The sequence below is a fragment of the Ascaphus truei genome, chromosome 2 (genome assembly GCF_040206685.1).
Source record: "Ascaphus truei isolate aAscTru1 chromosome 2, aAscTru1.hap1, whole genome shotgun sequence".
NCBI lineage: Eukaryota > Metazoa > Chordata > Amphibia > Anura > Ascaphidae > Ascaphus > Ascaphus truei.
In genome coordinates this window covers 463527460-463671638 of record NC_134484.1, presented here as the reverse complement: position 1 = coordinate 463671638, position 144179 = coordinate 463527460, and the positions used below count along the sequence as shown (strand labels likewise).

The 144179-nt window shown below is 43.6% G+C and overlaps 1 protein-coding gene and 1 pseudogene across 1 annotated transcript; both read right to left on the bottom strand.

Moving 5' to 3' along the window:
- Window positions 1-58324: 58324 nt before the first annotated feature.
- On the bottom strand, window positions 58325-70384 carry LOC142488862 (uncharacterized; annotated as a pseudogene).
- A 14016-nt stretch (window positions 70385-84400) lies between these two features.
- LOC142488291 (uncharacterized) lies at window positions 84401-114244 on the bottom strand. The gene is made up of 6 exons (XM_075588662.1): window positions 114043-114244; window positions 88160-88255; window positions 87524-87677; window positions 85431-85494; window positions 84501-84637; window positions 84401-84410 (listed from the first exon to the last, which is right to left on the bottom strand). The coding sequence occupies exons 1-6, from the start codon at window positions 114242-114244 to the stop codon at window positions 84401-84403; spliced, it is 663 nt and encodes a 220-aa protein (XP_075444777.1).
- Between the last annotated feature and the right edge of the window lie 29935 nt (window positions 114245-144179).

Here is a 144179-nt window from a genome sequence, read left to right as displayed (position 1 = left end):
ACCAATTTAACTCTTGGCAACTCTTCGTGTTGTTATTCACACCTGTATTTAACAGGGATATGTCAGACGGAATTAGGATGTGTTTGTTTGAATTTCGTCGCCTGTCCGGCAGATGGCAAAATGTTTTTTTTTTGCCTATGGGTGGAGAGGGGGGGGGGGGGGAGGGGAGTTCAGTGCTCTGAAATTTACAATTCACAGAACATGTGACTGTCTGATGCTACAGAACCGTATGTCTTACATGAGCCCATTGTTATTTAGCCTTGAGCACTCTAACCGTTATCAAAATTGAGTTGTTGCGGTTTTTGTTGCAGTATTCTTGTACAAAATTGAAAATGTACACTTTTTTTCCCTTTGCTTTTCGGGCACACACATACAGTACAGAGGCATTTTACAGGACAGTAGGGCAATTTTTGCAATATGTATAGTGCTTCCAAGAGACACAAAGGCATTTTTACATATCTGATCTTTATTGCAATTAATGATCGAGCAAATAAGAAAGTCACCATGTCAGAAATATGACTATATAAATCACAATTATGAATACTACAAAAATTCACCTGGCCATGGATGGAAGAACACGGATCGATGTATTTTGTCAAGTAATTATTGCTTTGTCCGCACAACGCTATGCCCAGGGATTAAATATGGTTATTTGTCATTTCTACCAGTATGTGCTGATATGTTTGATCATGACAAAAGGAGAAGGGTACGAGCAAGAAGCGGGTCTGGGGTGAGATGAAATACTGAATAATTGCACTTCCCAATCTTGCAATGAGCCACTATCTGAAGAGCCACAATCTGAGTTTCAAGAGTATCAACAGGAACAGCCCCTTTCCCCCCAATCTGAATATACATTTTGGGATATAACTGATTGCTATCAGCAACAATCTTAACCTTATTTTACCTCTATCGCTGATTCTGGCTGCCTGTTCCAGTATCATCTTTAAAGTTGACGTGGTTTTTAATGAAGGTAAAAATAATATACAGTGATATTAACTTTTGTTATGACACGAATAGCCAGCCCGTAAATGCATACAGTAGATACATGCGCATTACAGTGTAAGTACACACACCCCCCACACACCCGGCTGCTGACATATGCGGCGCGCCGCCGCTCCTAACGGCCCAACTGTTCCACGACCGCTGCCATGCCACGCATGCGCAGTTGTGATGGCGCCGCTGACGGACGCCACACATGCGCAGAAGCGGCTGGCAGCGGCGTCGTTCCACCCACACGCTCCTCACGCCCATTGGCAGTGGCGCCATTCAGCCCTCCACTGCCGCGGGCATTCGCGGGCCCCTTGCGCCCGTAGGAAGCGGTGGCACACGGCGCAAACCCGGGTGCAACCCGCGCGGCACAGGGCCTCGGTCACTCATGCCCGTGCCGGGCGCATGTACCCCGCGGGGGGTGTGTGTGCGCAGATTGCGTGCGGGGTGTGTGTGCAGATTGCGTGCGGGGTGTGTGTGTGTGTGTGTGTGTGCGCGCGCGCTCAGAATTTGCGTAAGGGGGGGGAGAGAGGTGGTGCGCAATGTTACACCCCGCCCCTGGCTGCAGCTGGTCACATACACACTGACTGACCCCCCCACACACTGACTCACCCCCCCACACACTGACTGACCCACCCACACCCCCCCACACACTGACTCACCCCCCACACCCCCCACACACTGACTGACCCCCCCACACCCCCCCACACACTGACTGACACCCCCACACCCCCCCACACACTGACTGACCCACCCACACCCCCCACACACTGACTGACCGACCCACACCCCCCCACACACTGACTGACCCCCCATACCCCCCCACACACTGACTGACCCACCCACACACTGACTGACCCACTCACACCCCCACGCCCCCCCACACCCCCCCGCACACTGACTGACCCCCCCCCCGCACACTGACTGACCCACCCACACCTCCCCGCACACTGACTGACCCACCCAAACCCCCCCGCACACTGACTGACCCACCCACCCCCCCCCGCACACTGACTGACCCACCGACACCCCCCCCGCACACTGACTGAACACACACTGACTGACCCACCCACACCCCCCCCACACACTGACTGACCCACCCACAGCCCCCCCGCACACTGACTGACCCACCCACAGCCCCCCGCACACTGACTGACCCACCCACACCCCCCCTCACACTGACTGACCCACCCACACCCCCCGCACACTGATTGACCCACCCCACACCCGCACACTGACTGACCCACCCACACCCCCCGACACACTGACTGACCCACCCACACCCCCCCGCACACTGACTGACCCACCCACACCCCCCCACAAACTGACTGACCCACCCACACCCCCCGCACACTGACTGACCCCCCCACACTCCCCACACACTGACGCACCCACCCACAACCTCCCGCACACTGACTCATCCCCCCACAGCCCCCCACACACTGACTGACCCACCCACAGCCCGCCGCACACTGACTGGCCCACCCACACACCCCCGCACACTGACTGACCCACCCACACCAACCCGCACACTGACTGACCCACCCACACCCCCCCGCACACTGACTGACCCACCCACACCCCCCGACACACTGATTGACCCACCCATACCCCCGACACATTGAATGACCCACCCACACACCCCCGCACACTGACTGACCCACCCACACCCCCCCCACACTGACTGACCCACCCACACCCCCCGCACACTGACTGACCCCCCCACACCCCCCCACACACTGACTGACCCCCCCACCCCCCCCACACACTGACTGACCCCCCCACACACCCCCACACACTGACTGACCCCCCCACACCCCCCCGCACACTGACTGACCCACCCACACCCCCACGCACACTGACTGACCCACCCACACCCCCACGCACACTGACTGACCCACCCACACCCCCCCGCACACTGACTGACCCACCCCCACCCCCATGCACAGTGACTGAGCCACACCCACACCTCCACCCCCACCCACACCCCCCCACACCTCCACCCCCACCCACACACCCACACACTTCCCACACACATTCCCCCCCCCACACACACACACTGACTCACATACACACACACTGACCCACCCTGACTGACACACACACACACACGCACTGACTGACACACACACACACACACACACACACACACACACACACACACACACACACACACACACACACACACACACACACTGACACACATACACACACTGACTCCCATATACACACTGACTGACACACATACACTCACACTGACTGACACACATACATACACACACACACTGACTGACACACACACACACACACACTGACTGACACACATACACACACATACACACACTGACTGACAGACACACACACACACACACACACACACACACACACACACACACACACACACACACACACACACACACACACACACTGACTGAGACACATACACACAAGGAATTCACACTTAGTGCAAATAACTAATACAGGAGATGTGTGCCGAGCACGCGCATTATAAGTCAAATTTATTTGCGTTTTGTCACTGAAATTGTATTTTGATTTTTAGTTAAAACATTACCAATACAAATACAATTTCTGTGACAAAAGTCAAAGAAGTTTCACTTACTATGCGCGTGCACAGCACACACAGCTTTTTTTTTTCTTCTGCTGTTACTTAGGCTTGGCAAGGAGGCTAGAATAATGTGGAGACGTCTCAAAGTAATGAATGTACATTAAATGTACAGGGACATCTTATGTCTGTAAATAATTATTCCAGAAAGAAAGAACCAATGAAGGAGCAAAAAGCGGAGCACAGCGTACAGTATGTACATACTGGGGCTAAGCAAACCAAGATGTGGTTAAAAATAAAATTTATTGAAGGGGTTACAGCATTGGAAGGTAGCATGAGTACTCTGACCCGTTTTGAGCTTTAATTGCGCTTTGTCAAAGAGTGTTTGTCACTTGTCAGTTCAGTAGTACAGTATATATGGGTTCCTCCCGAAACCGGAAGTGACTGAACGCACGTGGCGCGGCAGCTGCAACAAAACCGGAAGTAGCTCCGGCAGCCAACACTCTCTCCAGCCCTTACAGCGTCTCCCTCTGGATGGAGGAGTCAATTACATGTGTCACCAGACTCCTCTATCCAGAAGGAGACGCTGCAAGGGCTGGATTGAGTGTCGACCGCCGGATCTACTTCTGGTTTCATTGCAGACGCCACGTGCGTTTCGTCACTTGCAGTTTCAGGGGAAACACATATATACTGTACTACTGAACTGACAAGTGACAAACACTTTTTGACAAAGCGCTATTGCAGCGTGAAATGCATCAGAGAACTCCTGCCACCTTCCAATGTTGTTTTCCCATCAATAAATTTTATTTTTAACCACATCTTGTTTTGTTTAGCCACAGTTTGTGCATACGCTGTGCTCCGCTTTTTGCTCCTTCATCGGATCTTTCTCTGCTGATACTGCCTGGCTGAACGCATACAATGGAGGACATATTACACCTTAAATTGTTCATAAAACATTTCTCATGGATGAAGATGATATATTGTACATGAAACTTCATGCTCTAGGGTATATAGCCTGTTAGAATAGGAGGAGATAAGAGCCATAACTGTTCTCATAGGCAGCGGTTGGTTCTATTTTTCTCCAGATCCAGGCATATACATACCCCTCAATATATGAGCTAATTGATTATAGTTAATAGACTCAAAGGTGTACAACATGTATGAAAAAAGGAAAAAAGCGCACAACTAAAATTAACTCACAAAAGTGAAAGAGAGCACTCAGTCTATTCAAATTCCCCCACACATATAGGTAAATAAATATGTATATAACAAATATATATATACAACCTCAACCCCTAAGCACTGGAGAAAAAAGAAAAAACACCGTGCACAACGCTCATCGTGAAGAGTGAAACACAAATGTGTATTAATAACAGTTAAAGGTTCTGCGTACAACAAGTTAAAACAAACAGGCATGGCATGTGGCATGGCATGTGGCATGGCAAAGATTACCGCACACTGGAACTGGAACCACATATCGAGATGTTAGCGTCTGGGCCTCTCCTTGTCAGCGGCGAGATGATTCAGTCCTCCTGATGGTAAATGGAGGAAAGTCTTTCACACCATGACACAACCAGTCCCCCGTGTAGACAGTGATATAGAGAGAAAAGGGGGAGCACAGGTTGAAGAATTTGGGGTATGTATAGTATCTAATTAGATATTGGTGGGTGTGCTTGAAAGATATATTAAATCACTTACATGGCCTTGTGTAAATGCTCTCACAGCAAGGTTTCGTTGCGATTTACTTGTCTTTATGTTCCCTTGGTTGGTTTCTTTCTTCTTTTCAGGTCTTGGCTTTCTTCCTGGATTTCTTCAACAGTCCTCAGCTTACAGTGAGGATGTCCCCCTCGGAGTGAACAGATTTAAAGACAATTGTTAAAGGGGAATACAGACGGTATTTTATAATGTCCAATGCTTTCAACTCTAAAAATATACAAAAGCAGTAAATGCTGCCAGCACTCACACGGGCAAGTGTGAGTACAATCCTAGGGGAAGGTATCTTTTTATCCAATCCGGTCTTCACACGTGGTGACCTATAGGGGTAATTAGGGTCTGGTATGTAATAATAGATGTAGATCAAATGATACTCACACGGCCTTGTGTGAGTAAATGCACATCAAGTTGTCTTTAACTTGGATATTTTCTTTCTTCTTTTCAGGTTTTAATCTTCTTCCTGGTTTTCTTCAGCGGTCTTCAACTCCCAGTGAGGAAATCCCCCTCGGTGTGAACAAATTTGAAAACAATTGTTAGTGGGAAAATATCGACATAATTCTGTGGTACCCCACTAGAAAGCCAAGACCTGAAAAGAAGAAAGAAACCAACCAAGGGAACATAAAGACAAGTAAATTGCAACGAAACCTTGCTGTGAGAGCATTTACACAAGGCCGTGTAAGTGATTTAATATATCTTTCAAGCACACCCACCAATATCTATTTAGATACTATACATACCCCAAATTCTTCAACCTGTGCTCCCCCTTTTCTCTCTATATCCCTGTACAAATAAGGATCCTGGATAAGGATCCTATTGGGGTCAGAGCAATAGGACGAGAAGACGAACCAGAGGGGACCTTTGTTTATAAGGTTGTAACACTCATTGCTATATTTCCCCTGTTCTAGAATTCCACCAGGGAGCGCCCGGGTTTTTCCTTGCCCCGTGTAGACAGTGTTGGATCCAAACAGTTCTGCGCAGGCCAATGTGTTGTGTGTATCGGCACCAATTAATCCAGTCCCACAGTCAGGTTCAGCACACTGGCCGCCTTCCGCTCTACGAACAGCATCGTGGGAAAACAGGATCACGTGACTCAGAAATGCTGGTCAACCAATGATGACGTCACTCAAGCATACAGTCTCCTGGAGTAACAATGGCACGATAATATGCCGAACGGAGTGGGGGCAATACAGTAAAGCTCCCAATAGTAGAAAAATCCAATTTTATAAAGCTCTTTTGGCACAATCCAACGCGTTTCGTAGTGGAACGCTACTTCATCAGGGGAAGGAAAGACTATTTTTACACCCTATATAAATACCCATCATTCCAGAGTGATTGGTCAGGCACCCATAATGCCAGGCCAATCCACAACTCGCAGAAAAATGCCAATCAGCTGTGTGCATAATCAACAATGAGTAATACATTAAAATAGACACATTAAAACATATATATATATATATATATATATATATATATATATATATATATATATGTGGCAAAAAAAAAGAGAAACCCGCTTAAGAGCACTCAGGTATACCGTATAGAAAATAACAATGTATTGATTGACAGAAAGAGAAATAGATACAGTACAAAAAAATATATTAAAAAATAGGCTAGGACACCTGACACGAATACTACCCAAAAGAAATACTGTTGCATGAAATAGGGATAAACTATCAATATACTGTAAACCCTAATGCCTAGTATAGACAAAAATAGTGAGAATCACTTAGATATGCAAAAAACTCTTAGACAGGCTATTTCAAATTCCAAGTACATGAGAAATGCATCTGATGTAATAAGTCCCCAAGGGCATAGAGTGATTAGCCAGTATCTACAATACTTCCTCATCAAGCATAAATTCCGCCTCTTAAAAGCAGATGTGTAATCCAAACCCACAGCAATTGAATCATGTGGGAAATTGGATGCTGTGCTCTGAGGGTCGGGTACATCAGCTAGTATATTAATAATCAAAAAATAAATAGATGATACCGTTCTGTGGCTAACGAAATGCTTTTATTTGTGCGAGCTTTCGAGATACACTGATCTCTTCTTCCGGTGATGTTACAATGAATGAAGCCGACACCACATTGCAGTCTCTTTTGTCCCAAATGAGGCAGGAAACACTGTATTTCTCTATACTTGGGGTTTATTTACAGGGATAAATAATACAAATAGGCCCACCGTCCCTTTAAGAAAACCAAATAAAATAAAATCCTATCCCTATTCAGGGAACTAACTGACTTCTCAGGCCCTTACTATCAGGGCCGCCAGCTAAGCTGGTTGTCAGCCCAAAACATGCCCTGGCATATTCAATAAAGTAACAGTACAGTCTTTGTAAACAATAGAAAGGGCTTTGCTTATCTTAGTTCATCTGGCGATGTCCCTGCTTCAGCACAGTCTATCGTCCTTCCTTCTTCTCTTTGGGATTCAACCCCACGGGAGCACAGGGAAACTCCTGTGTTCCTCTGTATCCAGCTGTCACTGCTTCAGCACAGCTCTCTCAGCAGTGTCTCTCACGCTTCTTTAGCCAGCCTCCGTTAGCTGGGGAGCTCCTCTGTCTCTCCCCCTTCTCTGGGGAAAACTGTCTCTAGGTGCCTTGCTGCTTCCATACTCTTAAGGCACTTCCTGATCATTCAGAGTAGGCAGATTAGCTTCAGATGCTGTTTTTCTCTAGGGAGGACTAAATTAACTCTCTGTGGTGCAAAAAGTCCAATAGCTGCCCTATTCTGCCCCTGGAGGACAGCGATGGCACCACTATATATATATATATATATATATATATATATATATATATATATATATATAATCAAAAAATAAATAGATGATACCGTTCTGTGGCTAACGAAATGCTTTTATTTGTGCGAGCTTTCGAGATACACTGATCTCTTCTTCCGGCGATGTTACAATGAATGAAGCAAGGATAACTTAAAAACAGTGTCTCTTGGAATGTTATCTGTGCTTCTCCTTCCCCCGGTGTGGATGTGTTTTAAGGCTAGAGGTGTCAAAGGGTAACTGAAAGCAAGTGAAGAAAGAGTGTGTATGTGTAACAGTGTGAATAAAAATGAATGGAGAGCCCACAGTATATATATATATATATATATATATATATATATATATATATATATATATATATATATATATATATATATATATAACTAAAAAGAGAATGCCAATGTAGATGGAAACTGAAAAAAGAAAACATCAAATTAGAATTGCAGACATGAAGGAAAAAATCATCACAGAGGGAACAATAAACTTAAACCCTACATAAAAAGAATCATAGAGAGAGGGAATATCAAGTAAAGCACTTCCACCTTACAGATACAGGTATAGGGAACAGTAATAATAAATACGCTTCTTAAAGGGACCAGATATCAATGTCCTCATTTTGCCCTTTAGGGGAGAGAGAGTTAAGTTTATATATCCAGAATGACTCCTGGTAGGAAAGATTCTTCACTCCCCACCTCTTCTTTCTCTGGAGACAATTTTGATACCTTTAAACATCAATGTAGAGGGATCCTTATTGTGATGTAATGCAAAATGATGAGATAAACAATATCTCATTAGTGCTGCCAACAGCAGGGGTTTGCCGGGGTTGGCGTCCCAGGCCCCGTGAGTCAGGGGGCCCGGTCGCCCAGGGCCCCTGCACAGCCGTACCCCTTGACAAATACCGTCGCCCGGTCACCATGGGGTGACAGGATTTTGTGCTGGTGCTTTCTCTCACCCCCCTCCTGATTGGCTGTCCCGTGCTGGCACGCCCCCTCCTGATTGGCTGGCTCATGTTGGCACGCTGCCAGGATTTTTTTTTGGCCTGCAGCAAGCTCTATCCGAGCTTGCAAAGTGAGCCCGCCTTTTCCTGCATGGAGCAAGTAAGGTAAGTACTGTTCCATGCCACCCCCCTTACCTCCCATGCCTGTATGCCCTCCTTGCTCTGTTTCCCCTCCATTGCTCTGTTTGCCCCCCACCTTGCTCCGTTTGCCCCCCCTGCTCCATTTGCCCCTCCTTGCTCCATTTGCCTTCCCTTGCTCTGTTTGCCCCCCCCTTGCTCCGTTTGCCCCTGCTCCTTTTGCCCCCTCCCCTGCTCCATTTGCCCCCTCCCTTGCTCCGTTTGCCCCTTCCCTTGCTCCGTTTGCACCCTCTTGCTATGTTTGCCCCCCTTGTTCCGTTTGCCCCCCCTTGCTCCATTTGCCCCCTGCTCTGTTTGCCCCTCCCCTGCTCCATTTGCCCCCTCCCTTGCTCTGCTTGCCCATTCCCTTGCTTCGTTTGCACCCCCCTTGCTACGTTTGCCCCCCCTTGTTCCGTTTTCCCCCCCTTGTTCCGTTTGCCAGACCTTGCTCTGTTTGCCCCCCTTGCTCCATTGCCCTCCCCCCCATGCTCCATTGGCCCCCTTGTGTCTGTATCAGTGTGTGAGTGTCAGTGTGTGAGTGTCATTGTGTGAGCCTGTGAGTGTCAGTGTGTGTCTGTGAGTGTCAGTGCCAGAGTGTTGTGTGGGTGGCAGGGTGTGTGAGTGTCAGTGTGTGAGTGTCAGTGCCCCCTCCCCTGCTCCATTTGCCCCCTCCATTGCTCTGTTTGCCCATTCCCTTGCTCCGTTTGCATCCCCCTTGCTACGTTTGCCCCCCCTTGTTCCGTTTGCCCCCCCCTTGTTCCATTTGCCCCCCCTTGCTCCATTGCCCTCCCCCCATGCTCCGTTGGCCCCCATTTGTCTGTGTCAGTGTGTGAGTGTCAGTGTGTGAGTGTCATTGTGTGAGCCTGTGAGTCAGTGTGTGAGTCTGTGAGTGTCAGTGCCAGAGTGTTGTGTAGGTGTCAGGGTGTGTGTGAGTGTCAGAGGTTGTTAGTGTGTGAGTTTTAGAGGTTGACAGTGTGTCAGAGTGTTGTGTGAGTGTCTGGGTGTGTGAGTGTCAGTGTGTGAGTGTCAGTGTGTGTGTGTGTCAGAGTCTGAGAGTGTCAGTGTCAGTCTGAGATTGAGAGTGTCAGAGTGTCAGAGTCTGTGTGTGAATGAATACAGACACCCACCCACCCAAGTGTCAGTCACCCACTGATGCACTGACGCACTGACGCACTGAATGAGGTCGAACCAGCTCCGTGACGTTGTGGCTGCGCACCCTGACGGTAAACCAATTTCAATAGTTATTACACTACTGACTATATTCTTCCACTGCACAGAGAGAAGAGGAAAAACAAGTGCTGCAGCAAACAGCATGGCGAGCGTGACATATACAGTATGTGCTGCGCTGTATTCACAAGCCATTCGCCAAACATTAAGTCAGCGTGCATTGAAATTTCCTTTAATATATTGTAATTTGCGTAATGTTCAGACTGTAAATAGGTCACACACCACGTGTTACTTACTACCTGGCCGGAATTGGCTGAAAGTTTACTAATTTGGCCACATTATTATTACATTTTTGAGGCTTTGCTAAACGCTTCACGGAAAATCAAATTTGGGCGTGAAACACTTAATATTTCACAATTGCATGTTGTACAGTTTCTCACATCACTAACGGCAACTACTCTATTTTCAAAGGAATACTGTACATTTGTCGGCCCAACACAGAACAGGAAGACAATAAAAACAAATACTACTTTATTTGCACTTAATTATTGTTTTAATTAATGGCAATAAAATATTCAACAGCATAACGAGATTAGCCCCTGTTGAAAAACCACCATGGATAATTGGGATTTTTAGGAAGCTTGTTGTCAATTAATACAGCATGCATAAAATGTAAACGTTCTTTAGGTATCTTAGGAGTCAAAGGGCTGCCGGTTTCAGCTTCTCCGGTATGTCCACTCTGTGGTTTTCCTGTTGCGGTGTCAGAAGCGATTTCAATTTCAGGCAGCTGCCGCCTTGTTCTCAAATGCTGGGGTGGAAGAAGAGTGTACAATTATAGAGCAAGTTAATAATGTACAGCCTGCTGTGAACAGCTCAGATACGAGTCACAGGCGCATTACCTGTGCTATTACTGTACCTTTCTTGAATTTGTCATTTCTTCCAGTTCAAATGTTTACTCAATCTCCATATCGAAACACTTACTGGATTCTAACTGTAGTTACGTGTTCCATAACAGTCTTTGTTACCGCGCGACCATGTTAAAGTATTGAACTTTTAGAACTGTATTAATATTTACCAGTACAAAAAAAAAAACCTTGGGTTCGTGCATCTATTTTCAAAAATGCTAAATTATGTTTTAACGTTGAAAAAAAAAAAGAGAGGTGTTATACCGGACGTGTCTTGCTCACTTGTGTGATTGTTGAGTTAGTGGCGAAAACTGGGTGTTGCTTCAGATCTTGTAGTAAGAGTCTGTAGAGGGAAGGAATCCGTGGCGTTGAGCCCGCCATGAAGTGGTTAGAGTAATACAAAATAATTACATTCGTAATGTACCTTTAAAAAGATGGGAGACCTACAACTGTACTCACGTAATTCTAGTGATATAATCAAAAACAAGGAACATATACAGGCATACCCCGCATTAACGTACGCAATGGGACCGGAGCATGTATGTAAAGCGAAAATGTACTTAAAGTGAAGCACTACCTTTTTCCACTTATCGATGCATGTCCTGTACTGCAATCGTTATATACGTGCATAACTGATGTAAATAACGCATGTGTAACAGGCTCAATAGTCTCCCCGCTTGCACACAGCTTCGGTACAGGTAGGGAGACAGTATTGCTGTTCAGGACATGATGACAGGCGCATGCGTGAGCTGCCGTTTGCCTATTGGGCGATATGTACTTACTCGCGAGTGTACTTAAAGTGAGTGTACTTAAAGCGGGGTATGCCTGTATAACACTGTGTTATGTCCCCTGGAAGGAATCTATCTGCCTTACAAAGACTAATATTACCACTCCACTCACAGGCTGCTCCAGATATATATTTTTAGCCTGTTCCTTTTTAAAGTGCAACTTGTGTGCTAGCACCTGCACTTACTAACATTTCATGGCACAAATCTCCATCATGGAGATGCAAGTGTGTAGTGGAAGTGACATCATTGTAGTTTGTAGCCTGCTGGGAGTTGTAGTTCGGGGGCCAGATGTCAAGCAACCAAGGGAAATCAGAAGAGGAGGCACGAGGGACTACAAGTCCCAGCAACCCCTGCTATACATGACAGGCACTATACTTCAGTCTCTGTAAACTGTACAGTCCTAGAAGTAACAGACTCTGCACGCCGCTATGTAAGCTCTCTTAAAGACTGTAGTCTTCATATTGAAAGCTGTCCAGTTTTAGTTGTGTCATGTTATGCATCTCTGCACCCCTGATATGCCAGGCTCCCTGTCTATGCATCCTCTCACACACCCTAGAAGAGCAGTGGCCACAGAAGGAAGCTAATACTATGGCCAGGTCCATAGTGCCTTCGCCAGTGCGGAGGCGTGCATGGCTGTGACGTCACCTGCTTAAAGCGGGTGTGTTTTTTGGCCATGGTACGCGCGCCATCCATGGGCATTTCTGGGGGTGTGCCAGTGACGTTACGGAGCTGGTTCGCCCTCATTGGGCGAACCACTCACCTGACGTGTCTGTCATGCTGAGAAATCAGTTTAACTGATATCTCGCTCAACGCGCCCCCCTCCGGCTTCTGCGCGGACACAGTCTGTTTGCTCAGCGTGCGGACGCCTCTGCATGGTCTGCAGTACCATTGCCCCAGCCTAATGTGTTTCAGTGCTATATAAATCTGCACTGCATTTGTGTGTGTACAGTATATACACATAGCAGTTTACATCTGCAATGTGTTACTTCACTGCTACATTGTGTATACATAACATTGTAATGTAGTGCTATGTGCAGTGCAGTGTGTACCTGCATGCAGAGAGATACACAGTGTGAATGTATGCTGTATGTTGAGCATTGTATATGTTGCCAGGTCTTCCCCCGTGTCCCTTTACCTCCTGGTTGGCAACGGGAGTATGCGCTGCAGCGGGAGCCGCCCCGGTATGCGCCTGTGTGGGGAGCATTTTGGTGGGGGCTGCGGCCCATAGATGGGGTGACCTGGTTGCCGGGACTCTGGTGGCACCTATTACAGGGCGCCGCCATCTTGTGTACATCTGAACATGCACGATAAAGCGCGCATGCGCAGAGAGCTCTCCACAGTTGCGGTGGCCATTACAGTCTTGCGCATGTGCAGTATAGCTTGAGTTGAGGCGGCCATCTTGGGGGAAGGCTCCGTGTAGGACTATATGTTCTAGGTGCCTCAGGGAGATTTCGGGTCATGTGGACAGCACAGCCAATAGGGCTGCGGCAGCGTGTGCCGAGCACGCGTTTTCTAAGTGAAACGTGTTTGTGTTTTTTCACTGAAATTGTAGTTTGATTGTTATGATTTTGATTGAATGAAAGACATTTGAGATTATTCATTTATTAATTTTTTCAGCAGAAATTTCCATAGTATCACTTGGAAGAGATGATACAATTGACTTATGATAACTAAAGTAAGATACATATATTTAGGATTTTAAAGTAACTAAATGCTGTTATTTGGAAAAGTCTTTAATTCAATCAAAATCATAACAATAAAAATATGTCAGTGACGAAACGCAAAGACGTTTCATTTAGAACGCGTGTGCTCGGCACCCCCCCCCCTCTTTTTTATGTTAGCTATCTTTACTAGCTGATCACCTGTCGGCCCACGTCACACAGTGTTATCTATGTCCCTTGTTTTTGATTCCATCACTAGAATCACGTGAGTACAGCTGTACAGATGCAGCCACGAGTATTAGAACTCTTGCCTTTTAAATTCTGGGGCAGTCTCACAGTAAATGCCTCAACATTGCCTCAGCATTTCTGTGAGATTTTTAATGGCCCATCGGATTAACACAGCAGGGGGGGGTCCCCGTAGTCCCATTCAGTTTGACTATACTAGAATGCACCTTGCAGCCAAATCAAGTCAATGAGCTATACAGTGTCTTCCGGTGCCAGAAGGTGTCTTATTTTGGTAGAACACTGTTTAGTAAATATGGGCCTGTATCAATTATAAATTTGAGGAATGGTCAAGTGTGAAAACTTTAATTTAATTGCAACAACTGCAAACTAATACACTTTCTAGTATAATTTCCATTACCTCGTAATTTGTTCCAGTTAGGAGATTTTCATATACTGTACAACCCTCATAATTCTTGCAATTAGACAGTGTTGGCCATAATTAATAGGAAATCTGCTGCCATTAGGGACCTTTTGATTCTAGTCGAAAAAGTAGACTAGAATCAAAAGAAGTTGACTTCTTCGACTAGAATCAAAAGTTGGCAAATGGCAGCAGATTTCCTACAGTATATGAAAATCTCCTAACTGGAACAAATTACGAGGTAATGGAAATTATACTAGAAAGTGTATTAGTTTGCAGTTGTTGCAATTAAATTAAAGTTTTCACACTTGACCATTCCTTAAATTTATAATGTATCGAATAAATAATAAATAAACCAAATGTAGGGTTTTGTTTCTGTATAACACCGAAGAAATATCACCAAATTCAGATAGAGTTTGTAATTTAATACAGGGGGTGTTTTGGCTGCAAAATTGGAGCATCAAAACGATATCAGACTTATCACAGAAAAAAATCCAAATGCATTTTATGGAACCTTATTTGTTTATAAAAATAGTGCACATTTTTTTTGCTCATGTTTGCAGCTGGAAAACTTTGATACTGTACATGGCCCCATAGTTAAGTAGGTACTTACCTTCAACTCATCCTTAACATGAGGAAAGCCTTGATATGCCCCTTTTGTACTGGAGTCTGCAGGCTCTGGAACATGTGCCTTGCTTTCCACAATCCCATGATTTGAGTAAAGTGATGCAGACCTGACTGCTGTGACCACACCAAGCACCAGGAACCCTTTCAAAAAGTTCATTGTGGGACGTCTTCAATTCAAGTTAAATCCAACTGCTGTCTTTCTGTAAATCTTCTATGCAATGTTTCTAATTACGTTATATGATATTGTTTTATAACACACACCCGCTATTAGCAAAGACTTGCTGTATGTACAGTACATGTCCAAACTTGTCTAAACGTAATCAACTTAAAAGTTGTGGGTGTGTATGTAATTAGATGAAAGAGACAATATTTGGTAACTGATTTCATACAGTACACGTACATTTTAACCAATTGTCCATTCTTTTTTCCACCAGAATGAATGAAGTTACAGTATGTGTGCCAAAAGGAGGTGAGAAGAAGACAGTCAATTATGGTTTATTTTAGAGCCTCATCAAAAGACTGTAGTAATAACCAGTTTATAAACCAGTAATAAATCATTTATAGCCTGTAAGAAGATCATCGCTGTCTTCAAATGGTATAGCAGAAATTTAGTTTGAAAATAGATGAGCTACTCTACCATAATATTTCAGGACCTACCATTGGAGTAAATGGATAAATTCATATTTAATCAACTTAAACTAAATGATGAAGGAAATTACTGATTACACATCCACAGTATAAACCCAAATGATGAGTACTGTAAATAGCCAGATGTGGGTGATCTCATAAGAGAGGAGAAATAAAGGCACAATAGCATCGACGGTATAAAAATTATATTACATTTTATAGTAGTAAAACACTCAAGAATGTGCACTAACAATAACGACATGCTTTTAGACATGTAAAACAGAGATAAAGCAGGATCTCCTGGGAGTGGGGTGAGTAAGAATCTCACTATTTCCGTAGTGCTGGTGCCTGATACGATTGGCCATCCTATAATGTGTCCCTTCGAGGTTATGGCCACCCAGAAAAAGATGATGGATCAATCTCAGCACTCTCAATTCTCTCTCCAATTCTTTGAACTCAATGGGCCTCATGCAGTAAGCGGCGCAAAGTCACTTTTCGCCCGTTTTGCTCCAAAAATGCATCCCACGATTCAGTAAGCCCCGAAAACTTGGCGATAAGCAAAAAAACTGCCAAGTTTTTTGGCGGTTTATTTTTTTCCGCCATCAGCTCGGCGAAAAGGCACTTTGCGCCGCAACTAGACACGTTTTGAAACCAGCTCAATTCTAGTAGTGGCGAGTAGCTTTGCGCTCTCTAGAATTGAGATTTTCACGGCAATCCGTCTCGCCCCAAAAAGTAGGCAAGTTGCTGGGGAGAGGCTGCGGATGAGCGGCGGAACGGCACTTAAAAAAAATCAGGCCTTTTTCCTGCCTGGGATTGATGCCGGGGGCTCCGGAGCTGATACAATTAATACCAGCACCGGAGCCCCTCGGCATACATCCGAGGCAGGAAAAATGCATTTAAATCCCACTTCATTACCTTAGCGGCTAACCGCTAAAGCAATGAAGGGATTCACCAGCAGTGCCAGGTTTATTGTGGGTAGCGGGAGTGGGTAAAGGGGGTATTTGCCCCTTGGTGGCTGTTTAGGGCTTGCGGGGGGGTGGGGGGTGGCGGGTGGACTTAACCCCAAGGGATTCTGGGAAATGACATGCAAATGAGCACACAGTGCCCAGGCAACAGATTTATCATGATAACCTATGTTCAATAACAACTAACAATACTAGCCACAGGTTGTGTAGTTTTATAATTATATATATGTGATCAATTTGTTTATAACTGCAAGGAGAATTATTTAAATGATCTATTTGTTGTGTTAATTATGTGATTTACCATCTTGTGGCCGTTTTATATGTGTGTATTTTTCAATTACTGTCTTTTCAATTACTGTCCTTTTTTATATATTTTTTTATATATGTTCTATTCATTTATTAACATCTAGCACAGATGACCTATTTGAATCTAATTGATTTGAACCAATTGACATGCTCTATTGGACTAGAGGACTAGAGGAATATAAATAGCAAGTCATTTCAACTAGAGTTCATCCCCTGATGAAATCCGCTGAGACGGATGAAACGTGTAGGGTCACGTGGCATAGGAACTACGGTGGTCGAGCAGTCCAGACGCCAGAGTGAAGACGTCAGTGCAGGATTTCCCTGTTCCCCGATTGGTGAGAGTTCGGTTGCAGCCATACTGACCAGAAACCTTAGGAATCCCATCCGGGCTGACGGAGAGAGATTCAAACGGTGACACCGGCAACAGCAACACCTATCTGAGGATAAAGAGTCGGTTGTCCCGCCTGCTGTGGGCCCGTGTGCCCTACTACGGGCAGTCCGGCCTAAGATGATGGTACCGTCGGTCCTAGGCTTGGGATCAGTACGTAACAACGACAAGTGTGAGTTGACTGCCCCAGGGGTGTTGGGTGTGAGCCTCCAGGTGACCACGAAGCACGGTAGCTCCTTAAGTCTGGCCACCAGGGCGAATGGCTCCACTCGGCATCGCGTCCTGGCGGAGGTGTCCCCCTTAGAAGATAGCTGTCCAGTGGTGCAAGTGGACCAGTACCTACCGCCTATCGTCCAGGCGAAGAGAAAAGTCAGCCCCATCGTGATGTCCAGTGGAGCACAGATGGTACCTGACAGTGTTCCAGATGAACCGGAACCCATCGCAAGACAGCGGAGTGGTGAGGAACATCCTTACTCCCCACAGGCTCCGATGGAGGCAGCCGTGGAAAAGGCTCCTGACCTGAGTGTGAGCCCGTGCGCTCCGGCCCAAATGGTCCCAGGACTGGGATCCAACGCTCCCGAGTTTCAAGACAGTGAGTGGACTGCCCCAGAGGTGCCAAGGGCAGGTCCCAAGACAGCCGAGGTGGGAACTTACAGTGTTCCCGAGGACCTGTTGGCCACCGTGCATCCATGCAGTGGTAAGGTATAAACCCTTTACCCCCTGCAGGATGTAACAAAGACTCTGAGTGAAGAGACATTGCCACTTGCTCGCTTCCCAGTGGAAGCCTCCCAAGTTCTTAGGGACAAGGACTGTGTGGTTAGTGATCCAGTGAACTTTGCCTCTCTTACGCGCAAAAAGGAGTGCTCCATTCACCATGTGGTGGACCGCGGAAAAGGTCAAGACCTCCTCACCTACCGCATCCCTGCCACGGATGGCCGATTAAAGGTCTGGCTAAGAGACATTGTACTATTCCTTCCACCAGGGGGAGGAAGTAGTACGGAACCGGTGACTGTTATCCCAGAGCGTGCTCGGCGAGAGATTCTCCCGGGGGAGGCTCACCAACGTAAAAGTGAGGTACCCCCAAATGATCAGTTAGGGGCACCCCACAAATGGTCTCAGCAAGCAGCTAACACTCATCTGGCCTCGGGTATTACTGTGTGTGATATGCCATGTATCATTAATGTTACAGTCAATATGTTACGTTGTACCATTTATGCAATGCATTTTTATTGTGTAACTTTCTGTAATGTGACGCTGTTCTCCAAGCGGGGTCATTGGTATTTTCACCAGGGGGAGAGTGTAAGGGGGTCACCCCCGGTTCCTATGATCTTCCTTTGCCCCTTGCCTTACCCCTGTGGCAGTGGGGGAAGGGGACGGCGACTTCTCCCGGCGGGCACCGCCCTCTTGGTTGTGGCGCGAGCTCCGCCCATGCGCAGTTAAGATCGTGCACGCAGTCCCCATAGAAAAGAGCTGTACCAAGAACTACAATTCCCAGCAGCTTCTGGGGACTGCACTTTCACCCTGGTCACAGGCAGCATTGAAGCCAATAGAGCTGGCAGATTCTCATGCTGCAGAGTTGCAACAATGTTGTGTGCAGACAGGGTTTTTGTCAGTTGGAGCTGGGAGCAGGAAGGGGAAGGAAGGGTGTAGGGAGCAATTGGCTCCTACACCCGGTAAGGTCCCCCATATCCCAGGCAGGCCCCAACTCCCCACCAGGCTAGTGGGTAATTAATAAGGGACGGCCCCAGGTTAGGGACCCTGCCCTTAGGTGCGTGTGATGTGCTGTCTTGTCAGGGTCACGGCTGTCAGTGCTGTGAGGTCTGACCAGAAGGCATCGTGTGTTTGTGCAGCACGTTTGCTGCAAGTACCCAGCAGGTTGCAGTGCGTTGCTGCAGGCGCTGGGAGTACTAGGTAGGAATTAGTAGTCAGGACCGGGAATAGCTAAGGGAACGGAGTAGGCCAGTTAACCCCTAGGCACCAGATAAATCTCACTCCCCAGCTTGTGGTGCTACAGGGACAGGCCCTAGGTTAGGGACCCTGTCACAGTAGTACTAGTGATAGATAGGGACACAGCGGACGCTGCGCTTCCCGTGAAGAGACTTGGGCTCAAGTCTGTGCCCGCAGAGACTATCTCCAGGGTGGGATCGCCCGTGGCGGACCCCGTGCAAGGAACCACAGGATCAGATGGAATCACCGAGCGGCAGATCCTTTTTGAAGTGCTTGCAGGCCCGAGTGCAGGAGCGCTCGGCAGGTATTTTCCTATGTGCACCAACGTATCCTAACATTACAACTACACATATTGGCAGCGCTGACCATGGGACAAGGGGTTGGGTTGTGGGAACAGTGTGGGGATACACGGTGACTGTGGAGTTACTCCCTAGGGTGGGGGAATGTTATAAGTGTGATGTTATTGTGTTATTTGCTCGTTCAGTAAACCTTTTAGCCATAACCCTGGTGTATGTGGTTTCTGGGTGGATTCCTATGTTAGGGCCATTCTACATTCCTATAGAATCCTACATAGGTGGAGGCGCTGAAACCGAGAACGTTCCAGAGGATTCACCCTAGGCTCTCACTGGCGGAGGCTCAGACCTCCTGTGAGCCTGCAGGTATACGCACCACACCTGGTAACATATAGGTTCCTCCTCACTCACCCTATATATGCGATTGGGTGGGGGGGAATACCCGTTACACAGATATGGCCTGTTTGTTTTTCTGGCTTTCAACAAAAGTGCAGACATCTCTCGTTTTTGTTTGGAACATATAATCAATATACAACCAATTTAACTCTTGGCAACTCTTCGTGTTGTTATTCACACCTGTATTTAACAGGGATATGTCAGACGGAATTAGCATGTGTTTGTTTGAATTTCGTCGCCTGTCCGGCAGATGGCAAAATGATTTTTTTTTGCCTATGGGTGAAGAGGGGGGGGGGTGTTCAGTGCTCTGCAATTTACAATTCACAGAACATGTGCCTGTCTGATGCTACAGAACCATATGTCTTACATGAGCCCATTGTTTTTTAGCCTTGAGCACTCTAACCGTTATCAAAATTGAGTTGTTGTACAGAGGCATTTTACGGGACAGTAGGGCAATTTTTGCAATATGTATAGTGCTTCCAAGAGACACAAAGGCATTTTTACATATCTGATCTTTATTGCAATTAATGATCGAGCAAATAAGAAAGTCACCATGTCAGAAATATGACTATATAAATCACAATTATGAATACTACAAAAATTCACCTGGCCATGGATGGAAGAACACGGATCGATGTATTTTGTCAAGTAATTATTGCTTTGTCCGCACAACGCTATGCCCAGGGATTAAATATGGTTATTGGTCATTTCTACCAGCATGTGCTGGTATGTTTGATCATGACAAAAGGAGAAGGGTACGAGCAAGAAGCGGGTCCGGGGTGAGATGAAACACTGAATAATTGTACTTCCCAATCGTGCAATGAGCCACTATCTGAAGAGCCACAATCTGAGTTTCAAGAGTATCAACAGGAACAGCCCCTTTCCCCCCAACCTGAATATACATTTTGGGATCTAACTGATTGCTATCAGTAACAATCTCAACCTTATTTTACCTCTATCGCTAATTCTGGCTGCCTGTTCCAGTATCATCTTTAAAGTTGACGTGGTTTTTAATGAAGGTAAAAATAATATAAAGTGATATTAACTTTTGTTATGACACGAATAGCCAGCCCGTAAATGCATACAGTAGATACATGCGCATTACAGTGTAAATACACACATGCGCAGTCTGTTATTCACTAGGTGTATACAGTATGTAGAGTATTTAAAGCATTGCTTTTATTTTTTCAGAAATCATCAATGAAGTTTGGCAAGGTTTCTAATGAAGGCAAATATAATGTAAAATATTGTAATAATTTTTGTTCTCATTGACACGGACAGCCAGCCTCAATTGTTAAAAAAAAACACAACCTGTAGACGATCGTTAAATTAGTGTCTTTTTTCTTCCCCTTCAAAACTGAACACATCAATAGTGAAAACCATGTGATTTTCTTCTACTTTTTTTTTTTTTGGTGACGTCATTTATAGGGAATGATGTTACTGATAAGTGGCTTATCGGTGCATAGGGGTATAGGACCCTCAGTCTTTTTTCTGTTCCAAGGATAGTGCTTTGTTTTTTTCTTCTGCTGTTACTTAGGCTTGGCAAAGAGGCTAGATTAATGTGGAGAGGTCTCAAAGTACTGAATGTACTTTAAATGTACAGGGACATCTTATGTCTGTAAATAATTATTTCAGAAAGAAAGAACCAATGAAGGAGCAAAAAGCGGAGCACAGCGTACAGTATGTACATACTGGGGCTAAGCAAACCAAGATGTGTTTAAAAATAAAATTTATTGAAGGGGTTACAGCATTGGAAGGTAGCATGAGTACTCTGACCCGTTTTGAGCTTCAATTGCGCTTTGTCAAAGAGTGTTTGTCACTTGTCAGTTCAGTAGTACAGTATATATGGGTTCCTCCCGAAACCGGAAGTGACTGAACGCACGTGGCGCGGCAGCTGCAACAAAACCGGAAGTAGCTCCGGCAGCCAACACTCTCTCCAGCCCTTACAGCGTCTCCCTCTTGATGGAGGAGTCAATTACATGTGTCACCAGACTCCTCCATCCAGAAGGAGACGCTGCAAGGGCTGGATTGAGTGTCGACCGCCGGATTTACTTCTGGTTTCATTGCAGACGCCACGCCACGTGCGTTTCGTCACTACCAGTTTCAGGGGAAACACATATATACTGTACTACTGAACTGACAAGTGACAAACACTTTTTGACAAAGCGCTATTGCAGCGTGAAATGCATCAGAGAACTCCTGCCTCCTTCCAAAGTTGTCTTCCCATCAATAAATTTTATTTTTAACCACATCTTGGTTTGCTTAGCCACAGTTTGTGCATACAGTATGCTGTGCTCCGCTTTTTGCTCCATCAATGGATCTTTCTCTGCTGATACTGCCTGACTGAACGCATACAATGGAGGACATATTACACCTTAAATTGTTCATAAAACATTTCTCATGGATGAAGATGATATATTGTACATAAAACTTCATGCTCTAGGATATATAGCCTGTTAGAATAGGAGGAGATAAGAGCCATAACTGTTCTCATAGGCAGCGGTTGGTTCTATTTTCCTCCAGATCCAGGCATATACATACCCCTCAATATATGAGCTAATTGATTATAGTTAATAGACTCAAAGGTGTACAACATGTATGAAAAAAGGAAAAAAGTGCACAACTAAAATTAACTCACAAAAGTGAAAGAGAGCACTCAGTCTATTCAAATGCCCCCACACATATAGGTAAATAAATATGTATATAACAAAATTATATATACATCCTCAACCCATACAACATAAGGAGCGTCTGCAGCCGTCACAGGGGGTGTCTCATCACCCCTAAGCACTGGAGAAAAAGAAAAAACACAGCGCACAACGCTCATCGTGAAGAGTGAAACACAAATGTGTATTAATAACAGTTAAAGGTTCTGCGTACAACAAGTTAAAACAAACAGGCATGGCATGTGGCATGGTAAAGATTACCGCACACTGGAACTGGAACCACATATCGAGATGTTAGCGTCTGTGTCACTCCTTGTCAGCGGCGAGATGATTCAGTCCTCCTGATGGTAAATGGAGGAAAGTCTTTCACACCATGACACAACCAGTCCCCGGTGTAGACAGTGTTGGATCCAAACAGTTCTGCGCAGGCCAATGTGTTGTGTGTATCGGCACCAATTAATCCAGTCCCACAGTCAGGTTCAGCACACTGGCCGCCTTCCGCTCTGTGCACAGCACTCTGGGAAAACAGGATCACGTGACTCAGAAATGCCGGTCAACCGATGATGGCGTCACTCAAGCATAGTCTCCTGGAGTAACAATGGCACGATAATATGCCGAATGGAGAGGGGGCAATACAGTAAAGCTCCCAATAGTAGAAAAATACAACTTTATAAAGCTCCTTTGGCACAATCCAACGCGTTTCGTAGCGGAACGCTACTTCATCAGGGAATGGGAAGACTATTTTTACACCCTATATAAATACCCATCATCCCTTTGAGAAAGTCACCCGTTGAGTGACGAAACGCGTCAGGGAGCGTCATTACGTCAGACGCATGACACTGACGTCATCACCGCGCGCTGGGACTTACTGACCCGCGCGATTGTTGCAGAGGCTTCCCAGCTCGGAGCTACTTTACAGGACTCCTTAACAGACAGAGAGGAGATCATCTACCCTGGACATTGACTGGGACGTCATCCTAGGACTGCAAAGATAAAGATGCTGCAGTTTTAAACTGGATGGTGGTGATTATATATCACAGATTGCTTGTTTATATTGCACCTTTGTAAGTGCAATTCTTATCCCCCCCCCTCTCCCCCCCCCTCATTACATTTTACAATTTTACGCTATGGGTGTGCGCTCTCTCTTCCCCCTTTTCTTATATATATATATATATATATATATATATATATATATATATATGTGGCAAGAATAAAGAGAAACCCGCTTAAGAGCACTCAGGTATACCGTATAGAAAATAACAATGTATTGATTGACACAAAGAGAAATAGATAACAGTACAAAAAAATATATTAGAAAATAGGCTAGGACCCCTGACACGAATACTACCCAAAAGAAACACTGTTTCATGAAATAGGGATAAACTATCAATATAAACCCTAATGCCTAGTATAGACAAAAATAGTAAGAATCACTTAGATATGCAAAAAAACTCTTAGACAGGCTATTTCAAATTCCAAGTACATGAGACATGCATCTGATGTAATAAGTCCCCAAGGGCATAGAGTGATTAGCCAGTATCTACAATACTTCCTCATCAAGCATAAATTCCGCCTCTTAAAAGCAGATGTGTAATCCAAACTCACAGCAATTGAATCATGTGGGAAATTGGATGCTATGCTCTGAGGGTCGGGTACATTAGCTAGTATATATATAATCAAAAAATAAATAGATGATACCGTTATGTGGCTAATTAAATGCTTTTATTTGTGCAAGGTTTCGAGATACACTGATCTCTTCTTCCGGTGATGTTACAATGAATGAAGCCGACACCACATTGCAGTCTCTTTTGTCCCAAATGAGGCAGGAAACACTGTATATCTCTATACTTGGGGTTTATTTACAGGATAAATAATACGAATAGGCCCACCGTCCCTTTAAGAAAACCAAATAAAATAAAATCTTATCCCTATTCAGGGAACTAACTGACTTCTCAGGCCCTTACTATCAGAGCCGCCAGCTAAGCCAGTTGTTAGCCCAGAACATGCCCTGGCATATTCAATAAAGTAACAGCACGTTCTTTGTAGACAATAGAAAGGGTTTTGCTTATCTTAGTCCATCTGGCGATGTCCCTGCTTCAGCACAGTCTATCGTCCTTCCTTCTTCTCTTTGGGATTCAACCCCACGGGAGCACAGGGAAACTCCTGTGTTCCTCTGTATCCAGCTGTCACTGCTTCAGCACAGCTCTCTCAGCAGTGTCTCTCACGCTTCTTTAGCCAGCCTCCGTTAGCTGGGGAGCTCCTCTGTCTCTCCCCCTTCTCTGGGGAAAACTGTCTCTAGGTGCCTTGCTGCTTCCATACTCTTAAGGCACTTCCTGATCATTCAGAGTAGGCAGATTAGCTTCAGATGCTGTTTTTGTCTAGGGTCGATTAAATTAACTCTCTGTGGTGCAAAAAGTCCAATAGCTGCCCTATTCTGCCCCTAGAGGACAGCGATGGCACCACTATATATATATATACATACATAATATATATATATATACACAACTAAAAAGAGAATGCCAATGTAGATGGAAACTGAAAAAAGAAAACATCAAATTAGAATTGCAGACATGAAGGAAAAAATCATCACAGAGGGAACAATAAACTTAAACCCTACATAAAAAGAATCATAGAGAGAGGGAATATCAAGTAAAGCACTTCCACCTTACAGATACAGGTATAGGGAACAGTAATAACAAATAAGCTTAATAAAGGGACCAGATATCAATGTCTTCATTTTGCCCTTTAGGGGATAGAGAGTTAAGTTTATATATCCAGAATGACTCCTGGTAGGAAAGATTCTTCACTCTATCCCCACCTCTTCTTTCTCTGGAGACAATTTTGCTACCTTTAAACATCAATGTAGAGGGATCCTTATGTGATGTAATGCAAAATGACGAGATAAACAATGTCTCATCAGGGCTGCCAACAGCGGGGGTCTGCCGGGGTTGGCGTCCCAGGCCCCGTGAGTCAGGGGGCCCAGCCGCCCGGGGCCCCTGCACAGCCATGCCCCTTGACAAATACCGTCGCCCGGTCACCATGGGGTGACAAGATTTTGCACTGGTGCTTTCTCTCACCCCCCTCCTGATTGGCTGTCCCATGCTGGCACGCCCCCCTCCTGATTGGCTGGCTCATGTTGGCACGCTGCCAGGATTTTTTTTTGGCCTGCAGCAAGCTCTATCTGAGCTTGCAAAGTGAGCCCGCCTTTTCCTGCATGGAGCAAGTAAGGTAAGTACTGCTCCATGCCTCCCCCTTACCTCCCATGCCTGTATGCCCCCTTTGCTCCATTTCCCCTCCATTGCTCCGTTTTCCCCCCACCTTGCTGTTTGCCCCCCTGCTCCATTTGCCCCTCCTTGCTCCATTTGCCTTGCTCCATTTGCCCCCCCTTGCTCCGTTTGCCCCTGCTCCATTTGCCCCCTCCCCTGCTCCATTTTCCCCCTCCCTTGCTCCATTTGCCCCTTCCCTTGCTCCGTTTGCACCCCCCTTGCTACGTTTGCCCCCCTTGCTCTGTTTGCCCCCCTGTTCCGTTTGCCCCCCCTTGCTCCATTTGCCCCCTGCTCTGTTTGCCCCCTCCCCTGCTCCATTTGCCCCCTCCCTTGCTCTGTTTGCCCATTCCCTTGCTCCGTTTGCACCCCCCTTGCTACGTTTGCCCCCCATTGTTCCGTTTTCCCCCCATTGTTCCGTTTGCCCCCCCTTGCTCTGTTTGCCCTCCTTGCTCCATTGCCCTCCCCCCCACGCTCCGTTGGCCCCCTTGTGTCTGTGTCAGTGTGTGAGTGTCAGTGTGTGAGTGTCATTGTGTGCGCCTGTGTCAGTGTGTGTCTGTGAGTGTCAGTGCCAGAGTGTTGTGTGGGTGTCAGGGTGTGTGAGTGACAGTGTGTGAGTGTCAGTGCCCCCTCCCCTGCTCCATTTGCCCCTCCCTTGCTCTGTTTGCCCATTCCCTTGCTCCGTTTGCATCCCCCTTGCTACGTTTGCTCCCCCTTGTTCCGTTTGCCCCCCTTGTTCCGTTTGCCCCCCCCCCATGCTCCGTTGGCCCCCTTGTGTCTGTGTCAGTGTGTGAGTGTCATTGTGTGAGCCTGTGAGTGTCAGTGTGTGACTCTGTGAGTGTCAGTGCCAGAGTGTTGTGTGGATGTCAGGGTGTGTGTGAGTTTTAGAGGTTGACAGTGTGTCAGAGTGTTGTGTGAGTGTCTGGGTATGTGTGTCAGTGTGTGAGTGTCAGTGTGTGTGTGTGTCAGAGTCTGAGAGTGTCAGTGTCAGTCTGAGATTGAGAGTGTCAGTGTCAGAGTCTGTGTGTGAATGAATACAGACACCCACCCACCCAAGTGTCAGTCACCCACTGATGCACTGACGCACTGACGCACTGAATGAGGGCGAACCAGCTCCGTGACGTTGTGGCTGCGCCTCCTGATGGTAAATCAATTTCAATAGTTATTACACTATTGACTATATTCTTCCACTGCACAGAGAAGAGGAAAAACAAGTGCTGCAGCAAACAGCATGGCGAGCGTGACATATACAGTATGTGCTGCGCTGTATTCACAAGCCATTCGCCAAACATTAAGTCAGCGTGCATTGAAATTTCCTTTAATATATTGTAATTTGCGTAATGTTCAGACTGTAAATAGGTCACACACCACGTGTCACTTACTACCTGGCCGGAATTGGCTGAAAGTTTACTAATTTGGCCACATTATTATTAAAGTTTTGAGGCTTTGCTAAACGCTTCACGGAAAATCAAATTTGGGCGTGAAACACTTAATATTTCACAATTGCATGTTGTACAGTTTCTCACATCACTAACGGCAACTACTCTATTTTCAAAGGAATATTGTACATTTGTCGGCCCAACACAGAACAGGAAGACCATAAAAACAAATACTACTTTATTTGCACTTAATTATTGTTTTAATTAATGGCAATAAAATATTCAACAGCATAACGAGATTAGCCCCTGTTGAAAAACCATCATGGATAAATGGGATTTATAGGATAATTGGGATTTTTAGGAAGCTTGTCGTCAATTAATACAACATGCATTTTATTAGGATTCAAAGGGTTGCCGGTTTCAGCTTCTCCGGTATGTCCACTCTGTGGTTTTCCTGTTGCGGTGTCAGAAGTGATTTCAATTTCAGGCAGCTGCCGCCTTGTTCTCAAATGCTGGGGTGGAAGAAGAGTGTACAATTATAGAGCAAGTTAATAATGTACAGCCTGCTGTGAACAGCTCAGATACGAGTCACAGGCGCATTACCTGTGCTATTACTGTACCTTTCTTGAATTTGTAATTTCTTCCAGTTCAAATGTTTACTCAATCTCCATATCGAAATACTTACTGGATTCTAACTGTAGTTACGTGTTCCATAACAGTCTTTGTTACTGCGCGACCATGTTAAAGTATTGAACTTTTAGAACTGTATAAATATTTACCAGTACAAAAAAAAACCTTGGGTTTGTGCATCTATTTTAAAAAATGCCAAATTATGTTTTAATGTTGAAAAAAAAAAAGAGAGGTGTTATACCGGACGTGTCTTGCTCACTTGTGTGATTGTTGAGTTAGTGGCGAAAACTGGGTGTTGCTTCAGATCTTGTAGTAAGAGTCTGTAGAGGGAAGGAGTCCGTGGGGTTGAGCCCGCCATGAAGTGGTTAGAGTAATACAAAATAATTACATTCGTAATGTACCTTTAAAAAGATGGGAGACTTACAACTGTACTCACGTAGTTCTAGTGATATAATCAAAAACAGGGAACATATATAACACTGTGTTATGTCCCCTGGAAGGAATCTACCTGCCCTACAAAGACTAATATTACCACTCCACTCACAGGCTACTCCAGATATATATTTTTAGCCTGTTTCTTTTTAAAGTGCATCTTGTTTGCTAGCACCTGCACTTACTAACATTTCATGGCACAAATCTCCATCATGGAGATGCAAGTGTGTTGTGGAAGTGACGTCATTGTAGTTTGTAGCCTGCTGGGAGTTGTAGTTCGGGGGCCAGATGTCAAGCAACCAGGGGAAATCAGAAGAGGAGGCACGAGGGACTACAAGTCCCAGCAACCCCTGCTATACATGACAGGCACTATACTTCAGTCTCTGTAAACTGTACAGTCCTAGAAGTAACAGACTCTGCACTCCGCTCTGTAAGCTCTCTTAAAGACTGTAGTCTTCATATTGAAAGCTGTCCAGTCTTAGTTGTGTCATGTTATGCATCTCTGCACCCCCGATATGCCAGGCTCCCTGTCTATGCATCCTCTCACACACCCTAGAAGAGCAGTGGCCACAGAAGGAAGCTAATACTATGGCCAGGTCCATAGTGCCTTCGCCAGTGCGGAGGCGTGCGTGGCTGTGACGTCACCTGCTTAAAGCGGGTGTGTTTTTTGGCCATGGACGTGCGCCGTCCGTGGCCATTTCTAGGGTCGTGTCAGTGACGTTACGGAGATGGTTCGCCCTCAATGGGCGAACCACTCACCTGACGTGTCTGTCGTGCTGAGAAATCAGTTTAACTGATATCTCACGCAACGCGCCCCCTCCTGCTTCTGCGTGGACACAGTCTGTTCGCTCAGCGTGCGGACGCCTCTGCATGGTCTGCAGTACCATTGCCCCAGCCCTGTTGTGTTTCAGTGCTATATAAATCTGCACTGCATTTGTGTGTGTATATACACATAGCAGTTTACATCTGCAATGTGTTACTTCACTGCTACTGTACATTGTGTATACATAACATTGTAATGTAGTGCTATGTGCAGTGCAGTGTGTACCTGCATGCAGAGAGATACACAGTGTGAATGTATGCTGTATGTTGAGCATTGTATATGTTGCCAGGTCTTCCCCCGTGTCCCTTTACCTCCTGGTTGGCAACGGGAGTATGCGCTGCAGCGGGAGCCGCCCCGGTATGCGCCTGTGTGGGGAGCATTTTGGTGGGGGCTGCGGCCCATAGATGGGGTGACCTGGTTGCCGGGACTCTGGTGGCACCTATTACAGGGCGCCGCCATCTTGTGTACATCTGAACATGCACGATAAAGCGCGCATGCGCAGAGAGCTCTCCACAGTTGCGGTGGCCATTACAGTCTTGCGCATGTGCAGTATAGCTTGAGTTGAGGCGGCCATCTTGGGGGAAGGCTCCGTGTAGGACTATATGTTCTAGGTGCCTCAGGGAGATTTCGGGTCATGTGGACAGCACAGCCAATAGGGCTGCGGCAGCGTGTGCCGAGCACGCGTTTTCTAAGTGAAACGTGTTTGTGTTTTTTCACTGAAATTGTAGTTTGATTGTTATGATTTTGATTGAATGAAAGACATTTGAGATTATTCATTTATTAATTTTTTCAGCAGAAATTTCCATAGTATCACTTGGAATAGATGATACAATTGACTTATGATAACTAAAGTACGATACATATATTTAGGATTTTAACGTAACTAAATGCTGTTATTTGCAAAAGTATTTAATTCAATCAAAATCATAACAATAAAAATATGTCAGTGACGAAACGCAAAGACGTTTCATTTAGAACGCGTGTGCTCGGCACACCCCCCTCCCCCCTTTTTTATGTTAGCTATCTTTACTAGCTGATCACCTGTCGGCCCACGTCACACAGTGTTATCTATGTCCCTTGTTTTTGATTCTATCACTAGAATCACGTGAGTACAGCTGTACAGATGCAGCCACGAGTATTAGAACTCTTGCCTTTTAAATTCTAGGGCAGTCTCACAGTAAATGCCTCAACATTGCCTCAACATTTCTGTGAGCTTCTTAATGGCCCATCGGATTAACACAGCGGGGGGTCCCTGTAGTCCCATTCAGTTTGACTATACTAGAATGCACCTTGCAGCCAAATCAAGTCAATGAGCCATACAGTGTCTTCCGGTGCCAGAAGGTGTCTTATTTTGGTAGAACACTGTTTAGTAAATATGGGCCTGTAACAGGGACTAGTAGACTTCTTCGACTACAATCAAAAGGTGCCTAATGGCAGCAGATTTCCTATTAATTATGGCCAACACTGTCTAATTGCAAGAATTATGAGGGTTGTACAGTATATGAAAATCTCCTAACTGGAACAAATTACGAGGTAATGGAAATTATACTAGAAAGTGCATTAGTTTGCAGTTGTTGCAATTAAATTAAAGTTTTCACACTTGACCATTCCTCAAATTGATAATGTATCAAATAAATAATAAATAAACCAAATGTAGTGTTTTGTTTCTGTATAACACTGAAGAAATATCACCAAATTCAGATAGAGTTTGTAATTTAATACAGGGGGTGTTTTGGCTGCAAAATTGGAGCAGCAAAACTATATCAGACTTATCACAGAAAAAAATCCAAATGCATTTTATGGAACCTTATTTGTTCATAAAAATAGTGCACATTTTTTTTGCTCATGTTTGCAGCTAGAACACATTGATACTGTACATGGGACCATAGTTAAGTAGGTACTTACCTTCAACTCATCCTTAACATGAGGAAAGCCTTGATATGCCCCTTTTGTATTGGAGTCTGCAGACTCTGGAACATGTGCCTTGCTTTCCACAATCCCATGATTTGAGTAAAGTGATGCAGACCTGACTGCTGTGACCACACCAAGCACCAGGAACCCTTTCAACAAGTTCATTGTGGGACGTCTTCAATTCAAGTTAAATCCAACTGCTGTCTTTCTGTAAATCTTCTATTCAATTATTCTAATTACTGTATATGATATTGTTTTATAACACACACCCGCTATTAACAAAGACTTGCTAAACTTGTCTAAACTTACTCAACTTAAAAGTTGTAGGTGTGTATGTAATTAGATGAATGAGACAATGGGGCCTATGCAGAGAGCAGCGAATTTTCGAAATTCGCCATTTTTTGGAGATAATCGCGCAGAAAACAGCAGAAAATGGAGATTTCCGAAAATCGCGCCAATTTTTCATTTCTGTTTGTAAAACTCGCCTCGCGGCTGGCGAGAACCGCAATCTCGCCAGTTTAAAATATATCCGTATGCAGAGAGGCGCGAACGGCATCTAGCGGCTGTTCGCGCCAATAAAATGGCGCGATTGTCTCCGTTTTGCCTCGCCAAAAAAAACTGGCGCTCGCGGCCATTGCAAAGGGAAAAAAAAAGGCGCGAATTTGTTTTTACATGTTTCCGAAGCGCGCATCTCGCCAATTTAAACTCGCCAGACGCATCCATGTTAAACATAGCAGAATTCGCACTTTTCTGCATATGGAGATTAAAACTCTCCAAAAAAGCTCCTTTTTATGAAATTCGCCATTTTTAAAATTCGCTGCTCTCTGCATGAGGCCCAATATTTGGTAACTGATTTCATACAGTACACGTACATTTTAACCAATTATCCATTCTTTTTTCCACCAGAATGAATGAAATTACAGTATGTGTGCCAAAAGGAAGTGAGAAGAAGAAGTTATTTTAGAGCCTCATCAAAAGACTGTAGTAATAACCAGTTTATAAACCAGTAATAAATCATTTATATATATTTGTATATAATGTACACCCTGTTCATTTATGTAACTGTATTTGTAACCATGTATTATTTGTTTTACTCTGTGCCCAGGACATACTTGAAAACGAGAGGTAACTCTCAATGTATTACTTCCTGGTAAAATATTTTATAAATAAATAAATAAATAAATGTATAGCCTTTAAGAAGATCATAGCTGTCTTCAAATGGTATAGCAGAAATTTAGTTTGAAAATAGATGAGCTATTCTACCATAATATTTCAGGACCTACAGTACCATTGGAGTAAATGGATGAATTCATATTTAATCAACTTAAACTAAATGATGAAGGAAATTACTGATTACACATCCACAGTATAAACTCAATTGATGAGTAAATAGCCAGATAGATGTGGGTGATCTCATAAGAGAGGAGAAAAAAAGGCACAATAGCATCGACGGTATAAAAATTATATTACACTTTATAGTAGTAAAACACTCAAGAATGTGCACTTACAATAACGACATGCTTTCAGACTAAAACAGAGATAAAGCAGGATCTCCTGGGAGTAGGGTGAGTAAGAATCTCACTATTTCCGTAGTGCTGGTGCCTGATACGATTGGCCATCCTATAATGTGTCCCTTCGAGGTTATGGCCACCCAGAAAAAGATGATGGATCAATCTCAGCACTCTCAATTCTCTCTCCAATTCTTTGAACTCAATGGGCCTCATGCAGTAAGCGGCGCAAAGTCACTTTTCGCCCGTTTTGCTCCAAAAATGCATCCCACGATTCAGTAAGCCCCGAAAACTTGGCGATAAGCAAAAAAACTGCCAAGTTTTTTGGCGGTTTATTTTTTTCCGCCATCAGCTCGGCGAAAAGGCACTTTGCGCCGCAACTAGACACGTTTTGAAACCAGCTCAATTCTAGTAGTGGCGAGTAGCTTTGCGCTCTCTAGAATTGAGATTTTCACGGCAATCCGTCTCGCCCCAAAAAGTAGGCAAGTTGCTGGGGAGAGGCTGCGGATGAGCGGCGGAACGGCACTTAAAAAAAATCAGGCCTTTTTCCTGCCTGGGATTGATGCCGGGGGCTCCGGAGCTGATACAATTAATACCAGCACCGGAGCCCCTCGGCATACATCCGAGGCAGGAAAAATGCATTTAAAGCCCACCTCATTACCTTAGCGGCTAACCGCTAAAGCAATGAAGGGGTTCACCAGCCGTGCCAGGTTTATTGTGGGGAGTGGGGGTGGGTAAAGGGGGTATTTGGCCCTTGGTGGCTGTTTAGGGCTTGCGGGGGGGGGGTTGCGGGTGGACTTAACCCCCTTCATTACCTTAGCGGTTAACACCGCTATGGTCATAAAGGGGTTAAGCCCTCCCGCTACCCACCCGCAAGCCCAAAACAGCCACCGTTGGGGCTAATACCCCCTTCACCCACCCCCGCTACCCACAATAAAAAAAATACACACAACAGCCCCACAATAAATATATGTATATAAATATTACACCAACAACCCCTATACCCCCCTAACATACAGTACATACAGTATATGCACAGCAATGATACTATAAGCCGGCGGTGGCCCTCGGGTGTTACCCGCAGGTGTCCCCGCGGGCCTGCAGTGCCAATTTAGTGCCCCCCCCAAAATAATTAAAAACACAAATACTTGTAAAAAATACACCCCCCCCCCTAACACATACAGTATAGTAACGTGCAAAGTTACTATTATCCACAAATGGATAATAGTGCATTTGCCCATGTAAAATACATAAAGAACAATAAATACATTCAATACATATAGCACTCACCCATGTCCGGCTGCCACGATGAAGGCCATCCTCATCTTCATCACCGTCCATGCCCCCTCCGATGCTGCAAAACATAAACAAGAATGAAAACAGCCAATGTAATGTCCTCTAACCCCTTAATCATCATAGCGGTTATTAAGGGGTTAACCCACCCTCACCCACCACTTGGGAGGCCTAAATACCCTCCCCACTACCCACCCCATGAGGCCTAACCACCCTCAGCCACTACCCAGGCTGAAGCAAAGCCTCTGTCACATGGTCTACCAGAGCCAATCAGAGTTGGGATTTCATTCCTACGTCCTGATTGGCTACCGTAACATGTGTCGCCGGCCATCTTTGTTTTGATGACGTCATCTTAAAGGCAATTGAAGCTCAGCCATTCTGATTGGCTGGCGTCATTGCCTTTTAATGACGTCATCATTTTTTTTATTTCCCCCCCAAATCACATGGTTTTCACGGCCCAATCAGGGCCGTGGGAACCATTTGACGAAAATGTGACATCATAGGCCTATAAAAGCCTATGTCATCTCATTTTGAAGCCAGACGCCGAGGAGGACGGACCTCCTACAGATAGAAGAGGACCAGGGCATGGCACTAGATGAGAAGAAAACCCGGAAGAAGACAGAAGAAAGAAGAATACAGAATACAGATGAAGCCCCCTTTGACGAAATGGATTACAAATAGAAGACAGACGACACACGTGGATTGTAAGGGTTTATTAATTGATGGTTACCTTTGGATTGGTTGGAGAGCTTCCGGTTCCACTGGATTTCGGTGAGTGGGCATCTAATGGTAAGTAAACAAAAGAAAAGTTTATTATTTTAACTTTTACAGGGTTTTTTTTTTTTTTTTCAATTTTTTTATTGTTTTGGAGAGACACAACAAATATTCAACATTGGTACACATATTGTTCAAGCATTACCAGTTGTGCTTAAAACAAAAAAAACCTCTGAAGATCGTTATCAGTGCTTAAATAAAATATTCGCTTTAACATAGTCTTTGTGTTAATATGACAGTGGCGACACTGTTTATTTGAGCACGGCCGTAGCCGCGGTGTGTGGGAGCCGACGGCAAGCCGGCGGCTCATTTGAGGATTTCCGTGGCGCGTGCCGCGCGTCACTCTGGCAGCAGGGGTAAGGGGGACGAGTGGGACACTGCGCGCAGCTTTGCGCAAGCCAGGGGGAGCAGCCAGGGGTTCGGGGAAGGGGAGGGGGGCATTTTAACTAAACGCACGGGAAGGGGAAGATGCGGCAAGATGCGGCTCGCTCGCGGCTCCGTTTTGGCGCCAGCCGGAATAAGCCCCGTTCATAAGGGGCACAAAACGGGCAAATGCTCGAATAAACTATTAATTTTAAGGATTACTGTTTTTTGCACTTAGGCTTCAGCCAACGCATGAGAGTTTTTAACAAGATATTAATAAATAATTTTTTATTTTTTCAATACTATTATATTGGTTTGTTGCCATGGAAGATATTGATGTTGAATTAGAGGATACAAATGTGGATACATATGTCAATGCATGCGGGGACAATGCCAAACGTTCAAAAAAAGCTGCCCACTTGTTTAATGAAAGTACTGAGGTTATATGTGAGGAGCCTTCAGACCTCACACATTATTTTGTAAAGCTAGAAAGACTGTTGGTGTTGAATATACGCCTATGGTGGGACATCACCTCATTGAACAACTATATTAGATGTAAAAGAATACCACGAGGTTTGCGAATAAAAAAGACACCAACATTTGGCTTTACCAATATGCAATTTGAGCAGGACTGGACTGATACTTTAAACCAATGTTCCCTAAAGCTAATGGAACTAATCATTCAGCAGAAGTCAAAAGAAAAGGAGCAATTAATGTTGGAAATAAACCTTTTGAGGAATAACTTGAGGAATAACTTGAGGAATAACTTGAAGCCATTTACTAAAATGGATCAATTTATAAAAAACGACAAAACCCTGCTGACTAATATTGAGACCATAGAGGACACAATAAGTGACAAAAAACACAGCAAGTTCGAACGAGACCGTGTAGATTACATAAAAGGACAAATTTATTGTTGGCAGAAACCTCAAACAAGAGAGAATGTGGGATCTAATACAGCAAGGGGGTTTAAACCTCAATCCAAAGGATGGTCTAAAAGCAACCCTAATAAGTCTATCTTAAAGGGAAGATCAGCTGACAACTCAGGTGCAGAGTCAGACTACTCAGAGTGTGAATTGAGATCTCACTCTGTATCTTTTGAAGGTTCTACTGAGAGTATACGGGATAACCATGGGAGATCTAGGAGCGACAGCAGGTCATCTATCACATCTAATGGGGCCAGATCAAAAAATCAGGAACAGGCTCCCTCTTCGTCTTCTTTTTTATCCACAGGAACACGATCACGCCGCGAACCAGACGATCGCGGAGAAAACGTGGAAACTCGCGGGAGACCAAAAAGAAAGAAGTACACATAGATGAGTGTGATAATAACATCATTAATCTCTCAGGAGTGGAACTCTCCCATGCACAATTATCTCTACTAAATAAGGGACTGGGTTTTGCCCCGGTTCAGGACTTCCACTTGTTTCAGACAGTGATTGACCTCCAAAGGTTCACCCGCAAATTATCCTTAAAAAAGTTTTTTATATCAAGAGGACATTTTCAAACCAATAACTTGTCTGACTCTGATAATGATGTTGTATTACCCAATACTGATGATGTACTACCTAATATTGTTACTAACGATGTATTAACTAATATTTCTCTTGATACCTTTCAGGAAACCTGTGTATTATCAGACTTGGACGCATTACTTGAGCAGCAAGGTGAAGAAATCAATGCTTTCTCCCAACCTTTCTTTGGCACCCACTCCTCAGGATTTAAAAAGAAGTCTATCTTCTGCCCCAATGCCAATAGGGGGCCTTTCATTACGGCATTTGAAAGGTTGGTAGAAAGAGACCTTCAAATTTTATCTAAAGGTTTCTCCTGCTCATCTATGCATGCCAATAACCTGACATACACAGAGATTCATGAACTAGACACTTTGAAGCATAACAAAGACATCATGTTTAGAAATGCTGATAAAGGTGGAGCCCTTGTGGTTCTATCCACCCTACAATACAAACAGGAGGCATTACGGCAGCTAGGGAATCCGGATCAGTATAAACTTCTTAAAAAGGATCCAACACAGGACTTTATTAGTCAACTAGATGAAATTATTGAATTTGGAAAGATACTTTGTACATTAGACAAACATGAGATTGAATTTTTGAGAAGTCCACATCCCGTGATTCCGGTATTCCACCATCTCCCAAAGATCCATAAGTCACTGGTCGACCCTCCTGGTCGTCCTATAGTGGCAGGTATTGGATCTTTGGGAGATGGGTTATCGCGGTATGTGGACTCTTATCTCAAACCATTGGTACTGGCATTACCGTCATTCATTAAGGATTCCACGGACCTCATGGTAGATGTAAAGGATCTGGTCTGGAAAAAGGAATACAGATGGGTCACCCTTGACGTGATCTCTCTGTATTCCATCATTAATCACGATCACGGGTTATTAGCTATCACGCACTTTTTACAATTATCACATCTGTCCACTTCACTTTGCACTTTTCTATTAGAATCTATTAAATTTTTATTAACTCACAATTATTTCTTATTTGATTCACGTTTTTATTTACAATTATTAGGCACTGCAATGGGCACAAGTTTTGCACCATCATATGCAAACTTATTCATGGGGTTATGGGAAGCACAATACATATATCACAGTAATAATTCTTATCGCTCACAAATTATTTACTATAAAAGATTCATCGACGATCTCATTATTATATGGGACGGCGATGAATCATCACTTGTAGCATTTATAAATACACTTAATATCAATAATGTTAATATTAAATTCACTTATGAACAAAATATAAATTGCATTAACTATCTGGACCTGCTCCTTTACATAGACCATGACATGCTAATCCAAACTGACATATTTCGCAAGCCAAACTCCCGGAACACACTACTGTCAGCCAAAAGTTGTCATCCACAATCTTTAATCAAAAGTATTCCGAGAGCCCAATTTGTAAGGTTGAGACGGATATGTTCTGATGATGAGAATTTCTCTTTGCAGTCACAAGCATTATTTGAGAGATTCCAAGCCAGGGGTTACAAATATACAGATATCCAGACAGCATACGAGTACGCTATGACTTTGGATCGCCCTGGAATCCTTGATCAAAAGAAAAAAGACAAACATCATAAAGGGTACATACAATCTAAGAGCAAGTATAGTGATATGAGTCCATTATTCATCACCACTTATAGTCGCCAATCCAAGCTTATATGCGACATTGTGCATAAACATTGGCACACCCTGTCCCTTGATAAGGATATTGCTGAGTTTACCTTGAAGGGACCAAAATTTTCATTCCGTAGGGCTAAGACACTAGCATCGCACCTCTCGCCAAGTCACTTTCAAACTAAAACTGATCTTAAAAGAATTGGTAGTATTCCTAAAGGCTTTTTTGCATGTGGAAATTGTTCCATGTGTAAATATGTTCATAGTACAAAATTTGTCCAAACTGACATCAATGGAAAAAAATATTTTATTAAAGAATTTTTGAATTGTAATACATCCTATACCATTTATCTTTTGAGATGTGGTTGCAAAAAATTGTATGTGGGACGAACCATTCGGCCAGTCAAGACCCGCATTGCCGAGCATGTCAGGCTTATTAAAAAGAATGATGTATCTCATCCAGTCCCCAGACACTTCTCCAGATGCCCTAAAGGGGGAATAGCTAACTTTTCCTATATGGCAATTGAACATATCCCTTGTAACGCTAGAGGAGGCCATAGAGAGGGGGTATTAAATAAACAGGAAATGTATTGGGTGTACACTCTGAACACACTCCATCCGGCCGGCATCAATCAGGAGTGGGAACTGAAACACTTCCTGATGGGGTAATGGCTAAGTTTTGGGGTGGGTTCACAGTGTTCACCCAATTACATTGTGATCTGGGAGGTGACATATGATGTTACCGTCTGTCATGCGGTTGCCACTGTATCCATGGATATGAATTATGTGAATAAATTGATAAAATGTTTATATCCCTTTAAGGTGAATCTTGATACTGAAAATGCTTTATAAGTACTAGATATATGAAATCCTTTATTATACATCTGTATACTTCCATTAATTGATATAGCTTTATATAATAATAATGATGCTGGTAACTTAAAACATCAGTAGTTGTGTTTTTAAATTTATCCATTATATGTTCTGTTTTGTTTTTAAGATTTCTCATGTGTATGTTGTAAATACCTTGTTGTGCAGCCATTGCTATGGGGATTGTTGTGGAGATAGTTATCCACTTTAATGATTAATTTACCACAGGTGAGGTTTAAATACGTTCCCTGTTCCTATTGGTGGCATACACTCACCACTCCCTATATCTATTTGGCTGCCATACACTATCAGCACTCTTTGAAAAAGTCCATAGCCTGGACGAAACATGTTAGAGTGGTTGCCTGATGTTTGCTGCTAGCGATCAATAAAGTTTTTTTAGACATCCATGCGTTGGCTGCTGAAGTTGCTGTGAACCACGGACCATCCTACCCCCTTCTTCCTGTGTCATCATTTCCGGAGGAGCACGCTGACGCCAGCTACACTAGAGGAGGAAGCCGCTGCAGAATTCCCTGCACCAACAGGGACGGCTTTTTCGTGAGTACTCCTAACCTCCACGCGGTATTTCAGGGAGATTATTGAGGTGGTTAGTGCCGGGCTGTGATTTACTTGGGGGCGCCCCCTAGGGAGGTGTCCCCCTGTACCTCTATCCGGCTTACTATTACCCAACTCCCTGTTCTCAATACCGGAGGCTTATTGTTTCATTAATCATTGCTGGGTCTCTCTTCAATCAAGTTGCCAAAAAGTGTGTGCACTACCTGTTAGCAGCCTCGGTATACTGGGTAATTCCAAATTCTCTAGCTCGAATAAACTATGTCGGGCCTGATGCTCGAATAGTTCTTGAATGCTCGAATAAACTATGCACTCTTCTCTGCATGCAGGTACACACTGCACTACTAATTTGATGTTTGTCAAAGGCCTGAGGGCTGAAACGTTAGAGGATCCATCAGCAGCATACTGTTGTTCAATAAACTTTTTTAGTCACCACCTTAGCTGTCCTCTTTTCCTTTACGGCTGTGCTCCGCTCCTGTCTCCTGTTGGAGAGATTTCCTGTACTTCATTGCCGGATAGCACGCCGGGCGGCTGCAGCGTTCTTGGATGACATCACCGCCGGTCATGTGACCGCCCTCCGCGACGGTGCAGTTGCGGGAGGGTTGGCGGTGCAACGCGGTTCATTTGGAGACACAGTCTGCATAACAGTGAGTTGTACCAGAGCAATACATTTGGTGCCCAAGGCTGGGCCAGTTGCAAAGAGAGAGTACATATACCATTTGACACTGTGTTCTTACTTACCTCATGACAGCAATTATACATACGCAGCGGCTGCTATGCCATTTTCTGATGCACCTGATGGGTTAACTCTGTTTACCTGATTTAACACTATGTGAAATATTGAATGCTATGTAAGTGGTAAGTGTGACTAGTATTTGTCATTAGATTGTAAGTTCTTTGGAACAGGGACTCATCTTCCACAATGTTACTTTTATGTCTGAGGCACTTATTCCCATGATGTGTTATTGTAGTTATTTATATAATTGTCATGTGTATTACTGCTGTGAAGCGCTATGTACATTAATGGCGCTATATAAATAAAAACATATATACATACATACATACATATGTAACCCTTCTTCCCCCCCCCCCAGACTCATCTGGCATATCTAGGGTGTATGAGGGCGGCTTACATGTACTGGGTGGTGCGTACCTGCGTGGAACAGGAGGGCCTGAGTCTCCCGCGGTGGTGTGGGGGATCACAGGACCAGGCTTCTGGGGTAGTAGCCTCCATTCTCTAGTGGTGGTGCAGCGCCTCCATCCTCTATACCTTCCCAGTGTATGGGGTGGGACCCGTATAGAAGAGTGACCCCTGGTCCCAGGGTGGATGCTCCAGAATCACACAACAGTCTTTAGTAAAAGGTAATGTCTCTCTTTATTTCACCGAGCCGCGCCCGGCAGTAGTAGCAACAACAACAGCTGCAGCAACAACAGCAATCTCCACAGCACACACGACACTCCACTCTGTACAGGCCGTTCCGCCTCTCCTTCCCTCCAAGTGTGTACTCCGACAGGATGGACTGGGGTGGGGCCTCAATACCCCACTGCCCACCTCAGAGGGTATTCTCTGGGTGGGGGCTTGATTCTCCCCATCACCCCTTCATCGGGGTGAGGGGCATTGGTCCACCTGAACTCGGCTCGCGCTCCAAATGTAATAGGCCAGAGTTCTCTCTTGCTTGCTCCCAGGACGGAGCTTAGTCTACTCCAACTCCCAGGACAGGACAGCTCCAGAGCCCTAGCAGAACGGACTCCAGAGTCGACTAGACTAACTAGACTAGACTAACTGTCACTTACAGGAATCGGCTGCTAAATAGTCTTAGCCTCACCCCTCATGATGTCAGCAGGACCTCCCCACTGTCTTATGCCTTCCACAGAGTCAGGGGCCTGCATCTATCACTCAGGGCAGGGCTTGAAGGGGGGAAAACCCATGATTAATACTGGTGCCTGCCCTTAACAGGACTTACCTCAGTAGGAGAAAGATATGTACACTACCGACACGCTTTATTGCGCATCGGCCAGATCCGCAAGCCGGGAGATTTCCCGGCTTGCTAGTGGCCGCCCCTCGGCGTGCCGCGCGTCATAGACGCGCGGTCACGCGTCTTCGGGAGCCTGCGCCCCCTGCACGCGCGTCCAGGGCTCCCCGAGGGAGCCCTGGTGTCCCGCGATGTGGGGGACGGCGGCAGGGGGTTCCGGGGGACCCGGCGGACCCGGCAGTGGTAGGGAGAGCGCCCCGATCGGAGGGCGCTCTTCCGCTGCTTCGGCGCGCGCCCGTCACCCTCGGGCGCGCGCCAGGCTACTGCTGCGGCCAAGAACGGGCAAATGCTCGAATAAACTTGGCCGCAGCAGTATAGCCTGTGCTGTTTACAGGGGGGCTACACATACATACATACATACATACATTTGATATGCACTGAGTGGAAAGCAAACAAAAAAGGATGGTGACAAAGGATCCTGACTGTAATTCCTGCAGGGGATCAGAGGGAACTCGCTGTGGTTTTCAATCTTCTTTCTCAGATACCAGGAATGAAGAAAGGGAAAAGGACACACAGGGCAAATCAATTATGTTTTTATAGAGAAAAAGGAGAACACATTTCTGTAACATCTCTCCCTGTTTTTTTATGTAGTGATGTATAGTACAGGCGGTCCTCGGTTATCCGACACAATGCGTTAATGAAAATGGCGTCGGATAGTGAAGCGTCAGAAAGCGAAACACATTTTCCCATAGGAACACTGTTTAACAGTAAGGTTCCGTTCCTGAAGGCCTTTTTAACATACAATTACACCAAATATTTTACGCAAGCAATAAGATAAGCAGCACACACATAAATTATGGTACAGATTCTATTTATTGAATTCAGAACTGTAAAATAAAACTATGAGCAATATATAAAAAAAAACAATTGTTGGAGGAAGGTGATTGGGGGGTATCATGAAGGGTTTGGGGAGGACTTCTTGGAGGGCCCCCCTTCTGCTAGTCAGCTCCTTAAGTTCAGCTGCATGCATTTGTTCCACATACACACACCGTGCCTGTGTGATGTATCAATATGTTACCCTTTCTGCCTGTGAGCAGGTAGCCAGTGAGTTGCTACAGCAACCTCTGAGATTCTTCTCAGAATGGGCTATTCTGCCCTCCCCTCTTGTTTGTTTCCAGATAGTTTGTCCCAAGACTATTCCTGCTACCCAGAATTCCCTCACACTTCCTTTTACTTCTGATACGTCTCTACTGGCAAGGCCTTATCCTTTTCACCTTTCCCTACTATCAAGCACACTCACCATAGAGACATTCTCTCATAACACCATCATCCACAAGTGCGTTTGTGAATCTATGCTTTCCCCAAAAAAGTGAAGAAAAGACAAAGTACTTATTGTGCTTGTAACAGGAACGAGTAGAAGCTATCTGGGCTATTCATACCAAACGTGACTCTGGCCTCAGAATAGTGAAAAGGAGGACCGTGTGCCTTAAAGACACATACAGAAGCTGCTACTCAAAGACTTTCTGCTAACACAGAGCAGTCTCCGCAGACTGACAAGCAGCAGCCTTAATAACAGCAAGCAGCTTACACTGCACACAGCCTGCAGCAGTACAGCAAGCAGCTTACACTGCACTCAGCCTGTGGCAGTACAGCAATCAGTTTACACTGCACACAGCCTGCAACCAACACTCAAGGCTCCAGCACTGCAGTCAAACAGTGCACCATACACAGAACCTTGATTGCTCTTTTCTGTTTCTGAGTCCACCCTCTGCACAGCTTCACAGTGAGGGATTACCATCTCACCTATCCCTGCGCACATCCCCACGGCAGTGCCACCAAGGGCCACGCCACCGGACACTGCCAGGACATGGGTCAGAGCCACAGGACACCTGTAAGTTCAGCTAACCCTACGCCTACCACTGCAGGACACCTACCGGCACTATCTGAGACAGTCATCCATCGCTGACGCAGGTAAAAGACCGCACGCCACACGCATTGGCTAAAGGCCTACACACACCTACAGCATGGCAGAACTCAGATCCTCACGAGACATAAGGCAGGAGAGTTACCACTCAGACACAGAGACCGCTGCGCAACTGCAACAGGCGCAGGCAGACGCAAGGCCTAAACGGACAGTCACACTGACACAAAAGGCCCATGAAAAATATGAGACTGACATTGAAGCGCACCGCGCTAAACTAGAGTTGGCCTGGGAAAGAACCACACTTGGGATATGCAATGTCGCCGGCGCTGGCAATTATGTACAACAGCTCGAGCGATAACTCAATTGAAGGTAGATCACTCCGGCTACCAAGCGCTGTCACAGGCATATTTCACCTATCTAACGAGAACTAACATGGAAGATAGCCTGCGAGAGCGCGACCTGCAAAAGGCGATTGACCTAGAACGTGATGGCATCGTGCAAACCGCCATCACGGAAGCTGAGAATAAGAGAAAAGACCTCTTGCAGGAGACCGCATCACAGCATTCCAGCACACCCAGGCACTTGTCACGGTCAGCAAGATCAGCGCAATCTCAAGTGTCCAGCACAAGCGCAAACGCCACCAAGGAGCGAGCCACCGCAGAGGCCGCATGTGCCAGGGCCGCATACGCTCAGAAAGAGGCAGCCATGAAACTAGGAAGGGCCCGCATAGAAGAGGAGGAGCAGACAGACGCTGCCACCGCCGCTGCAGCCACTGCCACTGCTGCCGCCACCGCCGCTGCAGTCACTGCCACCGCTGCACGGAAAAAGACAGAGGTGGACGTTAACCTAGAGGCCCTAAATCAAGAAACGGAAGCTGCTGCCGTCATAGCCCAAGCCAAAGGATTAGAAGCAGCCGCGCAACAGGATGGCGGGGAGCAACCATACAGATGGATAGCCTCAGAGGATCCAGCCCAACGCACTGAAGGCTACGTAAGGAGCCTCTTCAGTGTAAACACCAGCGCACCATCTCAACACGACAGGAGCGATACCACAGACACCGAAGACTTGCTAGGTCCACGTAGAGAATATGCTGTTCCTTTAAGGGTACACGCTACCTGGGACAGCCCCAGCCGCAACAGTGATCCACACGCCAGCGCGCACATGGATGCACTACAACAGGGTCCCAATCCAGGTACACCCACACGGGAAAACACAGCCCCTCACACTGACCAGCAGTCATCACACGACCACGCCAAGAAAGAGGCGACCGCATGGATCCTCCCAGCAACTACTTCAGAACATGACCAACACACCGATGCCTCAGGCCTGACAGACATGGCCAAGTACATGATCCGGCGTGACCTGGTGCAAACAGGACTTACCAACTTTGACGACCGTCCCGAGAAAAACCGTATGTGGAAGTTTGCGTTCAAGGACGCAATCAAGAGCCTGGGCGTCTCAGCTCGGGAAGAACTCAGACTGCTAGCCAAGTGGCTGGGAAAAGAATCCATGGAACATGCGAAGAGACTCGGGGCAGTAAACGCGAACCACCCCCAAGTAGGTCTTGACCTAGTATGGGAAAGGCTAGAAGATTGCTACGGTAGCCCTGAAGCAGTCGAAAATTCGCTCTTCAAAAGAGTCGATACCTTTCCCAAGATCACAGCTAAAGACTACTCGAAGTTACGAGAGCTCGGGACCTGCTGCAAGAGCTGGAGTTTGCAAGAAAAGACCACTCCTTAACAGGTCTCAATGTCCTAGACTCAGCTCATGGAGTGAGACCCATCTTGGAGAAGCTACCCTTCAAACTCCAAGAAAGGTGGATTTCACAAGGCTCCAAATACAAAAGGGAGAAGCAAGTCGCCTTCCCCCCATTCTCATTCCTCTTGAGCTTCATCCGCGAAGCGGCAAGGACAAGGAACGATCCCAGTTTCATCTTGGGTGCGCAAACCACACACAGTGCAAGCAGCCTGAGGAATGAGAGACCAGTGGCGAGATACGGTAACACTCAAACACCCATCTCCCGTCCACAGGATGGACGTGTCCCCCACGACCCAAACTACTCCCGATCAGTCGGTCGCCGGAGACTAAGGGACCCAAACAGGGAATGTCCCATACACAAGAAGCCACACCCACTTAACAGGTGCTTTGGGTTCAGGATGAAGTCCCTAGAGGAACGCAAGAAGTTACTCTGAGAATTCAGAGTTTGCTTCAGGTGCTGCGATTCCACAACTCACCTAGCCAGAGACTGTAAAGAAGATATCAAATGTGCAGTGTGCAAAAGTGACAAGCACGTAACATCTCTACATCCAGAGGCGCTGACACTCCACCAACTCAACAACCCATCCTCCGTAGCAGAGCATGGTGGGGAGTAAGGAGAAGGAGAGACAACATCTGTCACGTCTCAGCGTACCGAGGTTTACGGAAAAGGAAGTGACAAAATGTCCTGCTCCAAAATATGCCTTGTCGCAGTGCACCCCCAGGGACAACCTGAGAAGATTATTCGGATGTATGCAATCCTCGACGATCAAAGTAACAGATCATTGGCGAAGACGGAATTCTTCAACTTATTCAACTCACAAGACAATGCCTCACCCTACACCCTCAGAACCTGTGCAGGGTCAACTGAGACACAGGGAGAAGAGAAAGCCGTTACGTCATACGTTCAGTGGATAGCAGAGTGAAGATAGCTCTCCCCACACTCATCGAGTGCAAACACATGGCCGCAAACAGGGACAAGATTCCCACACCAGACGTGGCACGCCATCACCCGCACCTCAGAGGAATAGCCAACTACATCCCGCCGGTAGAACAAGGAGCCAAGATCTTGCTGCTGCTCGGTAGGGACATCTTGAGGGTACATAAAGTCCGTAAACAGCGTAACGGACCCCACAACGCACCATACACCCAAAGACTTGACCTAGGATGGGTGATAGTGGGCAACGTGTGCACTGACAAAGGGCACGGACAAGGCTATGTTGACGCCCGCAGAACGGTGATAACAGAATGTGGACACACTTCCCTCTCTGAACCATGTCTTGGCCATCTCCAAGTGACAGGAGGGCCAAGTGAAGAGAAGAGAAAAGACCATACCCCTGAGATCAACAAAAACATCCTTACATCAGGGGGATGTGACAATGGCCTAGGATGCTTAGTGGTTCAGACAACCAAGGATGACGAGTCGACTCCACCGAAGGAAGAAATTAACCTCTTGAAGGTGACCGACAAAAGGATCTCCCAAAGGAAAAGAAACAATCAGACAGTCCTCCTGAGAGCAATGACACAGCTGAGACGTACAGCCATTCCTCTCCACAGAATATCAAGCGACAAAGCAGCCAGCTGCCACGGCTGGAATAGCCGCAAAGGATTGTACCCTGCAGGTGAAACCACAGGGACAAAAAACTGTCCTTTCACACACGTAAGAGGAGACAGTTGCAGAGACATTTCACAAAATGATTTACAAGGACAAAAGAGACTGTTCTTCGTCATGTCCAGGGAGAAAACAACCTCCTGAGGGCAGTCAACAAAGAGACACAAAGGCATATCACCAAAGTACGTGGAGACGTTCTCGTGCAAGAGGAATGCACCAATGACATAGGGTGCACAGCGTTCCAGACCACAAGGGACAACGACAAGAAAAAACCATCGATGAAGATAGAGGATTCCTGAGGTTAACGGTCAAGGAGCTCATCAAAGACGGACCGGGCAGTTGGGTGAACCCGCTACCATTCCGTTCACCAAGAAGGCGCCTCCCAAACAATGGAGAACATGCCATCTCTAGGTTCACTTCGCACCGCTGCGACCTACAAAGGAAACCGGAGACCAAAAACAACTTTGTGTCTTCATCCAGAAGATATTCCTTACCGGCCATGCAAGGCCAGCAACTCTAATGAAGGAAGGTGAAGAATGCTGGTACCTCCAATCATCTGGGGTCTACCACTTTCAGGTACCCAATCAAATCCGGGTAGTGTTCAGCCCCAGCGCTCAGCTCCAGGGAGTCTCCCTGAACGACGCCCTCTTTACTGGACTAGACCCGACAACCAGGAGTGTTGTTCCGCTTCCGCTACGAGCCAAAAGCCATCTCCTTCTGCCAAACACCAGGTGATAGAGTGACAGGCTACCACGACTGGCATGAACTGGTGATAGTATGAGTGCAATATAGCGCTCGTGTGACAAAAGAAATCAAATTAATACATGTGACAATTAAAAACCTGTGATACAAAAGTCCAAAAGATAGTCCTGGAGCTGCCCAAAAGGTTGTTCTTGTCTCTCCCAATGAAGAGTGGATATATGGATGGAAAAAACCTCCTGTGGCGCTGAGGCAAGGATATGGATGTGGTCGTGGATGAAGTTCTTTTCTTAGACAATTACCTCAAGAAAAGAAGACAAAACATGCAAAAAACTCTGCAATAGTGCATTACCCATGGACAAAATGGATAAATTGGATAGAGCAATTTCATATAAAACAATTAAACAACACATAATAAATAACAAACATAATTTCAATAGATATCAATATAAAAAACTTTCATGTGCTGCTGCACTGTGAAGAAAGAACTTGCTCCGCCTTGATAAAAATTGAAATCCTACTCACCAAAGGTGACTAGGACATGCACATGCACCAAAAAAAGGATGCCATCGCAGGGACTCCGTAGCAGTGAGATACAGGAGCCGATCGACCAGACTCTGGCAGCAGCTGACTCCGAGTATTGAAGGCGATTTTCCCTCAGCGTCTGGCTTAATTCACCCCACGGCAAGCGGTATACCTGGCGAGAAAGACCTTAAAACAAATGTGCATGTCCTAGTCACCTTTGGTGAGTAGGTTTTCAATTTTTATCAAGGCGGAGCAAGTTCTTTCTTCACAGTGCAGCAGCACATGAAAGTTTTTTATATTGATATCTATTGACATTACAGTATGTTTGTTATTTTATTATGTTTTGTTTATTTGTTTTATATTAAATTGCTCTATTCAATTTATCCATGTTGTCCCTGGGTAATGCACTATTGCAGTGTTTTTTGCATGTTTTGTCTTCTTTTCTTGAGGTAATTGTCTAAGAAAAGAACTTCATCCACGACCACATCTATATCCTTGCCTCAGCGCCACAGGAGGTTTTTTCCATCCATATACCACGACTGGCATACCTATGTAACGGTGTTTCTGGCCCGGCCTGACCCACCCAATCTCACATTGGCCCCTGTGGTCTAACCGGCCCCCATTACAGTGTAGGTATGTCTGGTGGTGCACCTGTTGGCAACAGGACTCCTGAGTCTCCCGCATGATGGTGTGTGGGGAGGACCCGTCCAGACAGGCAGCTGAGGTAGGGTGCTGAGTCTCACCTAGTTCCAGTGCAGCGCCTCCACCTCATCAGGGTCCCTGCGTCCGCAAGGGGATGATCCTGTTGAGGAACTCCTCCGTGGTGCCCCTCTCTGTACATTCACTCCACACCGGTACACGAGAGGTTTTGTGAATGAGAACATCTTTATTGGGTGATGTGGGCTAGCTGCCCCTCGCAGTAGAGTCTTAGCCACTCATTCCGCCGTCAGTGCCTCCCTTTAAAGGTGTATCTGTCCTTAGATAGGGATTCCCTATCCCCGCAGGGATCACTGCCCTGTGCCAGGTCCCTGGACACAGTCTCCTCTTTAGTTACTACAACATAACTTGAACTTGAGCTCCTGCCAGAACTCCTCTTCTTGGCAGAGCCGCATGTAGCTCTCTGACTGAGCTGTCACAACTAACACTCAGACTCCGACCATCCTAGACTAGACCTTGAACTAGACTCAGAACCGACTAACTTTTGATACAGTGCTGTGCCTTATGTAACTTCTGAGGCTGACACACCTCTGACATCACTAACCATGGAGTCAGAGCATGTGACCAGTCCCATCCATACACAGGGCACCCCACCAGGGTGTGAGGGTAAACCTCCATGATTACTGTTGGCATGCCCACACTTACCAGGCCTTACTGCCAACAGGAGAGATGACTGTAGGCATTTTACATGACCGCTACACCTACAAGGGGATGCACTTTGTAGGTAAAACTACAGAGACAAAAGGACTGTTCTCTCACAAAGCTAAAAGAAAACAGTGCCAGAGACATTTACATAAAGACATTGTGGTGCAACCAGCTAACCTGGAGCTGTGCATCCACCCTGCATCCTTTGCCAAAGAACCTTGGCCAAGAGACTTTGAAATTAGTGATACTGGCCGGTGTCACATCGCTATGTGAACATGGATTCTTGCATTGTTTGAGAATGTGATGTTACCTTTGTTATGAATTGCACATCTGTTCAATATTTTTCAGTTATATAGTGGTATCTCCAGATACCAGATGGGGAGTATGATGGAACAAGAATCACATTTCTGCCTGACCCCCCCTTCTGCTTGTCAGCTCTTACAGGCCTTACTGCCAACAGGAGAGATGACTGTAGGCATTTTACATGACCGCTACATTCTCCCCCTGGTGAATCCCATCGACCTCGCTGGGACCTAAATTTGTATACCCTTTTCCAGGAAGCACTGAAATACAAAACATAATTATGGTAATTTCACGTACACTTCTATGATATAACAAGAAAAATGAATACAGTACATTCCGCCAAGCCCGCCCCGTCCAGCAGCCACGAACCCGCGTAATGCGTTAGTACCACCTAAAAATAGTGAAGCGGGTCAGGTTTCTTGACCTCTCTACCGCCCATGTCCAGGACCGTGACGTGATAGTGCCTAGGCATTCCCCTCTCAGGCCTATATGTCACCCTATGTTTATAAATGTTTCGGCCAATGCCCCATACCCGCACTAAGTGCTCTATGCGCTCCTCGGCCTTCTTCCCTACCACTGAGCTACCTCTTCCCACTAGGTGCATCTCTATGGCCTCCCTAAGCCACCTATCCCGGTTGTCCTCTATTTCGTCCATAAGAGGCTCAGGGACATACGGGTACTCCAACCCGTGGGAAGATTTATAACGAGCCACTATGGTTCTCTCGGCCCTACTGATCCTAGTCAGGTCAGCCTTACCTGCCCTCCCAGGTAACACCCATGATAGGGGCTCATCAGGATCCACGGGGTCGGATAGGATACTAGGACCCATGGGCTCTATTTCCCTATGCTCGATCTGCAGCCACCGCTCCTGCAACTCTCTGTCCCTTTGTTCAGGCGTAAACTCTCCCACAGCCCACCAGTAATCCACTATATCTTCTCGCCGGATGAGGAACCGAGTGGGTCCATCCAGGCAGAGTATCCTTCGAATAGTGGGGCCCACCAACGGTTCTCCCTAAATCTATTGGGTTCCCCTGACTCTCTATCATCACTTAGAGAAAATACCCCCGATGATCTGGCTGATCGAGGTACACTACCGACACACTTTATTCGAGTGTGGCCGGTACCGCAAGCCGGGAGATTTCCCGGCTTGCTAGTGGCCGCCCCTCGGCGTGCCGCGCGTCATAGACGCGCGGTCACGCGTCATCGGGAGCGTGCGCCCCCTGCACGCGTGTCCAGGGGCTCCCCGAGGGAGCCCTGGTGTCCCGCGATCGCGGGACAGCGGCAGGGGGTTCCGGGGGACCCGGCGGACCCGGCAGCGGTAGGGAGAGCGCCCCGATCGGAGGGCGCTCTTCCGCTGCTTCGGCGCGCGCCCGTCACACTCGGGCGCGCGCCAGGCTACTGCTGCGGCACAGAACGGGCAAATGCTCGAATAAACTGTGCCGCAGCAGTAGAAACCACCTGGAAGATCCCGGTGCCTTTTTCACTGGTTCGGGTACTGTTGTGGACACTCTCAACTCCCCCCCTCCCCGGGAATCGCCCTCCGTAGCGCCACTGCGCTGCCTTTCCCCAGTCCGTCTCCCTTCTTCTCCTGGTGAAATGTCCACGGACTCCAAACTAGGCGGGGAACCCGGGGACCGTGTGATTGGGGTAGGGGTTTTAGCTAGGGCCGGGGATGGGGCATAGGTGCGAGTGATAGGACCCCACGGGGTTAGGACCCGTTCCTGGCTGTCCGTAGACTGGTCCAATGAAGATACCTCAACCTCCCCAGTCCTTGGATCGCCCATCCAACTCCTGGGCCTTGTAGGTGAACGGGGACCTTCCCCCGATCGCCGAAGCGTCGCTGCTTCCTCTCCGGTGGTTCCGCCGTCGCCACCGGAAGTGATGTCTTCCCCGGAACCGGAAACACCGTCATCGCGGGTTGGACCCCCATGCGGGATCTCTTCCTCAATGACGACATCCGGAAGCTCCGCTGTCGTCGCCACCGGAAGTGATGCCGTCTCTCCACGTGCGCCTGCGGCCTGGCATGGCCTCTCCGCGTCTACACCGTCCGCGGGGGTAAGGTAAGCGAATGGACTCCTCTTACCCGTCCGCAGGGGTGCTGGCGTCTCTCGTCCGTCGCCGCCACGTTCTGAGGCGGAGGGACTCCGTCTCTCGGCTCGCCGATCTGCGGGGGACGTTCTGTCTTTCCAACAGGTACTGGTACCACGGGGTGTCGTCCTCCCCGGTTCCATCCTGGGCCTCGCGGTTGCCTCCGCTAGCTCCCGGAGATCATCGTCCGAGTAATCTCCCTTCTCGGGGCGGTCAGATGGTAACCCGACTGCCGCGGTTGCGGCCGACCCAACCGACTTGACCGGCTCCAGTCCCCTTTCTCCGGGACTCGCACGCCCTATCCACAGTGCGCCAGGGGACTCGGCGGCTCGCCTAGCCTGGTCCCCCGGGGGGTCAGCCGATAAAATCGGTATGAACGTCGGCATTGGCCATAAATACAGTGTCCCGCATTGTGCGCAACGTGCCGCCGTGTTGACCGTGCCTCCGGGCAGCCCGCATTGCAGGCAGAGCCCGACCACCATCTCGGTGTTAGCCACCCGTACCACCAGTAGCCCGCCGGGTACTGAGAATGGGCTGGGTGGAGACCATCGTGCCCACAGTGGAGGAGCAGGCCATTCTTTTTACAGGAGCCACTTCCTGTATAGGTCTGTTCAGATCAGTGGTTCCTCGCAACTGACTGGTGGAAGTTGCTGGATCCACCACTCCCTGCTTCGGCTCCTCCTTCCTCTGACACAACTGGAACCCGCCCCAGGGGTCACAATAATGGGCGGGTCCCACAGGGGAATATCATGCCCCTTAACTAAGACCGCTCCTTTCTCAGTCCTGGTGGTCAGCGTTTTCGTGCCAGTTTCCTCCTCAGGGCTGGGTTATTTTCCCGCGGCTAACTCCCGCCTTTTTCTTGCAGCTGCTTTGCGTGCAAGGTATCCTTCTCTTTTGCAATTGACTTCCACGGCCGGAACTACTTTCTGTAGTGGCGCCGTCTGGATATCAATCCCTGGGCCCAGTGGGTGCATTCCCACAGACCATAATTGAAAGTCACTCCCCCTGGTGGAAATCAGGGGAGGGTCCCATAGAGTAAGTGGTTGACTCAGCACAGGGGCTGAGTGAGTCACTGTCCATGCCGGCGCAGCCATAGCTTTCGCGCCATGCCCCCCATCAGGGCGGGGCTCTGCTGTTCGCGCCATTCCCGGCCAGCTTTTTGCAAGTCCTGCACCAGCCACATTTTCTGTGACTGTCCCATGCGGTTTCCCTAGCAAGCGGGAACCGCCATTTTGGTTGACTTTTAAGCCCAAAAAGTCCGTTTGTTTGCTCTCCTCGCGGGGTTCTCCCCCAATTATCACAATTTCCTCACACTCTTCAAGGGTGGCCCCTCGCTGTCCCAGACAGGATAAAAACGGGGCAGCCACAGCCTTCGCTCCGCTCCAGAGCAGCCTGGTTAACGATAACTCGGCGACCGTTTGCTCTTCAGTGGGGTGCACGCCATGGGTGCCCTCCCCATCAGCCTCTGGTCGCCATTTTGTGTTCTCTGCACCACGCGGATCCTCCATTCTCTCGTAGCAGTTATCGTACATGGGGCTCCGCTCTGCGGGGCAGCCTCCACATCAGTACAATAAAGAGTTGCTCAGATGCACCACCACATGTGTACCTGAACTAGGCTTGACTCAATGTGCACTACCTCAGGCTAGGCTCACTCTCTCAGTGTCTGCTGTATCTCCTTCCTCCCAGTCTGTGCTCCCTATGGTAAGTGTCTGGAATGGGCTAGGTACTCTGGCTCTGCCATGCAGTACTTGGGGCGTCTACCTCTCTTGGTCAGCCTAGCGCAGACCCTCTCCAGGATTCCTGACCAAGTTAACAGGCTATCCCTTTAGGCATCCTACCAACTAGCACTGCCTCAAGGTGACTCGGTCAGCTATAGCCCGGCTCCAGACCCCTCACTCCTTTCAGGCCCCTAGGTCGTCCCTGCGAACTGACAATATCCCGTCAGCCCCTTGACTACCCCTAGGTCCGTCCCTACGCAGCACAGAGTGGCAGCAGACACTCTCCCTGTTTCCCAGTGTGCCTAGCTAGAGCCTGTCCTGTTGACGGATCTGATCTCAGCAGCTCGCCTCCAAATGTAACGGTGTTTCTGGCCCGGCCTGACCCACCCAATCTCACATTGGCCCCTGTGGTCTAACCGGCCCCCATTACAGTGTAGGTATGTCTGGTGGTGCACCTGTTGGCAACAGGACTCCTGAGTCTCCCGCATGATGGTGTGTGGGGAGGACCCGTCCAGACAGGCAGCTGAGGTAGGGTGCTGAGTCTCACCTAGTTCCAGTGCAGCGCCTCCACCTCATCAGGGTCCCTGCGTCCGCAAGGGGATGATCCTGTTGAGGAACTCCTCCGTGGTGCCCCTCTCTGTACATTCACTCCACACCGGTACACGAGAGGTTTTGTGAATGAGAACATCTTTATTGGGTGATGTGGGCTAGCTGCCCCTCGCAGTAGAGTCTTAGCCACTCATTCCGCCGTCAGTGCCTCCCTTTAAAGGTGTATCTGTCCTTAGATAGGGATTCCCTATCCCCGCAGGGATCACTGCCCTGTGCCAGGTCCCTGGACACAGTCTCCTCTTTAGTTACTACAACATAACTTGAACTTGAGCTCCTGCCAGAACTCCTCTTCTTGGCAGAGCCGCATGTAGCTCTCTGACTGAGCTGTCACAACTAACACTCAGACTCCGACCATCCTAGACTAGACCTTGAACTAGACTCAGAACCGACTAACTTTTGATACAGTGCTGTGCCTTATGTAACTTCTGAGGCTGACACACCTCTGACATCACTAACCATGGAGTCAGAGCATGTGACCAGTCCCATCCATACACAGGGCACCCCACCAGGGTGTGAGGGTAAACCTCCATGATTACTGTTGGCATGCCCACACTTACCAGGCCTTACTGCCAACAGGAGAGATGACTGTAGGCATTTTACATGACCGCTACACCTACAAGGGGATGCACTTTGTAGGTAAAACTACAGAGACAAAAGGACTGTTCTCTCACAAAGCTAAAAGAAAACAGTGCCAGAGACATTTACATAAAGACATTGTGGTGCAACCAGCTAACCTGGAGCTGTGCATCCACCCTGCATCCTTTGCCAAAGAACCTTGGCCAAGAGACTTTGAAATTAGTGATACTGGCCGGTGTCACATCGCTATGTGAACATGGATTCTTGCATTGTTTGAGAATGTGATGTTACCTTTGTTATGAATTGCACATCTGTTCAATATTTTTCAGTTATATAGTGGTATCTCCAGATACCAGATGGGGAGTATGATGGAACAAGAATCACATTTCTGCCTGACCCCCCCTTCTGCTTGTCAGCTCCTTAAGTTCAGCTGCATGCATTTGTTCCTCATACACACACCGAGCCTGTGTGATGTATCAATATGTTGCCCTTTCTGCCTGTGAGCAGGTAGCCAGTGAGTTGCTACAGCAACCTCTGAAATTCTTCTCAGAATGGGCTATTCTGCCCTCCCCTCTTGTTTGTTTCCAGATAGTCTGTCCCAAGACTATTCCTGCTACCCAGAATTCCCTCACACTTCCTTTTAATTCCAACATTGGCTGAGTGAGTACATTCTGTTACTTCTCTACTGACAAGGCCTTATCCTTTTCACCTTTCCCTACTATCAAGCACACTCACCATAGAGACATTCTCTCATAACACCCTCATCCCCAAGTGCCTTTGTGAATCTATGCTTTCCCCAAAAAAGTGAAGAAAAGACAAAGTACTTGTTGTGCTTGTAACAGGAACGAGTTGAAGCTATCTGGGCTATTCATACCAAACGTGACACTGGCCTCAGAATAGCCACCATCCTGTATAATTTTTGCTAATTTAACAGGAAACATTTTAGCTGTCTTCTCATCAGCACTTGCAGGTTCACCGGTCACTTTAATGGTATGCAAGTTTGCCCTGTCTTTAAAACGCATAAACCAGCCCATACTTGCAGTGAACGTTTCATCCGTTGACCCTTCTTCATGCTGGTGCTTAATGTGCTCAAAAAGACTCAAAGCCTTGGCCTGAATTAAGGTTAAACTAATGGGCACATGACACTGGGATTGATCTTCCAGCCATATGATGAGGAGTTTTTCAACCTCAGTGTAGGAGGACATGTGCAGAGGTACACAATGGAGACTGTTTAAGGTGAAATTAAAAAACGGCTTTATTGTGCCTGAAAATAAGCCAAACAGAAAAAAACTATCTCTGCTTTGGAGACTATCTACACATGTAGCTCAGCCCTCTCTGACTGGGTTGGTTAGCTAAGCTATTTACCAACCCCAAAATATAAACATACTGCTGCGGCCGAGTTTATTCGAGCATTTGCCCGTTCTCGGCCGCAGCAGTAACCTGGCGCGCGCCGGAGGGTGCCGGGCGCGCGCCGAAGCAGCGGAAGAGCGCCCTCCGATCGGGGCGCTCTCCCTCCCGCTGCCGGGTCCGCCGGTTCCCCCGGAACCCCCTGCCGCCGTCCCCCACATCGCGGGACACCAGGGCTCCCTCGGGGAGCCCTGGACGCGCGTGCAGGGGGCGCTGGCACCCGATGACGCGTGACCGCGCATCGGTGATGCGCGGCACGCTGAGGGAGTGCGGCTAGCACCGCAAGCCGGGGGATCCCCCAGCTTGCGGTGCTAGCCGTGCTCGAATTAAACATGTCGGTAGTGTATATACGGATATTTTACAGTTCCAAAAGGAAGTCTCATCTGTTCTCCTGAAGCTGTAGGGGAAGTCCTCTCTGCTCTCCTGGGTAAGCACCTTTGTGTGCTACAGCAATGTCTGTCCAGGTTTTGAGGTCTGGTCCCCTTGTCTTGCAATCAGCATACAGTCCAGTCCTTCTGCAGCTCAAGACAGCAGTTCCTCTGGTCAGTCTCCCCAATTGTGCGATTCAGGAATCTCTGCTCTGTCTCCTAGTTCAGCTCAGGTGTGAGCTAAGGAGTCTCACTTCCTGTCTCAAAGGCAGGCTTTTTCTAACACCTCTAATCAGCCAGGTGCTGGTCAATTAACCAGCACACTTCTAGATTAGAGGCAAGTTTTCTGAACAGGGTAAGTCCCCTGTTACATTCAGCAATATGTCCATCACGTTGCCTTATTGTTTTGGCTTGCATAGGAGTTGAACCCTTATTCTGTTCCAATATTCTGGAAACAATATTGGTCTATGAATAGACCAAAGTGTCCGATGCTCGAAAAACAAGATTAAAGGTGTAGACCTGGAGTAAACGCGGTACAATAAAGTTCTAAAGATATAAATCCAGTAACTTGTAGGTTCCCGGCTGTGTAAAACCTCGTAGATGAATGTCTCTGATAGAGTAAAAGTATATAATTATACCGCCAACTGGCTGATCGCATTCAGCACTATCACGTTGCAGTTCTCTTACTCACGGCACAGCAGACTGATGGTCACCGATCATGACCAGACCCCCACTCCTCAACGGCAAGCAACAGTGCCCTTCAGTGAAGTGCCAGGGGTAGGTTGCGCGGCATCAGCTAGCTCCGCCAGCTCCGTATCAACTCCACGCGGTCACAGCGCCGTTTGTATGCGCATCCGTATGCGCGTCCTCACAGACTCAGGCACCACTTGTTTCCTCCACGGGGTGGACTGTCGCACTCTGATACATTCCGATGAAGCTGGAACGGGGCACCAATAGTAGTGCAGGAAGAACCCCTCAGAAGCGTCTCCAGGTCGGCGTACTACCAGGTAAATAATCAGCAGTATCTTTGATCCAGGCTGTGCACCGGTTCCTGCCTGGATCAAAGATGTTCCAATATTCTGGCCTTGTCTTTTAGAATTGTCACAATTGTTGTGCGAGGTGTATCCAAGGCCAAGGTCCAACGATCCAAGGCACGGCCAATTTCTGTATTGGTCTCTCCTTTCTCTAAATGCTTTATGATGTTTAATTTTGACTTGAAAGTAACAGGTTTTCTATTACGTTTTTGAGCAACCTCACTGGCATGTTTGCTTTTATCAGACATGGTTAAGGGCATAGATACACCACTAAACCTTCACACAGACTGAGCTGGACAATTTCCCTGACCTGCAGCCTTGTGATTGGCCGATTGCTGCAATTTGGCAACGCCTCGTACAGTATGAGCATCAGGTAAGCCATTTTGGCGTCGGATAAATGCCCATTGGTATGTATTGTTAAGCGTCAGATAAGCCGTTCGTCGTAAAGTGAGGACCACCTGTATACTGTACAAGAAGATCTCCAGGAGGCTTGCAGGTTTACGTACGTCCTGCCGGAATATAATGTCCAGGATCTCATCAGACCTCCCAAAGTGATGCTGACTGCAACTCTGCTTGCATCAGCCTTGGGGTCTCATGGGGACTCAGCTGCTTTATTTTTCTTTAGTTTCTTTCACCTGTTTTATTCCTGCCGCCTCTTTTTATTCTGTTGCCTTTTTTTGTTTTTTGATTCGTTCGTCTCTTTTTTTTCTTACGATTCATTCCCTTCTTTTTCTTCTGTCACCTCTTTTCCTTTGCCTCTTTTTTTCTCTTTTTTCTATCGGCTCTTTTTCTTTCGGTCCTTTTGCCTCTTTTTTCTCTTTTTTCTTTCTCCTTTTTTCTTTTGCCTCTTTTTTTTGCCTCTTATCTTTTGGTTTTTTTGCTTTATTTTCTATTGCTTTTTTTCTGTTGCCTCTTTTTTTCTTTTGTTTCCTTTGCCTGTTTTCCTTTCGCCTCTTTCATTTTGCCTCTTTCACCTCTTTCTTTCATTTCTTTCGCATCCTTTTTTCTTTCGCCTTTTTCTTTCGCCGCTTTTTCTTTTGTTTCTTTTTCCTCTTTCTCTTACACCTCTTTCTTTCGCCTCTTTTTATTTAGTTTCTTTTGCCTTTTTTTTGGTTTCTGTTGTCTCCATTTTCTTTCACCTCTTTTTTTTCTCTAGCTTATCTTTCGCTTCTTTCCCCGCTTTTTCTTTCACCTTTCGCCTCTTTTTTATTCGCCTCTATCTTTTGCTCCTTTTTTCTTTTGCCTTTTTCTTTCGTTTCTGTCATTTCTTCTGCCTGTTTCTTTAGTTTTTTTTTCTTTCATTTCTTTTGCCTCTTCTTTCTTTTGTCTCTTTTTTTGCCTCTTTTTTTCTTTCGTTCCTTTTGCCTCTTTTCCTCTTACGTCATTTCCTTTTTTTTCACCTTTTATTTTGCCTCTTTTTTCCTGTCGCCTCATTTTTTCTTTAATTTCTTTAATTTCTTCCGCCTCTTATTTTCTTTTGTTTCTTTCTCCTTTTTTCTTTTGCCTTTTTCTTTCGTTTCTGTCATTTCTTCTGCCTGTTTCTTTAGTTTTTTTTTCTTTCATTTCTTTTGCCTCTTCTTTCTTTTGTCTCTTTTTTTGCCTCTTTTTTTCTTTCGTTCCTTTTGCCTCTTTTCCTCTTACGTCAGTCCTTTTTTTTCACCTTTTATTTTGCCTCTTTTTTCCTGTCGCCTCATTTTTTCTTTAATTTCTTTAATTTCTTCCACCTCTTATTTTCTTTTGTTTCTTTCTCCATTTTTCTTTCGCCTTTTTCTATCACCTCCTTTTCTTCTGTCACCTTTTCTTTCGCCACTTTTACCTTTTATTTCTTTCACCTTTTTTTTTTTTTTACTCTTTTTCTTTTGCTTCTTTTTCTTTCTTTTCTTTTGCGTCTTAATTTCGGTTTGCCTTATTTTTTTCTTTCGCTTCCTTTTCTTTCGCCTTTTTTTCCCTTTAATTTCTTTTGTCTCTCATTTTCTTTTGTTTCTTTCTCCTTTTTTCTTTTTTTGCCTCCTTTTCTTTAGCCTTTTTCTTTCGTTTCTGTCGTGTCTTTTGCCTGTTTCTTTTGTTTTTTTTTCTTTAATTTCTTTTGTCTCTTTTTTTTGTCTATTTTTTCTTTCGCCTCTTTTCCTCTTTTTCTTTTGCCTCTTTTCCTCTCTTTTGTTTCTTTCGCCTCTTTTTTCACCTTTTTTTCTATTGCCTCTTTTCCTTTCGCCTCTTTTCCTTTCACGTCGTTTCCTTTCGCCTCTCCTTTTATTTTGCCTCTTTTTTTCTTTCGCTTTTTCTTTCACCTCTTTTCTTTTTGCCTCTTTTATCTTTCTTTTTTTTCGCTTTATTTTCTATCGCTTTTTTTCTGTTGCCTCTTTTTTTCTTTTGTTTCCTAATTTCTTTCGCATCCTTTTTTCTTTCGCCTTTATCTTTCACCTCTTTTTCTCCTGTCGCCTTTTGCTTTCGCTGCATTTTGTTTTGCTTTTTTTGCCTCTTTCTCTTTTTTTCACCTCTTTTCCTTTTGCCTCTTCCTTTTGCCTCTTTCAATCGCCTCTTTTTATTTAGTTTCTTTTGCCTTTTTTTTATTTCTGTTGCCTCCATTTTCTTTCACCTTTTTTTTTCTCTAGCCTATCTTTCACTTCTATCCCCACTTTTTCTTTCACCTTTCTCCTCTTTTTTTATTTGCCTCTATCTTTTGCTCCTTTTTTCTTTCGCCTTTTTCTTTCGTTTCTGTCGTTTCTTCTGCCTGTTTCTTTTGTTTTTTTCTTTAATTTCTTTTTTTCTTTTGTTTCTTTTGCCTCTTTTCCTCTTTTCCTTTCACCTCTTTTCCTTTCACATTGTTTCATTCGCCTCTATCTTTCTACTCCTTTTCTTTCACCTTTTATTTAGCTTCTTTTTTTTCCGTTTCTTTAACCTCTTTTTTTCCTGTCACATCTTTTTTTCTTTAATTTCTTTCGCCTCTTATTTTCTTTTGTTTCTTTCTCCATTTTTCTTTTACCTTTTTTTTGCCTCTTTTTTATCGCTTCTTTTCCTTTCTTTCACCTCTTTTTTCGGTTTGCCTCTTTTCTTTCACCTCTTTCTTTTGCCTACTTTTCTTTCACCTCCTTTTCTTTTGCTTTTTTTCTATTGCTTTTTTTCCCCCTTAATTTCTTTAGCCTCTTTTTTTTCCTTTAATTTCTTTTGCCTCTTTTCTTCTTTCGCCTTTTTCTTTCACCTCTTTTTCTCCTGTCGCTTTTTCTTTTGGCGCTTTTTTCTTTTATTTCTTTCGCCTTTTTTTAACTCTTTTTTCTTTCTTTTCTTTTGCCTCTTTATTTCGGTTTGCCTTTTTTTCTTTTGCCTTTCTCTTTCTTTAATTTCTTTCGTCTCTCATTTACTTTTGCTTCTTTCTCCTTTTCTCTTTCGCCTTTGTCTTTCACCTCCTTTTCTCCTGTTGCATTTATTTCGACGCTTTTTTTCTTTTGTTTATTTCCCCTCTTTTCCCTTTTTGTTGTTTCTTTTGCCTTTTTTTCTTATTGCCTCTTTTTTTACCTCTTATTTTCTATTGACTTTTTTCTTTTCTTGCCTCTTATTTTCTTTTGTTTCTTTCTTTTCTTCACCTGTTTTTTTCAGTTTGCCTCTATTTCTTTCGCCTCTTTCTTTTTTCTTTTGCCTGCTTTTCTTTCACCGCCTTTTCTTTCACCTTTTTTACTCGTTTTTCTCTCTCGCTTTTTCTTTCCTTTTTCACCTGTTTTTTTCGGTTTGCCTCCTTTTCCATTCGCCTCTTTTTTTTCTGTTTCTTTTGCCTCTTTCATCTTTCGCCTCTTTTTCTTTCGCCTTTTTTTTCTCTTTTTCTCTCGTTTCTTTTTCTTTCTTTTCTTTCGCCTCTTTATTTTGGTTTGCCTTTTTTCTTTAGCTTCCTTTACTTTCACCTTTTTTTTCTTTTGCCTTTTTTATTCTTTCGTTCCATTCACCTCTTTTCCTTTCGCCTCTTTCGCCTTTTTTTTTCTTTCGTTTCTTTTTCTTTAGTTTCTTTTGCTTTTTTTTCTTTTGCCTTTTTTTGTTCTGTTACCTCCATTTTCTTTCACCTCTTTTCTTCTGTCGCCTTTTTCTTTCTCAATTTTCTTTCGCCTTTTTTTTTTGCCTCTTTTTTTATCGCTTCTTTTTCTTTCTTTCACCTCTTTTTTTTGTTTTGCCTCTTTTTCTTTTGCCTCTTTCTTTTGTCTGCTTTTCTTTCACCTCCTTTTCTTTCGTTTTTTTTCTTTCGCCTCCTTTTCACCTGTCGTTTTTTCTTTCGCCGCTTTTTTCTTTTATTTCTTTCACCTTTTTTTTTTTTTACTCTTTTTCTTTTGCTTCTTTTTCTTTTTTATTTCGCTTTTTCTTTCACTTTTTCTTTCACCTCTTATTCTCCTGTCGCCTTTTTCTTTTGCTGCTTTTTTCTTTTATTTCTTTCGCCTTTTGTTACTTTCAGATTTTTTCTTTCGCCTTTTTTCTATCGCCTTATTTTTTTCCTCTTTTTTCTATCGCTTCTTTTTCTTCCACCTCTTTTTTTTCAGTTTGCCTCTATTTCTTTCGCCTCTTTCTTTTGCGTGCTTTTCTTTCACCTTTTTTTTTCACTTGTTTTTTCTCTCGCTTATTTTTCTTTCTTTTTTCACCTCTTTTTTTCGGTTTGCCTCCTTTTCTTTCACCTCTTTTCCTTTCGCCTCTTTTTCTTTAATTTCTTTTGCCTTTTTTTTCTTTTATCTTTTTTTTGTTTCTGTTGCCTCTATTTTCTTTCACCTCTTTTTCTCCTGTTGCTGTTTTCTTTCTATGCTTTTTTCTTTTGTTTCTTTCGCCTTTTTTTGCCGCTTTTTTTAATCGCTTATTTTTTTTTCTTCCACCTCTTTGTTTCAGTTTGCCTCTTTTTCTTTCGCCTGCTTTTCTTTCACTTCCTTTTCTTTCGCTTTTTTTCTATTGCCTTTTTTCCCCTTAATTTCTTTCGTCTCTTTTCTTTCGCCTTTTTTTTTTTTGCTTCTTTTCTTCTTTTGTTTCTTTGGACTCCTTTTTCGTTCGCCCTTTTCTTTTACCTCTTTTCTCCTGTCGCATTTTCTTTTGTCACTTTTTCTTTTATTTCTTTCGCCTTTTTTTTTTTTTTTATAACTTGTATTTTATTGGTTTTTAAAGCTCAGAAGAAGTACAACAGATATCCATTACAGGATCGTGAGTTTTTTACATTCCATACATAAGATAACTGAGTACAGTGTATGAACATTGTTTATAACCTAACTGGGTCGTGGGAAAGAAGGGAAAGGATAGGCAGGGCAAGGGAGGGGGGGTTGGGTGGGGGGGGGAGGGATTACGGCCGAGGATCCATTCGAACCTATGTTGCCTGTGTTTTAGCTTCCTGAATCGGGGTTGTTTATACGATTATTTGCCTTTCCAACTAATCTACCTGATAGTGACTGACAGCCAGTCGACCAAAGATATCATCGCAGGAGAACGCATCTGCAATTATTAAAGCATTATTGTGGTTATCTCTACCCCCGGGATGTCTGTCTGGGCTAACCAGGGTGTCCATACTTTTAGAAAATTTTCACCCGAATCATTAATAAGGCTTGTCAGTTTTTCCTTCTGACATATATACCAGCTTTTATTCCGAATTTTGGGGATTGTAGGAAGTGCATTCTGGTTCCAGATTGCTGCGATCGTGCTCCTCACTGCCGTTGCGAAATGGGAAATTAGTTTGAGTTCAACTTTTGCTAGTCCTGGTATTGCTCTGTTCAATAGAAAGAGCCAGGGATCCAATTGAGTTTTGAGGCCCTATATCCTCTGTAGCCAATCCTTAATTTTGATCCAGATTGGAACTAAGTGAGGTCAAGACCACAGCATGTCTAACAAGTCTGCTGACTCTCCACATTGTCGCGGGCACAACGGGGAGTGTCCTAGAATAAATTTCGATAATTTTAGTGGGGTATGATACCATCTCATCAGGGTCTTAGTGCTGCGGCCAAGTTTATTCGAGCATTTGCCCGTTCTTGGCCGCAGCAGTAGCCTGGCGCGCGCCCGAGAGTGACGGGCGCGCGCCGAAGCAGCGGAAGAGCGCCCTCCGATCGGGGCGCTCTCCCTACCGCTGCCGGGTCCGCCGGGTCCCCCAGAACCCCCTGCCGCTGTCCCGCGATCGCGGGACACCAGGGCTCCCTTGGGGAGCCCCTGGACGCGCGTGCAGGGGGCGCACGCTCCCGAAGACGCGTGACCGCGCGTCTATGACGCGCGGCACGCCGAGGGGCGGCCACTAGCAAGCCGGGAAATCTCCCGGCTTGCGGTACCGGCCACACTCTAATAAAGTGTGTCGGTAGTGTATATGCGTTCTCCTTTAATGTTACGCATATTGAACTTTTAGAGGCTGCCGTCACCATATGTGACCATTCGTCCAAATCTGGGCTCTCATCTAGATCTTTTTCCCAATTCAACATATAGCTTAATTTGCTTGTTACCTTGACAGCAGAACCGACTACCTCTCTATACATTTGCGATGTGAGTCCCTTTGTTGACGTCTCACTAAGACAGAGCCTTTCAAATGATGTCAATGGGGGGTGTGGGTTAAATTTATTATAGAAAGCTCTGATCTGAAGGTATCTATACAGCTCTGATTGTGGGATATTTTTTATATGAGTTGATTTGTGCAAATGGCAAAATTTTGTTATTACCTTCCAGATCTGTAAGTCGTACTATACCCTTACGTTTCCAAATTGCAAAGTTTGCCCTAACTAAGCCAGGAGCAAAAGATGGATTATCCCAGAGGGGAGTCATCAAGGTGTTTTTGGTAGTTAGATTACATTTGAATTTAGTCGCCTCCCATATCGACAACGAATTGTTAATTGAGGATAGCGGTGATGGTATAGCTTTCTTAGCTATTTTTGGGCTCCAAATTAAGTTGCCTAGCTCCAATGGTGAGGAGGCAGCGTTCTCTAATGCTACCCAGCGTCTCAAATCCGGGTTTGTGTGCCATTGAGAGATTTGGCATAATTGTGCCGCTTTGTAGTATGATAACAAGCAAGGTACCGCTAGCCCCCCTTCCGCAGTTTGTCTCTGGAGGGTTCGTTTATTTAGTCTTGCTTTTCTGCCGCCCCATATAAATTTGGAGATTGAAGATTGAAGGCTGAGTATCTCTTTCAATCTAAGTGGCACCGGGAGCGCTTGAAATAGATATAGGAGTCGCGGTAGTAAATTCATCTTCACACTATTTATTTTACCAATCCAAGATATGTTACATTTTGACCAGCGACCTATATCCTCCCGTAGGGTCCTGATTAACCTGGGGTAGTTGCCCGATACACCGAATTATAATCTTTGGGAATATATATTCCCAGGTACTTAATCGCTTTATTCTGCCAATTGAAGTTGAAATTGATGGAGATGAGTTTTTCTAATGGTTTTGGTAAATTTATGTTTAGGGCTTCTGATTTAGATTGGTTAATCTTGAACCCTGAGATTTTATTAAATTGACCCAGCAACTCAAAGAGATTGGGAAGCGACGTCAGGGGTCTGGACAACACCAGGAGGACAGTCGGGTATTGAGGGGAAGGGCATTCCAGAGTGGTGGGGCAGAAAGTGAGAAAGGTTTAAGGCGGGAGAGAGCTTTAGATACAAAGGGGGTAGAAAGAAGACATCCTTGAGAAAAACGCAAGAGTCGGGATGGTGCATAGCGAGAAATTAGGGCTGAGATGTAAGCAGGGGCAGAAGAATGTAAAGCTTTAAAAGTGAGCAGGAGAATTGAGTGTGAGATACGTGATTTGATCGGAAGCCAGGAGAGGGATTTCAGGAGGGGAGATGCGGAGACAGATTTAGGAAAGAGTAGAGTGATTCTGGCAGCAGCGTTTAGGATAGATTGTAGGGGAGACAGGTGAGAGGTAGGAAGGCCGGACAGCAGGAGGTTGCAGTAATCGAGACGTGAGAGAATGAGGGTCTGAGTCAGGGTTTTAGCAGTTGAGTAACAGAGGAAAGGGCGTATCTTTGTGATATTGCGGAGGAAAAAGCAACAAGTTTTAGAAACGTTTTGAATATGAGAGGAGAATGAGAGTGAGGAATCAAGTGTAACCCCTAGGCAGCGTGCGTGGGCTACTGGGTGAATGATCATATTTCCAATAGCAATGTGGAAGGAGGTAGTAGGGCCAGGTTTGGGAGGAAGTATAAGGAGCTCTGTTTTTGCCATGTTAAGTTTCAGTCAGCGGATGGCCATCCAGGATGATACAGTATTCCAGAGAGGCATTCAGAAACTTTGGTCTGTATAGCAGGTGTAAGGTCAGGGGTTGAAAGGTAAATTTGTGTGTCGTCAGCATAGAGGTGATATTTGAACCCAAAAGATGTGATTAGGTCACCTAGAGAGAGTGTGTAGAGAGAAAAGAGAAGGGGTACCCCCACAGAGAGATCAATAGAGGAGGAGGAGATGTTAGCAAAAGAGACACTGAAGGTACGATGGGAGAGGTAAGAGGAGATCCAGGATAAAGCTTTGTTCCGAATACCAAGAGTATGGAGAATGTGAAGGAGAAGAGGGTGGTCCACGGTGTCGAATGCTGCAGAGAGGTCGAGTAATATGAGCAGAGTGTAATGACCTCTGTCTTTGGCAGCGTGGAGGTCGTCAGTTATTTTAATGAGGGCTGTTTCAGTAGAGTGAGCAGTGCGGAAGCTAGATTGTAGAGGGTCTAGGACAGAATAGGTGTTGAGAAAGTGTAGCAATCGAGAGAATACAAGACGTTCAAGGAGTTTGGAGGCAAAAGGCAGGAGGGAGACAGGTCGATAGTTAGAAGGACAGGTAGGGTCAAGTTTGCTGTTTTTGAGTAATGGTATGACTGTTGCATGCTTGAAGGATGATGGAAAGGTACCAGAGTAGAGGGAAGAGTTAAAGATCTGTGTGAGCATAGGGATTATAGAAGGAGCAAGAGGTTTTAGGAGATGGGAGGGAATGGGATCAAGAGGGCAAGTGGTAGAGGGAGAAGAGGAGATCAGCAGTGACACATCCTCCTCCGAGATAGTGGAAAAAGAGTCAAGAAAGGCAGGAGGAGAGTTGGGAAGCATTGTGGGATGGGAGGAGGCAACAGATGGGATGTTCTGCCGTATGGACTCCACCTTTTCCTTAAAAAAGTCAGCAAAGTCCTGAGGTGAGATGGAGGAAGAAGAGGAGGCAGCTGAGGGTGGTCTGAGTAGAGTCAAAGACAGAAAAGAGACGGCGTGGGTTAGACTTGTGTGTGTTGATTAGTGATGAAAAGTAGGTTTGTTTAGCTTGAGAGAGGGCAGAGTTGAAACAGGATAGCATAAATTTGTAGTGAAGGAAGTCTGCGAGAGTATGAGATTTCCTCCAGAGGCGTTCAGAGGAACGAGTGGAGGAATGCAGCATGCGTGTGTGGGAGTTTAGACAGGGTCTGGGGTTAGAAGGGCGAGGACGGCAGAGAGAAAGCGGGGCATGAAGATCAAGAGAGGAAGATAAGGCAGAGTTGTAGTTCCTGACCAGGTTGTCAGGGTCTGAAGCAGAACTGAGATAGGAGAGGGAGGAGCGTAAAGTGGAATCAAGAGCTGGTAGGTTAATAGAGCGCAGGTTTCTGCAAAAACGAGGGCGAGATGGAGATGGAGAGAAGCGAGAGAGAGAAAATGAGATGAGGTGATGGTCAGAGAGAGGAAAAGGAGAGATGGAGAAGTCGGAGAGAGAGAAGTTTTTAGTGAAAACCAGGTCTAGGTAGTGTCCATCCTTGTGGGTGCTGGCTTCAGTCCACTGTTGAAGGCCAAAAGAAGAGGTTAGAGAAAGAAAGCGGGAAGCCCAAGGGAGAGAGGGGTCATCAATGTGGCAATTGAAGTCCCCAAGGAGAAGAACAGGGGAGTCTGAGGAGAGAAAGAAAGAGAGCCAGGATTCAAAGTGAGAGAGAAAGGCAGAAGGGGGATGAGTAGAGGAAGGTGGGCGATAGATGATCGCCACATGGACCGGGAGAGGAGAGAAGATCTGGACTGTGTGAACTTCAAAGGAGGGAAAAGTAAGAGAGGGGGGAATAGAAATTGTTCGGTAGCGGCAGAGAGAGGAGAGCAGGAGCCCCACGCCTCCACCCCTGCCACCAGGGCGCGGAGTGTGGGAGAAGGAAAGGCCACCATAGGAGAGGGCAGCTTCCAGAGCAGAGTCAGTCTGAGTGAGCCAGGTCTTAGTTATGGCAAATAGGAGCAGGGAGTGAGAGAGAAAGAAGTCATGCACAGAGAGGAACTTGTTAGAAAGGGAGCGAGCATTCCAAAGGGCACAGGAGAAAGGGAGAGAGGAGGGAGGGTGGCAGGGGATGGGTATGAGGTTGGAGGGGTTTACACCAGAAGGAGTAGAAGTTGCATGTGGAAGGCGAGGACGAGAGCAAGTAGAAATAAGGCAGGGACCAGGATTGGGAGATATATCCCCAGAAGCAAGGAGGAGAAGCATGGATAGAAAGAGAATATGTGAGGATGATTTGTAGGGGTGTGTTTTAGTGCAGGAGGCATAGCTGTGTGGTGACAGAGGGCGCAGGTAAGAGAGGAGTTCATGTGAACTAAGAAGTGGGGAAGTAAGGAGAGATGGCGAAATATGAATAGAGTTAGAGACATGATGAGGCTGGTGGAAGGAAGAGCATAATTTGAAAATAAGTGAGGTTACAGCAAATATAAAAAGTAAAGGCGGCATCACAGCAATAGTAATGTGTTGAGATGTGCAGTCTGGGATGATATCCTCCTTTCCAGCGTAGATCAAATGCAGGAATCAGAAGCAGTAGATTGCTGCAAGCGTAGCTTTTAAATATGCCCAGTCAATCCTATCGAATGCTTTTTCCGCATCTAGACTCAACACCATTACGGGTACTTGTTGTGCATTGGCTATCTCTACCAGATCAATGATTCGTCGGGTGTTATCTGCTGATTGTCTCTCTCTTATGAAACCAACTTGATCTGGGTGTATGAGTCTAGGCAGGATTTGACTTAATCTATTGGCAATCAATTTAGAGTACATTTTGATATCCGTGTTTATGAGCGAGATAGGTCTATAACTCTTACAATCCAATGGGTCTTTTCCTTGTTTATAAATTAGTGATATGGACGCCTGCAACATTTGTTCCGGGAAAGCGGCTCCCTCCAATACCGCGTTGAACATACGCAAGAATTGTGGGGCTAGTAGTTTTACATATTTTTTGTAGTACAGGCCTGAGTACCCGTCTGGGCTTGGGGCTTTAGATACTTTCAGATTTTTGATCACGTGCGTGATCTCCTCCATAGTGAACTCCCCCCCCCCAGAAATGCTACGTTCCCCATCCGTCAATTTTGCTAGGCTTGAACCCGATAGAAAATTCTTCAAAGCTCTTTTAGTACTATGGGTTTGTGCCACTTTCTCTCCATTATACAAATTCTCATAAAATAGTTTGAATTCCTCTACTATTAATTTAGGGTTTGCGGAGATGACTCCTGATTTTCGTCTTATCGCTTGAATACTGTAATTTGGTAATTTGTTTCTCGATTTATTTGCTAGCATAGTATCTGGCTTGTTTGCTTTGTCAAAAAAATTCCTCTTTGACCAATTCAGTGAGTTATCGGCCTGGGAGGTTAAAAGGAGGTTTAGTTCAATTTTAATATCTTTGATTGTCATAAGGACATTTGAGTTGTGATCCCGTTTGTGTTTTTCCATTTGGTCTTTTAATCTAGTCTGCAGCTGTACTATTTTAGCCTCCCTTTCCCGTTTCCTCCTAGCTGCAAGATTGATCAATACTCCTCTTAAAGTGGCTTTGTGCGCCTCCCATAGCGAGGAGTGGGAAGTCACTGATCCTACATTTAATTTAAAGTATTGGTCTATTTCCTCCGCTATTTTTTGGGCCAGTTCTGGGACTCTTAATAAGGACTCGTTTAGCTTCCAGTTTGCTCCCGGCTTTTCTAGGCTTAATTGGGTGCACCTCAGCTCTATAGGTGCGTGATCCGACCACGAAATATCGTGGATTCCCGCATGGGAGATCTTTGGAACCAGTCTGCTCGATACAAAGAAGTAGTCGATTCTACTGTATGAAGAGTGTGGATGTGAATAGAATGTATAATCTCTGTTTAATGTGTGTAGTTCCCTCCATATATCTATTAAATTGTTGTCTTTCAGGGCCACCTTTAGTGTAGTGGGGGCCTCTCTCTCGGATTTTCGCGGGGGGCCTGATCTGTCAATTTTCGGATCAAGGACTGAGTTAAAGTCTCCTGCTACAATTATTGGACCCTTTGCTATTCTGTGTAATTTGCTAAAGACCATTGTGAAAAAGGAGGGGTCACGGTCACATGGAGCGTAAATTGACGCCAGTGTAAGAGGTTGGCCATTGATCATGCCTTGTAGAATCAGATATCTCCCCTCTTTATCTTTGATCATGGCGTCTAACTTAAATGGGCATCTGTTGTTAAAGATGATCGCCACACCTTTCTTTTTCTTGGCAGATGAAGCTAAATAGTATTGTCTGAAGTGTTTGTCTAAAAATTTTGGTGAACTGCTAATACTGAAGTGCGTTTCCTGCAATAACACTATGTCAGCGTGTCGCCTCTGGTAATCTGTAAACGCCAATCTTCTTTTCCTTGGACAGTTTAGTCCCTTCACATTGTGAGATAGCAGTGTCAGCCCCATTGAAAATTGGCTGGATATTCACTTAAATCCATAGCGGAGTATAAAATGTGTATAGATTTAAAATTTACCTTCCAGCTATCTTCACAGGCAGCAGGTGTTTTGCGTTTGGAGCTACTGGCTGTGTACGGACTCCTCGACCATCCTTGGGAAAGGGTTAAGGGAAGGGAAAATGGGTAGGAAAGAAACAACTTGGGAGATTCTCTTGAGGTCTTAGACCACTTCGAATCTCTTGGCTCTGGGGATTTTCTGGGAATCCGGACTCCACTGCCGGGTGTCCTCCTGGCCGTACCTACTCGGCCCCCAGCATCCCCGAGGTCTTTAACGATTGGCCTGGATATCTCCAGATCAATCCTTGATGGCCGCATAGCGAGGACCGTGGGTGAGATACTCCCAGCCCACGGCATGGCTTATTTTATAACTCATAAACACATCAAATTAACGTTTAGTAACACACCGGACTGTATGCACGCATATCCCATTGTACTTCAAAACTTTTTCTAATATGTCTCTCCTTACTCCTCTCAGTACTGGTTATAATCTATTCTATCTGTCTTTACCCCCACATCCTCCCCATCACGTTAATCCTGTCATGATCAGATAGACGATACACTTTCGCTATTTACCCCATGTACCATCCTTTTCCCTGCCCACCAATTCATGCGTATGTGGTACGTCACCTGCGTATTTACTCCTATCCTCTATAGCTGGGTAAATTACGGGCGCTGAGAGAGCGCGTAGGGGCGCTAGGGAGAGAGGAAAGACAGGTGCCTGCTTACTACCTTATGCAGAAAAGTACTGTTTTTACACCTATTACCACTCGCGACATCCGAGAACTTTCAACTTGTAAGTAACCATTATTAACAGCCCCACAGTCTAATCTCTACACAACAAATATTCCCCTTAACTCGATGCAACCTTAGGACCCCTCCAACCGGAGGGAGGAACGAGAACATCTTGTATCAGTCAGTACAACACAGATTTCATGAATGCTTCAGTGGAAACTGGCCCCCTCAACCTTCTGGGTATCTCGATTGTTAATTCTGCGTCTCAGCTCCTTGCCCGCCCCTACCCTTCCGAGGGCCATCTGGTGCCCTGGTGCAGTTCCAGGTTCTCTGGAGGGGGCCACAGTCTTTGGATCCACCTTGTCTTACTCTGGACCTAAATCTGCTCCGGTCCCAGCAGGCATATTTAAAGTGTCTGACCTCTTGGATGCCCCTCTATTGGATCTTGTAGTCCTCCCCAGCGTGTTAAATACTTGTGTAGTGTACCCCATTAAGCAGCTACTGTTAAGCCCCTCTGCCTATCTAGAGTCTCCTCAGTGTTCCCCAATCAGTCTTTATTATTGTTTGGGGGGCCCATGCTGTGAAAGGGGGGGGGGGGAGGGGGCGATCCCGACACTGTCAGACCACCGGCCCCTCCTTATCGGCTGTGTTTGGGGGGTTTTGTGCAGGTCTACCTTGCCTGCAGCTCGTCTGCTGCACTGCCCGATGTGGAGATGTGGGGAATCCAAGATGGCCACCGTCTCTGTCTGTAACTGTGGACTGTGAACTGTCTGAACCAAACAAACTTTATTGACTTTACTCGTGAACAAACGAACATAACTGTGCCCTTTTAAGTCTTAATTGATTCTGAATTGTGATCGATTAAGGGACTTCTGTTGCTGCTTTCGCGCCGAGCTCTTCACTTTGTTCCAGGCTGGATCCGGAGAGGATGTCTCGTCTGCCTCCAGGTCAGTGGTATCGCCCCCAAGGCCCAGTTTCTTCAGGAATGGCTCCTTTTCTTCTGGGCTTCTGAGAGTGATGGCAGCCCCGTTTTTGAGCACCTGTAGGCCAAAGGGGAAAATCCAACGGTATCTTATACCATTATCACGAAGCATCTTGGTGATTGGTATGAGGTTCCTCCGTTTAGCCAGCGTAGCGGGGGCGAGATCCTGAAAGATCAGCATCTTAATGCCTTCAAATTCAATTGCCCCTGCGTCTCTGGAGATGCGGCAAATTGCGTCTTTTATTTTATAATAGTGCAGTCTGACGATTATATCGCACGGGGGGTCACCAGCTTGAGGTCTGGATCTGAGCGCCCGGTGACATCTGTCTATGTGCAGGTCTGCATCGGGTTTGTCCGGGAACAGGCTTGTCAGCCATTTTGAGATAAACTCCTCCGGGTCTGTTATCTCCTCTGGGACACCTCTCACTCTTAGGCCCGGGCCATAGAGGCATGAACAGCGCGGAGGCGCGCTGACGCTCGCCTGCTGCAGTCTCCGCGATTGCATGGACTTGCAGGCGAGCCAGCGTGCTGATGGTAGGCGGAGTTACGGGGTCAAGTCGGGGTCGAAGTCCCGACGTCCACGTCATGCGCCGTGCAGCGGAACAACGTGCTCACGTGACATGGAAGCGCCGAAGTGACAGTGAAGGCGCCAACCTCAGGGCTCGAGGAGGGAAAACATTGAGGGTGGGTGAAATCAGTGTCCAGTGCCCTCCCAGTGTCCTCCCAGTGTCCTCCCAGTGCGCTCCCAGTGTCCTCCCAGTGCGCTCCCAGTGTCTCCCAGTGTCCTCCCATTGTCCTCCCAGTGTGCTCCCAGTGTCTCCCAGTGTCTCCCAGTGTCCTCCCAGTGCCCTCCCAGTGCGCTCCCAGTGCCCTCCCAGTGCACTCCCAGTGTCTCCCAGTGTCTCCAAGTGCCCTCCCAGTGCGCTCCCAGTGCGCTCCCAGTGCGCTCCCAGTGCCCTACCAGTGTCTCCCAGTGCCCTCCCAGTGCGCTCCCAGTGCCCTCCCAGTGCACTCCCAGTGTCTCCCAGTGTCTCCAAGTGCCCTCCCAGTGCGCTCCCAGTGCGCTCCCAGTGCGCTCCCAGTGCCCTACCAGTGTCTCCCAGTGTGCTCCCAGTGTGCTCCCAGTGTGCTCCCAGTGTCCTCCCAGTGCGCTCCCAGTGTCCTCCCAGTGTCTGCTTGTTTTGTCCTGACCCTGTGCATGAAGTAGCTCGATTTAACACCCTCCCCCGCCCCCCCCCCCCCCATGTATTAAGGCAGGGTGCGAGGCCTGGCACACAGTGCAGTGAAGATTTTGGAGATTTGAAGAAAAAAGGGAAATCAAACAGCAAAAGAGATTATCTGAGGAAAGCATATATCTCAAACCAGAAATTGACATTAAGAATGTCTTTGTCAAAGGAGATGTGTCTTTTTTTCCTAATGGAGAGTGTCTATGTGAAAACTGCTTTTTGATAACGAGAACGAAAGCGAGAGACCGAGAAGGAAAGAGAGAGACCGAGACACCGAGAACAAAAGAGACCGACCTTGACACCAAGACCGAGACAGACCGAGAGAGAGAGACCGAGAGAGATGCATACAATGGTTTGTAACAATGTGTAATAACTCTTGCACTGTTTTATTTTATATTTTCCAGATTTCTGTCAACTGGGGCATCGTTCCGTTCCTTGTCGTTTTCATTCAAGATGGGGAAAAGCACCGTTGCGTCAATTGTACATGCCACATGTACCGCAATATATCATGCATTGCAGCCAGACCATATACAATTTCCAAATGTTGATTTGCTTGAAAAGGTTTCTAAAGAATTTGAGTTGAAATGGAATTTTCCAAATTGTGTGGGCTGTGTAGATGGAAAACATATAAGAATCAAACACCCTACAAATTCTGGTTCAATGTTTTATAACTACAAACATTTTCACTCCATTGTTTTACAAGCAGTTGCTGATGCGAAATGTCGTTTTCTAGCCATTGATGTGGGCGCGTATGGCAAACAAAGTGATGGTGGAGTATTTAGAGCATCATCACTATATAAGTTAATAGAACAAAATAAATTGGTGCTTCCTGACGCGAAAGCTTTGCCATCCAGTTCCAGAGATAAATTACCACATGTCCTACTAGCAGATGAGGCCTACCCATTGCTGAAATACTTAATGAAGCCTTATTGTAGGAAAGGATTAACAAAAGAGGGTGAAATCTTTAATTACAGACTGTCGAGGGCCAGGCGGTGTGTAGAGTGCGCATTTGGTATAATGTCAGCAAAATGGAGCATACTATTGAAAGCGATAGAAACTTCGGTGCCAAATGCAAAAAGTATAGTGAAATGTGTCGCTATACAGTACTACATAATGTGGTAATCGATTTGGAAGGAGCAAATGAGGGTGTAATGAATGATAGTACAGCAGTACTTCCTGCTTCATTCCGCAGAAATAAAGCTACACAGGCGGCACACTTAATTCGAGTACGGCTCATTCCGCAAGCCGGGATATGTCCCGGCTTGCGAGCCGCACTCCCTCAGCGTGCCGCGCATCACCGATGCGCAGTCACGCATCATCGGGTGCCTGTGCCGCCTGTACGCGTGCCCAGGGCTCCCCGAGGGAGCCCTGGTGTCGCGTGGATGTCACGACGGCAGTGGGACGTTCTGGGGGACCCGGCGGACCCGGTAAGGAGAGGGGGAAGCCCCGATCGGCGGGCCTCTCCTCCGAGGCTTCGGCGCGCGCCCGGCACCCTCCGGCGCGCGCCAGGTTACTGCTGCGGCCGAGAACGGGCAAATGCTCGAATAAACTCGGCCGCAGCAGTAACAGTGCACCGGGCAAAATTGCGAAATGCATTCGAGATACATTTAGAGATTATTTCAATGCGGAGGGAGCTGTACCATGGCAAAATGATATGTAAAAATTTCACCAGAAGAGTTATAAAACATGTAACAGTAATAAAGTTTATTTTTTGGATATGGTTAATAATGTTTGTTCTTTCTATTACAAAAAATTATCAATAAAACTTTTTTAGATCCTACATGAATTGGGTCATTGGTTCAGCGTGCCAGTGCGCGAGTTTGGCACATTGGAAGTGAGTGTGTGCGTGCACACACTGTGTGTGAGTCTACGTGCACAGTGTGTGTGAGTGTGCGTGCACACACTGTGTGTGAGTCTGCGTACACAGTGTGTGTGAGTCTGTGCGTGCACACACTGTGTGTGAGTCTGTGCGTGCACACACTCAGTGTGAGTGTGTGCGTGCACACACTGTGTGTGAGTCTGTGCGTGCACAGTGTGTGTGAGTGTGCGTGCACACACTGTGTGTGAGTCTGTGCATGCACACACTCAGTGTGAGTGTGTGCGTGCACACACTGTATGTGAGTCTGCGTGCACAGTGTGTGAGTGTGTGCGTGCACACACTCAGTGTGAGTGTGTGCGTGCACACACTGTGTGTGTCTGTGCGTGCACACACTGTGTGTCTGTGCGTGCACAGTGTGTGTGAGTCTGCGTGCACACACTGTGTGTGAGTCTGCGTGCACAGTGTGTGTGTGCGTGAACACACTGTGTGTGAGTCTGTGCGTGCACACACTCAGTGTGAGTGTGTGGGTGCCCACACTGTCTGAGTCTGTGCGTGCACACTGTGTGTGAGTCTGTGCGTGCACAGTGTGTGTGAGTCTGTGCGTGCACACACTGTGTGAGTCTGTGCGTGCACACACTGTGTGAGTCTGTGCGTGCACAGTGTGTGTGAGTCTGTGCGTGCACAGTGTGTGAGTGTGCGTGCACACACTGTGTGAGTCTGTGCGTGCACACACTCAGTGTGATTGTGTGCGTGCACACACTGTGTGTGATCTGTGCGTACACAGTGTGTGTGAGTCTGCGTGCACACACTGTGTGTGAGTCTGCGTGCACACACTCAGTGTGAGTGTGTGCATGCACACACTGTGTGTGAGTGTGTGCGGGCACAGTGTGTGTGAGTCTGTGCGTGCACACACTGTGTGTGAGTCTGTGCGTGCACAGTGTGTGAGTCTGTGCGTGCACACACTGTGTGTGAGTCTGTGCGTGCACACACTCAGTGTGATTGTGTGCGGGCCCACACTGTGTGTGAGTCTGCGTACACAGTGTGTGTGAGTCTGTGCGTGCACACACTGTGTGAGTCTGCGTGCACACACTCAGTGTGTGTGTGCGTGCACACACTGTCTGAGTCTGTGCGTGCACACACTCAGTGTGAGTGTGTGCGTGCACACACTGTGTGTGAGTCTGTGCGTGCACACACTCAGTGTGAGTGTGTGCGTGCACACACTGTGTGTGAGTCTGTGCGTACACAGTGTTTGTGAGTCTGTGCGTACACAGTGTGTGTAAGTCTGTGCGTGAGTCTGCGTGCACACACTGTGTGAGTCTGTGCGTGCACACAGTATCAGTGAGTGTGTGCGTGCGTACGCACACTGTTTTGTGATAGGGAGCATGTGAGACAGTCAGAAAATATGTTTTAAATATAACCTGTATAATTTTTTTATTTATTAAAAAGTGTCTAATCTAAATCTCTACATGGAAAATACACCGACAAAAAAGTTAAATGAAGAAGTATAAATATTTATTCAACAACATACAGTAGTTAACATAACTATTTTGTAAACTTTTTTTCAAACTGTAAACCTTTTTTTTTGGAAATAAATTTCTACTTATTCGCCTCAAAAGCCGCCACCGCATCAAAAACAAGTTCTTGAATATTTTGACGCAGACGAAGCTTTGTCAATTTGTCCAAGGGCAGAATATAAGGAACCAGACTTTTAAAAAAACTCCAGTTCTTCGTTGCTCGTCATCATGGCTTGCATCGAGCCAAATTTATTTTCTTCGACTTGGAGCATCTTCCGCTTCAAGTCTGTGCTGGGACGCAGCTTTTTCGGTGCAGGTTCCAGCGCGGAAACAGAAGCAACATGCTCAGAGCTCGTGTCATCTTCAACGAACGACAACTCCACAAAGGTCTCTTCCTGGCATTACGGGTTCTTCCAAATTCGAAGACGTTTTGGCTGGCAGCATCTGTTCTTTTAGAAAGTTCATCAGCTCAAAATATGGCCATGTCGAAGGTCCTTCCCCGATGCTTGGTCCAGGGTCCCCTGAACGCGGTGGGTTGCACTTTTTCAGCTCCCGCCGGTAGCCATCCCGAAGGTTCTTCCACTTGGCTTTCGCAATTATTGCTAGGAATAAAAAATAACATAAAAAAAAATTAATTTTACTAGAAAATAAAATTGTAACAATATGCATTTTTAATACTATGGATACTAGCGATTTATGACACGTATACAGGCGTATGGTTATGCTTTTGGAGGGAAAGGCAAGTACGCATGTATACGCATACCTGGGGGTAAAATACACGTATACAGGCGTATGGGTATGCTTTTGGAGGGAGAGGCAAGTACGCATGTATACGCATACCTGGGGGTAAAATACACGTATACAGGCGTATGGGTATGCTTTTGGAGGGAGAGGCAAGTACGCATGTATACGCATACCTGGGGGTAAAATACATGTATACAGGCGTATGGGTATGCTTTTGGAGGGAGAGGCAAGTACGCATGTATACGCATACCTGGGGGTAAAATACACGTATACAGGCGTATGGGTATGCTTTTGGAGGGAAAGGCAAATACACATTTATACGCATAAAAGGGGGGAAAAATACTTACGTGATGTGTTCAGTAGCTGCGCTATCTCTTTCCAGAGCTTATCGTGGACATTTCTGTCGTGATAAGTTCTGGAACGTTGGTTCCACAATGGATCTCTGAGGGAGACCTCATTGATCAAATCCTCAATAAGTGCTGGATCCATCACAAAAAAAAAGTCACAGCACACAAGTCAGCACACAATTCACAGCACACAAGCACACAAGTCACAGCACACAAGCACACAAGCCACAGCACACAAGTCAACACACAGTTCACAGCACACAAGTCAGCACACAATTCACAGCACACAAGCACACAATTCACAGCACACAAGCACACAATTCACAGCACACAAGCACACAAGTCACAGCACACAAGCACACAAGTCACAGCACACAAGACACAGCAGAAATCAAGGCAAAAAGCACACAGAAAAAGAATAAAACAAATTTAACTTACATGTTGCCATTTCTCTGCTTCACTTACCTGTGATTGGTTGCTGGCCGCCCACGTGACATCCTCAGCGCCGTCTGGAACAGAAGTTCCATCTGCTGAAAATCCTGTCTCCTCCGCTCGCCTGCTGACGCTCGCGTGAGCCCCTTCTAAAGACATCCACATGGAGGATGCAGGGGCTCAGCGCTGAGCGTCAGCCCTCCTTCGCGCGGCCTGTCCTTCTATGGACTCGGCCTTATGTTATTGCGCCGATCTCTGTTTTCGGCGTCTTCTTGTTTGTCAGCGATGTCATTTATGAGGGTTTTTAAGTGAGCTGTTGTTTTTTCATTTTTGCGCACTGCTTTGACAGTAGTGTCCAGCCTTTTCTCTAATTCATCTGTCCGGTCCCCAATGTTGTTAATGTCCTTCCTCAGATCCGCTATTTCTTTCCTGAAGCAATCTTTTATCTCATTGCAGACCTCTCTCAGATCACTTCTTGTTACTGTCTCTTTATCCCGCTCTCTTATCTGGGATAGCGGCATCTCGTCCTCCTCTGATTCTGTTCCCGCCAAAGGGGCTGATGCCTCTGCTCTCCCCAGGCGCGCCTGTGCAGCTTTATTGAAGTATCTGGTTAACCCTTTGGATGATCGTCCCGCTTTTGGTCTCATTTGAGACTACACAGTATCCTCAGTATGTTATTTAACTTTCCGGTGTGATTCTGCTTGTGTTTGCGCGCTTTTGATGCGGAGTAGTGGCCGTGGGTTACGGAGCTCACGGATCAAGCATCCATTCCCCTAGACCTCGCGCATGCGCCTCTCGCCTTTTTTTTTTTAACTCTTTTTTCTTTCTTTTCTTTTGCCTTTTTCTTTCTTTAATTTCTTTCGTCTCATTTACTTTTGCTTCTTTCTCCTTTTCTCTTTTGCCTTTTTCTTTCACCTCCTTTTCTCCTGTCGCCTTTTATTTTGACGCTTTTTTCTTTTGTTTATTTCCCTTCTTTTCCTTTCGCCTCAGTTTGTTGTTTCTTTTGCCTTTTTTTCTTATTGACTCTTTTTTTACCTCTTTTTTTCTATCGACTTTTTTCTTTTCTTTCTTTTGCCTCTTATTTTCTTTTGTTTCTTTCTTTTTTTCACCTCTTTTTTTCAGTCTGCCTCTATTTCTTTTGCCTCTTTCTTTTTTCTTTTGCCTGCTTTTCTTTCACCGCCTTTTCTTTCACCTTTTTTACTCGTTTTTTTATCTTGCTTTTTCTTTCCTTTTTCCCCTCTTTTTTTCGGTTTGCCTCCTTTTCCTTTCACCTCTTTTTTTTCCTGTTTCTTTCGCCTCTTTTTCTTTCGCCTTTTTTTTCTCTTTTTCTCTCATTTCTTTTTCTTTCTTTTCTTTTGCCTCTTTATTTTGGTTTGCCTTTTATTCTTTAGCTTCCTTTTCTTTCGCCTTTTTTTTCTTTTGCCTTTTTTTTCCGTTCGTTCCATTCACTTCTTTTCCTTTCGCCTCTTTGGCCTTTTTTTTTCTTTTGCCTCTTTTTCTTTAGTTTATTTTGCCTTTTTTTTCTTTTGCCTTTTTTTGTTCCGTTAGTTCCATTTTCTTTCACCTCTTTTCTTCTGTCGCCTTTTTCTTTTCCAATTTTTCTTTCGCCTTTTTTTTGCCTCTTTTTTTATCGCTTCTTTTTCTTTCTTTCACCTCTTTTTTTCGTTTTGCCTCTTTTTCTTTCGCCTCTTTCTTTTGCCTGATTTTCTTTCACCTCCTTTTCTTTCGCTTTTTTTCTATTGCCTCGTTTTCTTTTGCCTCTTTTTTTCTTTCGCCGCTTTTTTGTTTTATTTCTTTCGCCCTTTTTATTTTTTTACTCTTTTTCTTTCGCTTCTTTTTCTTTCTTTTCTTTTGCCTCTTTATTTCGGTTCGCCTTTTTTTCTTTTGCCTTTTTCTTTCTTTAATTTCTTCCGTCTCTCATTTACTTTTGCTTCTTTCTCCTTTTCTCTTTCGCCTTTTTCTTTCACCTCCTTTTCTCCTGTCGCCTTTTCCTTCCGACGCTGTTTTCTTTTGTTTCTGTCACCTCCTTTTCTTCCGCCTTTTTTTCTTTTACCTTTTTTTTCTTTTGTTCCTTTCGCCTCCTTTTTTTTTTCTTTTGCCTCTTTTCCTTATTGCCTCTTTTTTCTTTCGCCTTTTTTTTTCTGTCGCCTCTTTTCCTAATTGCCTCTTTTTTTACCTCTTTTTTTTCTGTCGACTTTTTTCTTTTCTTTCTTTCGCCTCTTATTTTCTTTGGTTTCTTTCTTTTTCCTTTCGCTTTTTCTTTCACCTCTTATTCTCCTATCGCCTTTTTCTTTTGCCGCTTTTTTCTTTTGTTTCTTTCGCCTTTTGTTACTTTCAGATTTTTTTCTTTCGCCTTTTTTTCTATCGCCTTATTTTTTTCCTCTTTTTTCTATCGCTTCTTTTTCTTTCACCTCTTTTTTTCAGTTTGCCTCTATTTCTTTCGCCTCTTTCTTTTGCCTGCTTTTCTTTCACCTTTTATTTTACTCGTTTTTTCTCTCGCTTATTTTTCTTTCTTTTTTCACCTCTTTTTTTCGGTTTGCCTCCTTTTCTTTCACCTCTTTTTCCTTTCGCCTCTTTTTCTTTAATTTCTTTTGCCTTTTTTCTTTTACCTTTTTTTGTTTCTGTTGCCTCCATTTTCTTTCACCTCTTTTTCTCCTGTCGCTGTTTTCTTTCTATGCTTTTTTCTTTTGTTTCTTTCGCCTTTTCTTTTTTGCCTCTTTTTTTAATCGCTTCTTTTTCTTTCTTCCACCTCTTTGTTTCAGTTTGCCTCTTTTTATTTCGCCTCTTTCTTTTGCCTGCTTTTTTTTCACCTCCTTTTCTTTCGCTTTTTTTCTATTGCCTTTTTTTCCCCTTCATTTTTTTCGTCTCTGTTCTTTAGTTTCTTTTGCCTTTTTTTTTTGCTTCTTTTCTTCTTTCGTTTCTTTGGACGCCTTTTTCGTTCGCCTTTTTCTTTCACCTCTTTTTCTCCTGTCGCTTTTTCTTTTGTCGCTTTTTTTTTAAATTTCTTTTGCCTTTTTTATTTTTACTCTTTTTTCTTTCTTTTGTTTTGCCTTTTTCTTTCTTTAATTTCTTTCGTCTCTCATTTACTTTTGCTTATTTCTCCTTTTCTCTTTCGCCTTTTTCTTTCACCTCCTTTTCTCCTGTCGCCTTTTTATTTCGACGCTTTTTTCTTTTGTTTATTTCCCCTCTTTTCCTTTTGCCTCAGTTTGTTGTTTCTTTTGCCTTTTTTTCTTATTGCCTCTTTTTTTACCTCTTTTTTTCTATCGACTTTTTTCTTTTCTTTCTTTTGCCTCTTATTTTCTGTTGTTTCTTTCTTTTTTTCACCTCTTTTTTTTCAGTCTGCCTCTATTTCTTTTGCCTCTTTCTTTTTTCTTTTTCCTGCTTTTCTTTCACCGCCTTTTCTTTCACCTTTTTTACTCGTTTTTTCTCTCTTGCTTTTTCTTTCCTTTTTCACCTCTTTTTTACGGTTTGCCTCCTTTTCCTTTCGCCTTTTTTACCTGTTTTTTAGCCTCTTTTATCTTTCGCCTTTTTTTCTTCTCTTTTTCTCTCGTTTCTTTTTCTTTCTTTTCTTTCGCCTCTTTATTTTGGTTTGCCTTTTTTTGTTTGCCTTCCTTTTCTTTCGCCTTTTTTTTCTTTCGCCATTTTTTTCTTTTGCCTTTTATTTCCTTTCGTTCCATTACCTCTTTTCCTTTCTCCTCTTTCGCCTTTTTTTTTCTTTCGCCTTTTTGTTTAGTTTCTTTTACCTTTTTCTCCTTTTGCCTTTTTTTTGTTCTGTTACCTCCATTTTCTTTCACCTCTTTTCTTCTGTCGCCTTTTTCTTTCTCCATTTTTCTTTCGCCTTTTTTTTGCCTCTTTTTTTATCGCTTCTTTTTCTTTCTTTCACCTCTTTTTACGGTTTGCCTCTTTTTCTTTCCCCTCTTTCTTTTGCCTGCTTTTCTTTCACTTCCTTTTCTTTCGCTTTTTTTCTATTGCCTTTTTTTCCCCTTCATTTCTTTCGTCTCTTTTCTTTCGTTTCTTTTGCCTTTTTTTTTTTGCTTCTTTTCTTCTTTCGTTTCTTTGGACTCCTTTTTCGTTCGCCTTTTTCTTTCACCTCCTTTTTTCTTGTCGCATTTTCTTGCGCCGCTTTATTTCCTATTGCCGCTTTTTTCTTTCGTTTCTTTCGCCGCTTTTTCATTTGCCTCTTTCTCTTTCACTTTATTATTTACTCTTTTTCTTTCGCTTCTTTTTCTTTCTTTTCTTTCATTTCTTTATTTCGGTTTGCCTTTTTTTCTTTCAACTTTTTTTTTTCTTTAATTTCTTTCGTCTCTCATTTTCTTTTTTTTCTTTCGCCTCTTTCGCTGTTTTTTCTTTTGCATAATTTTTTTCTTTTGTTCCTTTCGCCACTTTTCCTTTTGCTTCTTTTGCCTTTTTTCCCATTTCTTTTGCCTCTTTCTTTTGCTTCTTTTTTAATGTAGCGTCTGTTTTTTTCTATTGACTCTTTTCCTAAATGCCTCTTTTTTTTCATCTCTTTTTTTTCTGTCGCCTCTTATTCTAATTGTCTCTTTTTTTCTTTTGCCTCTTTTTCTTTCATTTATTTCGCAATTTATTTTCTTTTGTTTCGTCTCTTAATCCTTTTTTCTTTTGCCTTTTTCTTTCACCTCTTTTTCTCCAGTCGTCTTTTTCTTTGGATGCTTTTTTCTATTGTTTCTTTTGCCTCTTTCTTTTGTCTTTCTTTCACCTCTTCTTTTCGGTTTGACTCTTTTTCTTTCACCTCTTTCTTTTGCCTGCTTTTCTTTCACTTTTTTTCTTTCGCTTTTTTTCTATTGCCTTTTTTTCCCCTTCATTTCTTTTGCCTCTTTTCTTCTTTCGTTTCTTTGGACACCTTTTTTCTTTCGCCTTTTTCTTTCACCTCCTTTTCTCCTGTCGCCTTTTTTTTTGTTTCTTTTGTCTCTTTTTCATTTGTCTCTTTTTCTTTCGCTTCTATTTCTTTCTTTTGCCTCTTTATTTTGTTTTGCCTTTTTTTTCTTTCGCCTCCTTTTCTTTCGCCTTTTTTTTTCTTTTACTGTATATCTTTTGTCTCTCATTTTCTTTTGTTTCTTTCTACTTTTTTCTTTCGCCTTTTTCTTTCACCTCCTTTTCTCCTGTTGAGTTTTTCTTTAATACACTTTTTTCTTGTTTCTTTCGCCTCTTTCTTTTGCCTGCTTTCTTTTGCTTTTTTCTATTGCCTTTTTTTTCCCTTCATTTTTTTCGCCTGTTTTTGTCTTTAATTTCTTTTGCGTTTTTTTCTTTGGCCTCTTTTCTTTCGTTTCTTTGGACTACTTTTTTCTTTTGCTTTTTCTTTCACCTTCTTTTCTTCTGTCACCTTTTCTTTCGCAGCTTTTTTCTTTTGTTTCTCTTGCCTCTTTTTCTTTCACCTTTTTTTTTTACTCTCTTTCTTTCATCTCTTTTTTTCGGTTTGCCTTTTTTTTATTTCGCTTCGTTTTCTTTCGCCTTTTTTTCTTTTGCCTTTTTTTTCTTTCGTTCCTTTCACCTCTTTTCCTTTTGCCTCGTTTTTTTCCTTTCTTTTGCCTCTTTTTCTTTTGCCTCTTATCTTTCGCCTCTTTTTTTCGGTTGTCTCTTTTTTACTGTCGCCTCTTTTCCTAATTGCCTCTTTTTTTCCCTTTCACCTCTTCTTATTTTCTTTTTTTTCTTTCTCCCTTTTTCTTTCACTTCTTTTTCTCCTGTCACCTTTTTATTTTGCTGCTTTTTTCTTTAGTTTCTTTCGCCTCTTTTTTTGCCTTTTACTCTTTCGCCTCTTTCTTTCTATTGCCTTTTAATTTTGTTTCATTCACCTCTTATTTTCTTTTGATTCTTTATCTTTTTTCTTTCGCCTTTTTCTTTTTCACATTTTTTTCTTTTGCCTCTTTCTTTCTATTGCCTTTTTCTTTCAGTTCTTTTGACTTTTTCGCTTCTTTTTTATTTTGGATCTTTTTAACTTTAATTTCTTTTGACTCTTATTTTCTTTTGTTTCCTTCTCTTTTTTTCTTTTGCCTCTTTTTTTTTGCCTTTTTTTTCTTTCGTTTCTTTTACCTCTTTTTCTTTCGCCTCTTTTTCTCCTATCGCCTTTTCTTTCGCCGCTTTTTCTTTTGTTTCTTTTGCCTCTTTCTTTCGTCTCATTTTCTTTCGTCTCCTTTTCTTTCGCCTCCTTTTCTTTTGCCTCTTTTATTCTATCGCTTCTTTTTCTTTCGCCTCTTTCTTTTGCCTGCTTTTCTTTTGCCTCCTTTTCTATTGCCTTTTTTTTTCTTTAGTTTCTTTGGCTTCCTCTTTTCTTTTACCTCTTTTTCTCCTGTAGCCTTTTGTTTCGCTGCTTTTTTCATTTGTTTCTTTCGCCTTTTTATTTGCCTCTTTTTTTCTCTCGCTTCTTTTTCTTTCTTTTCTTTCGCCCCCCTTTTTTTTGGTTTGCCTTTTTCTATCACCTTTTTTTCTGTCGCCTTTTTTTTCTTTCGTTCCTTTTGCCTCTTTTTTTTCGTTTCTTTCGCCTCTTTTTCTTTCGCCTCTTTTTCTGTCTCCTCTTTTTCTAATTGTCTCTTTTTTTAAATTTCTTTCGCCTATTATTTTCTTTTGCTTCTTTCTCTTTTTTTCTTTTGTCTTTTTTTCTGTCGCCTCTTTTTTTTTGCCTCTTTCCTTCTTTCGTTTTTTTGGCCTCCTTTTTTTTTCCTTTTTCTTTCACCTCCTTTTCTCCTGTAGCCTTTTTCTTTCGTCGCATTTTTCTTTTGTTTCTTTCACCTCTTTCTTGCGCCTCTTCTTTTTCTTTCTTTCACCTTTTTTTCGGTTTGCCACTTTTTCTTTCACCTCTTTCTTTTGCCTGCTTTCTTTCACCTCCTTCTCCTCCTTTTCTCTCTTTTCCTTTCGCCTCTTTTTTTTCCTGTCACCTTTTTTTCTGTTGCTTCTTTTTCTAATTGCCTCTGTCTTTTATTTCACCTCTTTTTTTCCTTTTATCTCTTTTTTCTTTAATTTCTTTCGCCTTTTATTTTCTGTTGTTTATTTCTCATTTATTTTTGCCTTTTTTTTTTCCGCCTTTTTATTTGCCTCTTTCTTCTTTCGTTTCTTTGGCCTCCTTTTTTTCTTTCGCCACTTTTTCATTTGTCTCTTTTTCTTTCGCTTCTATTTCTTTCTTTTGCCTCTTTATTTCGGTTTGCCTTTTTTTCTTTCGCCTCCTTTTCTTTCGCCTTTTTTTTAATTTTTCTGTATATCTTTCGTCGCTCATTTTCTTTTGTTTCTTTCTACTTTTTTCTTTCGCCTTTTTCTTTCACCTCCTTTTCTCCTGTTGCCTTTTTCTTTTATACACTTTTTTCTTGTTTCTTTTGACTGCTTTCTTTTGCTTTTTTTCTATTGCCTTTTTTTTCCCTTCATTTGTTTCGCCTCTTTTTTTCTTTAATTTCTTTTGCGTTTTTTTCTTTGGACTACTTTTTTCTTTTGCTTTTTCTTTCACCTCCTTTCCTTCTGTCACCTTTTCTTTCGCTGCTTTTTTCTCTTGTTTCTCTTGCCTCTTTTTCTTTCACCTTTTTTTTTTACTCTCTTTTGTTCATCTCTTTTTTTCGTTTTGCCTTTTTTTCTTTCACTTCGTTTTCTTTCGCCTTTTTTTTGCTTTTTTTTTTCTTTCGTTCCTTTCACCTCTTTTCCTTTTGCCTCTTTTTTTTCGTTTCTTTTGCCTCTTTTCCTTTCGCCTCTTTTTTTTCGTTTCTTTGGCCTCTTATCTTTCGCCTCTTTTTTTCGGTTGTCTCTTTTTTTCTGTCGCCTCTTTTTTGCTGTCGCCTCTTTTCCTAATTGCCTCTTTATTCACCTCTTTTTTCCCTTTCACCTCTTATTTTCTTTTGTTTCTTTCTCCCTTTTTCTTTCACTTCTTTTTCTCCTGTCACCTTTTTATTTTGCCGCTTTTTTCTTTTGTTTCTTTCGCCTCTTTTTTTGCCTTTTACTCTTTCGCCTCTTCTTTTCTATTGCCTTTTAATTTTATTTCTTTCACCTCTTATTTTCTTTTGATTCTTTATCATTTTTCTTTCGCCTTTTTCTTTTTCACATTTTTCTTTTGCCTCCTTCTTTCGTCTTTTTCGCTTCTTTATTTTTGCTCTTTTTAACTGTAATTTCTTTCGCCTCTTATTTTCTTTTGTTTCCTTCTCTTTTTTTCTTTTGCCTCTTTTTTTTTGCCTTTTTTTTCTTTCGTCTCTTTCACCTCTTTTTTCTTTCGCCTCTTTTTCTCCTATCGCCTTTTCTTTCGCCACTTTTTCTTTTGTTTCTTTTGCCTCTTTCTTTCGTCTCATTTTCTTTCGTCTCCTTTTCTTTCGCCTCCTTTTCTTTTGCCTTTTTTATTCTATCGCTTCTTTTTCTTTCGCCTCTTTCTTTTGCCTGCTTTTCTTTTGCCTCCTTTTCTATTGCCTTTTTTTTCCTTTAGTTTCTTTGTCTTCTTCTTTTCTTTTACCTCTTTTTCTCCTGTAGCCTTTTGTTTCGCTGCTTTTTTCATTTGTTTCTTTCGCCTTTTTATTTGCCTCTTTTTTTCTCTCGCTTCTTTTTCTTTTCTTTCGCCCCCCCTTTTTTTTGGTTTGCCTTTTTCTGTCACCATTTTTTCTGTCGCCTTTTTTTTCTTTCTTTCCTTTCGCCTCTTTTTTTCGTTTCTTTCGCCTTTTTTAATTTCGCCTCTTTTTCTTTCGCCTCTTTCCTTTGCCTGCTTTTCTTTCACCTTTATATTTTACTCGTTTTTCTCTCGCTTATTTTTCTTTCTTTTTTCACCTCTTTTTTCAGTTTGCCTCATTTTCTTTCACCTCTTTTCCTTTCGCCTCTTTTTCTTTAATTTCTTTTGCCTTTTTTTTCTTTTACCTTTTTTTGTTTCTGTTGCCTCCATTTTCATTCATCTCTTTTTCTCCTGTCGCTGTTTTCTTTCTATGCTTTTTTCTTTTGTTTCTTTCGCCTTTTTTTTTGCCTCTTTTTTTTAATCGCTTCTTTTTCTTTCTTCCACCTCTTTTTTTCAGTTTGCCTCTTCTTCTTTCGCCTCTTTCTTTTGCCTGCTTTTCTTTCACCTCCTTTTCTTTCGCTTTTTTTCTATTGCTTTTTTTTCCCCTTCATTTTTTTCGTCTCTTTTCTTTCGTTTCTTTTGCCTTTTTTCTTTTGCTTCTTTTCTTCTTTCGTTTCTTTGGACGCCTTTTTCTTTCGCCTTTTTCTTTCACCTCTTTTTCTCCTGTCGCTTTTTCTTTTGTCGCTTTTTTCTTTTATTTCTTTCGCTTTTTTTTTAAACTCTTTTTTCTTTCTTTTCTTTTTCCTTTTTCTTTCTTTTCTTTCGTTTCTTTATTTCGGTGCGCCTTTTTTTCTTCCACCTTTTTTTCCCTTTAATTTCTTTCGTCTCTCATTTTTTTTTCTTTCGCCTCTTTCGCGGTTTTTTCTTTTGCCTTATTTTTTTCTTTCGTTCCTTTCGCCACTTTTCCTTTTGCTTCTTTTGCCTCTTTCTTTTGCCTCTTTTTTATGTAGCCTCTGTTTTTTTCTATTGCCTCTTTTCCTAATTGCCTCTTTTTTCTTTCGCCTCTTTTTTTCTGTCGCCTCTTATTCTAATTGTCTCTTTTTTTTTTTTGCCTCTTTTTCTTTCATTTATTTCGTAATTAATTTTCTTTTGTTTCGTCTCATTCTCCTTTCTTCTTTTGCCTTTATCTTTCACCTCTTTTTCTCCTGTCGTCTTTTTCTTTGGACGCTTTTTTCTTTTATTTCTTTCGCCTCTTTCTTTTGTCGTTTTTTTGCCTCTTTTTTTATCGCTTCTTTTTCTTTCACCTCTTTTTTTCGGTTTGACTCTTTTTCTTTCACCTCTTTCTTTTGCCTGCTTTTCTTTCACCTTTTTTTCTTTCGCTTTTTTTCTATTGCCTTTTTTTCCCTTCATTTCTTTTGCCTCTTTTCTTCTTTCTTTTCTTTGGCCACATTTTTTCTTTCGCCTTTTTCTTTCACCTCCTTTTCTCCTGTCGCCTTTTTTTTGTTTCTTTCGTCTCTTTTTCATTTGTCTCTTTTTCTTTCGCTTCTATTTCTTTCTTTTGCCTCTTTATTTTGTTTTGCCTTTTTTTCTTTCGCTTCCTTTTCTTTCGCCTTTTTTTTTCTTTTACTGTATATCTTTCGTCTCTCATTTTCTTTTGTTTCTTTCTACTTTTTTCTTTTGCCTTTTTCTTTCACCTCCTTTTCTCCTGTTGCCTTTTTCTTTTATACACTTTTTTCTTGTTTCTTTTGCCTGCTTTCTTTTTTTTTTTTTCTATTGCCTTTTTTTTCCCCTTCATTTGTTTCGCCTCTTTTTTTCTTTAATTTCTTTTGCGTTTTTTTCTTTGGCCTCTTTTCTTTCGTTTCTTTGGACTACTTTTTTCTTTTGCTTTTTCTTTCACCTCCTTTTCTTCTGTCACCTTTTCTTTCGCTGCTTTTTTCTTTTGTTTCTCTTGCCTCTTTTTCTTTCACCTTTTTTTTTTACTCTCTTTTTTTCATCTCTTTTTTTCGGTTTGCCTTTTTTTCTTTCACCTCTTTTCCTTTCGCCTCTTTTTTTTCGTTTCTTTTGCCTCTTTTCCTTTCGCCTCTTTTTTTTCGTTTCTTTGGCCTCTTATCTTTCGCCTCTTTTTTTCGGTTGTCTCTTTTTTTCTGTCACCTCTTTTTTGCTGTCGCCTCTTTTCCTAATTGCCTCTTTTTATTCACCTCTTTTTTTCCCTTTCACCTCTTATTTTCTTTTGATTCTTTATCTTTTTTCTTTCGCCTTTTTCTTTTTCACATTTTTTTCTTTTGCCTCTTTCTTTCTATTGCCTTTTTTTCTTTCGGTTCTTTCGACTTTTTCGCTTTTTTTTATTTTAGATCTTTTTAACTTTAATTTCTTTCGCCTCTTATTTTCTTTTGTTTCCTTCTCTTTTTTTCTTTTGCGTCTTTTTTTTTGCGGTTTTTTTCTTTCGTTTCTTTCACCTCTTTTTTCTTTTGCCTCTTTTTCTCCTATCGCATTTTCTTTCGCCGCTTTTTCTTTTGTTTCTTTTGTTTCTTTTGCCTCTTTCTTTCGTCTCATTTTCTTTCGTCTCCTTTTCTTTCGCCTCCTTTTCTTTTGCCTCTTTTATTCTATCGCTTCTTTTTCTTTCGCCTCTTTCTTTTGCCTGCTTTTCTTTTGCCTCCTTTTCTATTGCCTTTTTTTTTCTTTAGTTTCTTTGGCTTCCTCTTTTCTTTCACCTCTTTTTCTCCTGTAGCCTTTTGTTTCGCCACTTTTTTCATTTGTTTCTTTCGCCTTTTTATTTGCCTCTTTTTTTCTCTCGCTTCTTTTTCTTTCTTTTCTTTCGCCCCCTTTTTTTTTGGTTTGCCTTTTTCTATCACCTTTTTTTCTGTCGCCTTTTTTTTCTTTCTTTCCTTTCGCCTTTTATTTTTGAAGTGAAACTTCCTTAGTGGCGCCTCATTCGTGATGGGGCAAAAAAGAATTGTGGAGACAGAAATGAAACGGATGTGACGTCAGTGCTGGCAGTTGAGGCCGGGCTGTGTTCTGGCTCAGCCCGACCCCAACACTGACATCCCACCCGCTCCACAAATCAGATGCGGCGGCGGCGGCGATAGCCGCCGGCGCCGCTCCTAATCGCTCCCCCCCCCCGAGCACCACCCCCCCCCACACATCGTGACATATGCGGCGGCACTGACTGACTGACCCACCCACACCTCCCCGCACACTGACTGACTGACCCACCCACACCTCCCCGCACACTGACTGACTGACCCACCCACACCTCCCCGCACACTGACTGACTGACCCACCCACACCTCCCCGCACACTGACTGACTGACCCACCCACACCTCCCCGCACACTGACTGACTGACCCACCCCTCCCCGCACACTGACTGACTCACCCACACCTCCCCACACACTGACTGACTCACCCACCCCTCCCCGCACACTGACTGACTCACCCACCCCATCCCGCACACTGACTGACTCACCCACACACCCCCGCACACTGACTGACACACACACTGACTTACACATACACACTGACACAAATACACATACACACTGACACACACACACACACACACACACACACACACACACACACACACACACACTGACATACACACACACTGACACACATACACACAAGGAATTCACACTTAGTGCAAATAGCTAATACATGGGATGTGTGCCGAACACGCGCATTCTAAGTCAAATTTATTTGCGTTTTGTAACTGAAATTGTATTTTGATTTTTAATTAAAACATCACCAACACAAATACAATTTCTGTGACAAAAGTCAAAGAAGTTTCACTTACTATGCGCGTGCTCAGCACACACAGCTTTTTTTCGTTTCTTTCGCCTCTTTTTCTTTCGCCTCTTTTTCTTTCGCCTTCTTTTTCTGTCTACTCTTTTTCTAATTGTCTCTTTTTTTTAATTTCTTTCGCCTATTATTTTCTTTTGTTTCATTCTCTTTTTTTCTTTTGTCTTTTTTTCTGTCGCCTCTTTCTTTTGCCTCTTTTCTTGTTTCGTTTTTTTGGCCTCCTTTTTTTTTTGCCTTTTTCTTTCACCTCCTTTTCTCCTGTCGCCTTTTTCTTTTGTTTCTTTCACCTCTTTTGTCTTTCGCCTCTTTCTTTTGTTCCTGTTGCCTCTTTTTCTTCTGTCTCCTTTTTTTCCTTTCACCTTTTCTATTGCCTCTTTTTTTCTTTTGTTTCTTTCGCCTCTTTTCCTTTCATCTCTTTCTTATGCCTTTTTTTCTTTCGCCTCTTTCTTCTGTCTCCTTTTTCTTTCGCCACTTTTTTCTTTTGTTTCTTTAGCCTCTTTTTCTGTGGCCTCTTTTTTTTAAAGTTTTTTTGGCCTCTTTCTTTCGCTTATTTTTCATTCGCAACTTATCTATTGCCTCTTTTCCACTTTTGCATTGTTTTCTTTTTCCCTTTTTTCTGTCGTCTCTTTTTTTTCTTTTCACCTCTTTTCTTACATTTTTTTCGCCTTTTATTTTCTTTTGTTTCTTTATCTTTTTTTCTTTTGCCCTTTTTTTGCCTTTTTTCTTTAGTTTCTTTCGCCTCTTTTTTTCGCCCGTTTCGCCTTTTTTTTCTATTGATTTTTTTTGCTTTCGTTACCTTTTTCTTTCTTTTTTCTTGTCTCTTTTTTCATTCACTTCCATTCATTTTGCCTCTGTGAGGAGTCTGGGATCGCGGCGCCCGTGCCCTGGCCCCTCCTCACCTTCTTTAACCACAGCTGCCGAGGTGCGTGCCCCTCGCTGGCGCCACTTACCTCCTGCTGCTCTGGGGGTTCCCCGCCATCCCCGGCGGTCTCTCGTTCCTGCTAGCTCTTCCCTCTCCCATGTGGCTGCCATGTGTCCCGGCCGCGAGCGTGAACAGCGTGCGCCGGGTGAAGATAATTTATTCACTGCTCTAGCAGTGAAACCACGCCCCCAGCAGACTAATAGGACCTCCTGCCAAAATAAGAGTCTTCACCTGCCTGCCAATCAAGTGGACCTATCCAGGATCGCTCCACGCACTCCTTCAGGCCTGCCTCCACCTCTGATTGGTCAGCCGCACTTTATAATGCCTGTCCTCACACTCACTCATTGCTCTACATAGTTTCTACTAGGATTACTACTCTGGCATTCTCTCTCTTATTCTCTCAGGTTGCAACTTGGCTTGGCGGATGTCTATCTCTGGCTCTCGACCCTCTGCTTGGACAACGACCTTCCGGAATTCTCCAATCCCTGACCTTGGCTAAAACGGCAACGATGACGGCACTTCTTCTCCGGTACCGGCAAGTATTGCTAGCTAACATCACCTGGCCTGGTAACACCTAAATCACAACACTCCGGACACGCTCCTTTTGCTGCGGGTGCGTGCCCATATACGTTCCTCACCTCAGTAGAAGGGACGGGTCTGGTCTTCGGGCAGCACCGGCGTAACATTATGTCGAGCCCACAAGACGCAGACCAGACTGATGTGGACTCTATGATGACAGCCATGTACCAACAAATCCAGGCCTTAACGGATCAAGCGGCTCTCCTCTCCCAACAGGTACAGGACCTTTCTCTACAGGCACCACCTGCGGCTGCACCGCTGGAGCAGTCAGATCCAACATCCACTTTATCCTCAGCTCCGAAGATTCCGGCTCCGAAGCCCTACGCAGGGGATCCCCACGCTTGTCGTGGCTTTCTCAACCAGTGTGAGATCCAGTTCGAGATGGCTCTGCAGCTGTGTTCTACTGGTCAGAAAAAGGTAGCTTATGTGTACAGTCTGCTCACAGGTAATGCACTGGCATGGGCCTCCCCGATCTGGGAACTGCGCCCTGACATTACTCGAGAATGCGCAGCCTTCAGACGAGACTTTCGACAGGTCTTCGATACCCCCGCACGACAAGAGACTGCTTCTGATTCCATGCTGCAGCTTACACAGGGACGTCGGCCTGTGGCCCAATATGCCTTGGAATTCAGGACCATAGCAGCTGAGACTCGTTGGGGTCAGGAGGCTTTAGTCTCTGTCTTCTGGAAAGGCCTATCAGACTCCCTGAAGGATGAACTTGCTTCTCAACCCAGGCCAGGACTTCTGGAGGACCTCATCACCCTGGCCATTCGAATGGACCAGCGTCTTCAGGTACGCCGCGCTCAGCGTCAGCAACCCCGGTCTACGCCTTTCCGTGCTCCCTTCTCCAGGTTCTCCACTACCTCGAGACCCGTCTTCTCCCCGCTGCCTGCGCTGGAAGCCCCAGAGCCGATGCAACTCGGAGTCCAGCAACCTCGGGCACCCTTATGACAATTTCGCTTAACCGGAGAGTCGTGCCATCATTGCGGATCATCTGAGCAATGTACCCGTGACAGTCCATCATCTCCGGGAAACGACCAAGCCCAGTGAGTACAAAGGGGCGCTTCCTGGGTGCTAAATCTCCTTGTCCCCTATCCAGAAGGGAACTCCCTAAAAAATCGACCATTCCCGTCTCCCTTTCTGGTCCTACCTTCCGCACCTCCACAGCAGCATTTATCGATTCCGGCGCAGGAGGGAACTTCATGGATCAGACCTTTTCTGAACAAAATCAGATACCACTTTCCAAGAAGAAGTCCCCCGTTGCCTTGGTCGGGATTCATAATCAGCCACTCACTTCGGCATATATTTCCTTGGAGACCGGACCTATCACCCTTTCTTCTCACTCTTACAAAGAGACCCTGGGCTTTGACGTGATTCATGCCCTGGGTACACTGGTCACACTTGGTCTGCCCTGGTTGCAGAAGCACAATACACGCATCGATTAGGTATCCCCTAATCCCATTGACTGGAGGCCAAGGTCAGAGGAATCTTCTTTGTCTACGGAACGTCTGTCCCATCTACTAGCTAACACATCGAATCCACAGAGGGAGTTACCTTCCCCTTACGCAGAATTTTTGGACGTTTTTAGCAAGATGCAATCTGAGCTCTTACCCCCTCATCGTTCCTACGACTGTCCGATTGACCTGGTACCTGGATACACCTTGCCAAAGTCCAAATCTTATCCTCTCTCGTTGCCCGAGACGGAAGCCATGGATGAATGTATTCGTGAGAACCTAAAGCGGGGCTTTATACATCATTCCAACTCTCCCGCGTTGGCCGGATTCTTCTTCGTCAAGAAAAAGGATGGTACTCTCAGACCGTGTATTGATTACCGGGGCCTGAACCATATTACGGTGAAAAATCGTTATCCACTCCCACTCATCTCCGAACTCTTCGACAGACTTCAGGGGGCCAACCTCTTTACCAAACTTGACCTCCGTGGGGCATACAACCTCATCCGTATCCGAGAGGGCGATGAATGGAAAACTGCCTTCAACACCCGTAGCGGGCACTACGAATACCTAGTGATGCCCTTCGGTTTGTGCAATGCACCAGCAGTTTTTCAGGACTTTATCAATGACATCGTTCGGGATGTCCTTAATCGCTTTGTGATTGTCTACCTGGATGACATCCTTATTTTTTCCCAAAACTTACAGGACCATATCATCCACACGAAGTTTGTGCTTTCACGCCTCCGAGAGAACCGGTTGTTTGCTAAGATGGAGAAATGCCTTTTTCACCAGTCTACCACTTCCTTTCTTGGGTACATTATCTCCAACAGAGGCTTGGCCATGGACCCAGAGAAACTGAAAGCCGTCGTGTATTGGCCGCAACCCAATTCCCTCAAATCTATTCAGCGATTTTTAGGATTATCCAACTATTACCGGAAATTTATTCGGAACTTTTCCACCATCATCGCTCCTATCACGGCACTGACCCAAAAAGGTGCAGATCCTTCATCTTGGTCACCCGAGGCAGCCACGGCTTTCAAAACACTGAAACAAGCCTTTGTCTCTGCTCCTATCCTTCGACATCCGAACACTAATTTTCCATTCACCCTAGAAGTTGATGCTTCTGACTGTGGGGCTGGTGCGGTTCTGTCTCAGAAATTTTCTCCCCAGGACGAACTTCACCCTTGCGGGTTTTTCTCTAAAAAATTTCTCCAGGGCAGAGAAATTATGACGTGGGCAATAGGGAACTTTTGGCTGTCAAGCTGGCTCTTCAAGAATGGAGGCACCTTCTGGAGGGGTCAAAAGAGCCATTCACGATTCTCACGGACCATAAAAACCTATTGTACATCGAGAATTCCCGTCGTTTAGGTCCTCGCCAAACCCGCTGGTCGTTATTTTTCTCCAGATTTAATTTTGTTCTGTCATATATTCCCGGCACAAAAAACGTCAAGGCGGCTGCCCTCTCCAGGCAATACTCTTCTGAAGAGAGACCGGAAAAGACCACCGAGTCCATCCTTCCTAAACAAAGGATCATAGCGGCTGCGGCGTTCAAGAATCTTGAGAAGATCATCAAATCACAAAAACATCTTCCGACCGGTCTTGAGGTTCCAAAAGACACTTTGTACGTAGAGCCCAAATTCGTTCCTGAGATACTTGACTGGGGACATGCTGCCCGTTCGGCAGGGCATCCAGGATTCAAGAAAACGTTGGATCTCATCCGTCGCACTTTCTGGTGGCCCAATATGGCCAAGACCATTCTCGAATTTACACGGTCCTGTCCGGTATGTGCACGTAACAAGATTCCTCGTCAGAAACCTCAGGGCCTTCTCTTACCCTTACCTATTCCTGGTCACACATATCGATGGACTTTATTGTGGAGTTGCCTAGGTCGAATGGCATGAACACCATTCTTGTAGTAGTGGACCGGTTTTCCAATATGGCACATTTTATCCCTATTAAAGGATTACCCTCCTCACCCGCCCTAGCTGATATTTTCTCCAAAGAGATTTTCCGTATCCATGGGATTCCCACATCCATCGTATCTGATCGGGGCTCTCAATTCGTTTCCAGATTCTGGAGGAATTTTTCCAAGAGACTGGGCATCTCATCTTTCTTTTCTTCTGGATAGCACCCTCAATCAAACGGACAGACCGAGAGGGTTAATCAATCCCTCGAGAAATACTTAAGGTGCTTCGTCTCTAACTCTCAGGATGACTGGGCAGAATTACTTATCTGGGCTGAACATGCCTTCAGTTCCTCCAGGAACGAGTCTACCCGTGAGACTCCCTTCTTTATCAACTACGGATTCCATCCGGCTCGCCTACCTATTTCTAAAATCTCCTCTGGAGTACCAGCCATGGACGAGCATATCGCCCTCCTACAGGACTCTTGGTCCAGAATTCAATCTGCACTACAAAAAGCCTCCTTGACATCTAAAACCCAGGCTGATCGTCACCGCCGTCCGGCACCCAACTACAAACCCGGGGACAAGGTTTCGCTATCCTCCAAGAACATCCATCTCAAGACTCCTTCCCTCAAATTGGCACCTAGGTTTCTGGGTCCCTTTTCCATCATAGAGCAGGTAAACCCGGTTTCCTTCCGACTTCAACTACCTCAAAGCATGAGAATCCCGAATGTATTTCACACTTCGCTTCTCAAGCCCTTCATCTCCAGTAGCCTCTTTCCGGACCACACTTCTAAACCAGACCCTGTGATGGTACAGGGTAACGAAGAGTACGAGATCCAGGCTTTACTAGATTCCCGTCTTTCGAGAGGTAAGGTCCACTTCTTGGTCCATTGGAAGGGTTTTGGACCCGAAGAGAGGTCGTGGGTACCCCTTAAAGACATTCATGCCCCGGACTCCTCAAACGCTTCTGAAAGAAGTTTCCATCAAAACTATGGAAGGATCGTCCTGAGGCCGATCCTGAGGGGGGGGGGAGGGGTACTGTGAGGAGTCTGGGATCGCGGCGCCCGCGCCCTGCCCCTCCTCACCTTCTTTAACCCCCACTGCCGAAGTACGTGCCCCTTGCTGGCGCCACTTACCTCCTGCTGCTCTGGGGGTTCCCCGCCGTCCCCGGCGGTCTCTCGTTCCTGCTAGCTCTTCCCTCTCCCATGTGGCTGCCATGTGTCCCGGCTGCGAGCGTGAACAGCGTGCGCCGGGTGAAGATAATTTATTCACTGCTTTAGCAGTGAAACCACGCCCCCAGCAGACTAATAGGACCTCCTGCCAAAATAAGAGTCTTCACCTGCCTGCCAATCAAGTGGACCTATCCAGGATAGCTCCACGCACTCCTCCAGGCCTGCCTCCACCTCTGATTGGTCAGCCGCACTTTATTGGTCCTCCCACTCACTCATTGCTCGACATAGTTTCCACTAGGATTACTACTCTGGCATTCTCTCTCTTATTCTCTCAGGTTGCGACTTGGCGTGGCGGACGTCTATCTCTGGCTCTCGACCCCTGCTTGGACAACGACCTTCCGGAATTCTCCAATCCCTGATCTTGGCTAAAACGGCAACGACGACGGCATTTCTCCTCCAGTATCGGCAAGTATTGCTAGCTAACATCACCTGGCCTGGCAACGCCTAAATCACCACACTCCGGACACGCTCCTTTTGCTGCGGGTGCGTGCCCATATACGTTCCTCACCTCAGTAGAAGGGACGGGTCTGGTCTGCGGGCAGCACCGGCGTAACATTATGTCGAGCCCACAAGACGCAGACAAGACTGATGTGGACTCTATGATGACAGCCATGTACCAACAAATCCAGGCCTTAACGGATCAAGTGGCTCTCCTCTCCCAACAGGTACAGTACCTTTCTCTACTGGCACCACCTGCGGCTGCACCGCTGGCGCAGTCAGATCCAACATCCACTTTATCCTCAGCTCCGAAGATTCCGGCTCCGAAGCCCTACGCAGGGGATCCCCACGCTTGTCGTGGCTTTCTCAACCAGTGTGAGATCCAGTTCAAGATGGCTCCGCAGCTGTATTCTACTGGCTGGAAAAAGGTAGCTTATGTGTACAGTCTGCTCACAGGTACTGCACTGGCATGGGCCTCCCCGATCTGGGAACTGCGCCCTGATATTACTCGAGATTAGGCAGCCTTCAGACGAGACTTTCGACAGGTCTTCGATACCCCCGCACGACAAGAGACTGCTTCTGATTCCCTGCTGCAGCTTACACAGGGACGTCGGCCTGTGGCCCAATACGCCTTGGAATTCAGGACCATAGCAGCTGAGAATCGTTGGGGTCAGGAGGCCTTAGTCTCCATCTTCTGGAAAGGCCTATCAGACTCCCTGAAGGATGAACTTGCTTCTCAACCCAGGCCAAGACTTTTGGAGGACCTCATCACCCTGGCCATTCGAATGGACCAGCGTCTTCAGGTGCGCCGCGCTCAGCGTCAGCAACCCCGGTCTACGCCTTTCCGTGCTCCCTTCTCCAGGTTCTCTACTACCTCGAGACCCGTCTTCTCCCCGCTGCCTGCGCTGGAAGCCCCAGAGCCGATGCAACTCGGAGTCCAGCAACCTCGGGCACCCTTATGACAATTTCGCTTAACCGGAGAGTCGTGCCATCATTGCGGATCATCTGAGCAACGTACCCGTGACAGTCCATCATCTCCGGGAAACGACCAAGCCCAGTGAGTACAAAGGGGCGCTTCCTGGGTGCTAAATCTCCTTGTCCCCTATCCAGAAGGGAACTCCCTAAAAAATCGACCATTCCCGTCTCCCTTTCTGGTCCTACCTTCCGCACCTCCACAGCAGCATTTATCGATTCCGGCGCAGGAGGGAACTTCATGGATCAGACCTTTTCTGAACAAAATCAGATACCACTTTCCAAGAAGAAGTCCCCCGTTGCCTTGGTCGGGATTCATAATCAGCCACTCACTCCGGCATATATCTCCTTGGAGACCGGACCTATCACCCTTTTTTCTCACTCTTACAAAGAGACCCTGGGCTTTGACTTGATTCATGCCCTGGGTACACTGGTCACGCTTGGTCTGCCCTGGTTGCAGAAGCACAATCCACGCATCGATTGGGTATCCCCTAATCCCATTGACTGGAGGTCAAGGTCAGAGGAATCTTCTTTGTCTACGGAACGTCTGTCCCATCTACTAGCTAACACATCGAATCCACAGAGGGAGTTACCTTCCCCTTACGCAGAATTTTTGGAGGTTTTGAGCAAGACGCAATCTGAGCTCACCCCCTCATCGTTCCTACGACTGTTCGATTGACCTGGTACCTGGATACACCTTGCCAAAGTCCAAATCTTATCCTCTCTCGTTGCCCGAGACGGAAGCCATGGATGAATGTATTCGTGAGAACCTAAAGCGGGGCTTTATACATCATTCCAACTCTCCCGCGGGGGCCGGATTCTTCTTCGTCAAGAGGAAGGATGGTACTCTCAGACCGTGTATTGATTACCGGGGCCTGAACCATATTACGGTGAAAAATCGTTATCCACTCCCACTCATCTCCGAACTCTTCAACAGACTTCAGGGGGCCAATCTCTTTACCAAACTTGACCTCCGTGGGGCATACAACCTCATCCGTATCCGAGAGGGCGATGAATGGAAAACTGCCTGCAACACCCGTAGCGGGCACTACGAATACCTAGTGATGCCCTTCGGTTTGTGCAATGCACCAGCAGTTTTTCAGGACTTTATCAATGACATCTTTCGGGATGTCCTTAATCGCTTTGTGATTGTCTACCTGGATGACATCCTTATTTTTTCCCAAAACTTACAGGACCATATCATCCACACGAAGTTTGTGCTTTCACGCCTCCGAGAGAACCGGTTGTTTGCTAAGATGGAGAAATGCCTTTTTCACCAGTCTACCACTTCCTTTCTTGGGTACATTATCTCCAACAGAGGCTTGGCCATGGACCCAGAGAAACTGAAAGCCGTCGTGGATTGGCCGCAACCCAATTCCCTCAAATCTATTCAGCGATTTTTAGGATTTTCCAACTATTACCGGAAATTTATTCGGAACTTTTCCACCATCATCGCTCCTATCACGGCACTGACCCAAAAAGGTGCAGATCCTTCATCTTGGTCACCCGAGCCAGCCACGGCTTTCAAAACACTGAAACAAGCCTTTGTCTCTGCTCCTATCCTTCGACATCCGAACACTAATTTTCCATTCACCCTAGAAGTTGATGCTTCTGACTGTGGGGCTGGTGCGGTTCTGTCTCAGAAATTTTCTCCCCAGGACAAACTTCACCCTTGCGGGTTTTTCTCTAAAAAATTTCTCCAGGGGAGAGAAATTATGACGTGGGCAATAGGGAACTTTTGGCTGTCAAGCTGGCTCTTCAAGAATGGAGGCACCTTCTGGAGGGGTCAAAAGAGCCATTCACGATTCTCACGGACCATAAAAACCTATTGTACATCGAGAATTCCCGTCGTTTAGGTCCTCGCCAAACCCGCTGGTCGTTATTTTTCTCCAGATTTAATTTTGTTCTGTCATATATTCCCGGCACAAAAAACGTCAAGGCGGCTGCCCTCTCCAGGCAATACTCTTCTGAAGAGAGACCGGAAAAGACCACCGAGTTCATCCTTCCTAAACAAAGGATCATAGCGGCTGCGGCGTTCAAGAATCTTGAGAAGATCATCAAATCACAAAAACATCTTCCGACCGGTCTTGAGGTTCCAAAAGACACTTTGTACGTAGAGCACTACAAAAGAATGTTTTACGGTCAAGGATTGTATATCCTGTAAATCTACACATGTAGTCTATTTACTTCAATGTCCGTGCGGATACCAATATGTTGGACACATTAAGAGATACCTCCAAATTCGGATTCTCAAGCACGCAAGAAATATCAGATTGGGCTTGGAACATTATAGTGTTTCAAGACACTTTAAAAATAAACATAATTGCGACTCTAGCCTCCTTAAATATATTGGTATACAAACTGTCCCGATTGGGAGACGCGGCGGTGATAGAGATAAGATGCTCTCCAAACAAGAGAGTTTGTGGATTTACAGGATGCAAACTTTGTCCCCTTTGGGGTTAAATGAAGAACTTAATGTATGGTCTTTATATTGACCTTTATATTAACTTTGATATTATTAATATTAATTTTAAAAGTTTAATATGCATGTCATGTCATCCTTCCAAATATTTTAAGTATACTCACTCTGAATTATTCTATCTCCCTTTTTCTTTTTTCATTAGTCTATTTAATAAATAGTTTATTGACAATTTATACCGTTTTTATTTTATGACTAATATATGTCTTTTTTTCTTTTAGCTTAATTTATATGTTTTTATGTAATATTTTGAATAAATAACAGTATATTGTAAATGTTTTTTGTATAACTATAGCTGTTTGCTTTTTACATTGTATGTTATACCTTCCCATATGAGAGGCTGGACTTTTCCAACAGCCAATCACAAGAGGACTATGGGTATATCAAGCGCCTTTTTCATCATCTCCATTCCCTGACGAAGTGTTTGATACACGAAACACGTTGGATTGAATGAGGGCGCATTCTTTTTATACCCATTGAGGTTTTTATTCAGTATTTGCCTATTTGCCTTATTATATATCACTCTGTGGTTCGGGACATTATTTGGGACTTTCACCTTCCAAACGGTGACTCATATAGACGCGACTCGCGTCTCTGACTGGCGCCGCCTGATGACGTCACTGGCGTGCATCTTGTGATCGAGGATCGAGGAACCGGCAGAGAGTTTTTTCCCCTTTTGTGGCGGTAAACAACCGGAGAGGTCTCCCCTTTCGTGGCGGCATCCACTGCGTTTACACCCTGCTACCAGAGGTCCTAGATGGAATAAGAAGAGGTCTGCATTTGGTTCTACGGAGCTTGCGGGAGGAGAGCTGATCCTGGTGACCCACTACAAACATCCACGATTGCAGAGCACAGAGTGGTAACATGTCCCTAACATGTTTTTCCTATTTTTCAGTTAATTGATGTACGTGCGATACTTACCTGATTACTAATACAATATTGTTTATACACTACACAATGTGTTTTTTTGCGCTGTCTCTCTTTTTGTTTTTGCACTAGTTGCTCAGATACAAAGAAAGATTGTGGTGGTAGGGGACTCCATTATTAGGAAGGTAGATAGGGAAATCTGTTGCCGTGATCGCATGAACCGAACAGTTTGTTATCTCCCGGGTGCTCGGGTTCAGCACATTGCGGAATGGGTAGACAGATTGTTGGGGGGGCTGGGATTGACCCGACGGTCTTTGTACACGTTGGCACCAATTACAAAGTTAGAGAAAGATGGACGGTCCTAAAAAATGATTACATGGATCTAGGCCAAAAGCTTAAGGCAAGGACCTTAAAGGTAGTATTTTCTGAAATACTACCAGTGCCATGCGCTACCGCAGGGAGACAGTCAGAGATCAGGGAGGTTAATGCATGGCTAAGAAAGTGGTGCAGGAAGGAGGGGTTTGGGTTTTTAGAGCACTAGGTCTCCTTTTTTGAGAGGTGCCATCTATATTCTAGGGACGGATTGCACCTCATTGAAGACGGATCTTCTGTGCTAGGGGGGAGAATGCTAAAAAGGTTGGAGGAGATTATGAACTAGGATGGAGGGGGGAGGAGATCGAAACAGATAATGAACTAAATGGAATAGAGGAGGATACAAGGTGGTATGGAGGTAGAATGGGGGCAAGTGCGAGTTTGACAAGCAGTGAGACACCCATAGTAAATACAGATAATACTAGAAAACTTCTAAAGACTAAACCAAGTGGGAGCAGAAAGGAAGGAGCAGATAAGATAATAGTACAGGCTGAAAAAAACCTGAAATGCATGCTTGCTAATGCAAGAAGCCTGACAGATAAAATGGGGGAGCTTGAATTAATAGCTGCAAGGGAGCAGTATGATATCATAGGCATTACTGAAACATGGTGGGATGAAACTCATGACTGGACAGTTAATTTTAGAGGGTTATTCCCTTATTCGGAAGGATTGAACAAATAGAAGGGGAGGTGGAGTATATTTATATGTTAAACCGGATCTAAAACATATTATAAGGGATGATGTTTATGAAGGGAATGATGAAAATGTAGAGACTTTGTGGATAGAAATTAGCAGTGGAGGTAAAAGTATGTTTGTGTGAATATACCACCAAATATCTGTGAGACTGAGGAAGCTAAAATACTTTTACAAATGAAAAAGGCATCAAAACTGGGTCATTTTTGCATAATGGGGATTTTAATTATCCAGACATAGACTGGGGCAATGAGATTAGCGTTACAACAAAAGGAAACAGGTTTTTGGGGGTGCTTAAAGACAATTATATGACCCAAATTATTGAGGAACCAACCAGGAGAGGGGCAATACTGGATTTGGTCATATCAAACAATGTAGAAGTAATAACAAATATTCAAGTCCTGGAACATTTAGGTAACAGTGATCATAGCATGGTCTCATTTGAAATAAATTATCAAAAAATAGATTTCTTAGGTTCAACAAAGACCTTAAACTTTAGAAAGGCAGATTTTAATAAACTGAGGTCTAATCTAGTAGTACAGTAATACAATGGGATGATGTTTTTGCAGGGAAAAATGATGAAATTAAATGGGCAGTCTTTAAAACATTGTTAGAAAAGCACACTTATCAGTGTATACAATTGGTTAATAAGCATAAAAGAAATAAGTCAAAACCAATATGGCTAAATAAACAGGTAGGGGAGGAAATGGACAAGAAGAGGAAGGCATTTAGATTATTGATGTCAGAAGGGATGGAGACATCGTATCAGAATTAAGAGGAATGTAACAAAAATTGCAAAAGGGCAATCAAATTAGCAAAAATGGATAATGAAAAAAGGATTGCAATAGAAAGTAAGGTCAACCCTAAAAAGTTCTTTAAATACCTTAATAATAAAAAAATGAGAAAAGAAAATATAGGACCCTTTCAGTGTGAGATGGGTTGGCAGATTATTATTGGAGATAAGGAAAAAGCTGAGGTATTAAACAAATTCTTTGCCTCTGTGTTTACCAGGGAAGAATCAAGTTCAATAGTAGTGCCGCAGGAGGAAGTCACAAAGTCCATATTAATGAGCAATTGGTTAACTGAGGAAGAAGTTCATAAGCGACTTGAAAAAATTAAAGTAAATAAGGCACCTGGCCCCGATGGCATACATCCAAGAGTTCTCAAGGAGTTAAGCTCAGTAATAGCCAAACCATTATATTTAATATTCAAGGACTCCATTTCCACAGGCTCAGTACCACAAAAGGCGTAAAGCAGATGTGGTGCCTATATTTAAAAAGGGAGTTAGATCACAACCAGAAAATTACAGACCTGTAAGCCTGACTTCAATAGTAGGGAAACTACTTGAAGGTTTAATACGGGATAATATTCAGGAATACCTAATGGAAAACAAAATTATTAGTAATAGTCAGCATGGATCTATGAAGGATAGATCTTTGACAAACTAACCTTATTTGTTTCTTTGAGGAGGTAAGTAGGAATGTAGACCAGGGCAATGCAGTTGATGTGGTCTACTTAGATTTTGCCAAGGCTTTTGATACAGTTTCACATAAGAGGTTGGTGTACAAAATAAAGAAAATTGGACTCAGTAATAATATATGCACCTGGATTGAAAACTGGTTAAAGGACAGACAACAGAGGGTTGTCATAAATGGAACTTTTTCAGGTTGGGCTAAAGTCGTGAGTGGAGTACCTCAGGGATCCGTACTGGGACCCCTGCTTTTTAACTTGTTTATTAATGACCTTGAGGTTGGGATCGAGAGCAAAGTCTCCATCTTTGCTGATGATACTAAATTGTGTAAGGTAATAGAATCAGAGCAGGATGTAATTTCTCTTCAGAAGGACTTGGAGAGACTGGAAATGTGGGCAGGTAAATGGCAAATGAGGTTTAATACAGATAAATGTACAGTAAGGTTATGCATTTGGGATGCAAGAATAAAAAGGCGACTTACAAATTAAATATAGATATATTGGGGGAATCCTTGATGGAGAAGGATTTAGGAGTGCTTGTAGACTGCAGGCTTATCAATAGTGCCCAATGTCATGCAGCAGCTGCAAAGGCAAACAAGATCTTATCTTGCATCAAACGGGCAATGGATGGAATGGAAGTAAACATAATTATGCCCCTTTACAAAGCATTAGTAAGACCACACCTTGAATATGGAGTACAATTTTGGGCACCAATCCTAAGAAAAGACATTATGGAACTAGAGAGAGTGCAGAGAAGAGTCATCAAATTAATAAAGGGGATGGACAATCTAACTTATGAGGAGAGGCTAGCTAAATTAGATTTATTTACATTAGAAAAGAGGCATCTAAGAGGGGATATGATAACTATATACAAATTATCGGGGACAATATAAGGAGCTTTCAAAAGAACTATTCATCCCACTAGCAGTACTAAGGACTCGGGTCATCCCTTAAATTTGGAGGAAAGGAAATCTCACCAGCAACAAAGGAAAGGGTTCTTTACAGTAAGGGCAGTTAAAATGTGGAATTCATTACCCATGGAGACTGAGATGGCAGATACAATAGATTTGTTCAAAAAAGGACATATTTTTAGATGGGAAAGGTATACAGGGATATACCAAATAAGTATACATGGGAAAGATGTTGATCCAGGGATTAATCCGATTGCCAATTCTTGGAGTCAGGAAGGAATGAATTTTTCCCCTTAATGGGGTTTTTTGTTTGCCTTCCTCTGGATCAATAAGTAAGTATAGATATAGGATAAAGTATCTGTTGTCTAAATATAGCATAGGTTGAACTTGATGGACCTATGTCTTTTTTCAACCTCATCTACTACAGTATGTAACTATGTAACTATGACTCCCCACAAATCACCACTGTAATCCAAAAAATGAATCTTGTTATGACCATGGAGAGACTCACTAGTTTACTCCACGATAGACATAACAGCTTCCTGACAACTTGGGACCCCTGGGCAACCTATGTATGGCAAACCCCAAATCTTATTTAGACTGTGAATTCAGAGATCCCTATTAATCAGACTGATTATACTCCTATTCTATAAAATGTATGTAAATATATATAATTGATCGAGCACTCCCTGCGCGGAGAACATTGAGGATGTAACTTTATTTTCTGTATCCCCATCCCCTTTCCCCCACCCTCCCTTCTATGTTTTGAAAATTAATAAAACACAACTTCCAAGTTATTTTGGAAGTTTAAATCCTGTATCAGGAAGTGATTATGCTTTTCCAAGATAATTTATATGGGAATAACTCTGGAGGGCCAATGGACTAAACTTGAATGAAGGAAATGTCTGCAGTATATTAAAACACCAGGAATGGGTAGAACACCTGTACAGTATATTACGAAGTAGACACTGATAATTGTGAAAAGATAGATGGAGACTACCTTTGTGCAATGGGAATCACTACACACAGAAACATATCATAGTGTTGGCAGAAAGATAAATGTGCAGTCAAGGTTACTAACCCTCCGTTAAATCCTATGTGGTATTTACTGTAGGAGCTAGAAAGTTTTGTTGGAATCAGGAAGGATAAGGACCACAGGGAATCCATACATATGATTGTTCTGTGATAAAGTGGATCGATAAGGGTTTGTGGTGTACAATGAACGAAAAATCCTGATGAAGGGAAGTTATGGTATTATCCAGGCTCCAATAATACAGAATAGTACACACAATCTTGAGTATTATAAACCCCAGGGTTGGGTGGCACATTTAGGGTTTGGGAAAGAACTGTACCAATAGTTAACAGAGGCCTACAATCTTAATGAAGTGATTGACAAGGGAAATAAAGAACTAGGACAGTCAGGGGTAGTTCTGGAACACAACACCGAAGAATTGTTACATATAAGAAAGGAATACGATACAGAAAATATATCTTGGCGGACGTCATTATTTCAAAAGAGGCCACCGAAAGGATTAGGAGCTGGTATATTACATTTTATGTTACACCCAATTATTGTATTATTTATGGCTATGTTACTAATGTTTTTCATATTACTGTATTTATATTGTAAGTTGAAGGGTTTGGTGGGGACCACTAGCAGTTTAATTGCAGATGCTCATGAGACCCACAGATCTCTTATCATATGTAATTAGTTCGTTAATGATAAAGCACCCCTGGCGAGAAACGTGTTAGAGGTTTCTCTTTTTTTTTTTTTTTTATAGTTTTATTATAGTTTTATTATACGCGCAGTTACTATCACAAAAAAATAGTTCCCTTGCAATGAAGACTGTTCATTAAATACGTTGCACATTTGCAAAAGGAATAGGGTCACCTCTTGACAGAAGGATTGACACATCAGGTTTACCCAGCGATCTGTATAAATGCATACACAAACACAGACAAAAAAAAAGTGCAATCGGATGTTCCTGATAATCAGGATTAAAAAAAAAAAGTTTGGAAAGAAAATTCACTGGATATTAACCACCAATTTGTATTTTTCATTTGTATCTGCTTATGATGTTTAGCTACATATAGCTACAGCAATACCACTGTTTAGAATTTCACAGAACAGAGAACAGTACATAAACAAAAACTGCAAACAGATTCTAGGTGAACCAAGTTCTTAAAAAGGAAGGGTCGAAAGAGCTTTCAGGTTTTAAAATGTCTGCATCTTGAAAGCCTTAATAGCGTCTTGGACTTGTATGAACGCGACCTCGATCTAGACCTGTAGCTGCTGTAGTATGGTGAAGGGGACCGTCTTCTCTATCGGTAATCATATTCATCGTACCTCTCGTAACTTCTGTCATATCCTCTGTCATAGTAAGAGTCACGGCTTACTTTATTACAGTGTCAGTTTTCCCTGTATCATAGGTGCAGTCTCCGGTATCTTATGGGTTATTCATATGGCTCCGCGTGATGCACGTTGTCTTTTTGGGCTAGTAGCGGCGGGCTTTGAGGTTTACTCCTCTACTCTACCATGTGTTCATTAATGAACTAAAGAGGGGACTGAAGATATGATGGTGTCAAATCCTGAACAGAAGAGACGCCCAATTCTCTCTCTCTCTCTCTCTCTCTCTCTCTCACATACACGTGTAACAAGGACTAATTGTAGTATAATGTACTACAATAAATAAACTTACCGTATTTCCTCGATTCTAGGACGCACTTTTTTTCCTATTTTCACATTGCTAAAATAGGTCTGCGTTCTAGAATCGATGTATTAAAAAAAAATCAGCTAGGGGGCGCTGCTGCAGATGCCGGACGGGATATTCACAATGTGCATGAAAAGCACATGGCTGCGATCACCCTCCCCCCTCCCCTCTCCCCCCATTCCCCCCCTCCCCTTCCCTTCCCATGAGGTGCACAGAGATCGGAAATGCCTGCCAGGGCACATCAACATTGCCCTGAATCCCCTTGTGAAATGCAGGAAGTGCAGAGGTAGCTGTGTCTCTCTGTGTGTCTCTGGATGTTTTTCTGTATGTGTTTGTCTCTGTGTGTGTGTATGTGTTTGTCACTCTATGTCTGTGTGTGTGTGTGTGTCTCTGTCTGTGTGTGTCTCTGTATGTCTCTCTCTCTTTCTCTCTGTCTGTGTGTCACTCTGTTTGTCTCTGTGTGTGTGTATGTGTTTGTCACTCTATGTCTGTGTGTGTGTGTGTCTCTGTCTGTGTGTGTCTCTGTATGTCTCTCTCTCTTTCTCTCTGTCTGTGTGTCACTCTGTGTGTCTCTCTCTGTCTGAGTGTGTGTGTATGTGTCTCTGTGTGTGTGTGTCTATCTCTCTGCTATCAAAAGCTAGAGAGGAGATTGTTAGAACATGTTCTTTTTACTTTAAGGAAAGCAATGAGTACAGGAATAAAAAGGTACTTGGTAACATCATAAAAAGGGGGCACTAAATGTAACTGGCTAAAATCCCCCCCACACTGCCACTGCCCCTGCCATATCTGTCTCTTTCTCTCTCTGGTCTATGTGTTCCCCCCCCCCCATTTTCTTCCCCCCCCATTATCTCCCCCCCCATTATCTCCCCCCCATTCTCTTTCCCCCCCATTCTCTTTCCCCCCCATTCTCTTCCCCCCGCCCATTCTCTTCCCCCCCATTCTCTTCCCCCCCATTCTCTTCCCCCCCCATTCTCTTCCCCCCCATTCTCTTCCCCCCCATTCTCTTCCCCCCCCATTCTCTTCCTCCCCCATTCTCTTTCCTCACCGCACATTTAATACAGTGAGATTTTTCCTCCCCAATTTGTTTTATTAAATCAAGGGTGCGTCTTAGAATTGATGGCGTCTTACAATCGAGGAAATAGGGTACTAAAATAGGGTCAAAAACTAATGTTGTTCTTACTAGGAATTTATTAATTATTTTGTTAAAAAAGCTGGCCTGGGGGCGGGGCTAGGGGTGGGGCTAGGTGGCGAGTAGATTTTTTTGTTCGGCGAGTAGATTTTTGGGTGATTTGTCAAACACTGTATATATCTATATACATAGATATATACAAGAAAAATAGTGAATAAAGTAGCGTCACACGTGAAACCAGTGAAAAATAATGTGATCTAAGCTAGTGCAATATTACAAAATACAAACAATCCTATAATGAGTGATTAATACTAAATAAAATATTAACAAACTAAAATATACACGCTAATATAAATAATATACATACATAATATAATTAAATAATAAATAGTCCAAGTGTAAATGTCCAAACCCTAGAATAAGTCCTGATAGGTGATAACAGGACAATGTAAAGAATCCAGGGGTCCACGGCAGCTCTCAATTGGAAGAACCAATTCCAATACAGGAACAAAAAGAAGACAGAGAGCGCACGCCCCATAGTGTAATACTGTACAAGGGACGTACATTACGACATTACGTCATCACGTTGCATGCACGCTTTACGGCCGGAGCGTGTATGATGCTGTATTGAGGCCTACACCAATACCATACTGCATGGAGGACTTCAAACTGATCGTTCAGAGGAAGAACGCTGTCGAGTGCCTTGTTCAAGTACTCCTGTTGGACTGCTAACCTGTTACGAGACGTGCCTGCCTCGGTGGTGATTTTTATCACAAATTGCTTTTTATACACTTATACTTTGTGAGTGTTTTTAATCCCTTCACCATCCCCTTCCCTATATTAAATGTACAGTATTACACTATGGGGCGTGCACTCTCTGTCTTCTTTTTTTATTCCCATATATATATATATATATATATATGTATATATATATATATATATATATATATATGTAGATAGATAGATAGATAGATAGATAGATAGATAGATAGATAGATAAGTAGATAGATTATATATATACATATATATATATATATATATATATATATATATATATATATATATATATATATATATATATACACACATGATGAACCAATATACAAAGAAATGTTTAAGGGTTAACAAAAACATACACAAATAAAAATACCACTTCTCCATATCAGCCACAATCTAACAAAATCCTATTTCCTAATAAAATCATTCTCATCTGCCAATCAAAAGCATCAAATGCCAATCAAAACATTGAATTTACATTGTCTACATGATGCATAAAATCTGTGCTCCATGTACACTCTGCCAATCAATGTTAACAATAAAATATTAAAAAGAAAATACACTGAAATCCAAACAAGTATACTATTTAAACCAAGCAAGGCAACCAAAATAAATTACCATTAATGAATCAAATCCCAAAACAATTAAAATACCCTGCAAATCAATTACACAATTAACTCTTTTAATCGTTAAACAAACCCATTATCCAACAAAGTTAACATCTGACAAAATAGTAGTACCAAAAAAAACCCACTATAAAAAAGCAAGCCTCACCCTGACCTAAAGTACAGCATACAACACCAAAAATTACATCTATCTAATTAATAATAACATTACACACATTTAAGAATAGCAGCATATCAAAATACATTTACATAGTGCAAAACAAGCATTCCCAACCAAATAATTTCTTACTCTGTATGTATATATCGATAGACACATACAAACATACAGTGGCAAGAAATGAGAATGGAAAAAAATTGTATCACATACAAAAAATTACAAAAAAACAGTTAAAGTTAAAAAAAAAATACATTTCTTTTGTTAACTTACCATTAGCTGCCCCACTCTCCGACTCCCGTTGAACAACAAGCTCTCAAACAAATCCACGCACAGCAACAGGAACCCATAAAATAAAAAACCTAAAATAATAAACAAAGCTTGTCTTTTATTTGTAATCCATTCCGTCACCGTCTTCATCTGTGTTCTTCCGTCTTCCGGCTTCTTCGGGGGTCTTCTGGGGGTCTTCTTACCCTCTTCTTTCTTCCGGAATTCCGTCCTCCTCGGCGTCTGCCTTCAAAATGAGACGACATAGGCTTTTATAGGCCTATGACGTCACATTGTCGTCATATGGTTCCCACGGCCCTGATTGGGCCGTGAAAAGCATGTGATTTTTGGGGGAAAAATTAATTTTGATGACGTCATTTAAAGGCAATGACGCCAGCCAATCAGAATGGCTGTGCTTCAATTGCCTTTAAGATGACGACATGAAAAGAAAGATGGCTGGCCTCACATGGTACGGTAGCCAATCAGAGCGTGAGAACTACATACCTACTCTGATTGGCTCTAGTAGACCATGTGACAGAGGCTTTGGGGATGAGAAAAACATAAATAAGAAATACAGTCTGAGGTTATTTTGAAAACAGAATAACACGTGAATTTATTCAAGTCAAGTGCACAACGGAGGCAGCTTCAAAACAAAAGCTCTCTAAACAATAAACATGGTATGCCATATATTTATACCCTAAATCCTAAAGCTCCACCCCTTTATGGGGGGGGCTTGCACGTCACTAAACATTACCTCATTTTGTAATACATAACAATACTAAAGCTGATGTCATTTTGTAATACATAATAATATTGTATAACTGCCTGTCAGCTAGAAACCATTCTGGGGTTAAATGGGATGTGCCTATCCTACCACCTGGCATTTGTGTGAGAACTAGTTTCACTGCGAGAATCTAATTTTATCTCATGGGTTCTCATAACCTTTAGCCTGTTTACACTTTCAATTTGAAGCTGATTGGATGAGGAAGGGTCAATAAATTCAGCTAAGAGCGATAACATTCCATTCCTGTTTCACACATTTGTTTATACAGAAATGTAACACTGAAATTAAGACTCACAGAGACAAGACAAGATGGCGGATTGAAATATTCACACAAAATGGCTTCATCCTAAATGCTGTTATGTTGTTATGCCAGACCCCCTAATATCTCATCTTTGTCAGGGAGAACGGATGTGACGTCATTTAAAGCCTGTCACATGGACCTCCGGAAGGAAGAAGAGGGCGTGGCAGCAGACGGTAAGAAGACGGTAAGAAGCCCCCCAGAAGAAGCCGGAAGACGGAAGAACACAGATGAAGACGGTGACAGAATGGATTACAACTAAAAGACAAGCTTCGTTTATTATTTTATGTTATAAATAACACAAAGCCCAGCACACACTGTCTTTAGATAATAGAAAAAATGAAAAACATTTAATATGTAACACAAACCACCAGTATAAGAACCACACCCACTACATCAAAAATTGATAACATGCAATAATAAAACAGGCAAAAACAAAGGGAATAATGGAGGGGGGAGAGGGCAGTGAATAAGGTACAAACACAGTAGGGTCAAGACAACACATAGGTGGGTACAAACAATGGGGAAGCAGCAGGGGGGCAACGTAACATTTCGGGGAACACCCCTTCATCAGGCCCATTCCCCCTCTCTCCAATGGAAGAGCGGGGTACTTCCCTGTCCCCCAGACCCACAATAAAAACGTCAAGTCCCACAAAGAGACTGAATAACCCCCACACAAACAGTTCAATAGGGTATTAGTGAACAACCAAATTGGTGAGTATATAGCAAAGTCAGAAGGAGCAGGATAAATGATGTGAGGCAAAAATGCAAACCACAGGCAGTCTAGTGAAACTCAGCAATCCTGCTCCTGTCTGAGGCTGACGGCATCTGTGTGACACTTGATTTTTTTTTTTAATTTTATTAACAACCAGTAAGTATCCCTTTACAAAAGGTAACAAACAAAAAACCATCACTACACATTTCTTATATTGCCAAGACAAAAAACCAACACAACGGCAATTTTTTTTTCCATTTCATACTAAGTGACTTTCAAAAGGAAACACAAAAACAACCACCTGAAACATTACATTTTATACTTTCTGTATTTCCCTGTCTTTAAAGATTCTTTCTACTTGCTCTAACATATCCCGTGCCTTTGCATTGCTCTGTGCGATGCCCTTTATAAATTCATAAAATTTCTCTAATGTAGCGAAACCAAGTCCTTCCCTATACTTCCCTCATATGCTCTGTTTCCACTGCTCTTACTCTCTGTCCCTGACACCCTTTACTTTCCCTATTCTCTCCACTTCCACTCTCACTCCTACTTTCCCCCATTACCTTATGTTCAGATGCTTTCACCTCCCCCCCTGAGTCCTCCTTTTTCTTTGGTTCTTTCTTACCAACAACTGTCCTCTTCCCTACTTCTCCTTCACTCTCACTTCTGCTTACTTTCTCCCTCTTTTCTGTATCTATTTCAACCACATTCCCCTTTCTATCTCCCGCTGAATGTGCCTCTTTTGCCTGAGCAATCCCTTTTTGGCCTGACTTTTCTTCACTTTCATTCCCACTTACTCCACTTACACTTCTCTGTTTTTTTGTTCCCTCCACGTTTATCTGACTTTGTGAGGACGAGCGATTGCTCTCACTTCTCTCCTTCTCCCTCACCTCTCCCCTAGCCTCTTTTATTTTAACCCACTGCACATGCTCCTTTTTTAGTTCTTCATATTGCTCTTTTGTCAGCTGTTATCTTTGGTGCATCATTTTTTCTAATCTTTCTATTATCTGTTCCTCACTACTCCCCCCATGCTGCTTCCGAAAAATACCAACCCAAAATAGAACATCTCCCACTGCGTCCTCAAAATGTTCCATCTTCTCTTTTAGGGTTACTTTCCCTGATACTTTTACAACTTTACCCTCTACACCTTCCTCTCTAGGCTCCACTTTACTCTGGCTATCCTTATCTTCCTTTGTTTCTATCCCTTGCAGATTTTTACGCTTTTGAGCTTTTTTCCCTCCTATTTCCATTTCCTCCTCAATGACATCTTGGGGACCTTCCCTCCCCCTCTGTGCATCTTGAAACTCCATACTTTCCGCCCAGCTAGGTTCCACCACACTCAATGACCGTATTTCCCCCTCCCCCGCATCTTTCTGATGGACTGCTCCCGTCTCCTCCCCTCCCCCCACCTCCAGTTTCTGGGCCATGGAGTCCAGGAAGAGATCTTCCTCTTTTTTCTCCAAGATATCACTTATAGAACCCGCCAAAGTTTCTTCAATTTCTTCTCCTGAAGTTTCTCCTTGTACAAACTCAGGGGTTTCCTCCACTTCTGAGATCCCCACCTCCTGTAAGTCCATCCTTCCCTCTTCCGTCTGTCCCTTCCCAAAGATCAGTCCAACAAACTCTGCGGTATCTCCAGGCTCACTACCCCTTGCCGCTTGGGCGTAAGATTTTCTTTTTTTGCACTGCCGTGCAAAATGTCCACGTTCCCCACACAAGTCGCACTTTTTTGGGACTCGACAAGCCATTGCTGTGTGTCCTTCTTCTCCGCAATTGCGGCATACAGTCCCAACTTTGTCACACTCCTCCTTGGTATGTCCATATTTGTGACAATTCCTGCAATAAACAGGCTGGCCAGGGTATTTTAAGAAGCCCCTTTCCCCACCAATGGCAAAACTTGCAGGCGGTTGCATTACTCCTGCTCCTCGTTCTGGGTCAGGCTTAAAATGCACCCAAAAACGCAGTTTTCCGTTAAAAAAACCATAAGCGTTTCTTAACATTTCTCCTCCCCTTACCCGAGAACAATATCTCCTCAGGAAACACACAATGTCTTCCTTCTGTACAAAACGGTTATACATATGTACAATAAGCGGCTTGTCCTCCAGCATAAATCTCGGGCCACACTGATTCCCAACAGCCTTGGATCCTCTTTCCTCTCACGGCACATTTCATAGATGTTCCAGCAATCTGCATCTGTATTCAGGGTCAGGTCATAAATGCCCTGCCTCGGGAAGTCTTGGAGGCAGTACACCTTCATTTCGTCCAGCTCCAGCATCTCTCCAAGGACTTTCTCCACCAAATGTTGCAGTCTCACGCGGTCTCTCTCGGCTTCCTCGACCAGGAACCGGACTGTATTCCTCATCCACCGAAAGCCATCGTCTGCCTTGAATAAGCTCAGGTGCGGCACCCTAATTGCAGCAGGTGGGTTAAGCCCTTTCGGGCGATCCCACCAGGCAAAGGCGCCGGCCCCTCACTTCCGCATCTGCTCACTCAGAACCGCTCCTCTTAGCTCGAGATGGCGTGCCCCCCCAAAAGCAGCAGGATTCTTTAGTTCCTGAAGGGACGATGACTCAAGGCCAAGGGGACACAGTCTCAGCTACACAGCTGTTTCAACCTTGATGGGTATCATCAGTGTGAGGTTGGCTTGCTGACATTTGCTCAAATGAGATAAGAGTAGGTAATCACCACCACTATTAAGGTTATGGTGGGTAAAAAAAGTGACTAAAACCCTCCACAGTAAAGCATAAAGCAACTGTAAATATTCCTGTATATTCATTTGCATGTCTTAGACAGGTCTGCAACCCTGTCTTTCACCATTATCACCCAGCAAAGAGCACTTCCACTGGGGAAAAATACTGATTTTCTCCTCAAACCTGTTTTATAGCTCCCCAAGTCTATTTACCACAGCAGATGAGAACAAATCTCCATTACCAAAAGGAATGTTTACATGTACCAATTGCAAAGCATGTGTTTCCATGAATCAGAGTAAAACGTTTACATCTACAGTCACGAGAATGACATATAACGTCCCATGTTTTATTAATTGCAATTCCACACACATAGTGTATTTACTGAAATGTGGTTGTGGACGTCAATACGTTGGGAGGACCACGAGAAAATTAAAGATCAGAGTCCTAGAACACCTCCGACTGATTAGGAATAAAGATCTAAATCACCCTGTACCAAAACATTTCTCAAATTGTCCATATGGTAATGCCAATTCATGTACGGTTCAAGGTATTGAACATATTCCTGTTTCCCCCAGAGGTGGAGATAGGGTAAAGATGTTAGATAGACGAGAATCCTACTGGATTTTTACTCTGAGAACTAGGGAACCCTTTGGCATGAACATTGATTGGGATATAAGACATTTTTTATAATTTAATATTCAATCAGACACCTTTTTTGCTATTTTGTCCACATTAAATTGTATAATATTTTTCCTTCTTATACTTACAATTATTATTATTCAGTAATATACTCTTACATGGACAAATATAGACTTTATTGCTTCATCGTGTTATTAATAATCATTAATAATTATTATTATTATTTTTCCAGGTTATTTTATTTTCATCTGCCTTCCCAATCCTTGTTCATGCTCCTGTAACCACAATGCCAGTAGATTATGGACCATTTTATCATTTGATGTATGACGTTTATATCTGATCATACATATAAATGATAGCATATCATTCACAAATGAGATTAGGATCAACTTACAAACAGTCATCTATATAGGGGGCTTCAATATTACTATTCTACAAATTACATCTACAGTAGTATACTATCATATAGTAACTGTTCCCATTTATTGTACTGACTGATGATCATGTTCACCTCACGAATTACCAAGTATTACCTGCACAAGCATATGCCAGATACGCAATGTAGATGGGGCTTATCATAGTATTTAACTATATATCTACAACTGTTTAAATGTGCCCCTTAATGTTTTAAGCATTTATTGGCTTCGCTTGTGCTGATCTACTGCTATCACAGTATTCAAATGTGTTTTTAAATCTGTTTTTTTATTTTAGTGTCTATTCATGTTGTTGCTAATAAAGTTTGTTTTAGAAAAAATAGAAAAAAAGACAGTCAGAAAGTGTTAGCATACCACCTGACTGACCGAGCCAATGGCTGTGCACGCCGCGTCACCGCGACCCTTTGCGACGCGGGACGATGACGTCACACCCGGTAGTGCGAGGCACAGTACAGGTGAGTATAAATTATGCAGTAATACATGTGTTTGTCACCTTGATAAAGTGCCTAGTGCACGAAACGCGTAGGTGCGTTCGGGTTGCTCTGCTGTCCATTTTGCTGCACCACCCTGCAATAAAACCTGACCTGTTGCTCAATTGAGTGCTTACCTTATCATTTTTTCCGGTCTCACTGGGAGTTGGAAACTGCGGCAGTGCTACACATCTTCACCTCTCCTCTTGCTGGCTACTCACCTGGATGAACTGCACGCCCTGGATATCTAGAAGTCCTGCAAGCACTAAGGTAAAGGGCCATAGTGCCCCCACATATATTCATATGGTTACCGGTGCCTCTGTTTATTTCTTATTGGTTACTAGGGGGGGCTGTTATGGGGCTTCAGTTGTGGAGGTCAAGTGGACCCCACTAGACTCCTAGCCCTTACCTGATAAATTGCCATATTACTCATGGACTTTCTAATGTTATCCAGTATTATTTATACATGTCATGGAGGAATTTTGACCAATTCTGATGCATCACAATTATCCTGTTCTATGCTAATCTCACAGTGATTGCTCATTGGACTGATTTCTATTACTCTGAGGGACGCACTCTTTACAGGTCATTTTATCATTGGTTACTGCACTAGTGGTGGTGCAAGCATTTTTCCCCCTATTCTATGCATGTTAGAAGGGGAGTTACACGAGTTTAATGGAACTTATATATCAATGTATATGAATTGTATATAACATCATTTTTTGGAATATACATCAATTCAAAGCTTTTTCCATTTTTGCTGTAACTATGGACACTGAAGAAATTGAACATGTTGATCCTGAAGATCCCACCAATTATATTTCTGGGTACTTTGACAATACACATAGGCTTAGAAAAGCCAAAAAAGTCTTTGAAAGCCAAACAATTTTGGACTGTGAGGATATAACAGATCTGGAAGATCACTTCCAGAAACTCGATAAACTTATGACTAATGATACCAGAATTTGGTGGGACCTCATCTCACTGGAAAACTATTTGCTTGTTAAGAGGATTCCAAGAGGCTTAAGAGTGAAAAAATCCCCGACATTTGGGTTTGTAAGCCCACAATTTGAAAATGATTGGAAAAGCATTTTAAATGACTGCTCGTTCAAATTGATGGAACTAATTGTGAAAATAAAAACTAAAGAAAAGATGGTTCTTGAAAAAGAAATTAAGGACTTACAAACATACTTGGCCAAATTTTGTAGAATGGATGGTTTCAGAGAATTAGACAAAAATCTGGAAAAAAAAGTATTAAAGATTTAGAAAAAAACCATTATGGATAAAAAAACAACAAAAATTTGAGAGGGACAAGTTAGATTATGAAAGGCATCAAGTTAACTCATGGGAGAGGACAACACCCAATAAACGCAATTCTAAAGATGCACGTCCCTATCATTCAACACCAGATAGTAAATCCAATCAATCCAGAAAATCTATTCTGAAGCCAAGAGGTTATTCTAATACTGCATATAGTGGAGACTCTGACACAGCGGACACTGATAATATGGCACACACAGTTTCTTTCTTCACCACACATGAGGAAGATCATTCCCAATCAGATGTGGATGCCCCCAAAGAACAACGCCCCTTCTGGGAGAGGAAATATAAGGAAAGAGAATCGGAACAAAAACCCCAACAAGGACATTCCTCTGAGTCCTCTAGACCTTCTGAGGCGTCAAAAAACCCAAAAGGACGAGGCGGGGGGCAAAAACAACAAAATCAAAAAGGAGCTCCAACAAAGAGAAAGAAAAACTTTTAAACCAAGAGTGTGGGGTGATAAATATCTCCAATGTAGTACTCTCAGATGACGAACTATCACTACTCAACAAGGGTCTGGGATATGTTCCTGACACTGATTTCAACCTATTTCATACTGTGGTAGACTTGAATAAATTTATTAGGAAGTGTACCCTTAAAAAATTCTATCATGATAGAAATAATCAGGATAATGATAATATTGGTGCAATATCCGATACTGATTGTTTTTCTTCCTATGTTAATAATGATATCAATATCAATTCATTTAGGGAACAGTGTCTGATCCAGGACATGGAAGAGATTCAGGGATTTCAAGACCCTGTATTCAACCCTGAGAATTTCTTGGGGAGCTATAAAACAGGTTTGAGGAGAAAATCAGTATTTCTCCCCACATTTGCTAAAGGTAAATTTCTATCTACATTTGAGTCCCTAGTAGAAAGAGACCTAAGACTCCTACACAAAGGTTTCTCATTCACCACTAAACATAGTGTCAAACAAGGTGATAACTTATCGGTAAATGAAAGACAGGCACTGAAGGACTTACAAACCAATAAACAGTTGGTAATAAAAAAAGCCGATAAAGGGGGGGCGGTGGTGGTGCAGCATAGGGATGATTATCTCAGGGAGGCCCTGCGCCAACTTGGGGATCTGACTTCCTATGCTGCACTACCCTCTGACCCCACCCCCAAATTTCAAAGGGATCTCAAATATCTACTAGATGTAGGCTCTATGTTAAAAGTATTAAATGAAAATGATATTGATTACCTGTTCAATCCCATGCCCACCACGCCGTGTTTCACCATCTCCCGAAGATTCATAAGACATTGGTGTCCCCTCCTGGGAGACCAATTGTCTCCAGCATTGATTCTTTGGGAGATGGTGTTTCACGGTACGTGGATTTTTTCCTACAGCCCCTTGTTCAACAATTGCCTTCATACATTCGTGACAGCAGTGATTTATTAACCACTCTTGACCAAATTGTATGGAACCATAATATGGTGTGGGTAACGTTAGACGTAACGTCATTGTATACCATCATTTCCCATGAACATGGCTTGACAGCAGCACGTCACTTTCTCAATCAATCTGATCTAGCACCAGCACAAGTCACTTTCCTCCTAGATGCTATTCACTTCCTTCTCACTCACAATTTTTTTCTTTTTGATGGGGTTCATTACCTCCAGAGACGTGGAACGGCTATTGGCACGAGCTTTGCCCCATCATACGCCAACCTCTTTATGGGGTGGTGGGAGTCGTTCCACGTCTTTGGAGATAAGAACAGATTCAGGGAGCACATTATATTTTATAGACGCTACATTGATGATCTCCTGTTCATTTGGGAAGGAGACATCACTACACTTCTGGAGTTTATTTCTGCACTTAATGATAATGAGTTTAATCTCTCTTTCACTTTTTCCTATCACCATCAGCACATTTATTACTTAGATTTATGTTTATATGTTGACACTGCACTTTCCATTCAGACTACACTATATCGAAAGCCGAACTCACGGAACACGTTTTTAAGACCAAGTAGTTGTCACCCTCAAGCCACGTTCATGGGGATACCAAAGAGTCAATTCATCAGAACCCGCCGCAATTGTTCAAATGATGAAGAGTTTAAAGTGAAATCACATGAGTTATATGTTCGTTTTCTACAGAGAGGGTATAAAAAATCTGACTTAGACAGACTGCTTGATGATGTGTGGAAGATGGACAGAAACAGTCTCCTTAGACAAACAACCGTGAAAAGATCTAGATCTGATCTCAGTCCGTCTTTCATAACACCATTCAGCAAACAAGCCCAATCCATTAAAGCTATTTTTAAAAAGCACTGGAGTGTTCTGTCGCTAGATCCTGTGTTGAAACCATATGTGTCGCTAGGCCCAAACATTATTTTTAAAAGGGCAAAAACGATAGCCAACACAATATCACCCAGTCTATTTACCACAGCAGATGAGAACAAATCTCCATTACCAAAAGGAATGTTTACATGTACCAATTGCAAAGCATGTGTTTCCATGAATCAGAGTAAAACGTTTACATCTACAGTCACGAGAATGACATATAACGTCCCATGTTTTATTAATTGCAATTCCACACACATAGTGTATTTACTGAAATGTGGTTGTGGACGTCAATACGTTGGGAGGACCACGAGAAAATTAAAGATCAGAGTCCTAGAACACCTCCGACTGATTAGGAATAAAGATCTAAATCACCCTGTACCAAAACATTTCTCAAATTGTCCATATGGTAATGCCAATTCATGTACGGTTCAAGGTATTGAACATATTCCTGTTTCCCCCAGAGGTGGAGATAGGGTAAAGATGTTAGATAGACGAGAATCCTACTGGATTTTTACTCTGAGAACTAGGGAACCCTTTGGCATGAACATTGATTGGGATATAAGACATTTGTTATAATTTAATATTCAATCAGACACCTTTTTTGCTATTTTGTCCACATTAAATTGTATAATATTTTTCCTTCTTATACTTACAATTATTATTATTCAGTAATATACTCTTACATGGACAAATATAGACTTTATTGCTTCATCGTGTTATTAATAATCATTAATAATAATTATTATTATTTTTCCAGGTTATTTTATTTTCATCTGCCTTCCCAATCCTTGTTCATGCTCCTGTAACCACAATGCCAGTAGATTATGGACCATTTTATCATTTGATGTATGACGTTTATATCTGATCATACATATAAATGATAGCATATCATTCACAAATGAGATTAGGATCAACTTACAAACAGTCATCTATATAGGGGGCTTCAATATTACTATTCTACAAATTACATCTACAGTAGTATACTATCATATAGTAACTGTTCCCATTTATTGTACTGACTGATGATCATGTTCACCTCACGAATTACCAAGTATTACCTGCACAAGCATATGCCAGATACGCAATGTAGATGGGGCTTATCATAGTATTTAACTATATATCTACAACTGTTTAAATGTGCCCCTTAATGTTTTAAGCATTTATTGGCTTCGCTTGTGCTGATCTACTGCTATCACAGTATTCAAATGTGTTTTTAAATCTGTTTTTTTATTTTAGTGTCTATTCATGTTGTTGCTAATAAAGTTTGTTTTAGAAAAAATAGAAAAAAAGACAGTCAGAAAGTGTTAGCATACCACCTGACTGACCGAGCCAATGGCTGTGCACGCCGCGTCACCGCGACCCTTTGCGACGCGGGACGATGACGTCACACCCGGTAGTGCGAGGCACAGTACAGGTGAGTATAAATTATGCAGTAATACATGTGTTTGTCACCTTGATAAAGTGCCTAGTGCATGAAACGCGTAGGTGCGTTCGGGTTGCTCTGCTGTCCATTTTGCTGCACCACCCTGCAATAAAACCTGACCTGTTGCTCAATTGAGTGCTTACCTTATCATTTTTTCCGGTCTCACTGGGAGTTGGAAACTGCGGCAGTGCTACACATCTTCACCTCTCCTCTTGCTGGCTACTCACCTGGATGAACTGCACGCCCTGGATATCTAGAAGTCCTGCAAGCACTAAGGTAAAGGGCCATAGTGCCCCCACATATATTCATATGGTTACCGGTGCCTCTGTTTATTTCTTATTGGTTACTATGGGGGGCTGTTATGGGGCTTCAGTTGTGGAGGTCAAGTGGACCCCACTAGACTCCTAGCCCTTACCTGATAAATTGCCATATTACTCATGGACTTTCTAATGTTATCCAGTATTATTTATACATGTCATGGAGGAATTTTGACCAATTCTGATGCATCACAATTATCCTGTTCTATGCTAATCTCACAGTGATTGCTCATTGGACTGATTTCTATTACTCTGAGGGACGCACTCTTTACAGGTCATTTTATCATTGGTTACTGCACTAGTGGTGGTGCAAGCATTTTTCCCCCTATTCTATGCATGTTAGAAGGGGAGTTACATGAGTTTAATGGAACTTATATATCAATGTATATGAATTGTATATAACATCATTTTTTGGAATATACATCAATTCAAAGCTTTTTCCATTTTTGCTGTAACTATGGACACTGAAGAAATTGAACATGTTGATCCTGAAGATCCCACCAATTATATTTCTGGGTACTTTGACAATACACATAGGCTTAGAAAAGCCAAAAAAGTCTTTGAAAGCCAAACAATTTTGGACTGTGAGGATATAACAGATCTGGAAGATCACTTCCAGAAACTCGATAAACTTATGACTAATGATACCAGAATTTGGTGGGACCTCATCTCACTGGAAAACTATTTGCTTGTTAAGAGGATTCCAAGAGGCTTAAGAGTGAAAAAATCCCCGACATTTGGGTTTGTAAGCCCACAATTTGAAAATGATTGGAAAAGCATTTTAAATGACTGCTCGTTCAAATTGATGGAACTAATTGTGAAAATAAAAACTAAAGAAAAGATGGTTCTTGAAAAAGAAATTAAGGACTTACAAACATACTTGGCCAAATTTTGTAGAATGGATGGTTTCAGAGAATTACAGTAGACAAAAATCTGGAAAAAAAGTATTAAAGATTTAGAAAAAACCATTATGGATAAAAAAACAACAAAAATTTGAGAGGGACAAGTTAGATTATGAAAGGCATCAAGTTTACTCATGGGAGAGGACAACACCCAATAAACGCAATTCTAAAGATGCACGTCCCTATCATTCAACACCAGATAGTAAATCCAATCAATCCAGAAAATCTATTCTGAAGCCAAGAGGTTATTCTAATACTGCATATAGTGGAGACTCTGACACAGCGGACACTGATAATATGGCACACACAGTTTCTTTCTTCACCACACATGAGGAAGATCATTCCCAATCAGATGTGGATGCCCCCAAAGAACAACGCCCCTTCTGGGAGAGGAAATATAAGGAAAGAGAATCGGAACAAAAACCCCAACAAGGACATTCCTCTGAGTCCTCTAGACCTTCTGAGGCGTCAAAAAACCCAAAAGGACGAGGCGGGGGGCAAAAACAACAAAATCAAAAAGGAGCTCCAACAAAGAGAAAGAAAAACTTTTAAACCAAGAGTGTGGGGTGATAAATATCTCCAATGTAGTACTCTCAGATGACGAACTATCACTACTCAACAAGGGTCTGGGATATGTTCCTGACACTGATTTCAACCTATTTCATACTGTGGTAGACTTGAATAAATTTATTAGGAAGTGTACCCTTAAAAAATTCTATCATGATAGAAATAATCAGGATAATGATAATATTGGTGCAATATCCGATACTGATTGTTTTTCTTCCTATGTTAATAATGATATCAATATCAATTCATTTAGGGAACAGTGTCTGATCCAGGACATGGAAGAGATTTAGGGATTTCAAGACCCTGTATTATACCCTGAGAATTTCTTGGGGAGCTATAAAACAGGTTTGAGGAGAAAATCAGTATTTCTCCCCACATTTGCTAAAGGTAAATTTCTATCTACATTTGAGTCCCTAGTAGAAAGAGACCTAAGACTCCTACACAAAGGTTTCTCATTCACCACTAAACATAGTGTCAAACAAGGTGATAACTTATTGGTAAATGAAAGACAGGCACTGAAGGACTTACAAACCAATAAACAGTTGGTAATAAAAAAAGCCGATAAAGGGGGGGGCGGTGGTGGTGCAGCATAGGGATGATTATCTCAGGGAGGCCCTGCGCCAACTTGGGGATCTGACTTCCTATGCTGCACTACCCTCTGACCCCACCCCCAAATTTCAAAGGGATCTCAAATATCTACTAGATGTAGGCTCTATGTTAAAAGTATTAAATGAAAATGATATTGATTACCTGTTCAATCCCATGCCCACCACGCCCGTGTTTCACCATCTCCCGAAGATTCATAAGACATTGGTGTCCCCTCTTGGGAGACCAATTGTCTCCAGCATTGATTCTTTGGGAGATGGTGTTTCACGGTACGTGGATTTTTTCCTACAGCCCCTTGTTCAACAATTGCCTTCATACATTCGTGACAGCAGTGATTTATTAACCACTCTTGACCAAATTGTATGGAACCATAATATGGTGTGGGTAACGTTAGACGTAACGTCATTGTATACCATCATTTCCCATGAACATGGCTTGACAGCAGCACGTCACTTTCTCAATCAATCTGATCTAGCACCAGCACAAGTCACTTTCCTCCTAGATGCTATTCACTTCCTTCTCACTCACAATTTTTTTCTTTTTGATGGGGTTCATTACCTCCAGAGACGTGGAACGGCTATGGGCACGAGCTTTGCCCCATCATACGCCAACCTCTTTATGGGGTGGTGGGAGTCGTTCCACGTCTTTGGAGATAAGAACAGATTCAGGGAGCACATTATATTTTATAGACGCTACATTGATGATCTCCTGTTCATTTGGGAAGGAGACATCACTACACTTCTGGAGTTTATTTCTGCACTTAATGATAATGAGTTTAATCTCTCTTTCACTTTTTCCTATCACCATCAGCACATTTATTACTTAGATTTATGTTTATATGTTGACACTGCACTTTCCATTCAGACTACACTATATCGAAAGCCGAACTCACGGAACACGTTTTTAAGACCAAGTAGTTGTCACCCTCAAGCCACGTTCATGGGGATACCAAAGAGTCAATTCATCAGAACCCGCCGCAATTGTTCAAATGATGAAGAGTTTAAAGTGAAATCACATGAGTTATATGTTCGTTTTCTACAGAGAGTATAAAAAATCTGACTTAGACAGACTGCTTGATGATGTGTGGAAGATGGACAGAAACAGTCTCCTTAGACAAACAACCGTGAAAAGATCTAGATCTGATCTCAGTCCGTCTTTCATAACACCATTCAGCAAACAAGCCCAATCCATTAAAGCTATTTTTAAAAAGCACTGGAGTGTTCTGTCGCTAGATCCTGTGTTGAAACCATATGTGTCGCTAGGCCCAAACATTATTTTTAAAAGGGCAAAAACCATAGCCAACACAATATCACCCAGTCTATTTACCACAGCAGATGAGAACAAATCTCCATTACCAAAAGGAATGTTTACATGTACCAATTGCAAAGCATGTGTTTCCATGAATCAGAGTAAAACGTTTACATCTACAGTCACGAGAATGACATATAACGTCCCATGTTTTATTAATTGCAATTCCACACACATAGTGTATTTACTGAAATGTGGTTGTGGACGTCAATACGTTGGGAGGACCACGAGAAAATTAAAGATCAGAGTCCTAGAACACCTCCGACTGATTAGGAATAAAGATCTAAATCACCCTGTACCAAAACATTTCTCAAATTGTCCATATGGTAATGCCAATTCATGTACGGTTCAAGGTATTGAACATATTCCTGTTTCCCCCAGAGGTGGAGATAGGGTAAAGATGTTAGATAGACGAGAATCCTACTGGATTTTTACTCTGAGAACTAGGGAACCCTTTGGCATGAACATTGATTGGGATATAAGACATTTTTTATAATTTAATATTCAATCAGACACCTTTTTTGCTATTTTGTCCACATTAAATTGTATAATATTTTTCCTTCTTATACTTACAATTATTATTATTCAGTAATATACTCTTACATGGACAAATATAGACTTTATTGCTTCATCGTGTTATTAATAATCATTAATAATAATTATTATTATTTTTCCAGGTTATTTTATTTTCGTCTGCCTTCCCAATCCTTGTTCATGCTCCTGTAACCACAATGCCAGTAGATTATGGACCATTTTATCATTTGATGTATGACGTTTATATCTGATCATACATATAAATGATAGCATATCATTCACAAATGAGATTAGGATCAACTTACAAACAGTCATCTATATAGGGGGCTTCAATATTACTATTCTACAAATTACATCTACAGTAGTATACTATCATATAGTAACTGTTCCCATTTATTGTACTGACTGATGATCATGTTCACCTCACGAATTACCAAGTATTACCTGCACAAGCATATGCCAGATACGCAATGTAGATGGGGCTTATCATAGTATTTAACTATATATCTACAACTGTTTAAATGTGCCCCTTAATGTTTTAAGCATTTATTGGCTTCGCTTGTGCTGATCTACTGCTATCACAGTATTCAAATGTGTTTTTAAATCTGTTTTTTTATTTTAGCGTCTATTCATGTTGTTGCTAATAAAGTTTGTTTTAGAAAAAATAGAAAAAAAGACAGTCAGAAAGTGTTAGCATACCACCTGACTGACCGAGCCAATGGCTGTGCACGCCGCGTCACCGCGACCCTTTGCGACGCGGGACGATGACGTCACACCCGGTAGTGCGAGGCACAGTACAGGTGAGTATAAATTATGCAGTAATACATGTGTTTGTCACCTTGATAAAGTGCCTAGTGCACGAAACGCGTAGGTGCGTTCGGGTTGCTCTGCTGTCCATTTTGCTGCACCACCCTGCAATAAAACCTGACCTGTTGCTCAATTGAGTGCTTACCTTATCATTTTTTCCGGTCTCACTGGGAGTTGGAAACTGCGGCAGTGCTACACATCTTCACCTCTCCTCTTGCTGGCTACTCACCTGGATGAACTGCACGCCCTGGATATCTAGAAGTCCTGCAAGCACTAAGGTAAAGGGCCATAGTGCCCCCACATATATTCATATGGTTACCGGTGCCTCTGTTTATTTCTTATTGGTTACTAGGGGGGGGGCTGTTATGGGGCTTCAGTTGTGGAGGTCAAGTGGACCCCACTAGACTCCTAGCCCTTACCTGATACAGTAAATTGCCATATTACTCATGGACTTTCTAATGTTATCCAGTATTATTTATACATGTCATGGAGGAATTTTGACCAATTCTGATGCATCACAATTATCCTGTTCTACACTTCTGTTTTCTCAAGTATCCGCTTTTCCACAGAAATGCAGGATTGTGACCCAGAATACAGTGGGGATACAGTCAGAAAACAAGGACAGTATTGAAATCTCATGATGACATTGAGTTAGGTTTTGAAAACTAGAGGAGTAAACTTCTCATTGAGATTTTCCCGGGTTCCAGGCAAAGTGTTGCCTTCAATCCACCTGACATGTAAGAATATCGCTCATCAAATTCCTTACGTGTGATGCAAACCTTTCAGCCAGACAGGTTTATGGAACCTTAAACATGGTGACTTTTTTTGATGAAGCAATAGGGTAGAAAAGTAACTGCCGGAAACTTACAGCTGATTAATGGGACATAGAATTGAACCCATTCAACCATATTGTGTGTGTCAGGTAACCCCTCTTATTTATTGCTGCGACACATCTTATTCTAACTTTTGCCCCTAATTGACCGGGGCTTTACTCCGGCTGGCGCTGAAACTAGACCGCGCGCCAGCCGTATCTCCTCCGTGCACCCCCTCCGCTCGCGTGCATTTTTGTGCCCCTTCCCGACCCCCTGGCTGCTCCTGCTGTGCCCCTTCTGCTTCCCCGTACCCCCGCTTACCTTCAGGGGATGTCGGGGAAGCCGGGCGCGCCACGCGGCAGTGACGTCAAAGTGACGCGCGGACATGCCGCGTCACCACGCGGCCCGCACGCATCCTGCCGTGCAGGAAATGTTAGATTTAGATGTGTCGCCACTGTACACCCTCCAAATCCCAAGTTCATACAAACAGGGCAAAATAGCTACAAAGTATATTATATATGTCATAAGAGTTATGAGATATGGGATTAAATTGCTGATTTTAGCATCAAAGTTACCTTGATATACAGAACCTCTAGGGAAGCACCTTTAAAATGTCTCTCTATTGTACAGCTTGATGTGTATCCCTCATTATGTCTGACGTGTTATGGGAATTTAATATTGCAACCTTTTATCAGACCCAATGGAGCTTATTTAATAAAGGGCAATAGTGCAGAATAAGACTTTCTGTGCGATAGTAACGAATCGGGATCCAATAAGCGGGCTGGTGCTATTTCCATATCCATGCGATTACGGTAAGGAAATGCCGGATGAACAGGTGGGAGATTGCATCTCACAGGTGCCCCTTGGCATGAGAGAGGACTCTCTATAGCACAGTGCGAATCCTGGACGATACATCTCCAAAAGGACAGAGGGAGAGAGGCGATGCAGCAAAGATTATGCAGGATTTACATGAATGTCTTAAATTTATTAATTAAATTGCCTCAATGTGTCCACTGAGTCCCCCAATGTGTGCAAGAGTGGCATTGATTGAAGTCTGTGGGTGACTGTGGTGTGTAAGAAGGGGAGCCTCACTTTTTAATGGATAATTCCTTTAAAGACTATGCAGAAAACGACGTGTTAGCGTGATTCTGACATTTAAGTCTATGGAGCATGTAATGTATGTAACAGGTAATCCTAATTTGAAAGGGGATAACACTGACAGAGTCATATGATGTGTGATATATGGTGACCAGAGGTTGCGGTTGATTTTTTCCTGTGGAGTAAAAATACTCTTCTTAAAATGTTGCAGTATTTTTATTCCCAGAGGAGTAGGACATTATATTGCAGGCTCTGGCTCTGATGTGGGTCTAGTCCTGTAAAGAACCGCTTTGGAGGCAGCGCTGGCAAACACCACGCTGTTATCTGAACTCATACTTCCTTGCATATCGCTTTGCAAAGCATTGTGGGGCGCAACTTAGGAGAGCAGAGCGGTGATTGACAGCTCTGCCCCTGATGGGGGTGCGTGGGTGCATGCAAGTTGTGTATAAATGCGCACATGGCTCTTTTGAATAGGAGCCACTGGAGTTTCTAGATGTCTAAGACTCCTGTACAGGTGTAACCCCCCCCCCCCCTCCCCTCCAGTGTAGGAGGGATAGAGAGAGGAGTGTAAGAGGGGAAGAGAGAGAGAGGAGGGGTGATTGTAGGATGGGAAGAGAGGGCGGGGGGATGATTGCAGGAGGGGGTGTGAGAGGGGGTACAATGTAAGAGGGGGACATAGAGGGGAGTGTAAGAGGGGGACAGAGAGGGGAAACGGAGATGGGGAGGGGAAGAGAGGGTTGGGCTTCCCCAGAATTACACTAGAGTAAAGTGATGTGTTTAAGGAGGTGATCCCTTTCTCTTTTTGAGCCCCTCTTCCTTGGCACAGCAAGGTGTGATGTCCCTTTCCCATAAGTTGCACCCTGATCCTCTTTCTCTTACCTGGCTGTCCGGTGCTGGGTGGGGGGGGGAGTTCCTAGCCAGGTTGGATGGAACTGAACTGACCTGGAGCGCACAGTCTTCCCCCAACCCCATGGGGGCGAAACTTTAGATATCATGTTTCCCATTGCTGAGGATCCTTAGAGGTATTAGAGGTAGGGCTAAAAGTAACTGCTATCTCTTACTCTTCACATTGCATGTGAGGAGCAGAATGTTGGGGAAATATACTGTAGCTCTTGTCCTCTGTAACTAGGCAACCTACATCATAATGGGACATGCACAGTACCTGCTGCTATCCCACCTGCAGGAGACTGAGTGTGTACAGTATGTATATGTTTGTATGCATGTAATGTATTTATATATGTATATATGGATTTATGTGTATATATATATATATATATATATATATATATATATATATATATATATATATATAAATCATCAAAAACTAATACCCTATACCGTTCTGTGGCGAACTAAATGCTTTTATTTGTGCAAGCTTTCGAGATACATTGATCTCTTCTTCGGGCGATGTTACGAGGGATAAAGCAAAAACATTTTTACTTTAAAACAGCCTGGAATGTTATCTGTGGATGAAACCTATCCCTCCCCAGGGATCCAGATAACTCTACATCTATATACAGTACACACACACATATACAGCAGCCCCTGATGAAGCCGAACTGGAGAAATGCATAGGGCAGGCGTTTTAGGAGCAGGGAAAGACTCGCCAAGAGATAGATTCCCCACCACGGAGCCAAAGCAGTGTATCCTCAAACATCAGAGACAAAATCTCGCGAGAGCCGGGCCACGTGATGCGGAAGTAACCGCCCAAGTGAACAGTGCTGGTAACCGGCGTTCTCCGATCACCGAATGTGAGAGACTCGCTATTACTCTCAACTGCTTATATTTAACTCACGGAATGGGAGTTTAATACATACTTTTTTATTTTTAGTTACATTTTATTAAAATGTTTTACACTATCCCTGTTTTAGAGAGAGAGAGAGAGAGAGAGAGAGAGAGAGAGAGAGAGAGAGAGAGAGAGAGAGAGAGAGACAGAGAGAGAGAGAGAGAACAATGATGTAGAGCACAAAGCAGATGCCAGTCCCATATAATGATGCAGTGTACTGTAGTTACCAGTCCAAGAACCAATAAATGGTACAGCATACAGCAAGGAGGAATCCAAAGGTAATGTATTAGGTTTTCTGGTAACTATATATATGGGAATAGGACTGCGCCTAAATGCAAGGATATAACCAAAAATATTAAAAATATAATTGTGGTGATTCAAGGAAAATACCACTAACCTAGCTAATAAGGTAATAATGAACAAAACTTATGTGACCATAACAGTAATCAATGATGTAATACAATGCTAACAAATAACTAATACAATGAAACATAAGATAATAAATACACAGAATCCGTTCTAAAATGATGGCACCTACCTGAGTATCACGCCAAAAAAATTACACTAGGGAGATTCAGGTAGCGGAGGAGTATCTGGTACCCTTCCAGCAGCCCGTAGGAGAGATCTGCATATCCCTGGGGCCATCTAGCGGTGAAATAGCACATCAACTTCATAATAAAAGAGTATGGCCATAGCACTGTATTAGAAAAACCAACCTTTGAAGCAGCTCAACGATAACTAAGGGCACCTAACAAATAGGCGAAGTAGACCAATGCAAACATATTTAAATAGAGCTCCTGGATATACTACTGTATATATGCTAGACATACAATTCTGGTAATATCCAATATCCAGGATACGAGCCATCTATATATCCCCCGAAGATAGTGAAGCTAGACGCTGAGGGAAAGGGCATTACGACAATACCAAGGATAGGTGTCCCAGTTGGAGGATTATAGACCCCTGAGGAAGCCGTTTTACACGGCGAAACGCGTAGCTCTATTTCGGTGAAGACTTTTGAACTATTGGGGCTTCCGTAGCTGGTGGAAGCAGTTGCAGACACAGCCGCGCCAGGAACCGCCATCTATTCCGACTCCGGACGCGGAGGAGAGTGCGGCCAGGAACATCTGCGAACCACAGCCACGGGAGCACGCCGGGACAGTGTTATTTTATGTGAGTGCATTTGTTGTGATTCAATATTCAATGTTTAATAAACGTTTACGTTTTTAAAGATCATTGCTGATATCACACTGTAATTTTGCCTCACTCACTACCCTTGCTGAAACGGGGAGGGAAAGAACCCCAGGACGGGAGAACCGTGACGGAGACCCGTATTTAACCCCCTGCCTGCCAGCAGCAGCGTGCACAGCACCCCTGGGATTACTTTGGACGGGCAATCTAGGTGTATACCACAGATACCTTTCAACAACTGTGCTTACACATGGCCGTGTAAGTGTTTATGGTTATTGCTTCACTTATGTATACCCTTAACCCCACTAACTACGTGGACAGACCAGACCCCCATAATCAAGACACCCCTATGCAACTTTGCTCACACAGGGCCGTGTGAGTATTAATTTATCATCTGTACATTGACACTCCAGAGACAGTGACCTGTATTAAGATTGTTATTGCTGGTTAATATGCTCTAAACCCTTTTGCTCCCCCTATTCTTTCTCTCTCTATATCCCACAAGGGCTTTGGAAACCCCTTTCTGGGGTTGAGCACAGGGATCCTCAACAGACTCCATTGTGAGAGACCACCTCCATTTGGTTTGTTATTCAAGCATCATACTGCACCCCCCACCCTGACACAACACGTAAGGTAAGCGCCCGGCTCTTGTTTGCAGACCCCAGAGGAGGGCAGAGATACCAGATAAAGGGAGCGGGCGGCTGCCCAGCGCACATTAAGGGACAGAGCGGGTCTGCATACTGATTCCCAGGAAATGCGCAGTGAACTTGTTATACATTTCTTTGTTAGCATATTTACCTTTTATGTAGGTCCAGTTGACCACATGACTAACCACAGGGGGTTCCGGGTGTATCCAGATGGGTCCACGGACGGGACGTCCCGAGAGGTTTTCAAGGGGCACTATGCCCTATCCCCCCATCCTGGGGGTACCCATGACAGGGCGGACATATCGCCCACTCATTCTCTTTTTCTCCTTCTCTATCCCCCCCACCCCACCCTTCCCTGCCTATCTCCCCCAACCCATGCTAAACAGAGACAAAACCCAGCTGGCATGGAAAGCCCAGCCACTGAGATTCAGCAATGCATCCATGCAGTTCACAAGAGGAGCACTGAAGGCCTTTTTTCGTTTAGCAGCAGCAGCAGATGCACCGCCGTTCCTTCTATTTCTTGCTGGTGTTTAGTAATACTTTTCTTAGAATATTGTAGGTACCCATGGTTTATATCCTTTAATACTTATTGTAAACATGTTTTTTTTTGCTATAATTATATAATATGGGTGCAATCTGTAAATTAATTGTTTCTGTTTTTTGGTTTTTACAAATGTATTAGAACCATCCATATTCATCAAAAATTATACCTATGGTTAAATTTTGGGATCATTTTTACATGGAATTATGTGATATATATGTTAATGAATTATATACAAAAACAAATTATGCAGTATTAACAATAAACATTTCAGAATTTCTAATTTATGATTTATTATTCATTTCTATCTAATGAACATTATTTACAATATCTAAAACATGGATTCCATGTTTTAAAAGATCTATTCCTCTATATATATATGTGTATATTGTGTTTTTTTTTCAAAGGAATTATTTAAAATAATAATATGTATCTATGCCATCTTCAAAAGATTAATAACAATAATCTTAATAGCCTTAATTAAATACAACAAAATATTAATGTTTATTTTTTTATAAATATATTCAAATATATGTTCAACATCTAAATACCATGTTAATGGTTGCTTTAACATTGTTTTTTTTTTTGCATCTGTCTTGTTCATTACGTCTCTAATTGAAGTAATTAGCAATCTTATCTGTTGTATTCATTTTATTATCAATTGTATAACATAATGTAATTATGAGCTGTCTACATTTGATTGGTGAGGGGATATATTTAAACCCTTTTCCGGTCCAACCTATTCATTAACCCCTGAAGAAGTCAGAGAAAGTCTGAGGAAACGCGTAAGGATGGTACTATTGCACATTATTATAGTTACATAGTTACATAGTTACATAGTAGATGAGGTTGAAAAAAAAACGTAGGTCCATCAAGTTCAACCTATTAAGAAGAAAAATTAATTCCTTCACTATTAATTATAGTACTCATTGATTTTTATTAGTAGCCGAGAGGTTTGAGCAAGCCAAATATTGCTCCGGCATACTGGGACTCTTTCAATAGTGGGAACCTGCGCCACAGGATCATTGTTGTTGGAGGAACTTGGAACCTGTTACACCACTGATGAGGAGTGACGACATCAGAAGTATTCCCAGCGGAAGAGCGGAGACGCGGCGGCACCCCGAGGCTACTCCTGCACATGAGTATTACTCATACAATGCTGATTTTTATTGTACTCTTGTGAGTTTTGAATCGTCTTCAAATATGTTTTATTAAATTTTTAAACGATATCACACGAAGATCGGGCGCTTTTTTCTTGTTTTTTTCATATATATATATATTAAATTGCACTACAAAGACACTTTCTTATGCAGGGGTGAAGAGAAATTAGTGGATTATAAGGATTGGGATGATGTAGATGTGTTAACCTCACTTTTAGCAGAGTCAGGAGGACAAATTGTTGTCTCAATTTGACCCTACGTATGATTTTGTCATATCGAGTGCGAATTTGACACCATTTTCAACCTATAACTCACAGACCTTGTCCTCTTGCCTTGAAAATGACATACCAGCTAATTGTCAAGTGATTCCCTTTCCTTTTAAGCCTAAATCTATTTTTTACCCACATTTATCAAAGTGAATGCATATTGATACATAATATACCCTGGTTTTAAATTACTTTAAGATTCTATGTTATAAAAGAAGAAACCACATACAAAACTAAACTTAACCCAGGAAGAACGGAAGCACCTCGTGGAGGAGAAGGACGTGATGCACCGCTGTGCAAACAGAGTGAAGGCTGGTCAGGTGACTTCAAAAAACTTTACTGCTACAAGTGTAGAGCTAGCAGAAACTTTTACAAGTGTAGCTGTCTTTTCTTAACCCAGGAAGAACTTAAAGCTTTGAGTGAATTACAAAAATGGATAATTTAACCACACGGCAAGCGGATAAGGGAGGAGGCATTATTCTCCATGATAGGGTTTGTTACCTCAAAGAGGCGGTTCGGCTCTTAGGAGATATCAAATCCTATATGAAACTATTGGGCGATCCAAGTAAAGAATTTAAAATCATATATCAGGGTTTGCTTGGTCACGCTAAAACCAATGGAATAACTTTGGACACTGAATTGAAGTTTCTATACAGATGCAGCCACCAGTATTAGATCACTCGCCTTGGAAAATCTGGGGCAATCTCCCAATAAACTGCCACATTTCTGTGAGATTTCTGCAGTCTGACTAATGGCCCATCAGATTAACAAAGCGGGGGGTCCCTGCAGTCCCATTCAAACTGAATGGGACTGCAGGGACCCCAGCTATGTTAATCCGATGGGCCATTAGTCTGGTAGCAGAATCTCACAGAAATGTTGAGTCACTAACTTTGAGATGCCTTAGATTTTACCCAGGCAAGTGATCGGATACTGGTGGCTGCGTCTGTACATTGAAAGTCATTGAGACCCAATATTCTACCATCTACCAAAGGTTCACATGAGTCTTGTGGAACCTTCTGGTAAACCCATTGTCTCCGGGATAGAGTCAAAGACATCCATCTGTCCCAGTATATTGACCACTATTTACAACCGTATGATCAGCCTCAGGTCTCATAGTACTTGAGGGATACCCTGCACGTCATCGACTCTGTCTCGGGGATTAAGTGGAAAGATACATACAGATCGGCTTCTTGTGGTATATAATCTTTGTATACTAGTATAGATCACTCCAAAGGAGTTTTAGCTATTGACAACGTTCTTGCTAAAGATAAAATGCTGCTACCTGTGGTGGCTCGGTTTATTCTAGATGCTGTTAATAGGATTTTGAATCGCAATTATTTTTTTATTTAATCGATCCTACTTTTTTTTTAGACATGTGGAACGGCCATGGGGATCAGGCTCACCCCCAGTTATGCCACTCTATTTATGGGCTACTGGAGCAGTCTTTATGTTTGGAGTACATGCCCACTGGGGGCGGGCCTGGTTTTCTTTGGCCGTTTCATCGATGAGATCCTCATAATTTGGGATGGAGATGAACATGATCTCACACAATTATTTTCATATTTCAACAGGAATGATTTGGATCTTATTTTTACTCATATTACTAATCCAATTGATATTGTTTTTTTTTTTGGATCTTGTTTTGACAGCCTGCACAGATGGCAGCATTAAAATAAATATGGACACGAAACCAGTCGCCACCAATGACTATCTTCATGCAGAAAGTAGTCATGATAAAAAGTGGATTAACAATATACCCTATAGCCAATTCAGTTGTCTGAAATGAAATTGTTCAACACAGGAGAATTTCCTGTTACAAAAAGTGGTAATGAAGGAAACGTTTTCTCAGAAGAATTATGATCCTTGGGTTATTGAGGAGTCTTTTTCAGGAGTGGCAGCACTTGAATGTAAAGTGCTGCTAGAAGGGTATAGGGGAAAAAAATATTTAATAAAAGAAAGCCCAGTTCATTCACAAAGTAATTCTAAATGTAATTCGATACTTTTTATCAGAAGATATAACCAGTCATCTAAAATAGTTAAGAACATTCTGACAAACATTGAAATGTTCTAAACAGTGAGCCTGTTCTTAAGGAACTCAAAGAAAGTCCCATCTGTTGTTTTCCAAAGAGCAAAAAGTTGCAAGAACATTTTTGGCTCCTAACAAATTAAAAAAGATTCATGATCCCAAATATTTGACTTTAAAAAGTCCATTGGAAATTTTAAATGTAACAGAAGCAGGTGTACTACATGTAAACATGAAAAAACGGGACTGTCCCGGCAAAACCGGGACGACTGGTCACCCTACTTTAGATACATAAGAGATAGAAGACAAAAGACATCTTTGAGCAGAACGTAAGATTTGGGGTGGTGTATAGCGAGATATTAGGGCTGAGATGTAAGGAGGGGAAGAACAGTGCCTTAAAAGTGAGTAGGAGAATTTTGTGTGTGATACAAGATTTGATGGGAAGCGAGAGGGATTTCAGCAGGAGAGATGCTGAGACAGAATTAGTGATGCAGTTCCTACAACACACTTATCATTTGTCAGATGAAAAGAGAACAATGTTCTGTTGATCGGTGCTTACCAATGTATGATTACAAAATATCAGTATATAAACTGTTGAAACAATAAACTTGCTTGAAGAAAGGATTATTAAGGCATCATGAGGTCTGGTACATATTCAAAGATACATGCTCAAAATAAAGGAAGGTTTTGTATAAATGTCCTGATTGATAATACAGATAGTAGCAGTTACTGTATGTGCAGTCCTCTCTGATTTTCTTCCTAGATGGACTCCCTCCCTAGAGCTTGAAATAGTAATGCCCAGCAAAATGACTCCCACTGTTTGTCCCAATAGTTTGGTAAATAAATATTAGTACTCACGATGAGATGCCGCCCCTTCCATGTGTGCGTGCCTCACGTGTTGAAGTAGAGTAGAGTAGCAGGTAATCCGGTCAAAGAAAAAATGGGGCACAGCAGCAAAAGAAGGGCTACAATACTAAGGCTATATTAAAAACATTTGAATGAAAAAGTGACAACATGGCGTACATGTAGTAAGTGCACTCTAACGCGTTTCACGCCTATCTTGGCGCTTCGTCAGAGAGTGTCCTTATCATTTGTCAAATGGTTCAATGATCTTCAAGGTTCATTGCTTCAGCTAATGGCAGATGGTGGAGCGCTACTCAGCTCTTACACACGGGCAGAAAAAGGTATATTAGGTAAATCTGGCTTTAATACTGTAGGTACAGAACATAAGAAATAAGTACAGTTGGAGGGTATGGCATTGCACTGGTAGTCTAACAGCTAACACTTTTTACAGCATGCAAGAACTGAAATCAGTGAGGTTTGGGAGCTCTTGACTAAGAAATATAATTTTAATAGTAAAACATTACCCCGCCCGCTGACATTTTTATTGCTCTGGACTGAAGGCCTTGCACAGCACAACCGAATTCATTCACAACCTCTTCAGCCAGCATCTGCATCGCCCCAAAGGAGGACGTCTGAAAGGGCTCCACAAGAGCTGCTCCCCTTTGCACAGGAACAGTGTGCTATGTGTTAATCATATGGGATTGCTTACAATGGGTTTCCTCAGCTCCAGGAATTTTTATTGCTCTAGACTAACAAGTCCAGTGGAGGAGGTTATTTCCCCCGTCTATCATGCATAATATTAATTATATATGATATGTGTCCCACTGACCCATCCACTTAGCACCGACACCTCTCAACATTCTGTCTCCTCTTTAAACTATGGACTCTATGCACACTTGCTGGCACCTTAAGCAGATGCCCTGGATGACTGCATAGAGACTTATAATAAATGTATAAAATACACAAAACATAGTTTAATACATGGGGATCCTCGAGGAGACTCATGACTGTAAGCGATATATGACTGAGATATCTGGGCTCGAAATAAAGGTGTCGGGGGGACACGGGGCAATTTTACGTGTGAACTGGCAAATCATGCCTGCTCGCCGGATAGAATTAAGAAACTACCGGTAGCTCCAGTCCCCGAACTCCTGCAAACAAAATAATTGCATTGTTACCCAAATATCCCACCTAAAACTTACACATAGCAAAGCAAGACTTCAGCGCAGCAGCTTTCCGTTTTCCCTAAAAACCCTCTGTAGCCAACACAGGGGATTGTGATCCGTAATCACAGTAAAAGCCCTACTGTACAGGTAGGGCTGGAGCTTCTTCAGTGCCCCAACAATTGCGAGACACTCCTTTTCAATGGTGGCATAAGCCACTTCCTGAGGCAACAGCTTGCGACTCAGGTAGATGATCAGGTGTTCTCCCCCATCCTCGCCTATCTGGCTCAGTACAGCGCCGACACCAAAATCCGAGGCATCGGGCTGTACCAGGAATCGCATGCTGTAATAAGGTGCTGCCAGGATGGGAGAATTAGCCAGGGCATATTTCAGAGCCTGGAATGCCTCCTCACAAGCGGGAGACCAGATAACCAGAACTGAGAGTTTCCTCTGGGTCAAGTCAGTCAGGGGTTTGGCCAGGGCTCTGTACTGGGGGACAAACTTTCTGTAGTAACCAGCAGTGCCTAAAAAAGCCATAACCTGCTTCTTGGTTCGTGGCACTGGCCACTTGATGGATGCCTCTACCTTTGCTGGCTCTGGCTTGAGATGCCTCCCCCCTACTCTATGCCTGAGGTACAGTACCTCTGCCATCCCAAGTAGACACTTAGGGCCTCATGCAGTAAGCACCGATAAGCCACTTATCACCAGCTTCTTGCACAAAAAAGCCTACTGCGATTCAGTAAGCCCCGAGAAGCTGGCGATTAGAGCAAAACTCTGTGTTTTGTTTTCCCGGAATTTTTTTTTTTAGCAGATGCTCGGAGATAAGCCACTATTCGGCACTCATCGACAACTTTTCCAACTCGCTGTATTCTATAAGCCCTGAACAGCATCTCGCAGCTGATTGCCGCTCTAGAATGCCGAGTTCCTCTCCAAATCGTCCCGCCACAAAAAGTTGGCAAGAAGGTGGGGAGAAGCTTTGGCTAAGGCAGCGGGACAGCACTTAGAAAAAAAATCAGGTTTTTCTCCTGCCTCGGATTGATGCCGGGGTCTATGGAGCTGATATCCATTAATACATGCACCGGAGATCCCCGGCATGAATCAGATGCAGGAAAAATGCATTTACAGCCCACTTCATTAATTTAGCGGCTAACCGCTAAGGCAATGAAAGGGTTGACCACCAGTGCCAGGCTTATTGTGGGTAGCGGGGGTGGGTGAAGGGGTTATTTGGTCCTTGGTGGGTATTTAGGCCTGACCGGGGGGGGAGGGGGTGTTGTGGGTGGACTTAACCCCGCGAATACCGCTAAGGTAATGAAAGGGTTAACCTCTCCAGCTATATCCCCTTGAAGAAGTCTTTGTCAAGACGAAACGCGTTGGGACTTTATTCTACCCCTATACGATTAGCAGGAGATCCTTGGGAGCTGTGTGGAGCACTGTCACCTTCTCTGTCCTTAACCCCTGGTGTATGGTCATCACTGGGGTTTATTGGGAGTTGTGATTACAGTTGTTCCTTGTATAGATTCTGTGGCCTTCTGGTTTTTGTGTTTTTATATATATTTTATTATAAAGATTTATCCTGTTTTCCTGCGTCCTTTTACCTGTGTTCTTGGAAATTTCCAGAGATTCCAGTATAACCTGTTTAAGTTGGTTACTTCAACAACCATGTCCATTTGGCTTGAGCTATTTACTAATTCTGTATACAGTATTACACTATTTATGTTATCTCTTTATTGAGATTATCCTGCTGCTGAGGAGCTTACATTGACGCTGCAAGTTTTGCGATTGGAGGAGAGTATCCTGCTGATGAGGAACCTGCAATAACGCTGCGAGTCCTACTAAGAGAGAAGGTCTGCATTACCAGTTATATCCTATCGACAGAGATTCCTGCTCATCAGTGTGGTTCACTTAACAACCGAAATGCTCATCTAACCTTGCCTAATGTGAGTGTATTACTTTTTACCTTGACGGTTGCATAAAATATTACACTATTGTGTTTATCCTTCTTTTTTACATATATTTCCTAATTTGATGAGCTTGTGACCAATCGGAACTTCACTCCCCTACCCACCCGTAAGGCCTAAACACCCATCCTTGGGGCTAATACCCCCTTCACCCACCCCCGCTACCCACAATAAAAACAATACACACAACAGCCCTACTACCCACCTCCTAGGCACCCAATAAATATTGCAATATCTAATACACCACCCACCCAACCCCTGTGCCCCCAACAACCACTATACCACCCTAACACATAAAATATTGTTTTTCTTTTGATGCACAGGAATTTTCCTATAGGCCGGCGGTGGCCCTCGGGTGGTCACCTTGATCAAGTGCTTGGTGCACGAAACATGTAGGAGGGTTTTGCACCTCCATTCCTCTTTTATGGATCAATAAAGTATATTTTTAACTAGCTTTTTGACCCACTCTCTTTGCTGTGCCCCTTTACCTCTATGGATGCCCTTGTAAAGCTTTGAATCCCTTGCAGTAACCTATTGACCAGGCGTTGGAAGGTAGCTGGGGCATTCTTCATCCCAAATGTAATAACTAGAAATTCATGTAATCCACTCAGAGTAATGAAAACTGACTTCTCCTGTGCCTCCTTGGTCAGAGAGATTTGCCAGCACCCCCTGGAAAAATCCATGTTAGTCAGATACCTTGCCCCCGCGAGCTCATCTAAAAGCACGTCCATGCGGGGCATGGAATAGGCATCTGACACTGTCTGAGTGTTGAGATGCCGGTAGTCCACACAGAACCGAGTGGTCCCGTCCTTCTTAGGAAGCAGGACTACCGGTGAAACCCAAGGACTCTGGGATGGTACAATTACCCCTGGGGCCAGCATCCCTTCTACCTCCTCCTCTATGCTACAGTGGCGGCCGGGCTAAATCTAATGCGGCTGCCCCCACAGTTAAAAAATAGCTGCGGGCGGCGCACGGCTGTCTTCGGCCGTTTTCGGACGGTTTTCCCACGCCTCAGGCGCTTTCAATAGTAAGCGCCATTAGCGCTTATCTATTGAAGCGGCCGCCGCGCGGGAAACTCCGTTTTAAACAGAGAACAGACCCGCGGCTAGCCCGCTATGCTCTCGGCAAGCGACAGTACTCTTCACCTCCGCTGATACCCCATAGGCATTCTTATGCAGAGGTCTCAGATCCTCGGTCTGGACTGGGTAATCAGTAATATGGCTCCTGCCAGGCTTGCCCATGAACAGAACATTGTACTGTTCTAACATAGCCCGTCCCTGCACCCGATGGGATACCTCGAGCTGGGGATCTATCTCTACCTGCTCTACAGTGCCCCACTTTCTAGCCTCCACTAGGAGATCAGGCAGAGCTTGGCTCGCCGGGTACCCCATTGGTGGGCTAAAGATAGCCAACACTGATGGCTCACTCGCAAAATATGCTTCTAACATATGTATATCTTAGGTTCTGTGTCTACCAGTCTCCTCATCTCATTCATCCGCCGGAGTACCGTATATGGGCCAGCGCAGGCAGCCATAAGTTTGTTCTGCCGAGTGGGCTTCAGAACAAGCACTTGCTGCCCAGGGATGAAATCTCTGCTACGGGCATTTTTGTCATACCAAATCTTCTACTTGGTCTGAGCATCCTTCAGGTTAGCCTGTGCTAACCTTGTGAGCATCTTCAACCAGTCCCTGAGCTCTACTACATACTGTAGCACAGAAACATCAGTATCAGTTGTCTCCCCTTCCCATCCCTCATGGAACAGGTAAAGCGGTCACCGGACCCTGCAACCATATAGAAGCTCAAAAGGTGAGAACCCGGTAGACTCTTGCGGTATCTCTCTGCCAGTCTTTCTGTCCAGCTTCTACAAAGGCTCACAGTATCTGCTTCAGGGTACCATTGAACCAGTCACACAGGCCGTTTGTCTGGCAGTGGTAAGGGGCAGTGCAGAGGGCTGTCACCCCGCACGTACCTGTAGCCCAGAGACACTGGAGCAATTCAGACATGAATTGCGCCCCTTGATCGGTTAGGATCTCACTAGGGAACCATACTCTAGTAAAAATCCCTGTCAAAGCTTCTGCCACATTTCTAGCCTCAACAGATGAAACAAGTGCCACGGCCTCAGGGTACCTGGTTGCAAAATCGACCACGTGAAGATGTAGCGTTTCCCCGTCCAGCTAGGAACCAGGAGGGGTTTGTGATGATAAGGGGTAGCCGGCCTTCATTAATAAAGGTCATGCACAGCTGGTTACTCCTTAACCCGTATGGCAAGGGTTGAGAGTGTCAGCTCTTGGGTCTAATATTGTACATTACTGTTTTGCCCTGTAATTCTGTTCCCTATACTGCCCCCCATAGGGTTATAAGCTAGGAACCGTGTGTGTGGGGTTAACTATGTAAGCCCAGTGGGCAAGTTAATGCATTCTGTGCTGTATTCCCTTTGACTGGTCCTGTAGCTGCCTGTGCAAGATTATAAGTGGGTTGCCTTGTATGGGTGGCCCCTTATGAGAAATAGCTGAAGAGCAGAGATTTCTGGAACATGAGGAAAAGGGGGATATTTGGGGGCAAACAGGGTTAACCTGTATTGCCTGCCAGCAAAGTATTAGAGCTGGGTCTAGAAGGCTTGTATCTTAGAACATGTTTTTGAGCCCAAGTTCACAGACCCCACGGTTTAGGTCCATATTGTAGAGTGCAAGTTTTAGTGTTGCTGTGTTTTAAAATTACAATGCATTTTGTGTTTGTGCTGTGAACTGAACTGCAAGCAGAAAAAATAGTTTTGTGACAAAAGGCAGCCAGATGTGGATTAGCATTTCAATGCCACCAGCCCAATTGTGTACATACATACATACATACATACATACATACATACATACATTACTAAGGGTCATTTATTGAACAAATGTTTTAAGAGAATTTTGATTTGATTGATCATTAAAATAATACTTTGAATTACACCAATATGATAACCTGTAGAAATCATTATCGTATAGACTTCCAATCCAACAAAACGTTTGACGGAAGAGCATTGAATAAGTAGACAATAAAAAAACAAATATGACTTTTTTTCCCATTATTTATTATTATTATCATTCAAGGCAATAACATATTCTGCAGCCCAGTCAGATTAGCCACTGTTTTTGGGAAGCGGTATATTTATCAAATGTTTGATGTTGTTTTCAAATGTTTCAATAAATGTAATAGGTGGTTTTTCTGTTGTGTCGAAAGATTGGATTCCGATTCCTGGCAGTGACAGCCTGGATCTCAAATGCTGAAATGAGGGAAAAGGATGAAGTTATAGAGTAAGTTACAAATATAATGCCAGATATAGCTCAGATACAGGTCACAAAAGCATCTGTACTATTAATATTACTAAAGGTCATTTCTTCCACTAATGCTTACAGAATTCAGATAATTAAATTGGATTAAAGCTGTATTTATACCTGTATATATTCCATTATAGGGGCCTATATACATAATATATATATATTATACATTATATATATATTATACATTATATATATATATATATATATATATATACATATATATATATATATGCAAATATAGCTGTATATTTGCATATTTGCTTTCCTGTGGAGGGTTTTTGTCACTTTTTTTACTCATCATAACTTAACTCAGTATTATGGTTTATATATATATATATATATATATATATATATATATAAGACACACAGATGAAAAGAACAAAGACAATCCCCTTAGTAGCACTCTAAATTACACCTAAACTAATCTATAAGATAAAGATTGTTAAAAAGAAACAGATGCTCCGCCAATTCAGAAAAAATGAACAAGATTTTATTGATTTAACAACAAGACACACTAACTTAAAAACATAAAAATACTAAAGACAGCCTATGAAAATATATATGTATCAAAAATATAAAGAGAGGACTACTAATCAAATATTATCAGTATTACAAAAAGAAGAAAAACTAAAATGTGTCTAAATAAAGTTTAAATAATGACAACAAAGTAGTTTAGTCTAACATAATAGGCAATACAAAATATATTCCCACTGACATATGTATGAAAGAATGATAAATCATTGCGTTGGAAAAAGTACATAGTCAATGACCCAGTATATAGCCAGGAAAAATTAATATGTATACCAAAAACAGAGGGGGAAAAAAAAAGAGATAAAGCAACCAGGGAAATTTTCTGAATTGGCGGAGCATCTGTTTCTTTTTAACAATCTTTATCTTATAGATTAGTTTAGGTGTAATTTAGAGTGCTACTAAGGGGATTGTCTTTGTTCTTTTCATCTGTGTGTCTTATATAGTTTTCACTATCCCCTAGCACCATCAGGTCCTATTTAATTTATATACTGACTTTATTTGGGGTATATATTTTATTTTACCCTTATAGTTAGTTTTATTAAAGGGCTTGAGTTAACCTTATATATTATGTGTTGAGCAACTTCTCCTTTTGTGTGTTCTATATATATATATATATATATATATATATATATATATATATATATATATAT

Bases quoted from the DNA above. Each gene is read 5' to 3' on its own strand.
- LOC142488291 (XM_075588662.1), bottom strand. From the start codon at position 114,244: ATGAGGAATACAGTCCGGTTCCTGGTCGAGGAAGCCGAGAGAGACCGC. The intron at 88,256-114,042 runs GTGAGAGGAAAG...AGAAAAAAGCAG, and splicing joins GAACATCTATGAAATGTGCC to CGAAAGAAAAGGTGACAGAA. The intron at 85,495-87,523 runs GTGAAAGATAAA...GGAAAAGAGGTG, and splicing joins AGACGACAGGAGAAAAAGAG to AAAGGAACGAAAGAAAAAAA.